Genomic DNA, 106,056 nt, shown 5'->3' with positions numbered 1-106,056 from the left:
TCAGGGTGTGGTCCTCTATTAACACCAATTGGTGTCAGTGTTAACACCACAGCTTTTACAGTGTAGGTTTTTGCATGTTAGAGTGAGTGCGTGGTGTATGTGCATGTACGGGTGTGTATATTAAAGTGTGAGAGTAAGGGTGTCTTTATTGAGGGAATGATGTAAGTAAGGGGGCCTGTGTATGTGCAGGTACATGGGGGGATGCGCTCCGAAGAACAAATTAGATATATAAATGAGTATGAAAAAAATGATCGCGACATACGCCAAAAGCTTTAAAATTTTCTCTGTTTATTATTATTATTAAAGGCTTGTAATCCGAGTTTGATGATTTTTATACGGTAGTGCTTTGTAATGCTTAAAATACATATGTTCCAATCGCACGTTACATTTGCCCCCAATATCTTTTTTTTATATGGGGAGATTGCCCTCTGACCCTACCCTCAGGATCGAAGCCTCTGGCTCTGTTAGGTATATTTCTGTGTGTGCCGTGTGTTTGAAAGATAGAGGTTGCGGGAGGGATACGATATCTTGGTACTCTACGATAACTGTTTTAAGGTTGACGCCACGTTTCTTCCTGTGATCTTGTGGGTATCGATCGCTAAAGTTAATCCAGACCAGCATAGTCGTGACGATGCAATGTATTATAGTCGCTTCTTTTGCTTCGATTAAAGTTCAACGCTCACTTCCCAGCCTTGGAACCCGCTCTATAGAAGTTTCATAAACATGGATGCCAGTTTGGCCACTCTAAACCTGGAGGGTTCGCCCAAAGGGATTTCGGAACTTGGTATAATAAGAGCTTCATGGCCCTATGGCAGTTTACCGAAAAGAGAGATAAAATGAAAATAATCACTCTAAAAACACTGAGTAAAATTTTACCCAAATTGGGTACAAAGGGAACATGCATGTTTGCTGGGTATTTTTTTTACCCGAAATTGGGCTATTTCAACGCAACATTGCGTAAAATTTACAGCATATTGGGCATCTTTCTACCCAACCAACATGCATGTTCCCATTTTACCCATTATAGGGTAATCCTTTTTATAGAGTGATAGGAATTTATTTAGAGCGCCCAGGCCTTATTGTCGATCGGGTTTGAAAGCCCTATCGATCACCAGTGATTATTGTCATTAATAATAAGGATAATATGTTGGAAATTAATGAACGCCAAAAAAAAAAATGGTTTAATATATACACTCTTAAAAATTTTTTTACCCAATATTGGGTAAAATGGGAACATGCATGTTTGTTGTGTAAAATCTTACCCAATACTTTGTAATTTACGCAAGTTGCGTTGAAATGGCCCAATATGTGGTAGCAAAAAAAAACAACAACAAACATGCATGTTCCCTTTAAACTCAATATTGGGTAAAATTTTACTCGGTGTGTTTAGAGATTTGCAACAGAACATGCCATTCCGAAATTATCACCACTTGCGATATGAGATTAAGGGAGGTAAAACTATCACCATGGGCGCGCGTTCATGAACTCTGACCGCACTCCGAGTGGACGAACGCGCGCAGACTCGAAGCTTCCTCGTGTTCTGCAACCCACCCACATCACAATACCGCGGTTGTTTTTGTTTTAATCGTGTTCAAGCCTGCCTTCATTAATGAACAGTCATTACAACCAATCCCCACATAGCCCAGAGGTGTAAATATCCCAACCCGGCTGTTAAAACATTGCCATACACCTCAAGGAACGAGGCTGCGAAAGGGCGCCTCCTTCGTCAATAAACCCGAAACCAGGGCCACTATTACTTTCTGCCATTCGACCAATATTTATTTTCACTCGGCGAGGATGGTTTAATACTGAAGATACAGACTAAGGAGGGTGTAAAGCTTAAAGAAGACCTTTCAAGCCCAAAAGGGTATCTCGGATGACAGTTTGGGACGATGCTTGTACCGACTTGAATTTTCTTGACTGGACTGCGATAGCCCCTCTCAGTTTACTACCTTTATTGTGCAGTGTTCGGGTTAAATCCATTTACGCTTGTGAAGTCTTTAACCCTATGCCCTAAGAGCACTCGCCCACAAACTATCGTCTTCATTCACCCTTTTCCGTTTTCCTGAAAGTCCATATTCGTCATCTAGATTTCTTACTCGCTCTCCTCTCTATCGCTCTTTCGTTCTCCTTTTATTACCTTGCTAACTCTCTCCCCCTCTATTCTCTCACATTTTTGTTCTTTCTCCTTTTCTGTCCTATAACTTTATAACAAGAATTGAATTATTTCTTCCTTCCTCTTTCCCTCTCTTTATTTCCCCCACTTCTGACTTTCTTTCATCCATATCCTCCTCTCATTGATAAATACGATAGCACATAAAATCTTATATCAATCCTCGTAGACCCTCAGCAGCATTCGACATCCCTCAACACACACACCCTAAATGCACCCTCATTAACGATAAACTTTTCTTCTCTATGTTTTATTTATTTTTGCTCCCGTTTCTCCCCCCTTTTCCCTCTCTCTCTTCCCCTCCTTATTCTGGTTTTCCCAATATGAGACGCAAAACCCCCCGAGATAACTCATGCCTTTCAACCTGTCATTTACACACAGACACCATTCCACGCCAGCACACCTCACATGTAATGACCACTTTACATTATCTCTTCTCTTACACTATATTTTAAAATCCCCCCTTCTTTCATTCTTTCTCTTGCTTGTTCTCTTCTATTCATTTTCCTCCCCTATACCAGTCCTGATTTTCCCAATATGTGTCGCCAAAATCCAATATGTGTACGGTAACAAGATCACCACTGTACACCCATAATCCCCCGCAGCTTCCGATTGTATTTATTTTGGGGATAAGTTGCTCACCTCAGCTGAGGGCTCGGGCGAACCCCCTCAGGGGGGCGTGAAATCTAAACCCCGAAACATGTTCTCTGATTAAGGGGCACTTCGATAATGGGATTAAATGTCTCTTTATTTCAGGAGGAAAGAAAAAAAAATAGAAGGAGATGAAGAAATAAAATAGAATAAAGAAGACAACAACGAAAGAAATCTACGGAGCTAAGTTCAACGACTATCCATTCCATCAAAATGAGCTGTATATGTCGAATGCACCGGTATGCAGTTGGCGTGTGTTGCAGAATTAGCTGTTAAAGCTCGACTCATTGTAAAAATTGAATATCTGTGCGACTAGGGATCGGATCACTTTCACTATTATAAGACAATAGTCAAAATATAATATGGGATGGGACATTTTATAGGGGAATGAAAGGAATTTTTTGCGAACAATTACCAAAATAAGATTAAGGATAACAATGTCATATTTTGTTTTGTTATTGATATCTTTATTCTATTCTAGGTCAATAATCTATTCTTTTATTTTATTTAGGGGTAACCAAACGAATAATAACTAGGTCTTATTTTCATTTACTGCATTTCGTTTTTTTTTATATTTGTATTGGAAGTTTAGTCTTTCATTAATCTATCATTTTATTTAGGGATGGGGGTTACACTTGAAATCTGTGATTGATTGATTGATTGATTACGTGTACTTATTTTATTCATATATCTTGCGTTTTTACCAATTTATATATTGAGTTAATGTACGGTTTGTTTCAATATTTTTGCAGTAAATCTTATGAAATCATACCACTGTTTCAATTCACCACTACATTACGCGAACGTGTATTTCCTTTAACTGATATAGCAAGGCTGAAATAAATAAATGAAAGATATATGTATATACAGTGCGTATCAAAAAATAAGTTTACACTAAGAAAAAATCCTGTAAAATTATACATTTGTCATATCCGGTAGATTTTTTCACATTTTAACATTGTTACAGATCCATTGAAGCAAATAACGATATAACTGTCGAAAAAAAAATCCGCTTGAGTGAGCCACTTACTTTTGAAAAGTTAGTGAAAAATGATTTCCGCAGAACTTTGAAATAGTTATGCGAATAAAAGTAGACCTTTGTAATGAATAACACTTGGAATTTAGCTAGTAGAATTGATTTGAAGATATCTTTTACCTTTTTAATCTTGTTTCCTTGTCCAAACCACTTCGAGGAGTGCATTGCGCCCCACCCCACTCCCCCACACACCGAGGACATCGTGACGATATTTGCTTTACACTGAGCTGTGATTAAAATGGCTTAGGCTTGATTTTCATTTTGTTAATCATTGCCAAGCATGGGAAAAGTGTGGAGAAACAAGTATTTAATGAAAAATAAATGTAAAACCACTTTAAATGATAAAAAAATAGTGTGAAAAAATGATAGAGATGTCTGATATATTTTTTTTCAGTGAGATTCACGTATGTCCTCAGATCCAGCTGGCACAAAAAGGATAAAGGTTGTGTAGTGTTGAAATATCAATTTGGGTGGCAAAATTGTTAGAAAATGCTTGAATGTATCCGTTTTATTCCAATTGACTAAAAGTGCAAGGGAAATGTATGAAAAATGTTTCGCAGGGTAAGTTTGATTTCGCCCTTTCCCCTTGATACAGCGTGAAAACGAGCATTTCTGCGCAAATAGATTTCTGCGACCTTTACAAAAAATGGACAGTGCTCACTCAAGTGTAACATTCTGTCAAAACTTTTACTTTCATTGAATAGATGAGACCCAAACCCATGCTGCAGATTATATGTGAAAAACTTACCCACATGTTGTATATTTTTTAATTCCAATGTCATTTTCAAAGTGTAAACTTTTTTTGATACGCACTGTATATGATATATGCTGAGGTAGGTGTATTTTCCAATCTTACAGAAACACCTATTCTTATCAGATGTTTGGCGTAAATACTTGAATTTGATTATTAAGGTTCATTAAATATTCTATTTGAGTAAGGTGGATGACCCTCGGTTCATTTTAAAGGCGTCAGAGTCGACTAGAACGTATCAGGGGTGTAACCCGAACTCGTCACTGCTTCATGAACCACGAGATAAAATGATGTCATTGTGGGCTCTGTCGATATCAGTAGAATATGACCATGAATATCCGTCAAAAGTAAAATGGCGATTATTTGAGCATTGTTATGCAAGTGCACGCAACTCTTAATGTCAAGAATCTGGGGGGACATACAGTATTCAAGAAGGCGCGCAAGAGTCAATAACTTTTTTGAGGGGGGGGGGGGGAGGTTGTCAATATCCTTTCATTCTCAAGATGAAATGCAATAAAAACAACTTGAAAAAGTATAATTACTGTTAATTTTTTGATGTTAGAATATTAGTGACAAATGACATCCATCAAACAATGATAATTATGCACATCGAATACTGAGTTATATTAACCTACAAAAGCGATGAGCCAGGCTTTTTACTCAGTGATTGGAGATTTGAGTGATTGGAGGTATGGTTTCCAACCAATAGCGCCTATTGATCTATATATTATACCAAAGTACTATCTGCGCACTTTAAGTCTACGTTATCAATATTATGAGACTTTGTTTCTTTAGCAAATTTATTATTCCACTATTTTTGTACTGCAGTCGCTCGTTTGGGAATATGCTTTGTTTCATATTATGTAACACATTAACGTAAAATTAGTACAGTTGTGGAGAATAAAAGTAGATTGAGGTTTCAACCTTGGTTCAAATAGGTAAAACTGCATGTGCTTCACATTCGCCCTCCTACACTCATTTATTCAGGCATGAATAATTGCATGGATGGTCTAATGTTAGCGCAGTGTTCGCTATAGTGAGGGGCCCTCGCTTCGGTCCATGTAGCAGGGTAACATGCACGGATGATACTTCATTTGCATAGATGTAGTTTCTCTGACGTCAAAGAAGCAGATACAGTGACAGCGAGTAGACGCTGAGACTGGCCTGTACGCCAGAGGACAAATCTTCAGGAGTTGCGAGGGCGGTGGTTGGGTTTCTTTAGGCAACAAAATACAAAAAATCATAATAATAATAATTCTTGAAACCTCTAATTTATTTGCTTCTATGCTGTGTTTGGTGTTGCTTGTAATTTGGATAGGCACGGATAGGAGAAAGAGATAATGAAGAAATAATGGAGTATAAATCGAAGAGGGTATCTGAAATGATCACTTAGTATTATTTGATACGCTCCCCTCTTAGTTGTGAAAAACAAGTCAGGTGACAAGAGATTTTTAGAAAATTGTTTTGTGTTTATGTGAGTAACGGAAAAGATATAGAAAAAAAGATAGAGAGAGACGCTGAGAGAGAGAGGGGGGGGGAGGGGGGATATGTATGGGTGTGGGAGTGAGGGTGTGTGCATGTGTAAAAATGTGAGAGTGTCTCACATGAATGAGTTGTCAATAGCTACTTCCTCTCTCTTTCGACTGGTATTGACAACGAAATAAAGTTAGCAGATAGACGGATAAGATTATCAGATTAGGAAAATCTGGTCAGAGAGATTTATACCCCCCCCCCTCTCTCTCTATATATATATTTTGTTAAATCGTTTCTTTCTAGCCATCAAAGACAGCGGATCTTGAATTTGTGAACGTTCCACACCGACGATTTGTTTTATCTGTTTAAGAAAACGAAAAACTGAGGACTCCATAAGACAATTTGCCAGTTTTCAATTCGCATGTACTTCGTATGATGATAATGAAGATAGGCACATCTTCCATAAGGCAAGTCATTAGCATCAAGATAGTTTAAAAGAAAAACCAACTTTAATGAGGGTGATTGTTTTACCAGCCATTCAAAGGTCACACACTCTGAGCATCCTGAGTAAAATATTGGAACATTCTAGGTTAATACTTGTGAATTTTATGTTCACATTCGTACCTTTCGATCTCCCTCTGTCTCTTTACCTATCCCCCTCTCTATATCTCTTCCTGTTCCTCTCTCATCAACCAGCTTTATCTTTCTCTAGCCCTTGATCTCTCCTATTTTCTCCTTTTCTCCATCCATCTTTCTCTCCCTCTCCTTCCTCATCCTCTCTCTCTCTCTCTCTCTCTCAAGGATAAGTGCGTGCGCACATGAAGTTCCCATATTACGCTCATAAAGCTGGATAAACACGATCATTACATCGCCATCGTGATCATCATGGTGCTGTGATGAGCTGATGATCGGCAAGGACATCGGAGAATGTCATGCCGATGATGAGACAAACAAGAGAGTTTTCGACGTCGACCGCGTCGGAAAAAAGAGTCTCCGAGACACGTCGGCGTGATGGCTTCAAAGCTATGGATTTCGCGCGCTGCGGCGAACCTGATCAACTCGGAGGAAGTATTCGGCGTACTTTGCTTGCCGAGTTCGAAGGGTGTTATAGCCCGGGTGGGATGTTCTTTGGGAGTTTCCTTTTACATCATGCAGGAATGTCATAACTTTAAAGCAATGTGGAGGTAAACCGAATCAAAAATGACAAAGGAAAGAAGGGGCAAAGTCAAAAGGGAATGCAATTTCGTTGTTTTATTCGCCTTTACCATTGCCAATATATACATTGATATGATAAAGGGATAACTGCAGGTGTTAAAATTAGGGGTCACTATGGTTTTATGATGTTAAAACTGTGACATTTCCCATAATTATGTCTCACCCTTGCTTTCTTAATAATAGGACTGTTGCAGTCTCTAAAGTTGCAGGCCCTGTTTGTAAGCTTCAGAATAGTGACCTATGCTCATGATTATGAAGCATGTCCAGTGTCACAAACAGTGGCACGTCAAACAAAACAAACGCTGACAACTGAGAAGCGAAGTATATAATGCATATAGCACGATCCTGTCCTTTATGCTCTTTTTACATCACTATCGATCACAAGCAGCTGCTAAATTAGGCAATTTTACCCCAAGTAGAGTACCAGACTTCCTTTTCGGCTCCGAAATACTGAAATGATACAAGGAAACACGCGTCCTATATATATAAAAATGAAGCTTCTTTGCAGAATAATTTCTATTACTGATGTCCTACGTCAATATTTGGAGGTCGACGGGAGTTCATATTTGTGGATGGCATTGCCAGGAAAATTAATAATACAGGCACAAGGTGGTCTTTTTTCACGTTATGTTTTGAAGAACAAGCATCACGAATATCCACATAGAAAAAATATAATTCCTAAGGTGATATAAAAAGAAATATAAAGGCTTTTTTTTAATTTGTATAAAGCTTATTTTGTATTTGTTCCCTATGTTTAGGGACGGATTCACATAGCTTTGATTATGTATGTTCAGTTTCGTATCAGTAAAAAAATGTATAAAAATGTGTAAAACGCTGTTTACTATGCAGTTTTCAGTATTCGTTTAATAGCTTAGACAACCGTGCTTACTTGATTAAAGATTGTATATTCAAATTTAAAATTTATTCTTTAACATTACAGTAGTCAAACAACTACTGTACAGTTCATGTGGTAAACATACAGCGCTGTGTAATAATATGAATATTTGAATTTCAAGATCACTAATATCGCGAGCAAAATGTGTGATGTCAAACTTGTACAGCTTTCCAATATTATCACTTAGATTTCTACGTGATACTTAAAAGCTCACAATTCTATAAATATTTTTTTTCATGGCGGACATCTAATAAATGTTTCATAAAATATCATGGACACAAAGTTTGTATGTATTATTAGAAGTTTAGGGTTTATTTTAAGTACACAAACCGTGCACACCCACCTTTAATGTATCGGTAAAATTTTAAATTATTTCATCATGGCACCTCGCACTAATAAACAGATTTTTTATTTACATCCTGAGATAGCTTTGAAGCTGCTAAAAGGGACTACTTTCCAAGGTTCAAGGTTCAAGTCACTTGTGTGACATCCTAAATCCCGATCGCAGTGCTAAAAGATGATTTCCATAAAATTATTGATTTCGATATTTAGATGCTCATAGTTTACTTATTTGTCCGAATGTTGTCAAACTCATTGATATCAATATTCGATTTTTTTTTCAGTTTTCTCATAAGCTAGCATATTTCAATAACTGCATTCCCCTTTAATGTAAATATCTTTAGTTAACCAGCTTATCGTAAAACTACATGAAAGAGATTACTTTGGACATGAACTTTAAAGTTCAGAAACATTAATTCAGCATAAACCATCGATCAAAGTTTAGCATAAAAACACTTAAGATCATAATAGCCGATTATCTAATTCCATTGTCTATGATATAATGGGAAAAAACCTTTGAGACCCATCTGCTCCCGATGTTTTGGTTTTTTGATAATGTTACATTACGATACAATATTGCCTTAATTACTACTGATTGTATATACTTATACCATGACTTTCTTATTCGGTTCTTGGAATGCACATTTTCAGCGGTACAAAGTAGCAATGTGGTTGTTTTATGGCCCTTGAATGCGCGCGTCTGCCTGCCATATTGCGGGCACATCTATCATGTGCGTGGAAATATGTAGATAACGGGCAGATTTGGGCTCGGTAATACGAGCAATAAAGGGATAATGAGTACGATAATTCCGCATCCATTTTGTCTATATGTCCCCCACGAGAGAACGAACTATATTAGGATGAAATCCTAGAGACAAAGAAGTAGAGAGTGATAGGGAGAGAGTCAGAGGGAGAAAGGAAGCGAGAGAGAGAGGGGGGGGGAGAAAGAAAGATTGAACGATTAATAAAGTGAACTTTAAAAAACTTGTGGTTGTTCCTTTTACATCCAAATTTTCTCGAATCCGAAGACGCACTTTGGAATCCTCCAACTTCATATCTACCATTGATAGTTTTTCGATTGTTCTAGCCATTTTGGTTGCTAACTACCCATAATGCCGTCTTTTGTCTATGTTTTTTAACAGTTGTTTCATTTCAAAGTTTCCTGTTCGGTTTAAATGTGTATCATTCCGACAAATTGAAAACAGTACTGAAGAATCTAATTTCCGAGAATCTTGATGATTTCCGATAGTATATTGTTTTAGTAGAATCCCATTCACAACCGAAAATACTTATACAATGCTTACAAATACAAATATTTAATTAGTTGTTTATTAAATTCTCAAAAGTTGATCAATGAAGAGGGGCTACTTTCTTTTTGAGCAGAATACGTTCCTACTTGAGGTATTTTTTTAAAATGCACTTTGACTCCAGCAAATGTGGTAAAGAAATGCCAAACGGTCGCCATATAAATATATCACCTGTCACAACTCTGTTAATACGAATTTCTTTTAAACAAATTAATGTATAAATGTAAAAAAAATATTTGTCAACAAAATATTCTTCATACTAAGTAGAAGTTTGATATAAATATATCACCTGTCACAACTCTGTTAATACGAATTTCTTTTAAACAAATTAATGTATAAATGTAAAAAAAATATTTGTCAACAAAATATTCTTCATACTATGTAGAAGTTTGAATTTGTAAAGTTAAATGCCCCCCCCCCCTTAATGACTGCATGAAAGTTTCACCAAGATTGCACAGTATGCACATCTCATGCTAGTCTGCTTTTGCAAACCCTTCACTCGAATCAAGGGTCTGAATGTGCAGCATACTCATGCCTTGTGTACTGAAGGCCCTCTATAAAGCAAGTTTTGTATATGCTAGTCTTTGCGTGGAGACACACTTGCTGATCAAAGTTTCAACCAGGGTCTGGGCCTGCAGACCAATCTCATGCTTGGATGAACCAAAAACATAAACTTCGTTTTTTCCTTACTCTTATAATCTCTCACAGAATTTCTTCTACATTTTAATCAGGTACCTAAGTGGCCGATCAATATTTACCAATTTTGCACGTTGCAAATCTTAGGAAAAATATCAAATGTAATTTTGATGACTCCTCGTCAGCTGTTAGATGACAAGTCACACGTTTACTTATCTCACAATATAAAAGAGTGTAAAACAACACATGCATCACCTTGTCTGCCTCCCCCCCCCAAAAAAATATATATAAATATAAATATATATATATATGTGTGTGTGTGTAAAGCTTTACATGTACAACAGCTTTTGGCAACTCTTTTTATTTAAATATTGTAAAGAAATGGATGAAGAGATGTTCTCTTCATCCATTTCTTTACAATATATATATATATATATATATATATATATATATATATATACGTATATAAATATATATATTGTGAAATCATTTAAAGTCAAATAAGATATTCATTTTCCTTCAGTAAGTATCTCATTAGCAATATTCGTAGGAGGTCATATGCCTGATAATATTATTTTCCTCATGATGACGTATACCTTTTTCTGCTAAAATCCCATTCCCATCACCGTATCTACTCCATCTTTTTCAATACTCATCAGTTAGACTCCCGAATAATCGTTGCCCCCCAAGATCGTTAGCAGACGACGCGGCGTTGCATGACGGGACAGATTGAAAAGTAAATTCGGCGCGAAACCCTGATGCACGTTGCAGGTTAACGAGTACAGGTGGTCGAAAGATGACATGCAGCGTTTACAACTTCGCCTGGCTCGATGTCAATGCATGCTCTCGGGCACTGCAATCATTTTTTTTTCGCATGTACTAAGCATTTGTCCGTTGAAAATTGCAGTGGATGTGCGTTGCTTAGATTATAGCAGAATAAAGTTGTGTGAACTCCCTGCGATGTCTTTTTCATAATCGCAAATAATTGAAAAGCTGCATTATACATTTGCAAGTGATCGGTAGTTGGAATGCCATTAACCCCCCCCCCCCTCCGAGGTCTTCTTAAAAGTAGCAATGCTCTCAAAAGTACAACATAGCTCCTTTAACCCCTATCATTTTCAATATTCTAAAACGAAAGGAAAGAAGGAAATTTATGTTATAGACTTACAACCTAGGCCGAAAAGGAAATTAAACACTGCCTAATGGTCGTTTGGTTTAGTAGTTGTTTTTTTTTATCTCGGGATATTTCTATTAGAAAGAAGATTTTTGATCAATGCAGGAAAAATAACTAATAAAAATAATTTACGCAGCCATGTTACTGAGCACAAGCTATGTTTGGGGCGGCTATGGTGTTTGTCCTATCTTTCTTGACATTTTTAAAAAAAAGTTAATATCTCTTTATTAGTATTATAGGCACTGAATTTCGTGATTAATGTCAAGAGTAGCTCACTATATCGCTCTTTTTTCTGCATGGGCACATTGCTTTACCATAATGATAAAAAAATGTTTACTGCTTTCAGAAGATTGGTACAAGGCTAGGATTTTGGAGACAGGTGATGCTTGGATATAAAGAAACATGGAAAAGAAATACTCGAGATACAGACGATAAAGGAAAGACGAACAAACAAAGGAGAAGAAGAAAAGAAGATTAGATTCAAAATTGGGGCTTGAAGTTCAATAGTATTGACATCGCCTTGAGCAAAAGACAAACAACCCGAGACGGCAGAACTTCGAAAACATCTGATGAAAACCCGAAATCGAATCCATTATTGGCATCGGTGATATTGTCAGGAGCAACAAATCACAAAGTCAACAGAACATTGCCACCAATATTCAGCAAATCAGAAGATAAGATGCAAACTTGTTAAGTTTCCTTCTGGTTAGAAATTCAAAGCAATTTCATTTCGCTCGCGTAATTCTAGGTAAAGTCCCATTGATGCCTTTTGGTGTTGGGTAAGGGATGCGATCAAGGTAGCTGGTAGAGCGAGAATGGAGAGAGGGTGGGCGGGCTAAACTCCGTAAATGAGGATAGAATTTCTGGAGCGAGGGGAAATTCAAACGGAAGTTGCAATCTCTTTTCCAATTTCCATTGTACATTAACTGGAGGCGTGTCGTTAGCCTCAATTCAAGATGGTCATATCAATGTACGATCAATCTAAACACACAAAACAAATTCATAAGGGGGGGGGGGGGGGGGCAACGGTGGATACATTGAGAAATGGGGTGATCACCACCTTTGTTGTATAGCCACAGTGAAAAGCATGACCTTCAGAAGCATTTCCACTTTCCAAAATTCATATACGCATATGAGTAACAATAATAACAATAATAATAGTAATGATAATAACAATAATGATAATAATAATGACTCAAGTGATAATAATGTTAAAAATAATGATAATAATAATAATGATAAAACTCACTTGCAATTGGCCCGTTAACTGTCGAGCACAAGTACACGGATAAAAGTAGGGTGAAATTTTCAGCATTGTTGTATATCTTTTGCTTAGTTTTCGTAGACCTTTATCGTTTGTCTCTCTTGAAATTGGGGAGGGGGATGCAAAAGAAAAAAAAACACAGTGGAATTCCATTGCAAAATGTCGATTGAAGGTTGTTTCTCAATGTTACAAGAATTTGGCAATCGAATGTAAAATATAGACCATCAATATATTTTTGTTTGTTTTTGAAGACTAGAAAATTAAAAGCTGGAAATAAATCAACACGAGGTGAGCTTCATAACAGAAACTATTTTTTCTTTTAGTCATCCTCATGCACTAGTCAGTGGTAATCTCTTCCTCTTGTACATATTCTTGTTGTATTTTGCCTGGAAATGAAATGAATAAATACATAAATAAATAAACAGAAGAAAAATAACCCGTATAGTATATTGATAGGGATCCTTGCTTCAAAAGACAACATAATTAACGCAGTTGCTAGTTTGAAGGAATTCGGTTGTTCAATTAGTTCTTTTCAAGCAAACAACCCGTGATGTGGAAGATGATGAAATTGACTAGGAAACCGAATCGCCTTAGCTACTCCTCCTGTTCTTCAAACCAACACCGCGTAGGGGAATTCTAGGCGGGACAGGGATAGCTGGTTTGAGTACAAATAACGTTCAGCACGGACAAATTTCTCAATCAGCGCACTGTCATTAAAGACCAAGAACAAGGAAAGGAGAAAGACAAGATGCACGGTGGATGGATAGAAAGTTGGGAAAGGAAGACTTGGAGAAGGAACGAGAGAGAGATAAGTCTTTAAATGAAAGATGCTGGAAGCGCTCGGGGAGAAACGGGAGATGAGGAACGAAGCCGGGGAGAAGCGTCGCCCATGCGCGCTCCCGTACGCGATCGATAAGCACGCCGGTGAATTACTCCAGTCCCGTCTCTCTCTGCGTTAAAACACCTGCCGCAGTGGCCAAGATATGGCCACTGAAATACAAGTAGTGGTTTCCCGTTACGAAGATGGGTAGAATTAATTCATGCACTATGTTTGATTTCGTTTAAAGGATTAGATGAAACATCAAATATTCAGTGCCACCAAGAGAATAGTGAGGATTGTCAAATAATATAGCTCAGACTGTTCTTTCAATTTGTGTATTCTCTGAAGTTGTTCATGGGTCTCTAAAAAAAATCTTTCTCGACCGACCGACTTATCAAAAAATTTCCTCCATAATGTTTCTGTTACATTTGTATTTCCCCTTTTGGCCCAATAAGGGCTTAGACTTTTCCTCCATCAGCTTATGCTGTTCTTGTTCATCCCATATCTCTCGATGTGCCTTTATCCCTATATACTCTGTCTATTAAATCTAGTCCTCTGAAAACAATTCTCACTTTCAGAATGTCAAACTTTACTCCCTACTTCGCGCTCTCTCTAATTTTCTTTTTAATTCATATATCGTTTCTTTTCATATCATTCTGTCTTTCACTACCTTGTTTTTAATTTGATTATTCTCTCCCTTTCTTCCTATTTATACCCCTTTTCTTTTACTTTCCCTTCTACTTACTTTCCCAAATTTACTTCCTTTATCCACTGCATTTTGGTTTTACCATTTTCTTTTCTCACTATATTTATTTTTTTGTAATGAAATGATTGATTTTTTTCATTGTTTATATAATGTATGTATTCTTGTACCTTTTCAATGGATTTGAATAAAGTGGATTTGATTTTCTATAGTGGCTATCATATTTGATAGCAAACGGGGGCCAGCTGAGTGCGTGACGCTTCCATCCACGCAAAGATCATATGAACGACATATATTACACACATAGACATGAAAGGACATATACCATGCACATCCTTACAGTTGATACATTCGCCTCCTGGTCCACTGCTAGAATCACACTCATCTGGGGGCCATTTCAGATAGTGCTGCACTCAATCGCAACTCCAAAAACTCAAACACATCTTGATTTTCAACCAATCGAAAGCTCGCATTCGGACTTGCTCTTTTTTTTTGACTTGCGTTTAAACGCAACTCTGTGTGCAACGTACCCCCAGCTGGATCTTCACATAAACATGGCAACATGGTACCAGTTTATAAATCATTCGTTGTGGTATGAAAATGAACAAGTGATGAGCGCAATGGTATCGAATATTTCCACACACTGCAGGGAGCACAGGCCCACAATCTGAAAACGTCGTGTTGGGCAAGATTATTCTTACGTTCCTCCATGAAGTCCCTTTAATAGCACCCCCGAAAAAAATGAACATACAAGTGGTAATGATCAGTATGATAATGACGATGATGAGAATGATGACAATTATAATAATGATAATAACAATTATACTAATGACATATAGGAATGATGATAATAACAGTACTTATTTATTATTTATTTATTAAAACATCTTTATACAGGATAACATGTTCAAATAAAATACACGGTTAACACAATACGACATCATCATCAACAACATCATCAACAACAACAACAACAATAATGATGATGATGATGATGATAATAATAATAATAACGATAACAGTAAAGATGAGTCAAAATGTGACAGTAACATTTTTCAAATGCCTTTATTCTAAGCAAATATTTTAAGAATTTTTTTTATAATGAATTATAATTATGCTCTCTCTCTCTCTCAGTCCCAATAACCTCGGCTAAAATACAATGTACTAACGAGTGGCATTTTTCCTTCCGCTTATTTTAAAGCTTTGATTTCAATAATTGCTAGTCCCTTTAAAATGCAACCGATAGGAACCTTGTAAATATGATTTAGTTTGACGAAAAATTAGCAATTGGAAATAAAAAAAATAGATCTGTGCGCCGTTTTATAAAGATTTATCAAAATAGTAAAAAGATTTCTTAATAACAAGTGTATACTATCAGCCAATCATATAGAAGAATTTCAAAATAACTGTAATTTCAAATTTGTTACTATTTCAGGTTTTATGAAACGGGGCACTGGTCCATGCGACTAAGCCGCCCCCCCCCCCGTACGCCAGTGGTGTTATGACTAGTTATATATAACGCACATTCATTGACAGACAAAGCAGCGTCGGTCAGTTCGCACCCCCTCCCTCCCCCCTTCAACAATAAAGCATAATTCTTTTTGATCAACACCGACTGGAAAACAAGCCAACAAATAAGTCTATTTGAAAAGCTTGATTCCAAATCGACTTTTGATCAAAATTGATTTGTTGAAATCCATATATGTATCTAGGCATGGGAATAAAGTGCACCATATCCCATTTGATATTTTTTTGAAGGTGGTAAAAATTGATTGAAAATTTGAGTTCTATTCCAAAAGGAGCTAAATCTACCATATGGTTATATCTAAAATTTGTTAATTTTGCTACATGTTGTGGATACAAGTTCAAACCATCAATACAAATTTTGATGAAAATAACAGAATTTTACTATTTTTATGAATGTTTTTGGATTTAACTCCTTTTGGAATTAGATGTTAAAAAGTCAATTCACATCGAAAAGATGAAGCAAAAATAACTTTTTTTCTTTTTTGTAATTTTCAATGGACAGACGTTAGAAAAGAAATGTGGAGTGCAGTCTGCAAGCAATATTTATGTGTTTCGTGTTCAATTTCCAGTATTAAGTATGCTTAAATTGGCAAACATTGATATTTTACCAAGATCTGTGTCAAAAAGAGCTAAATTCATGAAAAATTAAATTTTAAAAGATTCTTTAAGAATCATAACATGTGCTAGATTTTTCAAAACATGATTTGATTAATCTAAGATCGTATAGCACTATCATATTTATAAAAAATAAAACAGCATACATTAAGGGAAAGTGGTGAATTAAAAAAAAATTCGATTTACAGAAAAATGCCAAAAGTGGATTTAGCTCCTTTTGGAAGAAAACTCTTCATTTCTTTCTCATTAGCTGTATCCCTTTTCTATATTATTTTGTTACGAGGGATTAAAATAGATGGAGGGCGAAGCGTGTAATAGCTCAAATTGCATCTTCGTTGGTTTAAACAAAATGCATAGCGATACCATCGATGTTTCTCTAAATCGTCTTGTGTTTCAAGATGAAAATTGTTTGCACCTGGAAAAAGATAAGCAGCACAAGAATCTATAAACAGCCGCGTTGCAACCGGGCTAGGTAAATATTGTCTTTCATTTAAGGTTTCAAATATTAGTTCGTACGATATCGCCTTGGTGTAATTGAATGCGTTATTGTCGCCCATGGCAGTCCATGGGCACGAGCTTAATATTGAAACAGCCCCCCTGCACGAGGAAAAAAGATATACGAAAAATGAGAGAGAGATGAGAGGGAGAGATAAACGGGGAGAGATTGATAGATAGAATGGAAGTGAAATGCATTATAGAGAGAAAGACAGATAGAGAGGAATGGGAATAGTGAGGAGAGAAAGAGAGGGAGAGAAAATGCGGAAAATAGAGATATAAGTGTGTGTGTGGGGGGGGGGGGCGGTAGTGTATGTGAGTGTGTGCATACACATCAAAAACTGTGGTGTTAACCGGTGTACATAGAGGACCACACCAATTATTTTACACCGGTGTTAAATTGATGGTTTTAGTTTTGCACCTATTACAACACCTTTGGTTGTTACATTTACGCTCTTTGGTGTTATGTTCACTCTAGGGTGTAATTTTAACACCTCAGGGTGTGGTCCTCTATTAACACCAATTGGTGTCAGTTTTAACACCACAATTTTTACAGTATATATATATATATATATATATATATATATATATATATATATATATATATATATATATATATAAACAAACATGTAAAAATTAGTGTAACTTCATGCACTACAGATCTGTTTCGTAGGAAAAGCAAGAACGCTGCTCCCACTCTTCAGGTGCAAAGTGAAGTTTTCACTTTGTACCTGAAGAGTGGGAGCATCTTTCAATATTTCAAGTAAGGGTTAAATAGATTAATATGATAAATAATATGCATGTATGCTATTAAATTCACCTCGTTCTGAATCCATGATACTAAAAATATTATAATACTTTGGTATTGGTATTTGTTTTCCATTCCAGAATGTAAAAAAAAATGCATGGACAAATTATGAAATGGCTGAATAAATCCATTCAGCTTTGTTAATATAACAGCATCGTTCTTCCCTGCGGTCTAGAACATACTGATGAGGCATTTTGTTTACCTGATTGCTAAGAAAGCATGAATGCTTGTAAGCAAGCAACCAAAGGACCGACGACTTAAGGTCCTCTCCAAAGGACCTGGTAACGAGGATTAATGCCTTTAACGGTACTACATGTATAGCTCACCAAGTGGGAATCGAACCCGGGTCACCGGAATACAAATCCCTGCTCTACCGAATGAGCTGTACATGACAAAAAATTGGCACATCCAAGTAAGATACGTAACATAAACAGGGCAAACCTTAATACAAAAAATAACAAGAACTATGCGAGAAAATACACCAAAGAATAAAACTTGAAGGATGCAAAACTGATTTTTTTTTGTTTCAGATTTTAGGCGTTGTTGCTCTGAAACGTTTGCCGAGGAGGGTAGAATGGAATCCAGAGGAATTGGGTTTTATCAGCTTGATTATTAGACAATTTATGGTAGGTCTAATAAGTCAATCATAATACCGGACAATTTTTTTATCTGAAATTTTGTCAGATGAAATGCCTCTCACTTACTGATGCAACTTGCGTGCCCTCTCTCTCTCTTCTCCCCAAACTTCATTCCTCCAAACCAAATTCAATTCCCTTCTTATGATAATTTCCATCTGCAGCAACAATTAGAGCGAAACGATGTAATATCAGTTTGGCAGTTGTGACGTATATGTAACGCGATGACACCTTTTCAATATTTCAAAATGACAGGATATATCATTATTTCGACATATTGTACAATGACAATTTTAATTTTGTTACAGTCATAAATTTCTGTCACTGTAACGATTTCTCAATTAAGTCTTTCCACCTCTTTTCCACTATTTGAAATCTAAAATTCAAATTGTTATGAATTTTCTTGTGAATTTCAATTATCTTCTTTCTGTATAAGGGATATTACAAGTCATCCATCTGTCTATCTACCTATATACAGTATCTTTCTCTATTTATCTGTGTATTTGTCAACCCTTCTTAGCATTCTTCTTTTTCTTTTATGTCTTCCTCCTCTTTTTTTCCTTTCTTTCTTTATTCTCTTTCTTCTTCTTCGTCTTCGTTGTCTTGTTTTTTGGTATATTAACATGATTTCAGACACTATTAGATTTCCGTGTCGTAAAAAATATGGAACGTATCTTTAACAAAATGGGCTCCTTTGTGAACTTGTTCGCTTAGCCCAGTTCTTTCTCTTCACCCCTCCCCCCCCCCCCTCTCTCTCTCTTTCTTACTCCCCCTCTATTTCTGTAGTCTTCTCTCCCTCTTTCGGGCTATTTCCCCCCCCCTCTCACTCACTACCTGACTAACCAGACATTACACAAACGATAACACCTTAAACAATAACATCATATCCCCCATCTTGGATCACACCTTTTAATTCGATAAAACCCGGCTCCTACAAATTGCGCTTACTAATAAACAGGCCTAAATTAAGTTTTGAAGGAGAGAGGGCTGAGGTAGCGTCCTCCGCCGCGAGCAAGCGAGCGTCTATCGGATAGCACCGCCACTGCTCCGGCGCGACTTGGGTGTCGACAGCCCGTTGAGGCTTCCAACAAGGCTTCTGGCACGGGGGAGACATTGTATTGGACTTAAAATAAGGAAAATGTAAGGTAAAATATTTCAGAAATTCAATCAAAAATTAATATTAACACACTTGATTCGATTCCGTGAAATCCTGGGGCCCGTTGCATAAAACTTTTTACCTGAGAAAACTCAGGTTGTTTTTACCGGAGTTTTTGCCCTGTGTTAAAGCCAGTGGCAGAAATCAGACTAACCTTAGTTTCCAGTTTTTACCAGAGTTTTCTCAGGTAAAAAGTTTTATGCAACGGGCCCCAGATGGTTGCCAAACTATGGCCAAGATCCCTGTTTCTTGTAGAAGTAAGATTTTCAGCCCTTCAAGCCCCATCACCTAACATGTCGAATTATGGAAAGTTTATTTAAGCAAATGTTATTCCTTAGCCCTACGATTAAACATGAATATACCTTCTAGATTAAAAAAATAAGGCATAGTATATGGAACTAGATAATGCTTCATATACTGCCACTAATGTGACATTGTTATGACAATTGCAAGAGAAAGAAAAAAATATATTCCTCCAATGAAGGACTTATTATGATCTAAGTTAGATGTGAAGTGATTATGACATACAGGACCGACTAACTGTTGACGTGTTTGATAATAGCCTATCCGATCTCTATGAACATACCTTGTTCCAAATTCTGGATGCTCAGTAGTGGTTATTTTCCAATAAGTAAATGAGTGCGTACATAAATTGCAAGTCACACGGTTTCAACTTGTACATGATTGTAGGCTTATGTTGAAAAAAAATCTCAAAAACGAGTCAAAGTCACTCGTACCCAAATCTAGTGAGTTAACTGCCTCCGACGAGTGATTTGTTCGAGAGAGTAGGATTTGGAGTTAAATAACTACGCAAGCAAGGCTTACTTTAGATGTCATTAAATAATAATGATGCTGACAAGTTAGCCCATTTCATACAATATTTTCTACAGGTCATACTCATTTGCCCGAAGTATGAAATTTACATAAGTTTAAAACACTTGGGTTATGGTTGTGTTCGAGAGAAAAAAAAACAAGATTTTTTGAACAGTCATGGAAGAGAGAACTAGAGAGAGGAGATAGTTTTTTTTTGGGGGGGGGGTGGAGTGGGGGATGGGTCGCGTCCCAATTTTCCTCCTGGTATAATGTAAACTGTTTACTTTGACTCTGTTTCACTATTGAAAATGAACAAATGTCTCCACCTAATCACCAATCATACAGCAAAAGTCTTCGAAACATGATTTAAGAATAGTCTTCAAGTTTTCTCTCTTCAGTAATATTATTGTAGTCTTTTTTTTATAGTTTTATTAAACCCGGAAGACGCATAAACCCCCTCTCTGAAGGCCATCGCACACCTTACGACTGATCTGCGACTCGATTTTGGAATAAAACGTTGTCAAATCTGATACGAATATTAAGACATGGAAACTCTCACTGTGTGAAAGTCTAAATCTAATATGCATGTTCAAATCTTTGACTACGCTACCATCCTTATCAGAATAAAAGCGAATTGACCATCTACCCAGAATGACGTCATAACAATCGTACGAGTGGCTACGATTTTAAACTAATTTGGCCTTTACTCCTAATAAAAAATTAAGTCACCCAAATGTTTATATTAGTATTGTTTCAAAAGGGTATTTTTTGGTATTACAGAAAATATGCAAAATTCGGTTTGTTCCGAAATCAGATCATGGACCAGTCGTAATGTGTGCGGTGGTTATTACGCACACATGTACACACTCACCCTAGCACATAACCCACGCACACCCAACCCTCGCAAACATGAACTGTTGAGCACACATATGCTTTGCCAAGTACACAATTATTATAATGAATACTCACTGTATATGCATTATATGATAATAGATTTCGTAGCCTTAATATCTACATTAGATATTAAATAACTATACAACCAGTGATGTCTATTCGTAAATTATCAACAAATTGGCATTTGATTGTCAAACTTCAGTATGCCGAATCACTTTGTGAGTAACATAAGTATCTCGGAATCAACACAGTGTAATCACAGTGTATTCACCTAGTGGACTATGTAGAGATATCATAACAATGTTAAAATCCTTAAATTGAACAGTGTGAAGATATCTTCACACTGTGGACACTTCGACAGTGTGACTGCTTACAGTATGTTCACATGGTCGACTATTCAAATGTGTGATTCACACTGTTGAAATGCTTCCTCTTGACAGTGTGAATGTGATTTCACATTGTGTTCCACACACTGTAGCACACACTGTGCTACATTGTGTTTTTCAGTAGGGATTAGACTATGGTAAGTCATGATTCACTCCAATTCTGCAATTTAACAGTGTGAACAGAAATTCACACTGTGGACACGTCTACACAGTATGTTCTGTTTGGATCATATGAACATGCTATTACCGCTCAAATTTGAAAATAACATAATTATCGCGTTCCACACTGTGTCCATTCCCGCTAGGATGATCTCAAGTTGAGGATCGATCATGATCATGATGACCTTCATGTCACAAGGGTCAGATATATCCGAAGCTCTGAAGGATCATGTCTGCCCTTTGGGAATCTTAAGTCCCTCTACGTTGAACCACTTAAGAGAGTGTGAACTTAAAACTACAAGCGTAGCTCATCTTGCTGTTATAATACTATCGAATTTCTCTGCTACGAGAGCATATTAATGATAATAGGCCCTATAGCATAAGAGTCGCTTAGCGTTCATTCCAGACTTTTTTTCGGTATGTATCACATGATAATTTTTGCAATAAATTCACTTTTTGTTTATTAATTTCTTTATTTTTTTATCTGTTTATTTATTATTTTATTTTGTTTTACGTTCGGAGTTGCAATTTCAATAAAACAGGCTGTTTTTCATGGGTTACTACAAAACATTGAAATTTTAACTATGAAAGTCTTAAAATCTTACTTCGTTATATTTCATGAACCAAATCAAACTGGGCGTTGTGGCGTGCGCCTGTAATCCAAGCTGTGGGGAAGTTACAAATTGATGCAGAGGTTCGAGCCCTGGTCACGTCTTTCGGATGGTGACGTTAAGGGTCGGTCCCAGACGTAAGTAATCATATCTGATTGATACACGTCTGACAAAACTCAAGTACACACAACAAAAACTATGCTATTACTTTATTTGACCTGTATTCCGAACACAGGCTTAATTTAAACTCCTGTCTAAAATAATGGTTTTACAATGGAGAGCCAAGCGTGATACAAATCTATAAAAGTGCAGTACAGGTTCAGTCTGGACATTTGAAGCAAGAAATATCTGTGAACAATGACTGAACATTTTTTTTCTTCGCCATTAATGCATTTCTGCTTCAATATATACTACATGTACGGCCTAAGCTAAATGGATTTAAGGATACAGGAATGCGTTTTAACCAAATGGCCTATATACACTCGCAATAGGCGAAAACAGGAGCGACGGAACGTATTTTCTTGTTGGGGGGCAGCCAAAAGGGATCTTATATTTATGCCTAAAAGTGGCACTGGTTACAAACATACTTTTTAACCGTCAGATTAATATGTTTCATGCCTGCGATAGCTGTATGTTTCTTGGGTCATGTTGGTAATGATAGTGTAGCAAAACCTTTCCGTTTTTGAAGGGAGTTTCTGACTATTATAACAACTAAACATGCAATATCCTTTAACGTGTTGGTGAGAGTAAAACTGGGAACGAGGCTATGAACAAGGTTCGAAATTACTGACAGAGGGGGTGCTATTATTTACACACCTTCTCTAGGAGTGGTATATGAGTTGAAGTGCAGGAGTGTTTGGAAGGTCTAATCGGCGTATCACAGAAGAGGTGGCGATGTTCAGCGCGATCAGGGCAAACATGGAGAAGAGATTGGAGGGTGCATGCCGGAGGATTCATCAGTGGTGATGTTGATGATGAGGAGGAGGAGGTGGAGAGTGAGGATGGTGATTAGGAGAACCATGAGGATGAGGATGATCATGAGGAGGTTGATGATCATTGTGATGGTGATGAGGAGAGGGTGGATGAAGATGCGGAGGACGATGATGAGGAGGGGGATGAGGATGAGAATAAGGTGATGGGGTGGGGCAAATGATTTGTGGGATGGGTGACTAGTTGAGGGAGGCGTGCTGAACAAGTGGTCATATGAACTGCAATTAATAATAATAATGATGATGAGAATAATGATAATAATAATGATAACAATATTAAAGCCTGTGTATAGCTTTGGTAAAGGGTCAATAATGTGATTGATAATCGAATATCATCTAATTTGACAGTCTTACTGAAGCGTAGAGACCGTTAGATATATTTCCAACTGCACTTCTCTGAGAAAATTTCAAATATTTAAATCTTGGATATATAGCGCCCTCTCTCGGCGATGCTTGTTTTGAATTAAAAAAATTGGCATTCAAGCACTTATCTTATAAATTTAGTGATTAGATATCCAAAAGTTACAGACAAAGAACATATCTTGAAAGTTTCAGCCCATTCCATGATTTGAAATAGGATTTAATTGAAAGACAAAAACACACAGATATTTTAATTTGATCGGGTGACCCGATCAAGTTAAATTTCCATGTAAAATCGCAAAATCTATCCTGTAAAACACATTTTCATTTCATATCCTCCACATCATAACTGTTATAGGGCGTATCCATTCATATTAGCTAGCAATGAATTGGAATAGTGATAGGTGCATTTTGGTGGATTTACCAAAACTATACACAAGCTTTAATGATAGCTAATTTTTATATAGCGCTCTTCCCATAATGGCCCAAAATGCTACAGCACATTATTGACCCGTTCGTCGGATCCTTGCATGCCCGCATACAACGTATGCTCATTTTTCACTCCTTGGGGAGCATTCCAACAATATTAGAGCGAACGGTACTGCAATATAGCAGTTGAGAACTGTTTTCTTTCGGGAGCTTTTGATGAGCTAGGGATCAGGGTGATGAAAATATTGCAATAGAACAATGGTGACCGGGTGCTACATAAATTTAAATGTATATGCCTACCATTTCTACTACAGCCTTTCGGTAATATTTGTGAAATATTCTGGAACAAATATTCAAATAGCAATACGTGTATATCGCACTTGCATTTGAACTGAATAGTGTAATGCCCCAAAATCACGAAGAAAATTTTATTATCAGGTTGCCAAAATTTCACTTCATTCTTTGTGTCTTATTATCATTACTTTTTTAGCACTTATAAACAGAAAGCATGGTAGAGATTGCAATGAGGAGGTGGATGATAATGTTGGTGGTGGTGATGATGATGATGTTGTTGTTCAGGATGATGATGATAATGAATAATAAGAAGATGATATGATGATGTGGATAATGATGATGATGTTGTTGTTCTAGATTATGATGATAATGAAGAAAAAGAAGATGATATGATGATGTGGATAATGATGATGACGATGATGATGATGATGATGATGTTGTTATTTAAGATGATGATGATAATGAATAAGAAGAAGATTATATGATGATGTGGATAATGATGATGACAATGCTGACGATGTTGATTATGATGATGATGATGATAGATGGCCCTAGAGATGATGACCATGGTGACGATAAAGGTAGTAATAGCGATTATCATGATCATGACGATAACAACAAATGATAAATAAGACCAAGAAGAAAAAAAATGAATTATACAAAGACAAAGGAAGTAACATTAGAAGACTGATAGGAAGAACGAACGTAGGAATTATAAAGGATAGAAGTTTAAAAGATGAGTCATGCTGACCACCTAACATGAAGACTTATTCGGTGATCAAAGCAAAGCCAACAAAAAATATTTTAAATAACGCTAACCTTATCCGGCTACAATAGGTTTGCACTGACCCAATAAAACACCATTAAAATTCTAAAGCTTGAAACTAATACCAACGAGAAGAGCTCGGCTCAAGCAAATCAAAAATATCTTGAAATGAAAATAAACGGAAAGCAACTAACATAGACAACCGGAAAGATGGAAGATACGATGCGGAACGATTCGTCGAGCAGAGGGACTTAAAAAGGGAAGGGATTGCTAAGAAAATTATTCAATCTTTAATCAATTCATTAGACCGAGAAATAACAGCGTTTCAGGTTCTTTGCTTCCAATCTCCTTCCGTAATGAAAAACGCAATTTTGTTCATTCACGCGATGAAATTACAGTTCCACGACGCCAAATAGAGCCTTTCTTGAAAATTTTAGGCCTCATTTTTCAACCATGGAGGCAAATGTTTATTACGACAGAGATTTAAGGCAAAAGGCAAGGTCGAATAAGACCCACTTTGAGGGACTGATCTCATGATAAAGCCTACAGAATCCGTATCACTTATTTACTAAAGAATTACCATAACAAACCATATTAATCCGCTTGAATTGGGATTGTTTGTACTTGTATATTAATGTTAATCTTAATATTTTATTGCTATTGCATTGTCAATGTAATCATCCTGACGAATGCAATTTTGTACTGTTTTATTGAGTGCATTCTCTAATTAATCTACATTTAAACTGGTTTTTCAATTGCTGTCTGAAAAATGATAATAAATCGGGGAGACAAAATAACGAATCTTTATACACTGATATGATTTATCGTCTCGAAGGGTATCCCATCATTCCACATCTTTTCTATGGCAGATGGCAAGTGTACCTTCCCATGTCACACTGGCAATTCACCTAACTCAGTCGAAGGCAAAGCTTTTCATCATTTCAATGCCAAACATTCAATCGGTATGGTGCGCGTGTGTAATCGATTTCTCGATATGACTGCCCCCCCCCCTTATATTCCAATCGTGTTCATCACAATTGCAATACAAGAATATACCATGCTGCTTTATTGCGAATGAACCGATTACAATTTATAGAATAGGCCGCCGTAAATGTCAGATTATCATAGAAACGAGAAAAATATTGACTTTGGAAAATGAAATCCTGGTTTACATGTACACATCTATACTCAGATCACCACACAAGCGTTACGATGACCTATATTGATTACGTTTGCCCACAAGTCAGATTATTGACAAATAAGTTTATTGGCCACTACATCCCTCAAAGCAAAGCTAAAGATCTTCCCTACTGGAAAAAAACACACACACACAATGTCCCACAGTGTGTGATAGGGTGTGTTCACAGTGTGGAACACAACATGGAATCACATTCACACTGTATAATAGCGCATTTTCAAGAATGTGAATCACATGTGAACACGCTGTGAACAGTCACATTGTCGAGGTGTCCGCAATGCGAAAATTTCTTCACAATGTTGAATTTTAGCATTCTGACAGTGTTAATAATATTTTCAAATTAATGGTCCACTATGCGAAAAAAAACCTGTGATTACACTGTTTGATACTGTGTTCCTTCCAGCAGGGTCATTAAAGAAAAAAAAATGTCCCATCAATCAAACTAGCAAAGGGGAGTATGCGGAAATATATTTTCCTCAACTTTTAAGAAATGGTTTATATTAGATTACGATACTTTAAAAATGAAGATGATTTTCCACTAATCAAATTCCCTTATCATTAATCTTCGAAGGCAGGAGTAATTATACCCCCATCATTTAATCTATTTCGTTCTTCTCTCAGAGACGGGAAAAGCTAGAGAGAGAGAAAGCGAATCATGGGATCGACGCGTTGAGCTTTCTTACTTTCAATTACTAATCCATGTAATGACGTCATCGCTAGATATACTGACGTCACGGGGCGTAGAGTTCGTTTTGGGCGGTTGACCCGTTGGTCTATATACGACGCTAAAGTTCACTGCGAACGAAATCAACATTAGTAGGAAATAAATCACATTCATGTCTGATATTGGCAATAAAAAAAGTCATTTCATATCAATTTAAGAGACAGGCTGAATAATTACACAAACCTTTCATTCACTTATATACGGTCACAATAAATCAGCGTGAAAAGAAAACGTATTTCGACGTACACAAAATTGTGAAATACTGGATACGGTGATGGCGATCTAAGTGACCGCGTACATGGAACGTCATAACTTCGATTATATTCTGTTTTAAGCTTTTGATACTGTCTCGGCATTGAAAGTATGAAAAATATTTCTAACGTTTGACGTAAGGCCGTCATTTTCATTAGCAGGCCTAAATAATGCAAATGAAATGAAAGGGCTACTACAATACTGATTAGAGATAATTATCTGACTTAAATTGCATTGTTTATGCGCCTCAGCAATCCAATGATCTCCGGAAAAAATGGGGGGCCGGGGTGCGTAAATCATACAATTTATTTTAATGACGTATGGAAATAAAGAAAAAGTTGGAAAACACTTCATCAGAACGTAAATATAGTCAGTTTCTTTTAAATGTCACCAGTCCAGTCTTTTCCTAATTTCCAGCTTTCAAGAAGTAAAGATACAGACACAGGGCGCAAATGTTGAAAATACACTGTTTTTTTTTTCGTCCGCGGTTATTATTACTTTTTGTTCGTTTTATTCCTTATTTTGGTATAATGCCTTTTTCAAGAGTGTTAGGTGCGCACCCACCATCCAAACTTGTTAAACAAAAACAGCAAATGTTACTAATTCGTATACATAACTTTGGTATCTCTTAACATTTTCTGTTTCTGCCACTCCTTCTCTCCACCTTCCTGCACGCAGCGTCTCTCTCCCTCTCTCTCGCTCTCTGACACACACAAATCCCCACCCTCACTCTCACACACACAAACATATATATATATATATATATACCTGTATATATAGATATATATATATATACACACATATATATATATATTGTGAAAGAAATGGATGAAGAGAACAATGGTAGGCGTAGCTTAAATCAAGGTTCCCCAGATTCTACTCTTTGGAAAAATTGGTGATGCCGAAAAAAATGTCTCACCCCCCCCCCCTCCTCTCTCTCTATACACACACACACACATTTATACATGTACAACAGCTTTGGCAGCTCTTTTTTTTAATATTGTGTGAAGAAATGGATGAAGAGAACAATGGTACACACACACACACACACACACACACACCCATATATATATATATATATATATATATATATATATATATATATATATATATATATATATATATATGCCTCTTCTTCTACTATCTCTACTATCTCTCTACCTCCTTCCTCCTGTCTTTCTCTCCAACTTCTTTCAATTGTGGTCGGATATCTCCGCTATAATACTACAGTCACACCAACGACACCGACTCCACGCCCGAACAAAACTTTTACCCTTTTTCCATTGGATAACGTCTGTCGAACTGACGTCAGCTTCGTTATTCTGACTGCGGTATTAGAGGGGTCGTGTGTTGTGTATTACTGATCATTCGCTGACGACATATCGATTAAAACACACCCACCTGTGTTGCCTGCCATCGATCATCTCCGGGCAAAAATTGCGATGGTGTTTTTTTTTTCTTATTCAGTTTTTCTCCTTTTCCATTAACTGTAGAACTTGCAATTATTGCTTTCGACTCTCTAACATTGTTTTCTTACTTGTACCCATCCACAAACCATTTCAGTATCCCTCATTTTTTGTTCAATCATTTTCATTTGTATGTCTCTTTTCTCGACCACCTTCCTACCCACTACACTTACCTGTCTCCCTACCCGACTGTACAGGATAGGGGAAGGGGGTGGTGGCTGGGGCAACTGCGTTTGCAAGCAGTGAGGGGAGGGAGGGAGGGAGGGGGGGGGAGAAAAAAGAGTATTAACAATTTAAGGTATATAGGTTTATATTACAAATTGTATAATACCCCTATTATTCAATTGAAATTGAAAGAAAAGGGGGAACCTTTCCGGGTTTTGTACCATCTATTTATTTATCTATATATCCTTCTATCTATTCATCTATTCATCTATCTATCTATCTATCTATCTATCTACCTATCCATTCATCTTTTTAGTTGTCAATCCTTCTTTTTCTTCTTCATCTTTTTTATCTCATTTATTCATTATGTTTTTCTCTACCCCTTCCTCCCCTCCTCCTCAGTATATTACTTCATCACAAACACCTCCACATCCATTCTCGTTTCAATGTTCTTCGATACTCCACTAAAGTCATTGAAGCAAGAAAAAATGTATAGATGTCAGCGGAAGGATATCATCTTAATGTATCTGGGTCACGAGCATGGTATTGAAAGCATAATTTAGTTCCGGTGTCACATCGAGGTAGGATGTACAAGATGGATGGATAGTTCCGTCATAGTGACGTCATAATGCTCCCGGCTTCCTTCGAGCCATAAGAATACTTTCCCTCAATTTCCATCGCGAGAAGTCGAGTATATCCCTTAAACTAGGAGCAACCACTAACGGAAAACGACACAGTATGCAATTAGACGAACATTATTGCAAATGGTTTTTCATTTATGTTGCCTTTTACCTCTCTATGAAAGGATTTAGATGGATTCTGCTTCTGTTTTATCTTTTCATTTAAAATGTTTCTTAAGTTACAATATCTTGAAGTCACACTATCAGCTCAACGATAATTTGTTGAAACAAGCGAGTAAAACTACATTGAGGAATAGTTAGCCCTTTGTTGGCAACACTTGTACATTAAATACCAAATTCAAGGGGATGCATCAACCTTGCATTCAAAGTCACTATTTAGTTACCCATTGCTATCTTCAATATTATCATCGGGGGGGGGGGGGTCCTATTCGCAGGCTGCAAAGAATAGTAATTTTTAAGAAGAAAGAGAAAAGGAGAACTAGAAAAGGAAAAGATAGATAACGAAAAAAAAAAGAAGAATAAAAAAATACGAGTTGAGGTGTAAAGAACGAAGGAGCATTAAGTAGAAACATGCTGACGACGGACAAGACCTAGTCTGCAAACACAGACCCTGATTGAAACTGATCAACAATCGTGTCTCCAACTCTCCACGCAAAGACTGGCACATTCACGACTTGCTGTTTAGAGGGCCTTCAGTACACAAGGTATGAGTAGGCCGTAATTCAGTTAACTCGAGTGAAGGGTTTGCACAGCAGACTAGACAAGACCCGAAAAGAAGGATAGAGAATTTGACATTGAAAAATCTAGATAAAACAAAAACAACAAAACATCACACCAGACGGTTCTTAAACAACAAAAACACATCCATCATATTTATGTGTTCGGGAATGTTTAGCGAGTAGGGCAAAAATGAAAAAAAAAACATTTATATGACATTCTCATCGCTAAGTAGGCCCCACCAGATCATTAAAGTCCCAGTCATGTACTGTGGGAATTAATGTGACTCTTTTGCAAAGGCTATCAATCAAGTGTCGTACCGAAAATATATATTTTGTTTAGATACACGTGTGTTTTGAATGCTAATATATAGATTTGAGTAAATATATATATTTCTAGGAGCTAAGAGTTATGTTTACCAATGGTTAAATACAGTAAGATTACTTGGGTGACCCAGCATTCGTCATGCTGTTCCCAAATGCCAAGAGACTGTCGGATCATCGGTTGATGTGTACATTTCCAACTACAGTATGCTATAGCGTCAATGCACGGTGAAAAGCGCCCTCTCTTTTCATAATACATCGCGCCTTTAAAGGCAAATATGAAGTTCGCATAAGGGTTAAGAATACAATCTGATTTTCAGGTACTAGAAAATGATAGAAATAGGGATCGGAAAAAATATTATTCATTAAACGTAAAGTATTCCATCTCAAAAATGGAAAACTTGGATATTTTGTCTGCCCAAGTTGGCAAAGCCGACACTGTACACGTCGGACTCCTACGGATTGTCCTAGCTCGCAGCACTGGGCTTCGTTGATATGCAGGGCACACACGGGCAACTGGCTCGGGTGTCGCCATTAATATTCCAATGCAGCGATCCTAAGAAAAATCAATCAATTAAATTCATGGCTTCGGGTCGGGCTTGGTGGCACGATGATTGGTTAGACTACAGGGATTTGGATACTAAATCTTCCACAACGCGGACAGCTCAGCTGATGGAGGGGAAGAAGAACTTGGAAAGTAGTTGGTTAGCATGGTTAAGGGGGCTGCGAGGTGCAGCGTGTGTGGATAGGAGTACAATAGAACCGGGACAATATAGATGCCTGTAAAGCATGGATAGTTATTAAGTTGGTTTAGACTATGTGGATTTAACTGCACATGGTAACCGTGGTAACACTGACACTGACAGTTTTCAAAATAGATAAACACACACACACATCCTTTTATATATTTATATATGAAGAGGGTGCAGGACATAAGAAATGTAGAGGGGATGGAAAGGAGATCGGGGTGGGTCCGAGGATTTAGCCAAAAGCAAAGCTGTGCAAAACGGAAACAATTCGCTGTTCTGTGACCGTTTCATGTACTTACGTCAGTGGATAAACTCAAACTGACACAATTCGCCGTTGTAAGGCCGTTTTCTTAATGGGCTATACACAGTGGCGTACCGTGGGTCACGGCATTGGGGGGGCACCAGCAAAAATTTCGGGTCACTTAGGGAGCGCGCGAAGCGCGCTCAGTTGTCAGGTGAACTGACCTAATAGAGATATTTTAAGGACATGCAGTGCCATCAAACGAATATGTATCTCACTGATTAAATAATGCGAGCGCGAAGCGCGAGCTGAAAATTTTTTATATTAAGGACTAAAAATTGCATTATAAGCAAATTGTTTTGTAATCATACTGTACTGTCTCACTAAACAAACAATGCGAGCGCGTAGCGCGAGCTAAAATTTTTGTATATACTGACCCTAAACAAGGAAATTTTAAGGATTATATTTTAGAATCCATTAAGAGTATAAATATCTCACCATAGTCATCTAATGCTATTGCCACCCTTTGCTGATTTTGTTAGAATTACATCTAAACACAGTCATGAAGCACCTTTTATAGTCATGTAATCATGATGATCATACGCATCTTACTAATCAAATACTGCAAGCGCAAAAGCGCGAGCTGAAAATTTAGAAAATATAGACCTGAAGAAGGGCATTCTAAGGGTTGTTTGTAGGAATACTCTAAGACCCTACGTATTTGACTAACCAAATGATGCGAGCGCGAAGCGCGAGCTGAAATTTTTGTATATATTGACCACAAACATGGATATTTTGAGGACTATAGTTACGAATCCATTAAGTCAGAGTATACATATCTCACCATAGTCATCTAATGCGAGTGCCAAGCGCTTACTGATTTTGTTAGAATTACATTTAAACACATGGAGCACTTTTTGAAGTCGTTGTTATAATGATTATTATATGCATCTCACTAATGAAATACTGCGAGCGCGAGCTGAAAATATAGGAAATTCAGACATGAAGAGGGGCATTCCAAGGCTTGTTTGTAGGAATTCACTAAGACCCCATGTATTTCACTAACCAAATGATGCGAGCGGGAAGCGCGAGCTAAATTTTTTTTATATTCAGATCAGAAAAATTGACATTTTAAGGACTGATTTTAGGAGTTCATGAAGAGCAGAAATCTCACCAATCCACTTATGCGAACGTTAGCACGGACAGGCAGGAAATGTTTTATATTAAGACCTTAAAATAGGGCAATAACTTTCAGTTGTCATGAAAAAGAAGAATATATCACTTCTTATAACAATAATAACTCTAATTGCGAGGAAATATATTATTTTGTGGTATATTGATTTGAAAACGGGAGGCTTTAGTACAGCAGGTATCTCGTTAAAAAGTCTATGCGAGCGCCAGGAACAATGAAGACACAATTAAGCAAATAATGTTTCATAAAGTTGTGAAAAAATGCTTATATAACATAATATAATATAACAATATGATCAACAACAATTTCTTTTTTCCCCCACTACGTTTCTCTTTCTTTTTTCCCTCTTTTTCTCCTTTTCCCCGTTTTTTTTTTTTTTGGCCAGCCGATTGGGGGGGCACGTGCCCCCCCATGCCCCCCCGTAGTTACGCCACTGGCTATACAAAACAGCTACATTCGACTTTGGAATGGAAAGAAAAACGGCTACAAAAAGGGAAAGAAACGGAAAGTTACAGGCATAAAGAGCTTTTTATCAATGTATATTTCTTGAATGTCTTTGAAACTTTGGTCGAGGGTGTGATGCAATATAGTAATACAGTGAAGATATTAATGCGCATGACATAGTTGCGGTAAAAGAAAGAAAGTAATTAGATGGACACTGGGAAAGAGACAGGGAAGACGGGCCAGAAAGAGAGAGAGAGAGATGGTGTGTATGTGTGGGTGGATGCGTGTGTGCATGTGAGTAGAAGAGAGGGTGAGTGTTGGTGGTGCGTTGGGTGTGTGTGTGTGCGCGCGCGACAGAGAAACTGAGAGAGGGGGTGGGGTGAGGTGAGAGAGATGGAGAGCACGCGATGGGGATGGGGGATTGAAGATGATGGAGATGAAATATGACGAACATCAAAAGTAAAAAAAAAAACAAAAAAACACGCACACACACACGCGAAGACACGAAATACACGCAAGGAGAAGAGCGCGTCTGACAAACGCATCCTAGAAGTTATGGGATAAACAGAAGCGGATAAAAGCAGGATAATTAACAGAAGGGAAACAAATAGAAAGAATGCAAAATACACGAAAGGTTAGCGCATATATGCATTAGCATCGCACATGGTCGTTGAGTGATTGATTAGATGGCAGCTTGCATGTGATGAATCATTGGCCCAGAGACCTGGAAAAGACAGTAGAAAGGAAGAGAAGAAGATGGTGATTACGATGGGGGCACGACATCGCGTCTTGGAGAATACGATTATGAGTGGAAGTCTTTTGCGTAAAAAAATATATATATATATATATACACAAGCTGGAATTCGTTTTAAGACTTGTATGTGGTTTATGTTTCTGAAAAAAAGATAGTTACGGTATTCATTTAATTCCATGGCCATTATCATCTTGATAAATTTTACCACCATCATCATCATAATCATCATCATAATCATTATTATCTTTATCACTATCATCTTTAACATCATCTTCATCATCATCATCATCATCATTATCACCACCACCACCATCACCATCATACACTCTTAACGATGTTGATCAACATACTGTCCACACAACAATTGGTTAAAATTTGTAGGTGTATATATCTTTTTTCTCGTGAGTTTTAAATTTTGTTTTGTAGATTTCAAATTACAGGTAAAACAACCTGGATAGTGTAATAGGTTAATATCTAATGGAGATTTGTATCATATATATTTTCCTGTAGAAACCATGATTTTACAGAAAAAAGGGAGATTTTTGCAGAAAGCAATAACATAATCATTCTGTAAATTCATAAAACAATAATTTCCTGCAATTTAACAGAAAAGGTCAATTTTGAAAAGGGGAAGAGGGTGTATTATTAAAAGAAATTTATAAGGTTCCATACATCAAATACCAATTTCCTCTAATTATACATGATATAATGTAAGATTACGCAATGTGTTAAGATTACAGGTGTTTTCGAGACTCTGCTGCAGGAACTTCTTTTATTTTAAGGATAAGTTTTCTAACAGTGTGCCTACCGTCAGGGTCATAGATGTTACATCTATCATCATGAGCAGTGCTACCATCTCTAATCACCATTATCAACATCATCATGTATACATCTGCATCATTATAATCACCATCATCGTCATCATCATCACCACCATCTGTATCATCACCACCTTATTCAATCATCATCATCATCATCCTCCTCCTCATCATCATCACTATCTTCAGTCATCATCATTATCATCATCATCACCACCATCACCACCACCATATTCATTCATTCATTCATCATCATCATCACTATATTCAGTCATCATCATTATCATCGTCACCATCATCATCATCAGCAGCAGCATCATCATTCATCATCATCAAGATTCCATAAACATCTTCTGCCCCGTTGACGTGATCATTATCCTTAGCCTCACACCCTTAAGAGGATATTTTCCTTGGTTCTTTTTAACTCATTTTTCCATGTGATTTAATATTTTATTGTGAAATAAATTTCATAAACTAGTGATGATGACGACGATGATGATGATGCTAATTGTGATGATAATGACGATTCTAATAATAATTTTAACTGTAATAATAAATGACATTATAATTAATGATAGCAATGATGATGATAATAATAATAACATTTTTTATTTACCGCATATTTTCACCTAAATATGCTCAAGGCGGTCCTATTATCCTTGCTAAACTTGGCTACAAATTTCGGTGATTATTGCTATTACAGGCATCAAAACTAGGGTCCTGTAACACTTAAGTTAACGATTCATCGTAAGCTTGATTTTCACGATTGATTGTACATTGTAGCTAATGCAATTGATCGTAGTTCAAATGTTATACGGTCATTGTCAAGCTTTGTGTTACGGGCCCCATGGTACTACATGATAGTTTCATATCTCATTGAGATATATATCATATTTTAGTAAAATTGCGCAGAATATTAAATCATTTAAAAAACAAGTGGAATGCCTCTGGCCGTCTCACCTGCATCACGCGATTCAGCATAGCAGCAGTGCTGACTTTGAAAACTACTATAACTCACACAAGATGTTCAGTGATACTTGGTTACTCTTATTTCCACGTTTTATGAATTAGACCAATACACTTACAGAGATAGGATGGTGATTAAACAAATACCCCCAATGCGGCCAAAGTTCATTGATCTCACATGACCTTTGACCTTGATCATGTGACCTGAAACTTGCACAGAATATTCAGTGATACTTGATTACTCTTATGTCCAAGTTTCAAAAGTCAGATCAATAAACTTGCAAAGTTATGATGGTAATTCAACAGATACCCCCCATTATGGCCAAAGTTCATTGACCTTTGACCCTGGTCATGTGACCTAAGATGTGTACAGGATGTTCAGTGATACGTGACTACTCTTATGTCCAAGTTTTATGGACTAGACCAACATACTTTCAAAGTTATGATGGTAATTCAACAAATACCCCCAATTCGGCCAAAGTTCATTGACCCTAAATGACCTTTGAACTTGATCATGTGACCTGAAACTTGCACAGGATATTTAGTGATACTTGATTATTATGATGTCCAAGTTTCATGAATCATATTCAAAAACTTTTAATTCAACAGATACCCCCAAATCAGATACCCCCAAACAACAGATACCCCCAAATCGGCCAAAGTTCATAGACCCTAAATGACCTTTGACCTTGGTCATGTGACGTGAATCTCATGCAGAATGTTTGGTGATACTTGATTAACCTTATGTCCAAGATTAATGAACTAGGTTAATATATTTTCTAAGTTATGATGACATTTCAAAAACTTAACCTCAGGTTAAGATTTTGATGTTGATTCCCCCAACATGGTCTAAGTTCATTGACCCTAAATGACCTTTGACCTTGGCCATGTGACATGAAACTCTAATAGGATCTTTAATAATACTTGATTAACCTTATGGCCAAGTTTCATGAACTAGGCCCATATACTTTCTAAGTTATGATGTCATTTCAAAAACTTAACCTCAGGTTAAGATTTGATGTTGACGCCGCCGCCGTCGCCGCCGCCGTCGGAAAAGCGGCGCCTATAGTCTCACTCTACTATGCAGGTGAGGCAAAAACGGAAACGAAAGTCTCAAATCAGTGTATCTGATATGAAACATGTCCTTTTTTGTTTTTTTACTGTAATCCTCTGTGTAAGAGGTCCAAAAAATGGGCTAGACGCACAACTATATGGATTTGAAATTAATCAGTTGTGATAAGAAATCTACTAAGGATTAAAGGAGGTGAAAAGCAAGAAAAATCTTGCATTGCACTTAATAGACAGCATAATTATCATCACATAATCAAATAGTAAGACACTCATCTACTTCTTGAAAAAAAAACTAAACCCGAACATGGCGAATAGACTATGTTAACATAACATGATCATGGTCGTCGCATAATATTTCCCGACACAAACATAAAAGCCTGAAGCGAAGAAACCAAGCTTGCCACGGAGGAGTTTAAGTATTTTATTAAGAAAAAATGAATAATTTTTATGCATTATTTTGGTGAATTTTATGAAAATTCTCCATAAAGAAAAACAAACTTAAAGGATAGACAAGTAAATTGTTGAACACGATTATATTCGTTGCACAAATCCATCCGCCCAATTTTTATTGGACATCGGAGGGGGGGGGGGCTCTAAAATATTAGAGGGATAGGGCAGTCCGTTTTCATTATGACCCAATGTATAATCTATAATGACATATAACTAGATCAATATATTCTTGGCACAGTTTATCTTATGCATAGGCATCCCAAATGATTTTAGGAATAAAGACATTAAGATCCACCTCACTGTCCCTCACGTACCGGCTTAGATATAGCCAACGGCGTTTTTAAGTAAGTGGGACTAAAGTAGAAAGTAGAATAATTCGGCCACGATTTAACCAGCAACAGGAGGGGGGGGGGCAATGAGGGTTTTAATGATCGATACCTACCCCGCAGGACTATCTTTGCTAAAATGAGAATCAAACGCAGATAGTGTAAACGCTCAGAACGAAACTTAAGAATGGTGGAAAAGTAAGTTTGGTTCGATCAACAAAATCTGCTTTGCAATTCCATTTTGGCGGCCTATAGCATGATAAAAGCGTTTTATACTTTAAAGAAATGAAAATAGTCTCTGAAATAAACGCTGAATGTTCTTTGATTCTTGCTTCAAATATGTCGCAATTTGTTTATGTTATTTGTCAATTTCTCTTGTATTATGATTGTTTATGAATAATGTTAGGAAGGTACATGCAACGTCGTATGAGCATAATAGTATTCCTATTTTCAATTTAATATGTCAGCAAGTGAGCAAACAGTAACAAATTACAGAGGAGATATGTATATTTGTGTATTCCCCAAAATAGATATAATTTTGTAAACTCTATCAATTCCTGGAATCATCACTGTAATAAATAAGAAAAGAAGAACTCTGGAAAACTGCAAAAGAGGAAGCATATTTTCCCCTTATCACAATCAGGCCGCCCTATATTCATCATGTTCATGTTGAAACATTTGTGGAACGGTATCGCGGAATAGATCGGATTTTGGGAATCATCTCGAATTCTGATATCAAATTGAAGCAAACCTTTTTTAGTGATACCCCCACCCCCTTCTTTTCCTGGGTACAACTTATATATAATGAGCCTGGTAAATACGAATTGCCTTGAAGAGAAGAAAATGGCCACTCGATAGGTGCTGTCACTGCTGCATAGGTGATCAAATTTCTAATGAAATCTTCATCCACCTTCCTGATGAAAAAATTCTCAAATAATCAAATAAAAATGCTCCCCAGAGCCGTGTTGCACAAAAGATACCACAACGCAAACTGGGACCACCGTTCGGACCTATGGTACGGACCCTCATTTCAGTCAACTGCCTTCCCCTTGGTGATCGCAGATGGAGCTATTCACAGTTAAACAGTGATCACTGCCTATTATTAATGTCCCATCGCTATCCGGTCTAGCTACGTGCTCTACATTTACCTTACTTATTCATATATCATGTTTTCATACTAAAAAGTGTGTGCATGTAATTTTGTTTCATAAAATGATAATTTGATATTGAAACTTAGTGGGAGAATTGCAATGTTGTAAAAGGTAAGTAAAAATAAATGACTTTAATAAACGTAATTATTGTTTAATATTTTATTTTCCTTTTTTTAATCAAATACATGAATCTACTTTAGATAAATAAATATCTATTCTAATTGATGAAGTAAGTCCTGTGCTATAAATAAAGGCATCGAAAAGCGCATCAAGAGTGACACAAAAAAGGGGCAGCGATTAGAGTACTCAACGTATAAAATTAGAGGTTATTGGATTAGACTTTAACCATGCCGCCATTTTCGTTAGAGCAATTTTACTTTATATTCGTAAAAAGAAAAGAAAAAAATGGGAGGGAGAGAACAAACAGATAGAGGGGGGGGGTGTCTATAAGCCTATTATAATGCCTCAGTTCTAGTATAGATTATTAAAGGAACCGCCCCCACACCACAAATAATAAATAAAAAAAATTGTCGCAAAAATTCTATAAAAAATATCTCCATACACTTTTCAATAAGGAACAAATACTTCATATTTATTCATATTAAGCTGGTAAATAATAATCTGAACAAAAAACACATTGGACGCTTTCTACATGTTCTAGATTAAGGGTTTCGTAAATTCGAAAGACCTATTTTCTATTCCAAATTGGCCTAGGCATCCCAGCATATCCCAAACTGTTTTATTTTGCTCACGTTGTATTATTGTTTATGCTACATCCAAGTTCATAAAGATATATTATTATTATACTCCCGAGGCCCGGGGTCCCCGTGCATTTGACGAAATTGATATGAAATTACATGTACTTCAAAAATGCAATTTACGAGAATGTATTGCTAAAAGAAAATGGTCTAAACCAATTACGGGAGACATCTGAAAGGTCAAATGTACACGCACTTCGGATGCCCCGGCCCCTTTATCATTCTCTCCTTCTCACTCCCGATCTCTCTCCCCCTTTCTCCTCTTCTTTTCTCCACTCCCCATCTCTCCAGCCCACTCCCATGCATTCCTAGAGTACCTGTATTGCAATAACATGCAGCGAATGGAAAATGGATTACCCATCGCAAAATTTCTCTTCAGAAAATAAAAAGATTTGTACAGGCAAACGTCACTTTTCATAAGGCACGTGTGTATATCTTTTCTCCCTTCCCTATGTTATATAAGTCAAGGCATCTTTTATTCCGTGGATATATCTATATCTAGCTACTTGGATAATTGAAATTTATCATATTGCGAGCGTGAGTCATGAGATGAATTTTGATATTAGAACAAGGGGGATAATATATTCTCCATCCAAAGACACAGAGAGAAAAAAAACGCGAACATGTACCATGTTTAATATATACCATGTACGTGTATTAATATTAAGTGAAATAAAAACATATATTTTTAAATCTAGTTTCACAAACAAACCCCTATTTGTAAAGTAACCAAAAACCTGCCCCCCCAAAAAAAAAAAAATGAATAGATAAATAAAATAATTGAATAAATAAATAATGAAATAAAAATAAACTTAACTAAAATATTCAAAAATAATGTAAAACAAATTAAACACATGAAATAAATAATAGAATCATATTTCCATGTTGATAAATAAAGTTTCAATTCTCGCATTAATATAATTAATAATCCTGGCTTTAGATAAATGTCATGTTCACATTTTGATCGAACGTAGTTAGCCTGCAATTCAAACGCTGTCTGAACTGAGCTTTGGTAAAATGTCTGTGATTAGATGTATATTCCAATCATATTCGAATATCATCTAACATTGCAATCTTACAAAAAAGTAGTGGACATCGAATTGTCTTTATGAAACTATTGATATAATTCTTTAAAAAATATTATCCTCGTTTCTTGACAATGTTTTTATTTTCCTTTGAACAACGTCTTTTAAGAGCCATCTTACAAATTTACTTATTGGATTTCAGATCGCTACCAACTATTACAAATTAGACCCTGAAAGGTTCAGCTAATTCATTGTACAAGAAGTGCTTAAATAATTTTTGTTTTATACTCCCCACCATATGTGATTTTGACGGGGGTGTGGGATTCAGAGGCGTCCTTTTGGAGACGTCATTTGTGTTGAATGAAATAATAAGGTACACGATTATTTCTAAAGGATCCAGTCACTTATGTCAATATTCTTCTTTCTTTATCATTCCAATCTCTTGTACTGGTTGAATATTTTTTTTTTCGGATCACAAGTGCTTCATAGAAAAATTTAATGACGAAAAACACACACATTACATATAAAACAGAACCAAGAAATGTTATTACCATGATATAGTTCCCATGATTTTTATTATCAAATGTGTATCAGACTTGAATATATATATTTCTATATAAAATATTTTCTTGGCACTTCATCATAAAAAACACAAAAATAACAAAACAAAATGAAAAACATATCATGCAACATTAGACATAATAGTTTTTTTTTTCTCACGTAATACGTACCTTAAAAATCAGACATACAGAACAAATTCATTCAAAAAACAAGTGAAAACTTAATCTCTCCTGACATTTAACGAGTGAAGGGAACATAATTTTTGAAATATGCACACATATATTTAAAAATTGTATATAGGCATATCAAAGTACTGTTTTACTTCACGTGCAACACAATTTCTGAATAAGCAGTTTCTTATTTTTTCTTCAGAATAATGATATATCATTTTCTATTTTTTGGAATGTGTAGTATATTGTATTTCAGAGAAATGACAGGGCATCTCTTCAGCAGTTAGAGAAAAATAATGATATATCTAAATATAAGATTGTACTCAATGTAATACCAGTACGCTGTATCAAAACTCAACTCAATAAAAACAATATTGATGTAAAACATTGTACATTCTTCATGACCTTAAATCAATAAAAAAATCATAACCCAATATTATATGGCATTCATTAATGATAATGATAGAAGTTATATCTAAAGATAAATTTATTCAAGTCACAGCAATGTTACAAACCAGATTAAGCAAAACATGTCAATTTTCTAAGTCAAATGTCTTTCTTCTGTTTCATTATTTGAAATGTTTATTATATTTGAGAATTCATGCAAGCATTGCATCCTATTGCCTCTTTGTATGTCTTATGAAATGAAATGGAAGAGGGAATAAAAAAAAATCTTTTTTAATAGAAAATTATAAGCTAAGGCGAGAGAGAGAGAAAAAGAAACATACTGCTGAAATATGGTAGCGACTATGCAATACATTTAATATTAACAAAAACATAATGGTTGGTGGTATCTGCATTTAATAGCCTACATGTATATTGCCACTCTCCACCCAAGTGTGAAAACAGTAAGTACTAGTAGACTTCCATTTTTCAATGCTAAAATGCACTTAGCTGTCTAGCTGAGGTTAATGTTAAAGGAACTAGTGCATTTCTGGTGAAAAGTTGCATAATCAAATAATACTATACCCAACCCCCCCAAAAAAAAAAAAAAAAATTAAAGGGATAGTATGCCTTCTATGTTTTTAGTTTTCATGCAGCATATTATGCTGCATGAAAAGATACACTATCTCAATCCTTGGCAAAGATAAACATATTTATACACATTTTATATACAATAATGTATGTTTTTCCCCAGCAGATACTTTCCTTTCCTCTCTAAAATAAAGATAAGTTTCTTGATAATTTTTTTTTGCATAGTTACATAAACAAGCAAACATAACATAACAAAACAAAAACACATTCAACTCAGACTTCACTTTCATACATAAAATAAACACAGATTCACAAGAATACTTATACATGTACAATGTATATTACTAACTTTCTAATAAAATCTTATATTTATCTCAATATTTTCAAGATTAAAAACTTTCAAAAAGTGTTAGAACAATCATATTGTATCATGTTTGAGCACATAAATTTCAGTTTAAAATTAGCAACAATTTTCAAACAGTCCTTTTTTTTTGGGGGGGGGGGGGTCAGAGGCCACCCTCAATAGTTGCCACATCACCTCTGACATTGGCACTACTCCACTTTGAAGGAAGATTAATTGCCTGCTCCAAGAAATACAACTGTGCTCCTGAATATAACACAATTGCTTGGAAGACCAAAATGAGTTATTTAACACGGTGTATGTTCGCACGGATGTAATTATTTTTTTTTTAGACATGCATCGATCCAGCAATCATTTAATATCTAGGTCTGAGGCAGATATTCAATTTCACCGTTTGAAAGATCTGACTAGAGCTTTAACGGACAAGTCCACCCCAACAAAAACTTGATTTGAATAAAAAGAGAAAAATTCAACAACCATAACAATGAAAATTTCATCAAAATCGGATCTAAAATAAGAAAGTTATGGCATTTTAAAGTTTTGCTTATTTTCAACAAAATAGTTATATGAACGAGCCAGTTACATCCAAATGAGAGAGTTGATGACATCACTCACTCACTATTTCTTTTGTATTTTATTATATAAAATATGAAATATTTTTATTTTCTCATCATTGTCATGTGAAATGAAGCTTCATTCCTCCCTGAACACGTGGAATTCCATTATTTTAACATTTTGTGCTTCAGGCAATGAGGTCCTAATCATCAAATTCATAAAAATTGAAATATTGTATAATTCAAACAATAAAAAACAAAAGAAATAGTGAGTGAGTGACGTCATCGACTCTCTCATTTGGATGTAACTGGCTCGTTCATATAACTATTTTGTTGAAAATAAGCGAAACTTTGAAATGTCATAACTTTCTTATTTTACATCCGATTTTGATGAAATTTTCAGCATTGTGCTTGTCTGATGTTTCTCTATTGATTTAAATCAACATTTTTCTGAGGTGGACTTGACCTTTAACCTTAACACATTTTAATCAGTTTGTAACATCTCCAATGTAGCTTAGGGTACAGGAGGACACTAAAATGTCAATTGGTCAAACAGAAAAGAGACAATGCATGATAATACATAACTCATCGCCCTCCACATACACAGATATAGCAATTTACAAATATACACCAATCTGTGATACGATTTGTTATATGGTCCCACTTAAATATGCAGCCCAAAGCAGGCTAATCATCTTCACAAAAAAGGCCATGCCATGTCTCAACTTTCTATGTAATATGTTACTTGCCATCATATTGTGATACCTTTAATCCTAAAAGGACGGGGCCCATGATGCCCCCTCCTTGACAATTCGTGCGATATTTTCGAAATGCAAAAAGATAGCGCTGCAAAATTCTATGACTTTTTCTTTGAAGTCTCGTGCAACTTCTGTGACCTACGGGTATACCATCGCGACGTCACATGACTTTTTACGAGGCAATGTCATGCCGAAAATGGCCCATTTTTATACTTTATGTACAAATTCTATGGGAGATGAAATTCATAAAAGGGTGATTATTTTTGGTTCTCATTGGTCTGCTTAATGAATTTATGGTTTAATTTAGTTGTTAAATGGCCTGTAATAATTTCCATTATAAAAACGATGAAAAACCAAAGAAACACATAATAAATTCTAAAAACAAAGAAATTTATTAGGACAAAATTGGCTTCTGCAATTTTTCTTAGTGGAAACCTTTAAATTAGATCCAAAAGATTATTTCTGCAAAAGGAGAAGAAATTTTCATGACTGTGAAATAGAGTGTTATATATGCAAATAATGTTTTTTATGAATAAATTTTAAGAGCATATTTTACTTATAATGATTATTTTTAGATCTTTGTTGTTTTACTACCTTGTAGTTTATGTGGTAAAAAAAGCCTGCCATGTCAGCGCAATCAAGATCAGAAGGGGGGCATCATGCCCCTCCCCCCAGTCTTTAATACATCTCAAATTGCCCAGGGTCAACACTGCTAATAAAAATGCTACTAGTCTGGCAAACTGGACAATTGTTGCTTTAATTGCTTACAACTTGACCTTGCCTTCCTTAGCAAGTTGCTGCCACATGCGACCCTCTGGGTAGACATAGTCATCTAAGCTGGCTTGCTTGAGTTCTGTTGAATAGCCTGGGATCTATCAAGAAGATTCAAAGACATTACAAAATCTTGAATATAAGTTTTGTTAGAAATGGTAATAAAAACAAAGGGAAACAAAATGGAAATGAAAAAAATTGATTACATGTCCGTCGCTATGGGTCCTAAAATATCTATTTCAGGACTGCAAAATTTCTAGATAATTACTCTTAACTAGAAATAATATCAAGTATAAAAATAAATTTGGTTTTATTAAACAATACTCATCACAAATTCCAAAGACTAACAATGTGAGTTTACATTTAAAAAAATACATAACCAAGAAATAAATAAATACATATCATGCAGTGACCATTAAAGAAGAAAAAAATGTACATTATGTTTAAAATGCAATAATAGTATCAAAATAAATAGAATGAGCAGATGCATGTAATAAGACAGATTTAATTTATATTGAAAAAAAAAAACAGGTGACGAGCAAGAAAGGGAAGCAAGAGTGGCAAGAGTAGGCATGTGAAAAGATGAGAATAGAGAGGGGGATGTAGCAAAAAAAATAAAGGAAAGAGGGACAAAAAGGAGTGAAGGAGGAAGAAAGAAAGACCCACAAGTAAACAATAAACTGCAGATAACAAATATAAGAATAAAAAAAAGTGGCATGATCACAAAGAGAGAGTGGGAAAGAGCAACAGGGTGATAGAAAGAGAAGGAGAAAGACAGAAAGAGAGAAAAAAGAAAGGTAAGACAGAATCTGAACGAAGGACATCATATCTAATCATAGGTTACATAAGTAAACAGTATATACACATAAAAAAAAATGGTAAGCATCAATACTGAATACCGGTTAGACACCAAATGAAAGGGAGAAATGCAAAAATATAACATTAATGATTTGCAATACTGATTTACAAAACAATGCTGTCCAAAGTGAATGGAGCAAGTGGAAGTTTGATGCATTGCAAGGACAATATGACACAAAGACAACAAAGAAACTACATAGAAAGGCCAGTTGAAAAGAAAGAAAAGTAAAGAAATTTTGAATCAAACCACTGAAAAGATTGCTTTTCCACCATTTCCACGGATACTGATAATATGTATATGATAATTTGCTCTCACATTTTGTTTTGTTTACTCATGAAAAAAATATTATGCATATATTTCAATTTATATTCCCTGTATGAATACATAATTTGCATTTTTTGTAATAACTTCATTTTTCCTGTTGGATATGAAGTAAACAAACTTGAGTTTGAAAACATTGAATATATAACAATAAAAAAGGTACACTCACCTTCTGTGGCATATAGGAAGCATTCTTGATGATAGAAGGGTACTTGAAATGCTCTCTCAAATGATCTACAAATTCAATCACCCTGTAGAAATTAATCGGGTAAAGAAACAAATGAAAATATATCGTATATTCATTGATGTACATGACCAGGTGGGTGTTTCATAAAGCTGTTTGTAAGTTAAGAGCGACTTTAAGAACGACTGGTGATCCTTTCTTGTGGTAAATGGTATATTGAATTTGTGAAGGGTTAGCGCATAAGAAAGGTTCACCAGTCGTTCTTAAAGTCGCTCTTAACTTACAAACAACTTTATGAAACAGCCCCCCGTACCTTCAAACAAGCAACCCTTTTTGTATTTTTGACACCCATTTTGGGGGACTTCAAGCCATGAAAGCTTTAGAACATTTCATTCTTGCTATACTGTGCATGTATAGAAATAAAAAAGGGAAAGGTAAAAAATTATTTTTCTATTTTCAGGGGCTATTTTTACAACCTGCTGTCTAAATCTGCAACATTGGATAAGCTTTAACATTGCAGTGAGTAGGGGTTTCCAGGGATCCTTTCTTAGTTTCAAGGGCTCTCTTGAGAATATTTGGGGCTCCAATATCCCCAGCCCCCATGTATTATTTTTTTCTTGAAAAGGGTATTCCAATTGGTAAGGTTTATTATTAAAATATTATTGAATATTGTATTTTGATAAAAAAAGAGCAAGTCTTCAGCATTCTATTAATACTCTGCTTGTACATTTTACACCACTCATTAATCGACTAACTGATGCCGAAAACATCGGGTACGAATTCTATTTTTTCCCCCAAGTATTGGCAAGTTTGAACAAGATGAAATTTCCACCGATGCCTCAGCTCAGCTCAGCTCATGGTCTCATTGCTTTTTAGCCACTTTACCATTTCAATTTCCAGTAATAGGCTAGTCACTTGGTCTTTGCACCACTAGTCTATATGATCAACTGACCTGCTTACAAAGAGAATTTTCACTTCATTATGTGAAAAAAGAATGAGCAATTAATTGAAATGAAATTAGACCATGAAGGCATTAGACAAAATAACAATTATTAGACAGGGGGTGTTTCACAAAGATTTAAGTATGACTTAGATTCGCACTTAAATACCGAGTTGCATACGGTTAAAAGGCTTGACTGCATTGGTCAGATCGTGTCATAACGGCGTGCACTATATGCGTATCTATCAATAAGATCGCGCGTTGCATATCATGTACGCGTCGGCATTTAAGTGCGACTTAAGTCATGCTTAAATCTTTGTGAAACAGCCCCAAGTTGTAGTGAAGATCGAATGGCAATAGACGAAATCCATAGTTGACTAAATGGGTTAACCTGGTAGTAGATTATTGTGGCTAGTATTCTGAAAACCGGTTAACTTAGGCCATGGTCTAACTAGGATAAAATTCAAGGAAGCCAAAAAAAATAAAAATTGCATTATTATGCATGTATGTTTTCTATCTTTACTTGATTTTTTCCTCATTTTTTCATGACAGAGAGAACCATTTCAGAAAGTCTTCCCAGTCAGTTATGAATGATTGAGCATCAAATGAGCTGAAAAGATTAAACTTGCACTGTCACAGATACCTGACACAATTGGCAATCTGTAGGTAAACTATAACTTAAGTCAAAGAGTTTAAATGAAACCCGAGTTTATAATAGCAACAAATGAGAAATAGACCAACTGTTTGTAAACCAAAGGCGGTGCACCAGCCTGAGTTTGCTCAATCTGGAGATTTTAGACCAATCAGCTCTCTTCGCGATTAATCTCGAGATTCATGAAACTCCGTCTCCACCATTGCCAGAAGAGCGGTTCGTGCTCGAGCGAGGCAACAAATGCATTATATTTTTTTGCTATGAATAAATAATCCCAAGTGCGTCTGATCCTGCGAATTAGCAGGATATTGTGTAAATTTTTGCAAATAATTCCAACTTGACTTGGGATTGCAATCGCGAGATAAATCCAGCGAACTAGCGCAATAATTGCATCTCCATTTATACAAATAATGTTGAGACTGTTCAGATCAGGATAATTTGCCGGATCAGAAATAGCGCTTATTTGAAAACTCAGGCTGGAGCAGACAACCCTCAAGTTATCATAAACTATGTGCACAATGGAGACTGGTACCTACCTTCCTTCTTTAGTTCCTGATACACATACATAGTCAAACATACTGAGATGATGCACCAGCTCACATAGCAACACTCCCCCGGCATGTGGGCATACAGGTACTGCCAAGGGAAATACAAATCAAGAGTTATGATTAGAGACAATAGGGTATACATGTACATGTATACCAGTGAAATGCATTGTAACAAACAAGTACATGAAGTTTACAATAGTGTTATGTAAATGCATATTGCACGTAATATAGAAAGTTCTAAACAGTGGTATGCAGTAGAATGTTAAGTGAGCTCTGGGAAGTTTCATACAGTAGACATGATTTCCGGCTTGCAGCCACGAAATAAGATCGCATATCAACTGATCTAAAATTAAAATAAGTTCATGAAATCTTGGAACCAGTCGGATTCAAACTTGTCATCCAATCTACTCATTGTTGGCCAGCAATTCCACCATCAGCTGGGCCATCACTGATCCATGGCACAGTTATGATGAAATAAGAATACCTCTTCGCCTTCTTTAATTTCTAATCCTACTTGCATTTTTAATCTGATACACCATTGGTAATGGAATGTTAACTTTTTATGTGCCACTTACAAAATTTGCCTGTTAATTATTAGTTCAGGGATGCACATTTTTTTAGTAGATTGTTCTCAAGTCTCCTAAATCAACTTGATTTAACTCTTTCCTGCTTGATCATAACAAATATATTGGGGGAAAAGTTGTAGAGTAGAAAATTATATTCTTATGATACCTCACTTGTAATACATGTATTAGGAGTTATCATTGTAGATTATTATATATTGCAATTTTTTCCTCTGAAACGTCTTACTTATCAGTTAGAAAATGTTTTAAAACCAAAACTAAGAGGAAGATGGCTTTCTCTTGACACCCCATAGTCTCACACCTACAATGACAAGCTTAAGATATGGTTTGTTGAAACAAAAGTTCAAAAGAGAAGGAACATCAAAGTATCCCAATTAGTCACACTCAACAATGGATATAATCTCTCCCATTGAAATCACTTCACCAGTCAGCCCACCTTCACAATGGGGTTCCCTTCACCATTGAAATCTACCATGATCAACATCCTGCTTTGCAGCTTAGCTGGGAGTGAAAGGGAAAATCTAGGATGTGTTTTTTTTTTCTTTTGTTGCCCTATTAGACAGCCTTATAGAATGAAGAGCCCTTTATTGATTTTGTTTTCAATAATGTATTGGTACTGTTTACTCTTATATATCAGCCATACAAGTACATGGAGATGAGGGTGCATTATTTAATGGCTTGATATTTACTTTTAATATGCATGTTGACCAATAAGGCTCTGTCTTTTTGCTCATGTCCCCCCCAAAAAAAAAAAAAATATATATAATCATATAAATATATATATTTTAAATATTTTGAATATGACCAAAATGTTTTCAAATATATTAAGGTAGATCTTTAAATATAAAATGTTAATTGTTGTCAGTGTACGTTATTTTGAGAGAGCTCCAAACTTGAAATGAATAGAATATGGATAAATACATGAGGAAAGAGGGAAATATTCAGAATTCTTTTGTTATTCTTCAGTGACATTTCCCTTCCTTCCCACCTACTCTTTCTCTCATTTTATGATTCTTTTCCTTCATCCTTCAAAGCGTGAGAAGTAAACACGGTATATAATAGTGCACGCAATAAATTGCTGCCTGCTAGTGACGATCTGTAATAAAAATGCCTAATTGACTCGTATTGACTACGTACACGCATTTGTGTGAACGTGGTGTACAAAGAGTTAAATTCTTGATGGGGAAGTTCAATACTGTAAATACAATTTCTAGCATGAATCAAAAAAACAAGATCATTTATCCATTGTTCTACATATCATTGAATTGTTATTTCCATAATTTTGTTCACATGTTTATCATGTGGACTTTGCTTCGGATCTTCTATCCCATACAGATTAGCCTCAATGTCCATGTCAATTGTTTTGGAGATATTTTGTGCTGTTTTCCCCCATTTTTGCTGCATTAGAGAATTGTGCCCCATAAAAAGTGGCCATGCCCCCCATCCTCATAATTCAGGGCCTGATCTTGCAACATTGAAAACCAACTTGTCATACTTTACTACTTCCCATATGATAATAACATAAGGCAATTATCACAAACCTCCGAATTTCTTTGCCATGAGGATCACAGCCAGTAGTTCGTTGACCCCTCCGATACGGCAGCTGTCTATCTGAAGGACCTGCAGAGCCTTGGCCTGGAGGAACTGCTTGAACATTACACGGTTCTGACACTGTTCTCCCGTGGCCACCTTAATGCCTAAAGGGTTTAGTGCCTGTCGAAAGAAAAAAATCGTAATAGAGAAGTTATATTCAATGGCCCGAATTCACAAAGGTGGTTTTTATAACCCATGGTTGAATCCATGGGTTATGCAGATTCCCTGTATAAATTACGCTTAATTTAGCGTGTATCGGGCGCGTGTATAAAAATGTCCAATGCTGATGCGCACTTCTTTTAAAGAGCTCCAAATTGACGCCTGTTGCCATGGTTAGATACGCTATTTTATTCATGAGCCCACTGTTTGGAAGAGTGGACTCACAAATAAAAACAGTGGACTCATGAATAAAATAGCATGGATGACCACGGCAACAGGCGTCAATTTGGCGCACTGTGACAAAAGCGCGCATCAGCATTGGACATTTTTTAATACGCGGTAAAATAAGCGTAATTTTATACAGGAAATCTACATAAACCATGCACTCAATCGTGGGTTTTCAAAACCACCTTTGTGAATTCGGCCTTTTTATCATTATAATAATTCAATTATCCAGGAAATGCTATTCACATTAAAGAAGCAATTCATTTCATCTATATATTGAAAATGTTACATTGGACACAGTAATAAAATGCATTCTTTCAAATAGGAATTGAGCTGCTTTTTACGAATCAAGGTAAACACAAATGATTACTACAGTGTGTACTCTGTTAAAAAATATTAAGTATGTTTCTTCTTATTCTTCAAAGGGCTCCGCAACCTTGAAGATAAAATTGAACTTTGATGTACCACATGAAAAGGAATTTTGTGATGGTTTTGTAGATTTAGGAAGCTGCATTTACTAGTACTACTTGACCGAGGGAACTTATTCCATTCAGGGACAGATAGCAACAGCTTCTAGAATATAAACTTTTATAAATGAAAATGAGCTGGACGTGGCTGGGTGAAAAAATCAAAGTCTGAAAGTACCTTAGCAATTGCTGCATGTCCAAGCACATCGTCAGGTGAAATTGGTTCCTCGATCCAGTATGGTTTGAATTCAGCTAGGCTCTTCATCCAGTCTATAGCTTGTGATACTTCCCATCTCTGATTACAGTCCATCATCTGTGTATATAATAAATGAAGGAGGAGGTGGCTGGATAAGAAGGCTATCATACAATAACTAAGCATGACTTACATGTAGGCTAGATTAGACATTTAATCATCTTAGAATACATTATTCAACACAAAATTTGAAAATGTAACTAGAAGAAATAACAATTAGACCAAGTGATAATTAGCCCAGACGGTCAATGCTCCTTCTGGTAAATAGACCAGTAAGATGAAAATAGAACATCTGTTAAAAGAGCCTATCATGCAGAGTAGAACAGACCTGGACCCCATCTTACAAAGACTTATGATTGATCTGATCAGCCACAACTACATGAGACTCCAGCAACGTCAACATATAAAATGCATGTCGGTTCAAAATATTTTCTAGATGTGATACATATTCATACATTCATTGTGTTCTTGAAAATTCGGTGGGCTTCTCTTTATTTACTAAGGACATCATGCAAATTTCCTGGAGAAAAAATTATGGCATTGTTGGATTTCCACATAGTTAAAGATGATAAGATCAATTGTAAGTCTTTGAATGCTGGTCCCTGGGGCCCATTTCCTAACACTTGCTATCAGTGCAGATGCACAATATACAGTGCGAGTAAAAAAAAATGTTACACTTTTTAAATTAAGTGTTTTTTAAAGAAAATGTGGGATTCAGACAGAAATTCTAGCATGTACTGTATGGATGGAGTAAATATTCCTTTGTCACTTGGTAAAGTTTGTTTCAGTGTTGTTGTTATGGTTGAGTGCACAACAGTTATTGTTTGATAAAGTGTCAAAACCCATTTGCGCCAAGTCAGGTGATTACACATACCTGCTGAAACAGAGACAAAAGAATTCACACAAACAATGAGCGTTAAGTTTACGCGTATGTTTATTAATCAAGAAAAATAAACAAGAGAACCAGTAAATGAATAAATCATCTTCACTGAAAAGTTCCTTTTCATTGTCATTTTGGCGACAACTTGGACAAATGAAAGCTTCCCGCCTTCAAGCTTCGACATGTTGTCCATTTCTCTCGATGCACTTCTGAGCTGTGGTGCATTGCTGATATGGGCCAAACAAAGTATCTAAATCAAAATCAGTCAACAAATAAAGAAGAAGCATTTTATGTAAATGAGGCCAAAGGTGTACAGCACCCGACCAGCAGATCTGGATGACTTGCAGCAGCGCATCATCAGAGCATCATGTGGAAGATTGAAGGTGGGAATTAAGCTTTATCCAAGTTGTGGCCAAAATGACAATGAAAAGGAACTATTCAGTGAAGATGATTTATAGATTTACTGGTTCTCTTGTTTATATTTCTTGATTAATAAACATACGCCTAAACTTCAGCGGGTACAGGTAATCACCTAAATTGGCGCAAAAGGGTTTTGACACTTTTTCAAACAATGGCTATTGTGCAATCAACCATAACAAGAACACTGCAACAAATTTTACCAAGTGACAAAGGAATATTTACTCTATCCTTACATGCTTCCAGAAATTCTCTCTGAATCTCGTTTTCTTTTAAAATACTCAATTTAAAAAGTGTAACATTTTTTCTGACTCGCATTGTATATTTATAACAAGTTTACTATCAACCAATAAGATTGATTGATTTCATTTATATTCAGCTTTCAACTGTTATCATTGTGCATTTGTTTTATAACAATTATCATAAAGATGTTCTAGTAGGCTTACTCCAAGGTGGTTAAACTTTATTGGGCAGTATTTTAAAACAGATTCTCAATCATTTTTATTCCCAATCAGCTTCATTGAATATTGTTCTTTGTAGACTGAAATTCTCATTTGAACAAGCATCTAAATTGACAACAAAAAACATATTTTTTAAGTATTAATCAAGATTTTTGAGTTTTGGCAAAAACAGCCTTACACAATAAATCTGTAACACAAAAAGATCATGCTACGACATTTCATGACTTTTTCCTTTTTCTTGCGCAACTTTTAAGACCAAATTCGGGATACGGGGTATGTGGTCAGAAGTTACGTAAAATTTTGTAAATTGCTAAAAACGTGATTCATTTACAAATCCAATGCGAATTCAGTATGTAGCCAAAATTCGGGACACGGGGTATGTGGTCAGAAGTTACGTAAAATTTTGTAAATTGCTAAAAACGTGATTCATTTACAAATCCAATGCGAATTCAGTATGTAGCCAAAATTCATAAATGTATCTTTATTTTTACTGATTAAAAACAATAGATTTTATCTATGACTAAAATAGTGTTGTCCAAGATTTTGTTATCTTTTTATTATACATTTGATGATAGCCCCTATGTCCATGACCAAATATCGCAGTATTTAAATATTTATAGCCAAATCGTGATTTTATGCAATAATTAGCATACTTGATTAATCAAAAATGAATTTGAATAATCTTTGGTACAATGAACAATTGAATTGTGGAGATTATGTCAAGCGAGGAGCGAGCCATTTTTCGCCGCGATCGCGTGATCAACGGACAAGATCTGCTATGCATACATAAATCAGAAAGCTCACATGTATCTTAAGTCTATCACACTTAAAAGTTGCTCTGGGCTGTTCCCTCCTCCCCCCTCCCCCTTGGGCTATGCAATTTCAAAATAGCTCCAGCAATAGAGGGTTAAAATTGAAGGGAATGGGAAATTTTTGGAGCTATTTTAACAATTTCCAGAATGCCAAGCTTTCATGTATATTTTCCGTTCTATGCATACATAAAAAATTGAAAGGGAGTGTAAGAAAGAAAGATATTCATAAAAGAAAAAATACAGAGATAAGCAAAACTATTGGACCAAAGTCCTCACCAAGATTTTGTCGTCTCCAATCTCCGACCTGATGATCTTAGCTCTCCTGATATCATCCTCTAAATTGGCTCCTATCTTCATCTTAAACCTGGTCCAGCCGTCTTTCAGCGCAGCCTTGCATCTCTGAAGTGGATACAATCAATGTTATTTTGCAGAAGATATACCAGGCAATATGTTTTTTATTGTTTATGAAGATTTGCCAGTCTAAATTCATGATAAATTTGCACTGGTTGCTGCAGCTCTGGGGCTCGTTTCATAAAGGACTTGCAACTGTTGTGTCTTTACCATAATGGCAACTACCATGGTAACAGGGCTCATCAGCCAATCATAATAAAGGTTACCATGGTAGTTGCCATAATGGCAAAATTACAACACTTACAAGTTCTTTATGAAATGGGCTGCTGATCCCTACATCATAATAGAAAAAAAAAACAGATCAATGCATACACACATGAAAAACAAAAGTCAGCTGATAAACACTATAAAATGACATTAGCTCTTTGAACACAACACCATTATGAAACTGAGGTGACGTCAAAACTGCAATATAACAAATATGATTCTGCAGTCACGTCGGCACGTATCCATCATCAGATCCTACAAAACATTTCATGGGGACAATCATTCGGGGACGATAGTGACTTTATTATGAATGTAAATGGGCTCATACATGTACATTTCTTTGTCATAGTTAGTGATGGATACACTATGGCATGTGATGGCTATTTCACCTACAGGTACCACTGATTATACATGTACCAAATTATACAACACATACAGGTACAAAGATCCTTGACAGCTAATTTGATTCATGTGCATCACAGAACATTCAGAATCACCTCTGGAATAATGCCAAAGCACGAAAGCTGTGCAATAGATGCCTATTGCACACTAGGAGCAAGAGCTGGCGGTGTAATAGTATACAAATATTCAATGTTTAGGGGTGCAATCATTCCGAATATTACACGAGCGTGAAAGTTGAATGGACTGCTTCAACTTGTACCGAATGTAACATTCGATAGGTCGCATTAATGACAAAACATTGAATAGCTTGTTAATTTGTTTGATTTGTACTGTGATTTATTTTTTTATCAATAAAGATTGAAAAAAAAAAAAAAAGTTCTACTCGGGTCTTTCCTTAACCCTTTCTTTTGCTAAATATATTTAATCTATGCGTGGTGTATGTAGCACAGAGAAGCAGGTACACGCATGCAGCTGTTCTGGAATCCCAAGCCATGCATGGTATGCGCATTTATTGAGTTTGAGAACTATTGTACTTGCTAGAGCATGCAATAGTCGACTATTGCACGGCTGGCCCTCTTGCTAGAGTGTGCAATAGTATACAAATAGCGAATAGGCATGAGTGCGATGGTGCGAGATTTCGCATGAGGTGAAAGAAAGATGCTCTATTCAACGAGGCGTTAGCCGAGTTGAATAGAGTGTTTCTTTCTTTCACCGAGCATGCGTGTCATGTTTTTGCATGCTATATGGCTGGTTCCTCTGAATGTCACGTGATGTGCATTCATTCAATCAGCTGTCAAGAAACTATCTACATGTATGTGTTGTATAAATGCACCTTGCTTACTACAGCATGACAGCCAGTAGTGATTTAGATCCAAAACTTGATAAATGTAACTGCCTTATCATGGCCTGTGCCTACACAATAACTGCATGAACGAACCCACATCACTGTGCTTCATAGACACACACAGGTAAAACAACATTCACCAAGTAAAAGGCAAAATTTATGCCCAAGCAAATCTAGTCCTGCACTATTCCCATTCCTCCATAGGCCTTACGTTTGATCTGTTTTGATTATTTCGTCCTGTCAGACTATCTATAAAATGTATGTCATATAAAAAAAATATCCAATGCTTTGTCATTCGTTCGACCATTAAAATATAACGTTTACATTTATAAACACTGAATATTAATACTCCACCCTGGGTAAGGATCATATTGGCACATTGTCTTTAAACATAAGCTTCTTGTGGTAACATTTCAGTTTCAACACACAACATGTTCACCTTTCTCAAAGTTTCATCAGAATATCCCAGCCAAGCAGTCGATGTAGTGTACGCCGGGAAACCATTCTTCATCAACTCTGCTTCTGTATAATGATGAAAAAAATGGAGTTGAAGCAAGAAGAAGAAATGTTACCTTACAGATAAGGAAATTTGACAATTTTTACTTCTTTAGGATCAAATTATTATTTTGGCTCACATGTATTTTTAATTTTTGTGATGGCAAGTAATTGTAATTCTTCTTCTTTCTACTGTCAAAAGATATAGTTGTCAAGTTGAATAGAAAACAAGATACAACATATTTCTTTTAACAAGACTGCTTGGAAGTTTCACTCAAATTGCACAGTGTGCGAGTGTGCACATCTCATGCTTGAGTGAACCCCAAACTTCAAATCTTGTTTTCTCCTTTTTTCTGGAAACTCTTGATGAATTACTTCTGCATTCAATCAAGAACTTGTGAGGGTTATTGTTGATCAATTTTATTATATTGTTAAAACCCAGTAAAAAATCTCAATATTAAAAAAAATCTCAATTATTCGAGGCGACTTATTTTTGGTTTTGAGGTGGCAGGTCACATAGTTTTGCTAACTACTGTACCATACATGTACAAGCAAACAAAAGACATAACCGAGTTAAAGTACATACATGAATGGGCATTTTCCTACCTCTTTCAGCTTTTGTTGATTCATTGGCTTTCAAAATTTGTAGGGCCTCTTCTTTTGTCAGTGCATCAGTTCTGGAAATCAATGGAAAATGGTGAACATGAATGTCATTGGAAAATCATTTATAATGCAAGGATGTGACCACATGCAAAAATAGCTGAAATTGCAAATGTTTAGACATGTTTGCACAGAGAATGTACAGTGCACAAAAAGCTGAAAATAAAATGAAAATTTCAATAGAAATGCTTAAATCACCTACAAAGCTCGATTCCCACACCACTGAGAATTACAATACAGTTTTGGAGGTCTGTACATTACAAGTGAAAACAGTTACCTACATGTAATACCAGAGTAAACAGTAATTTTTTTTTTACTCAGTCTAACATACAAAGGGTGATTTTTTGCATTTCAATGAAATGACAAGGTTCATCAAGTGATAAAGTTGAAGGTGATGGTGTTTTTACATCATTCAAGTAGGTTGCCTAGGTAAGGTTGTGGGCCCTACATGGTTTCAGAGTCAGTGCATGCAATTCTGTTTCAAGAGGAAACGTTGAAAATCTATTTCATGAGCATCATCACATGCTCCACAATATCAAAGTAAATAGACTGGATGCTATATTGTAGTCATCATCATCGCAGCCATTGAGCGATCAATTAGCTGAGAAATCTGTGGTGATTCCTGTCTGACCTGAATGTTATGATTAAAGCATTAGCTCCGCCATAGAGAAAACAAGAGTTTTAATTCTTGATTAATTTAAAATTAAAATTAATTAAAAAAAAAAAATGGTGTGTAAATCAGGAAACTCACATGTATCTGAAGTCTATCACACTTAACAGTTGCTCTGGGCTCTAAAGAATAAAGAGTAGAAAAAATAAGATAGTAATACTAAGAATATACATTCAGATTGTACAGTACATTATGAACATTAATCGAATAAGAATAGGCACTTTGACACTAGTGGATACAAGTAAGTTTTCCATACACTGCAAAACTAATCATTTTCATAGATGTTTTTATATCCCCCAAATCGTCGGCAAACTATCACCATGGGGTAATAATAATAACAACGAGCCTCGGAATGGAATATTTCTAGATAGATGGCGCTATATAAATGCCTATTATTATTATTATCACCCTCATCATGACTATCAATATTATCATCATCAACATCATCTTCATCACCATCATCATTATTATCAAAAGATTTTTAAAAAAAGAAAAAAACTTACCATATCTACAAGCAACTTCCAAAGTGGCTGTTAATGAATAATGCCAGAAAGAAATATTATGCTTTAATATTGAGATTTTTATAATTATCGGAAAACAAATTCTCTAACAGCTTCACAAATAAATCATTATCCCGGTTATTGGATTGCAGCTTACCCGCACATAATTGTAAGCACTTTCTCCACCAGCGTAGGAAAATTGTGAGGGTGATGGGCGATTTCGCCCTCATGAGGGCCAAAATTACCCCTAAATACCCAAAATGCAAGCTTTGGGGCAACTATTCTTCCTATACCAGTAGTCAACCCAAGATCTGTTCCAAACAATATTCAAAATCATTTCAAAAATCATTATTCTAGCTATGGCAGAATACTAATATTTGCCTTTACAGCACAATTATTTTTTTACCCTATAAGTAGCCCTTCAACTGACAGAAACAACCCCTAAAATTCTGCAATTACATGTCCCTGATGTGGAATGGAAAATAGCCCCTAACAATATCCTACCCTATCCTCCTCTCCCTGGATCATTTCACTTTATATGAGTGACCACGTGATTTAATCACAGGAAGTATGACTTTTTTTCCAAAAGCTGAAAAAATCATTCATCATCAAGCCTCATCTCAAATTTTATTTAAAAAGTACCTGAAAAGTATCTGAAACTAAAGTGCATTAAATGTACATCCTTAGTATGTGTGACATTCTGATGTTTTATTGCATCTTTTCTATATATTGTTGAAATTGATGCACTATAAAATATAGCTTCTTTCTATGGTATACTGTGCAAGAAATTGAACATGGTCATTTTTTATGTGTGTCATCCCATAGAAAGAATATCTCTGAATATACTTAGTCTTTTAACCTTGTGCGTACCTTTCCTGCCATTTTCGCCCACAGATCCCAGAGAGCGTTCATCACTGCACAGGTGGCCAGATGGATAACTCCTTTCTCTGGTCCTATCTGAAAGATACAAGGATTTCACATCTATAGCTCACATATATTCAAAGAGAAATCAATAAGTAAGATTAGCCATGGTTTACACCAAGTTTTGGTGACCTAAGAAAAGTTGCATACATTGGTGGAACAAGGATGAGCCGCTTTGAAGGTCCCTTTTCAGACCTAATTTTCAGTTCCCTGAATGACAGAAGTTCCATTCAGAAGCTGCCACGCCCCGCTTACAAGATCCCTGTTATGAAACATCTCCATTCCCCAGCCCTGCCTAAATTGTCCAGTGCAAGCACCGCAAAGCTAGCTGCATGCACGACTTAAGGAAGGAACTTCCTTAGACCCCAATTTCAGGGTTTTGAGGGGCACATCCCCATCAAAATATAATTTGAGTACCCCCTCCCCCCTCCTGGATCCTTTCACTCCAGATTAATGAATTTAAAAAGCCACCCTATCTGATGGTCAGAGTTTACCTCACGGAACAAAATTTCTAAGAACTTTAAATCATTTGCATTCTGCACCTTGTTATAGGCCAGTGGCCCATTTCATAAAGCTGTTCGTTAAGTTAAGAGTGACTTTAAGAACAACTGGTGAACCTTTCTAGGGGTAAATGATATTCACCATTAATGTTCATTGGTGATTATTTAGCGTGTAAGAAATGATCACCTGTTATTTTTACAGATGTAACTTAACTTACCAACAGCTTTATGAAACACCAATCCTGTCACTTCTTCCCCTTAAGAATCCTGCAATCAATCTTTTTATTATGAATCATCACAGTCACCATCGACAAAGTAATGGGGACTGCATAAAAGCTACAATGAAAAGATGCATAGAATTCCTATAGTGAGAATCCTGCTAAAAGACAAAAAACAGACACTTGACAAGTTGCTTGTATTTCTCATGCATAAACCAATGATAAAAGTGTCAAACACAACACAATACTTCATTCTGAATATACAGGTATGCAAATGTTTTTAATTGATCCAAAGTCAACCTGGGGCCCGTAACACAAAGCTTCGCAATGGTCTTCTACATTTTTCTATGATTGCATTAACTACAATGTACAATCAATTGTGAAAATCAAGGATACAAATAATCGCTAACCTTTGTGTTATGAGACCCTGATTTAATGATAGAATAATTATTACCCATCTGAGTTGTGATTCACTTGTAAGCTTTCGCCAGAAAGTCGCAAAATCACCAAAGATTTCTGCCAGCTTGCAGCCAACCACATAAGGGATGAGAGCCTTGACTCCTGCCACAACTGGTAAAAAAAAAGAAATTTATCAAAAAAGAACAAATACTGTAGAAATTGAAAATCTATCAGAGTAGACTGTTCTTTTTCCTCGTTCACTCTAAAACATTACAGTATACAAAATGCATATTTAATAAAATACAAAATGGAAGTGAAAGAGGTTTTCTTTTCATCAAATACCCCCCCCCAAAAAAAAAGTGATGAGGAATAAGAATATAAGTTTGTAATTTACAAATGAATGAAAAAATGCATTGAGAGCTTACAAAAATAGGCAGATAAAGTTTGAAATTCAGGGTTCATTCAAACATGAGATCACTGTGCAACCTCCAGAAAACTTTCAAGTCCAGAAAATGTGTAAAAACCACTCCTGGATTTTGTCTCTTATTCAACTTTAAGTGTTGACAACACAAAGAAGAAATAGTCTTTCAGACACGGTATATGTAATTTTCAAATTTTACTTTTCAACCACCAAATTTATGCTATTTATTCTAACTATCCATGAAAACGTAATATTGATTTTGAGTTAGTTGGTCATACTAAAACTCTTATAGACTTATCTCAGTGTCAGATCCATACATGCTCAATAGTGATGCTAGTATGTGCTCTTACAAATTTTGCAAAAAGTTTCGTAGGCATCTGATGAAACTCACCAATCTCTGTGCCCCTGCCGATAGTAAAGGTTGGACCGTGACCCTCTAGTCCATCTCCAGCATCTGTTCTGATGATAACATAGGCACAGGAATAGTCGGGATCAGTGTGCTAGAAATAAAATAAACAAAATCATGGAGGTTTTACTGTTCACCATGTGTAAATTGAAGAAAGAAAAGGAAATACAAGCAAAAAATTGAAATGGAAAGATAAGAAAGGATGAAAAGATGAAAGTGAAGGTATTCCTTTCTTGAAAGTGAGGGAAGTCCTGGGAAGGACTGTAAACCAGATGAGATGAGCTGAATATGGCTTGAGTAGCAATGATTTGAGTAGTAGGAGGTTGAAGTGAGAGAGGTTACTGACGTTTCGGGCAGGTTGACTGTCCGTCTTCAGGAGTCTTTCCATTTCAATTTTCTGCCCCTTCTTCATACCTTCTCCAACTCCAAGTTATAAACTCCACCAGGCAAACCTACAAGGATCAAACAAAATCATGTTGGAAGCAAAATAAAATCTAACTCTCAACCAAAGCAGTCGCCAGAGCAATAATTTAACGAGGAAAAATTGTGTAGAGTCGTGAAACGGGCTAGTAGGATTACGAAGTGCGTAGTAGATTTGGATAGGATATGTGAAGGAAAGGTCATTGACAAAGCCCAATCAATAGTCAGTGATCACTCCCATCCATTAAATAAGAAATACAAACCACTTCGTAGCGGAAGGTGTGAATCAGTTTTAGGCAAGAACAAGCCGTTACAGAAATTCTTTTATTCCTTTCTCAATAGTCTTCTGAACCATTAAATAGAAAACAAGTCACCTACATGTAATTGCAGAATTACACTTACTCTTCAATATTGCCATATATGTCTCCTCTTAACATGCGTTCACCTGTAAACCCTGTGTGTTGCATTATTTTAGCAGTGATCCCCTCTACACAGTATAATACACTCTGTTATTTAGAGTGCCATAACTTTTTATCTGATCATTTTGAAAGAAAATGTTGTGTAGCAAACATGTAGAGTGTTTCCTGGGCTTTCTTATCGTATATCAATTTATTGGATAAATTATGGAAAAATTTATAGTAAATTACATTTTCTAAATGCTTTCTCCTAATACTTCCAACAAAATTTAGCCCCCCTTTTACTTTGGTTCTTGTGTGGCATGATTTCACTTGGACTGTTCATTACATAAGCTTTGTATTGATACCAAAATCATGATAATATGATAAAAATAGCCCATATATAGTGGAAAATAAAAGAGAGTAAATTTTTGCCTGGTCAAGTTACGGTACTCCATTGAAAGGGTCTCATTCACATTCGTGCCATGAGTCACAGACTCCTAACAATAAACCTGGCCATGGTATTGTTTGTGAAGAGGGTTTTATTGATTTTCTCCTTTCTTTTTTCAATGGACTTCCTGGCTTTTATCAGGATGTATTGATTTTTTTGGGGGAAAATAAACGCTATATAAGTAATAATTTTTCAAGGAAAACTCAACGATTCTGTAATTTGTAAAATGCGATAATCCGTCAAACGCTAAACTAATGTCGCATGTGCGATTGCTCGATCAGTACACATGTACGGTATGTGCAAACGCCAGGCTATACATTGTAGCTAGTCACGCTCCGGGGCATGCAATTGTTCGAAAAACAATGGGACAGGCCGACAGGGGACGGTCTATGGGAAATGTGTGGTTGTGCAAAAATGCGAAAACGAAACACGCCTACGGATGTGCAATAATGCGAACGTTACGCATGAAGAGTTAAACACAATAACTGCCACAAATGTAAAGAGTAATGATAGTAGTAGTAGTAACAGTAATAATAATGATAATAATAATGATAATAATAGTAATAGTAATGATAATAATGATGATAATAATAACACACTTTTAATCATTTTAATGCATTATGTGCATGCCAATATTTTGTATTTATCTCCCCTTGATTATGTACCGGTATATTTTCTTTCGCATTGTAATTGTATGTTTGCATGTAAACGAAATGAATTTCCATTAAGTTGGACAATAAAACATTTTTAAAAATCCAAGAAAGCATTGTTTTCGTATCATTGGATTCATAATTTATTTCCCACTTTTAAAATATGCAAATATCAATAACAGAGAAGCTAAAAATCTAGGACTCCAAAGCCTAACATCTGCCATTCATGCCAGGTATCACGCATTAGGGACTCCTAATGCATGAGTGCTGCGGTGATGTGATTGAATGTGCTGGCGTGACATGTGAATTTGTGAAATGAATAATTTTCTGGCGAATTTTCTATCGTAAGCTATCAGGAAGCAATGCACTGAATATTCAAAAAATAAATTTGAGTTGCCATCAAGAAATTGAAAATCAATAATTAATAGGATTCCAGTAAGTGCCAATTCTATTTGAATTTGATAGACTTCATCCTTCCTTGAAGTTGAGCAATTCAATTTGATGGACAATTGTAAAAATGTAAGTTAGATGTAATAAATAGATCCAACAGTTACAAAGAAATAATAAACATTAAGTGAACAATTAACAATTAATTCAAATATCATTTAACACTTTATATCAATAAAAATGAATAGCAATTGAATAAACAGTATTAAACATTATGTAAATGATATACAAGCAGCTAAATAAACTGTGATGCGAAACCATGCCCAGCGAGCTGAAAAAAAATTGGCTCTGGAAAATTGAACATGGCTCCGTGGTAATTCAAACGACCCCCCCCCCCGCCCAAGTATTTTTTACCCTTACATAATGTAGAATAATGTTCAAATCATAAATTTGAAATTAACATTTTGTTTTATAATTACCAGTAAACATCAGTAAACAATTAATTTGTATTGCATAGTACATTTTATATAGATTTCCAATTCACTGAATATACATATTTATTTATATATGCATATGAATATAATATGCTTCTTCTCATTTATTATTATTGATCATGCATCGATCACATAAATCGAGTCTGACATGGCCTGACAATCATTTGATTAAAAAATAGCCCCATAAAACGTTAATAAAATAAGGACCTCCCTAATCACTGATGTAAAAAAAAATGGGCAGAGAAAATCTTTCCTTGTTTGTTGTAAAAAAAAATACCAGTAGTAAGATATCAAATAGCAAGGACCTCCCTCATCACTGCTCTTAAAAAACCCAGATGATCAACTAATTTACAATAAATATCTTTTTTACTTGGCCTAAAAATCTCTGAAATTCTGTAAACGGGTTTCAGCTATTTTGTAATTCATGATTTTATTTTTGGTGTGTGTGTGTGTGCATCATAATGGCACATCAAATGCACTTGTTCACTGCTACCACCCTGCCTGTGGGGAATCTACAGGTAGGACTATGGTATGCCAATGTTGTACAGAGCACACACTTTAAAAAATCATTAAAATATGACTTTTGTGACCAAAATTACTAATTTCCATACAGTTGCAATATATTTTTCATTAGTATTTTGGGAATAATTTTCGTATTCACCAGAGCGCTCAATAACTTTAATTTTGGGCATATTTTTGTGTACGCCCTCTATTGGTGGAAAGTAATATGGCAAGAAAATCTTCATTTTTTTATCTCTATTTTTAATTAAGAAAAATATGATTTAAAGAATCAAATTTAAATAAGAGCCAAGTTGTATGAATAATAGGTGTAATGGAAACTGTCAGTGTAAAAAAATCAAGCATTTGTCCCAAAGAAAAAGAGAAAATAAGCCAAACACTGCACTGCCACCCTTATTTTGCCACACATGGACATATAACTGAGAACAAGGTTATAACTTATATTATAACCTTGTTCATTGAATGAGTGGTCAAATGAGGACTATAACGTTAGACTGTCTAGTCATGAAACTACAGTCTTTGGTAGTGCGTATTGTGTAGGCTACGACTACGGCAACGCCCCCATCACGACACTACACGTTGAAGGTCAATGCAAGTCATGAACCAGCAGCAACCGTCTGAAAATCAACGCCATACTTTCGGGGCAACAGCAAAGTGTGTCCCGATGAGTTCACCTGCTGCTGCTGCGCGAAGTTGCTTAGATATGTTCGTACGAGAAATCAATATACAGTATTTTGACATAATCAATCCATCAGAAGAGGAATTCAATATTTCATCTTACCATTGCATCTGATCCATGGCCCTCGAGTGATGTTGGGAAGCGAACATCTTTTACTTCGATACTGGCAATTTTCGTGTCTACTGCCATTTTGCCTTCCATGTCGTCCCAGCTGATTCGGTATATTAGTACCATCAACAGGACCCTCAATTTTAATAACATGACTCGAATTAAACAAGAATACAAAATGATGAATAAAATTGTCAATTGCAATTGAAAATAAGAATTATTATGTCATGCTTGTTCTCGCATATAAAGTTTATCCCAAGCAATTCTCTTATTTTCCTGATAAAATCAATAGTTTCAAAATCCAAAGTTTCACTGTTAATAAAAAAAGTCTGTAAAATCAGACTAAATGAAAGGAGCGCCGTAGAGTTGATACTGTTTGGGTGTGTTATCATGATCGAGGAACGCAAAAAAATAAAATAAAGAGAAATAATAATGATAATCATTGGGGTCTTCGGAAGGGGGGGGGGGTCTTTATATAATGTGCATTGCTCTATTTTTGGTTTGAAAAAAGCATGAAAATAATACGCAAATTGATACTGTTTCGATAGGTGCATGGCCGTAAACTTTATTATTATTATTATATTTTTTTTCATCTTATATTTTTTTTTCTTGAATAATGCATTTGCCAATCTATATCCTCAAAATAGCAAGTTGCTGCATACGGACATAGACACAAGATCTTATTATTATTAATATCATTATTATTACTACTATTATTAATATCATTGTTATTGTTATTATCATCGTTATAAGACCCTATTATTATCATTATCATGACTATTCGATTAACATTAGCATAATAATCACAAAGAGTATTACAACGTCGTTACAGATATCTGAAATAACTGAGGCTTTTTTGTCATTTATCTTTATGCACTCCGGGAACTCCTCACTCCTTTGCTCTCATTCTCGTCTATAGCTCCAGGCAAGCTTCTGCTGAAGGCATTCTCTCTTCATGAAGTTTGTGCCAGGGGTGGTGGAACGTACGTTTTAATCGGGGGTGGAGGGGTTGCTGAAAAACGGGCAATGATATTTTGAATTGGCATTTAGGCCTAAAGGGTGCACAAATATATTTTCACCATCAAATAAAGCTTTTTCAAGTGTTTCGTAGTAAATAACTTGTGCAAAACCGGTCCTTTGAAATATATATATATTAAATTTATGACATTCAGTAGGTGTATGAAGGGGGGGGGGGGTTACAGCGGTTCAACCCCCTTAAACTGTTTTAACCCATTTGTACGCAGAATGGTGGTCACAGGGGTTGGCTTTTTTAAAGACTTTTTTCCTTGTCATTTTGATTTCGGTACGAAACCGTCGACCTACAATTTATTTTACTTGACAACTTTTTATTCAGCTTGAATCCCCCCCCCCCCCACTTCAATAATCCCGTGTATGCTACAGATGACATATATATCTAGGTTCTATCTATTCCGCGAGCGAGCGATTTTGAAAAGGAGTTGGGCATTTGCAGTAGTAAAACTTGCTTTGTGGTCAATTCTAAGAACGATTGAAGGGGTATCGGTGATTTTGTATCATTGTAGTTTAAATGACCATTAAACACTTTTTATCTTACATAGACAATGCAGGGGCGGATCCAGCTCTTGTCAGGGGGTCGAATTTTTTTTCGATTGGATGTGCATGTTAATGTTTTGTAAAAATTAAGTGAAAATTTAAAAAGCCGTAGCTTTCTTATTTTACATCCGATTTACATTAAATTTTCAGTGTTATGCTTGTTAGATTTTTCTCTTTTTATTCAAATAAACTTTTTTTTTGTTGGGTGGAATTGTCCTTTAAGTTAAGCCTAAGGCTAAATTTATTTTGCGAGCGCGAAATGCGACCTTGAACTTATTCCCAAATACAATTTTTTGTTTTGTGGTGATCTTTATCATTCATTCAAAATAAATTTCGTATGTACATAATCAAGAAAATACAGAACAAAATGATTGCAGCAGTGCAATACACAAATTAAATAAAAGTGTAATAAACATAACAGACAAATTGTATCAGAACAGAGACATAATCCGAACTCATGTAAAAATAACATTTCAACAACTTATGTGTGCAGCTAAAGCAAGCAATAAAAAAAAGACGGAACAACTACGCGAATTAAAAGAATGAATATATATGAGAGTTCTCCTATCTCCCATACAATCTCCCATACAATGCTGATTTTCGATTCCAAAAGCAGAAACCATTACCTTATGACTTTAAAAAAAAATACATTAGATGTTGACATGTTATTTTTGCTTGATGTACGATTATGTCTCTGTTCTGATACAATAATAGTTATCTGCTATTTTAATTACAGTGTAATTTGATTTGTGTATTCGCAGCTGTAAGGATCATTTTTATATATGAATTTTATTTGAATGAATAATAAAGATTACTACAAAAAGGTAACCATTCACCACTCAAGATAAGATAGTCAAACGAAGCAATGAAAACAGATACATTGCCAGTCTCTGGATATAATGAACAGTTTATTATTCCACACCGTTTTTGCCTTTAAAAAACAATTCAAATCGCTAGAATAAACATTTTATTTGATTCTAAATTATGCCAAAGAACTATGCAAAACAAAATAAAAACTAAAATGTTATTGGTAGACAACAAGGATAACATTGACAAATCATGGTTTTACATCAACAGGGCTAGATGGTTTTACATATTTTGGGGTGGACGTTCAAATACTAAATTCATGTATTTCAATACGAAAGCTTTTTCAAACATTTAGCAGATACTAGTTTTATTCTAGCACTTGTCAATATATTGGCCTTTTAAATATTTAATTATGTTAAAACTCATGCGGAAGTTTAAAATAAGCAACATTCTACTTAGAAACAACGAATCAGATTGTACGTTAAACCCCCAAATGCCATGGGTTAGTTTAACTCTCATTAATGGTACCATTTATAAAGTAAAGCAATTCATAATCCCTATAGTCAAAATGACAGAGGTTGAGTAAAGAGGTGTAAACAATTAAAACAAATATCATGTATTTGAATACTTGTCTTGAATAATAAGTAAGCGTTTTTCTAATTAAAAACATAAGCACTATCTTTGAATACACACCACTCAATTATTGTTTCTGAATACACATAATGTAATACCATTTCTGAGTATAAAGCGATCCATACATCCTTATATTGAAATACGCAACAAACACAAGCCAGATATAAATGAAAGTAAAAAAGGGACAAATCTATACAATTTACAATGTATTCTTCAAATGATTTTCGCAGAATTATAATCTCGAAATCAGTAAAATAAAACTAAAAACATACTCGTATACACATTCGAGGGTTCGATTGAAGCTCAGAGAAGAAATCAAATTCGGAAATATCAACAGGTAGTTCATTTGCTTGGAACAGATAGTAAACAATTGTATTCAAGTGTTTTTTTCGCAGTTGCGAATAGGTGTAGTCTGCAAAATTACTGTCGCCAATGGATGCATAAAAAAGCGTGATAGTATTTTTGCTACCGACCAATGTGAGTTTAATTGATATTCGATAGTTGTATATGCAAAATGTTTTTTTTTTATCCTCACGTCCGGTATTGGGACACTACAGGGTACTTTGTGTAAAACCTGTGTAAACTTGGGAAACAAGTGCCTTTATAGGTCTGAAAAGGGGTGAAATAAAAATATACACCATTACTTGCTATACTATTATGCGAGATCATGGTAGGATAGGATATGATGAGCAACTTGTAGATAGTCAGATTGATATTGGGGCAAAACCATTACACCATTTAGATAAAAATAAACTTGTAATAAAGATGGCCTATGTGGAGCAGAATCGGCAGGTCGCCTGTGTTATTTTTCATGTCATCAACTTAATTGCATCGGGTCAGTTTTTTTAACAGGCATGTAAATACCGAATTCATCCAGGTTATTAAAAGGTAAATAAACACATGAATGCAGTACATGTCATCTAATTCAACCGAAATGTTAAAGGAACCAGTTGAAATTTCAACTGAATCGCGACAATATCAAAAATAAGAAAACATTCCTTGGTTATTAAGACGTATGACATGACTTATAAACAATATGAAAGCTCCTTTGAAATAGGGCATATATATACCAGTAAAACAATGACAGATATTTCATTTTGATAATACTCTCTGATAATACCATAATTCATAAATGATTACTGAAATATCAAGTAATTTATAATTCCTAACACAAGCTTCGGATATTGTTTAAACATCCTTTAAACACACTAACGTTTACTCATACTACGAATGGAGAGAGAGAGAAACAAAATTAGACGTGGAGCTACGAAGATTTTTAGCAAAACAATGACAACATAAAATACATTGAACCTTACTTTACAAATACAGTACTCTACTAATAACCGAATGCTGCAGATGAAACAAGTCTGGATATAACGTTAATATCCTTTTAGTGAATAATGTAGTTTTATATAAAAGTGTAGCAACTCTACATCGCACAAAACTATTTTTGTAAAGTCCATTCACCTTTGTAAAGCGCATGCTTTCGCATATTTCTTTAAGCGTACAAATATTTTCCGGTTTGCGGTAATTTTTGTATTTTTTACATGTACGCGCATTCCAAAGCTTGCACGCCGTATCGATTCTACAACACCCCGAAATCATTTTTGTTCTTGTACAGTTTTCGTTAATGGTCAACAAACTTTGGTTCAACCAATCATTTTATTTCAAGGTTTGGCTTGATTCGCCTCACTTCTTCTTGTGATCTCGAGGAGTAATCATCTTTATCGCATGTCATCGGCATGATCAGAAATACAATCAAAATGTATACACTTGAAACATTCTTGGATATACTGGATTTTCATATTTGGAGTTATTACGTTACTTCTATCTTGGATGTTACACATTCTGGAATAGCATATGTGGACACATATACATATATAATTATTGCATTCGACCATTGTGTACCACATAGTAAACTCTTCGTTCGATATTTATCAAGGACAAGATAATAAAAGTTTAATTTTCATGGGACTTGTGCAATAACTTTGGCTGTGATTTAACATGTTTATAGAGCATCCGCCAATCAACAAGAACTAGCTCGAATTTGATCGCGTCCTCCTTCGTATAGTAAATTTATTTAACTGTCTACTGGATATTCGCTCCGAACAGGGGCGTTTTGACTTTTGTGGACACATTGTTGATATAATCGAAGCATGAGGCACCTGTGTCGGTGAGTAGAGCAAGTAGTGAATCGATTTTACATCATAGAACGCACAATAATAATAATCAATATCCTAAACATAAATTTCATCACATTTTGGAGATATCAAGTTCGTTCAATTAAAAACCAAATGTAATACACTTTATGAAGCAATATTGACATGATAAACGAAAACTTCTAGATTAATAAACGCTGAGAATATTTGAAATAAATTTGAATATAATGGCGCCGCTTAAACAAACTATATGATAAGACATATTACCTTTAAACACAACGTTTCAAGATTAACACCTCAGTCACGTTTGCTCTACGGTGGCCGTATGAAGAGTCGAAAACAGCCGGTTTTTTCAGATTTATTCAAATCACCTATATGGAGCTGGTAAAAATGTAAATGACTGAGGTATTGATTAAGTATTTTACAGAAGTATATAATAGAAGTGGGGAGCCTAAATGCAACGCTCGATTAAAATGTGAAATATGGTAGGTTATGAGAGACATTTCTGAGTATGATTGTAATACTACAAGAACATATATCAATATTGACTCCAAATGCTATCGTGAACATCAATACTAGTAATATCTGCAGATCGAGATGAACCATGCCAACAACTACCCCTAGTTTGGCATCTTTTCTGTGACCGAATCCAACTGTATAAAAGAGAAAAAAAGTTTAGATTCATCTATCATAATTATGTGTAATTATATACTTTATACGCACATTGTAATAAGAAACGTGGTGAAAGTGGGCCCACTATGATATCCCGCTCGTGTTTACATTAATCTTTGGAAAATAGGATTTTTAATGTATAACAATTTTTATCATCTAGAAAATGTTCCCAGCTATTGAATCTAACACTACTGGTAAAGTTTTACTTTAATTTAAATTAAAGGTGCTAGGAACTTTCTGCCACTTTGGAAAGCGGGCTCTTCAATCAATGACGATTTTATCATCTTAAACATATTGCCAACTCTTTAATCAAATACTGGTGATTATGTTATTGATAAAAACAATAAATATGCTGATACATTTCTGTCATTTATGCTCTTGTAAAATGAATCTCGTTTAAATTAGATTACTACTAAAAATGAGTAATTATGAAGTAAAAAATGCAAGTGTCATAAAAAGCTACCACAGCACTCAATTTAAATCAATTGATTCTTTTGCACAAATAATAATAATGAATTCGAATTGGCAAAGAAAACAACTTACTAGAGAGCCTGCATCATTGGCGGTGAAGTCGTACAACTTTGTAAGGGTTGCTACTCGACTGAACAGACCAGAAAAATCCTACGAGATGGAATGGAAACAATATTTTTATTAATGCTTACACAAGGATGAAAACACATAATAGAAAAATAGTCAGGTTGAAAGTTAAACAAATATTTTTCACATATTTCTATGGAAATATGATTTATATATCTATTGATCTTTCTCATGTATAGTCAAAAATTAATACAAAATAACAGAATATTGATTACTAAGCAGATGTCGGTAAACACAATAATACCTACAATTAGGAAGTAATTAACAATGTCTCAATTCCCATAGTAATTTATTATTATTGTCATGTTTATCATTGTCAGTTAATTCGTCACCTTATCACTAATAAAATCAATTGTTATTGATATTGCTGTTGTAATTTTTTCATCGAATTTTCACTATCCAAAATTACCAATTTAACCTGAATATATACACAACAAAAAAAAGTAAGTCCCCCCTTGAACAAACATCAATAATTTCCGAACCAATTCGAGTTATTGATCTATTTTTACATGAGCGTGTAGGTAATTTTATAGGTTACCCTCCGAAAAAATGTTATGGACGTCTTTTACGTCATGCTTCAGTGAGCACCGTCAGAAGGCAAAAATGTCACTTTTCAAAAGTCACAAGCCAAATATCATGACTTTGATTCCATTTTATTAGAACTGATTCCACATTCTCATCATAAAAAATAGTCAGAAGGCTTGCAAAAGGTACTTTCTAAACGACGATACAACTTTTTTGGCTAAATTTCACGGTTGAATAAACACAAGTCCAACTTTGCTATAATTGGATATTTTACACATTTTTATCAATAAAAATGATAGAATATGGTGACAGTTATTTTGGGGAAGAGTATTTTCAACATTATTCATCGTTTCACGGCTCAGTGTACATTTATTGAAAACAAAAAATACGATTTTCAAATATCATAGGCAAGTATTGTTTAATTTTGGTAACTGAAACTGATCTTTTATCAACTTTTTCGTTATGTTCATGACCAATTAACATGCTTCAATGATTCAAAGACGTTAAATTAAACATTCACGCTTGAATGAATATGTGGAATGTGATTGGCTCTTGTTTACGTAATTGGAAAAAATGCAATTTGTAACTATGGATATCTGTCACAAAACTCCTTGCATGGTTAATTTGATTTGATTTTTTATGAAAATACCGATGTTTAATGCATCAGAGAGCACACAATATTCGAAAATTATGCAAATGAGAAGAAAGTTCAAGGCCTTCGCCCCACTCTGTGCCGTATCGAATTGTTATTTTGGTGTGCGCGCCTTTTGGATAGTATTATTCTGAAGCCATGTGCGAAGTTTCATGAGATAGCTGTTGGTAGAAGTAACAAAAACCGTCCTTGAAACAAACCCTCATTTCATTTTTGTTGAAATGTTGACTTCCTCTCTCTTAGACTTGTGTACATTATGGGTGCATATGTTTAAGAATAATTAACCCCTTATTCAATATGGTGGAACTTTTTTTACGGCTTTCTTTAGCAATGGCATTTGGCAGTAATGTTTATTAACCTATGAGCAGAATTCTGTGCAAAAAATGAAATCAATTTGTTTATTCATGGATGGGTGAGTACGCATCAAAGTGGGGAAATTGGTATTTTGAATGTCACAGACTCATTTTAAAGGGTAATAAGGTGAATATTAGGGCAAAATCGGTTTCAAATCTGACTTTAATTGCTGTTGTTTTTATCATCCATCATTTCTATCACCACACACTTTCCGAACTTTCAACATTTTCATGGTTGAGCGAGCACATTCGAAAACTTAGAATGGATAGTCTTTAGTACTGTATAAATGCACTTTTTCCTAACAATTTCTCATGATCAATTTTATTTATGGACAAATCCGTGGTGAATCCATGACCAATTAACATGCTTCAATGATTCAAAGACGTTAAATTAAACATTCACGCTTGAATGAATATGTGGAATGTGATTGGCTCTTGTTTACGTAATTGGAAAAAATGCAATTTGTAACTATGGATATCTGTCACAAAACTCCTTGCATGGTTAATTTGATTTGATTTTTTATGAAAATACCGATGTTTAATGCATCAGAGAGCACACAATATTCGAAAATTATGCAAATGAGAAGAAAGTTCAAGGCCTTCGCCCCACTCTGTGCCGTATCGAATTGTTATTTTGGTGTGCGCGCCTTTTGGATAGTATTATTCTGAAGCCATGTGCGAAGTTTCATGAGATAGCTGTTGGTAGAAGTAACAAAAACCGTCCTTGAAACAAACCCTCATTTCATTTTTGTTGAAATGTTGACTTCCTCTCTCTTAGACTTGTGTACATTATGGGTGCATATGTTTAAGAATAATTAACCCCTTATTCAATATGGTGGAACTTTTTTTACGGCTTTATTTAGCAATGGCATTTGGCAGTAATGTTTATTAACCTATGAGCAGAATTCTGTGCAAAAAATGAAATCAATTTGTTTATTCATGGATGGGTGAGTACGCATCAAAGTGGGGAAATTGGTATTTTGAATGTCACAGACTCATTTTAAAGGGTAATAAGGTGAATATTAGGGCAAAATCGGTTTCAAATCTGACTTTAATTGCTGTTGTTTTTATCATCCATCATTTCTATCACCACACACTTTCCGAACTTTCAACATTTTCATGGTTGAGCGAGCACATTCGAAAACTTAGAATGGATAGTCTTTAGTACTGTATAAATGCATTTTTTCCTAACAATTTCTCATGATCAATTGTATTTATGGACAAATCCGTGGTGAATCCAGAATTTAAAAATGGGGGAGGGGCCTATAATCGGGGGAGCCACCAACATTTTCAAATTTTAATATGACCTAACAAGTGTATAGGATAATACGAAAAACCCCTATGATGATACGTCACAATACAGGGGCCGCGGAACGGTTTTCAAAATGTGGGGGAGGGGCTGTGCCAAAAGTGTGTGTGTGTGTGGGGGGGGGCTTTTAGTTTTTACAAACGTATGGTCATTTTCACATTTTTGTACATGATTTTTGGAAAAAGTGGGGCCCACACCCCCCCCCCCACTTCCCTGGCCCCTGCAATATTGTGCTCACTCAACCATGAACATACGATATCAAAATTGTGTGTCGAGTGGCTAAATGATGGATAGTAAAACAGCATTAACACCATAAAATTCACTTAAAAACAGCTTTTGCCCAACTTTGTATTTGCATAATGTAAAATACGACTCTTGTGACTTTCAAAAATGGTCATTTTTAATTCAATCTTTAATTACTCATGCATGACTCAACCGATCAATCTCATTTTTCATAAGGAGTTGATTAATGAGTGTAGAAAACCCCCTACGAAATATCATTGCTCTAAATATTTTCGTTCAAAAGTTACAGCAATTTGCTTTAGGGGGGAATTACTTTTTTTGTTGTGTATAGAATCGGATGACTCCTGTTTGTAATAATTAGTCTATAACTCGGCGTATTTCCTTTACAAATTGATCCATAGCAAAATTGGATACGAAAATTAGACTTCATTTCTAGTTCTTCTTTAGATAGCGGAGGAACCATTTTCGTGTTTGCAAAGCCATTTCCATTTTAGTTTCAGTGTTAGGGATTATAAGAGAACACTAATAAATGTAAAATTACATTTGCGATGGTTTGGAATTCCTCTTGGAGTTCTTCTGCCGTTGGTGGTGTCAGTCCTTTAATGCTCTCATAGTAATCGCCAATGGTAGCGATGTATCCAGGTAGATCCTTGTAAAACAGTACTCGATTGAGTGCAGAATCCTGAAGAAAAAAATCAGAATCAAATATTGTGATATAACTTAACAACAATTAGACTTCATTTGATCTGCTCACCAGCCTCACCTGATCCTCATCGGAAGAGCAATCCAGAAAGAGGGAGAATAGGCTTACTTTTGTCATAGATTTGAATTAGTCGTTTACTTAGTACAATTTTAGCTGTTCAGTACTGGAGCAGCACGTTTGGTAATGTTCAAATGAACGGTGGAGAAGAACCTCTTCGAAATAATAAAGATATTGAAGGAAATTCGAGTTCCTTCCATTTGAAACAATGACATCCTCGACTTTCTATTATTATTCCAAACAATCTAATAATTGAATTATCTAATTCATATCACTTCCAAGTTCTTTAGACTTTTTTTCTTGACGCCAAATGTCTTTCCATGCTCTGTTTATTTTTATCCGATTTTATGCAATCGACGCCCGATGTTTCATTTTGAGCATTAATGTAACATTTCCTTCCTCTCTTCTCTAAGTATTGACCTTGGTATTTTCAGATCGGATCTTCTTGCATGCGTTGTCCAGCATGTTAGCAAGGACCGATACACTCTGATCGGCAGACCTTGACTGACGCATGTCGAAGACGTAAGATGGGTGGGTCAAAGTGGTCATCCAGTAGTGCAGTGGTAGACTGGAATTAGAGATATAACATGAAATATATTGTGATCACGTTTGTTTAAGAGTCATTCTGACTTAGAACGTTACTTGAACAGTTCTCTGAATGGTATTTCTAACTGGTCAATTCTATGAAAATAAAATCGCAGCTAGCGTATAACAAAACAATAGCCTGCATTTTCAATTACGTATTTCAGCAATCATCAGGACTTTCAAAGCTAAGAATTAAAACTATGGTCACCCTCTAGTCCAATATAATTACTCCTATTGTAGTCTACCAATTGATTATTTTGAACTGCCTTGTTATGTAGGACAAGACACAATGAAATGTGAAGGATATTTTTTTCAAACTATAGCTTCTGACGTCTTTTCTCAAACACAAATGGATGGACATAAAATCAACATGCCCTCTCATAACCTCTATAAAGCTTTGTCAAATTGAAATTGTCTACTGAGGAATCAAGAACATAAGAGGCATGCCCTTGATTGAAATTGCGATTGACCTGTAACCATGTAACGATTTGTCCTGTGTGCACCCAACTAAAGAAACACGAGACCATGATCATTCCTGATTACCTGCTGCTCTTCCAAGCTTCTGCGATCTCCTCTGGCTTCTCGTCGCAGTACTTGACCGCCATCTTATCAAAGAAGTCAAAGAGATGCTTGATGGTGCGTGGTGTTTCGGCCGGCTTCTTGAAGACGCATGTCAGGAACCCGTCAAGGCGCGGTTGGATTGTTTTCTGCTCAATACATGTTATATAATAATAATAATGATAATATTGATAATAATAATAACGATAAAACTAATAATATTGATGAAATAATTATACTGATAATAATAACAACTCTCATTTACCAAGGGTAGCCACTTTCAGCTGTCAGGTGTTCTTCCAGCGGGCCTGCATAACATAATATGTTAATTTTTACACTTTTCTATTCTCAGACGTTCTGTCGAGTAGACAGAAGGTGCCATTTTTAAAGTCTTCGGTATATGTCTCGGCCGGGGAGGGATCGAGCTCACGACCCACGACCCCCCCCCCCCGTTCGTAAGGCGGGCGCTCTACCACTGAGCCACCATATTATGTTTTCGTTGTGTCATATAAAGGTAGTCCTATATCACTGACTATTGGTCGGTTAATACTAATGCCACTCACAGCTTTCAATACTTAAATGTATGACTTCAGATGGTACATGTACACTTTATACAATGTGAAATGAGGACGTAACAATATGTTTTTGGAAAATGGAGTAGTAAATGATTATTGCTAACCTTGGTGACAAGCAAACGAGGTGCCAAGAATTCACGATCAAGTTTGGTCTTGGATTTACTGCTGCTGTCCATATGAACTTGGTTCTCAGGAACCTAGAATGTAAATATTCAAATACAATGAAAAAAAAATCGTATTTTCTCTGCGAGAGTCCTTATACATTAAATGCGAATCTGTAATAAGCGAAAAGTAGGAGAGTACGATTAACGGATCATTTTGTACGAAAAAGGGGGATAGAATGATGATTTCATTTTCTTTAGTTACACTAGGCGATTTTGATTATTAATTTGCTTGATGTCGCATAACATTTTCTTTACCTGTTCGGATAGAACTATTTCTGAGCTTGTGCCAAAGGCTTTTCTTGACGCCGCGGCGCGCCGATGAGAGCGATCTGTACCGTACTATTATTATTGCAAAATCTGTATTAAAAGTTATCTTAATGGTTATACAAACAAATTCCTTACTAAGTGGATGAGACGTTGTCCGCTGGCATCCATCGTACGGACTCGTACGTAGTCTCTGCTGGGAATGTCATCGGTTCCTGTTTCCTCAATATCTTAGTGAAACAATAAAGGAGATCAATTTTGATTAATGTACGAGGTGAATGTGTAATAACTTGTAAGCAAACAGTTGACTTCTCGATGTATTTAAATGAAAGTTTTGGCTGGTTTGTCCACCTAAAAAATGCATTAATAAGTAGAATTAGTATTGAATTTGTTGTACAATATTGAGATTTAGTTAAATTTATTGTTTAAACTATGATAATGACATTATTTGGGGCTAACCTCGATTAGCATCTTGCTATTATGTTAGCTCCAATTACCAAATGTTTTGTTTATATGTGATGTACTATTCCTTGTAATTGTACCTGACAGTAATATTTGGTAATAAATTCAATTCAATTCAATTATGCAATTGAATAATGACTGAATGATTAATCTCTTTATTTTTTTTTAACCTTAATCTGAAAAAAGAGAAACATCGAGAAATTTAAATAGTGGCCTCTGCGATGTTGTCTCAGATGTCCAAACTCCGTGTTTTTAATCGCCATTTTCTATTATATTTAACCCTTTGACATAAGTTATAAAGACGATTTTTACAGATTTTTTCCTCTTGTGACCCCCTGGGACCAATATCTTACATTGTTGGAAGAGTTGCACCCCTGGGGTCACAGGCTCGTATACCCCTCCGTCATTCGTGGATGACTTGGTAATAAGGGCCACTCTGCTACTGTCTGGAACCTGTACAAATTGATAATATCAAAGGAACGATTTATTTTTATGATACTATAAAGAGCAAAATGAATAACATAAATATGAGAGCGATGCCAATTAAGCCTACTACAAAAACTGAATGACCATTCGTAATATGAAATGAGATGAACATGCCTACCTTTCAAGTATATTCCAGGCAATTAGGGATATCTCGTATCCCAACAATCATTTGCTTGAACCACATGTAACGGTAATTTCTTAATGATATTTGTTTTAAGGCCACATACATTTTTTAAGAAAGTAATTGCGGTTTGTGTGTGTGTGTGTGTGGTCAAGCCGATAGATCGATAATTTAGTACGCTGTACAAGCCTGTATCTATTAGAACATATCGACAGAATAATTAGAACGCATAGTGGAGGTTATTATACTACAGTGCCCCCGGGGGGCACTTACATTGACGAGTGTATACCATGCGCGACCCCCCCCCAAAAAAAAAAAAAAAAACATCACGTAAAACGATGTCTTTTTCAAGAAAGGGCACGTTACGTATACGTAACGAAATAAGGGTGTCAAAACACTAAAATAATGAAAAAATGGTATTGCTTCCACTAGGAGAGCAACGTGATTAGGATCAAATTTGCGAGGGTATAAAAAAGACTAAAACGTTTTGTAAAGGATGTACTTTGATTATGCCCCAACAGTCAACACTACGTGTTTAGAGTCCGATATGCGCAAGAAGCCCGTAATGATGTCCCGGGAATGATGTGCATGTATTAAAAACCGACGTCCGTGACATATAATAATTAAAAAATCGCTGTACTTGTTCAGTGGTTCGATTCAAGAAATTCTTGCAAAGAGTATCGTTTTGTTTCCAATAATGGTTAAGGGTAGGGTTTCACATACCAATACTTGTTAAGGGGTGCATTTTCAGAATATGAAAAACACTAGTAAAGGGTGCTTTTCGAGACCCTAAGGTCGCGCACGGTATGCACTCATCAATGGAAGTGCCCCCCCCCCCCCCCGGGTACAGTGTATAAAGCATATTATAAGGTCTTTGGTAGAAAGGTAACCTGCGCCTTTTTTCCTCCCATAGATTCGGACGTCTGGATGAAATAGTGACCCACCCGAGGCGGGAATGGCTTGCAGCGTTCATGCTTGATTCGTGGGTAGAGGTAAGTGGAAACATTTGTATTTTTTGTAATACGCGCAATTCTCCAAACACAAAAACTATCGTTATTTTCATCGTGCCATAATACCAACTTACCGCATATGTCTTGACGGTATTGATGTAGCATGCACCTTTAGAATTCTCAACAAGTTTGTTGAATTCATCTTGATCTTTCAAGACCCTCTCTTCCCCACCAGGATGATACCACACTGACAAAAGAGCAAAGGAAGCATATGACTGTCAATAATTGTATGCAAACCAAGGCAAAACACAATTTGCTCCATCTTCTTGATAGATGTCAATAAAGGGTAAAACATTTACGGAAACTTTAAAGCCTTATATGATTGTCGATATTAACGTATGTACATGTTTTTATTTTATTTAAATTTATTTATTTATTTAAAGGTGCACCATCCGCAGCGCCGTTGGTCGGTTTTGCACATATGTCATCAACGTAGTTGTAGCTGTCAGCTATCAGCCAGTTGCGCAGTACGTGCTGACATAATACATAAGAGGGTCCGAGGAACGGTTTTAAAAGTTGGGGGGGGGGGGGGGGGGGGCTTACCATGCAAAAAATCACAATCATACGGTAATTTTTACGTGTTTGTACACGGTTTGGTAAAAAGTGGGTGAGGGCTGAAGACACCTCCCCCCTATCCCGCTTTCGTGTCCCAAACATCTGCTGACGTCACTTCACAAATGAGAAGGAGGAGGAGCCAACCAGCGAAGAACCTCGAACAGCAGCTGAAGCGTACGATTTTACATTTGGAATATGGCATCTTCGTTCGCGTCGTATATGCGTATCTTGCATCTTCCGCACCACTATTACCTGCGCGCTCCGAATCTCGGGATCGTGCACCTTTTAACCAACGGTACCAATCATTATTACAGCAGATTATAGTTCTTCAATACTCACGGAGATCCATCTCGTGAGCCCTGTTTTGCTGTACGATGTGGCTGTTTCTGTACGCAGCGTCCAGTATCTTCTGTTTGACTTGAGTCATGCAATCAACATCAAGAACCTTGACGTAGTACAAGTGTCTTTTATCTCTGCCAACAACCGATAGGGTCTGTAAAAATCAAATGAGAATTGGAGTATATTGCTGCAACCATTGACACCTTTTAAATCTTAGTTTATTTTGGTATAATTGATAATGAGTCCATGAAGCATGTTTCTGATAGAATCCATTATCGAATGTATCTTCAAAACTATTAATATCTGTCAACCACACTTCTTCAAGTTATTCATTTTGTTTTTTAGCAAAAAAAAGTCTACATACTCTGTTCGTTCTGCTGCTGCTCATTCCTATACCATTCCGAAATCCAGAAAATGAACCCGCTTTAACTTTTGTCATCTCTTGCCCCGTGTCTCTGGAACAAACTTCTCCCATCTCTCCAAAACCTCTCTTCTCTTGACCTCTTCTAAATCATTTTAAAACACACCATGAAACTTCACTTGACTTATGCCATTAACATCCATTTGTATCCTCTGGAAAAGCGCTAAATAACTCAAATTATTATCATTAATATTGGTTACTCAATCAAATAACTGACTTCAGACTTAGCACACCCCCTAACGAAAATAATGAATACACCAAAAGAACGTCTTAAGTTCCCAACTTTGAATGTCACTGTTACGACACGAGACAATAGTTGTTGTTTTTAATGTTTACATATTAACTTGGAGATGGTCCTTCACACAATCATGACAATGAAACATAAATATTATTCTCGATCATCACTGTTTGCACGGCACATGAATGGGAATGAACGTAGAATACCAGTTCGTTGAATTCCACTTCTTCTTCCAAGAGGCATTCAAAGTTCAATGAGAAGACAGACTGTCCTGTAGTGATATCAATTGGTCCTTTCTCAACCTGTATCTTGATGGACTGGTAAAGCAAGTACAGAGGTTCGGCTGCATGACGCTGTTTGGAAAAGTAAATGATGGGGGTAATTTGAGCATAGTTTGATTACTTAAAATGTTTCTGTTTATGGTAACTCCAGCAGGAACTCGGCAGCACAGTCTTTTGCTGGTAAACGCCAAGCTGGTATGTAAACCAATTACTTAAGAAACTTTTTACGTCTTGATTAATCAGTCATAGAGGCTGACGTTATAGACGACAGATGTCACTCTCGGGCCTTTTTAACAAAGTGGCGATAATGGCATAGTTGGGATTCGAACTCACAACCTTGCGATTATGAGTCCAATGCTCTAACCACTGGACCACACGACCCTGGTATTATGTAGGTGTATATAAATTATGTAACAATAACAGGAAGGGGGAGATATCACAAAAATGACAGTGTGGAATATAAAAGTGAATCAAGAGCGTAGACTGGGGAGGTGCACGTGCGCTCTCCCGCTGGGGCAGAGGAGATTGCAAAACGAAATTTGTACCCCTTCTGCTTTTCCAAACATTAATGCATGTCACCAAGATGTGCACCCATATCAATTTAGTTCCACCTCCCCACGTCCAAAACAGCCTACGCCCTTATGAATAAATTCTAAACAGTTGCAGTTCTTCGAGAGTAAGTTGAATATCTTTGGAAAATTGCGGGGCAGAACAGCGTGTGCCATGTGGTCTTGGAGACGCAAGCAATGGTGGATGTACTAAGCTTTCATCGCATCAACATGAAAAATATTTTAATGCTATAAACTTAATAAATTCTTATTTCTCTATCAGTGAAAAAAAAGATTAGATATGAATTCAATAAATGGCGTAAAGGAAAAAATAATAACAAACACATATTCTTTGTGCACTCGATATATTTTTCCGAGTAATGATATCGCCTACATTTTTCTTGTATGCACATAGCAATTCAGTGACGAGGTATTAGATTTTAGGCCGAGAGTATTAGGCTAAAATAAGCTTAAAAGGGGAATTTTCTAGTAATAAGCTGGTATTGTTTTCGGGATAATATAGGTCATCAATATGTCTAGAATAGCATACTAAAGGTCCTTTTATATCCTCATTGGTGGTTTTCCGTAATCCAAGATGGCGTCCAAAATGGCCGCCATTCAAAGAAAGCCATGGTTTAGACATTAAATCATATATCTCAGCAGGTTTCAAATGAATTATGTACATTTTGTAACTAAATGTAGACCCTTTAAACTCCATTTTGAAGCCATCTTGGATTCTTGTACATATTTGACCAATGACTGTCTTCGTAACTTGGCCGTTTGTACTACTTGACCCTTCAAACCAATGAATAGAAACAAAAAATTAAAAAGACTTAAAAATAAGTAATAGATGTATTGTGGATTTTTTTGGCTTTGGCAGCCATTTGGACGCCATCTTGGATGTTTGGGTACCCTCGTCTGCTGATTTTTACTCTAACGTGTATCACTAGATCTTTTTACCCCTTTAAACCATAAAATATGGACCGAAATTTGATGTCTAGCTAGTGTGAATAATAAGTGTGAGTTATGCCCATTTTTTGTGAATGGCGGCCATTTTAGACGATTTATGAAGACTTCTGGTATGTTATTTTTGGCACATTCCTGGTCCTATCCTGAAAAATAAGCTTGTTACCAAAAATTTCCACGTTATACCTCATGCCCTCGGCCTAGTTTGAAAACGTTCCAAAAGAAAAAAATATAAACGGCCATGTTTAAATTCATTTAATGTTATTTATTGTAACTACCTTGAGGTATCGATACATGCAGATTGCGATCCAGTTGGAGAGGAGTTTTTCAACGATCGTCTCATTCCTGAAAAAAAGGTTTTTGATAAAATGTTTGAGTCAATTCCTTTTTTGTAAGATAATATATTCATGTACATCATCGATTACGTGCTCCTCTGTAAAGATGTTGTTCCTTCTTCTCTCAATTAATTTGTCTAAGTGCACTAGAGACGTAATGTTATCAATGTGATATGCGCTTTAAGCAATGCTTATTATCAGAGAACAGAAAACTTCTTAATGGTAAATTATATTATGATCATGATGATGATTGAAATAGGCTTGTATAGCCTTTTCCTTTAACATCTCTTGATTGAGCATTTTACGAGTTTCGAAATAATAACGTAGTGGGCAGCAGTTAAAGGGGATTATTTGAGAATTAATATAAAAAGAAATAATTTGAATATTAGTAATATTCGAATTAATGTCTGAGTAAAAACCGTTCTATTCATTAAAAATAACGTATTGCAATGTTTCAAACCTCCTAAAGAGCGATTTAGCTCTTCCGCTCTCTGCGCCCTCCTCGATGCATTCTTCCAACAACTTGAAGAGAGTTCTGAAAGGTAATACACCAATAAATAGGTTATCATTTTGTAGAAGGGAAATAAACATTTAGTTCAAACAGAAACCGCCAAACAAATGTTCTTATTGTATTACTCAAAGGTTATCAAATGATCATGAATTCATATACTCGTCACAGCAAAAACTACTCGGATAATCGATTGGAGAACGGTTGTTGCTAAATCTTACAAGTCTTTGAACATTTCTTTGCAATTAATCTTTCAATTCTATTTTTACCATGATTAAACGAATGTACATTGTTGTTCATTCGAGTATAAATCGATTAGAAGAAACATGCACAAAAAACTTCATAATGCTCTCTACACTATTAGGTAGCAGAACTCAGTACACGTTGAATCCTTATTTTGGGGGATATCAATTTTTTTTTTCATTCTTTATGGGTTATCTACTAATTGAAACCATAGTGTTGGGAAAAGAACAGTATTCGGGTTTTTTTGGTACATTTTTATTTCTACCAAAATTCCGGAGAGGGGGGGGGGGCAGTATTACCCTTTTCAAAGTAAAGTAAGGATCTGATACTTATAGCACACTCACTCCGTGAAATATCCAAACTTTCCTTCTGTAATCAGTACGGTTGTTATTAGAGAGGCAATGTTGACCCTACGGTAGATCAGAAGAAGAAGAAAAGGGAATATACGTATACACGTTGTGTTGTAACAGTATCTTTGCATCTTTGCAACATATCAGTAAATACTCTTGTTAAAAAACATCACATGTATTTGGATATGCTCTTTTGTGCAGATTTCATAAACAAAGCTTTGTACAAAGTTTTTTTGATAAAGACATGGACATTGACAATTATTTCATTTTGAAATTAAAAATCTGCGTTGCAATTCGTGCCTCTTAATCAGTGTAATGCAGGATAAACGCCATTACAATCTATGCTAGCTTCTATATTTGTGTTTACTAGTGTATGTAGTCTACAAATGTAGACCCACATCTGCAGTGTGTATACCACAGCTGATTCAACGAGTCGGCATAGCAGACTAGGTCTACTATGGCTGCAGATGTGAAATGGCTCGCTTCGCTCGCCCTTTCAGGCTAGTTTGCTTCGCAATCCAGCATCAGCGCGCTGCGCGCGCTCAGATCCCACCATACGAGCCATTCAGAGTCTGCATAGCAGACTAAAGTGTATGCCTTGGAAATCTTTAAAAACTATCTTTTAGATACTTTTTCCAAGAGTTCAATATGGTTCACGTTCTTCACAGTGTTTTGGGGAAAATTCATCGGATATCATTCATGAAACATCACTCATTTGTAAATAAACAAAAATATTTCGAACCTATCTCTTCGGTGCGTTTTCCTTTGTTCCTCAAGATGTTTGATGTAGTTGGTCAAGAAGTCTGGATTACTAAGGTGCCTTGAGAACATAATCATTGCTGTCTCAAGATCAGAGTTCAAATACTATAGAAAGAAAGTGGACAGTATTTAATATCATGTGAAATAATTTCTTGGAAGGCTTTTGAATACTGTTTTATGTCCATTCTTATGATAAGTTAATGATGAAAATTGTGAAAATGGAGATTGGGTCATTCGTCACCATGGCAACAGTTTACTTCAGAATCTAGTATTGCAAGGACTTCCACTATCGTATAATAAATCATCAGCATATGAGCATATCAACGTTTATGATCCATATATGAACTTAACGACCAACGTCCCATGTACCCAAGGACTAAAGGACGATGAAACACTCTTTTTACATCCTCACTGTTTTCGTGAGGTAATCTCTAGACAATGTTAATCAACCGCTTTAAAACACCAAACACGTTAAAGACTTCACTCGCTACTGTTAAACACCAATGATATAATTATTGTTTTTAGGAAGTGCTCCACGGCTGAGTTTATCCAATTTTTGACGTTGGATATCATTCACTGCATCGAAAGTCATGTCTACATCACTACTATTATAATAAATAATATATTATCTAACATGTTTTACCTCAGGGTCTGTGGTTGGTGGAAGAATAGCCAAGCCTGCAAAGAGCATATTCTTTAAGTAATCCAGTGCATTTGCAAATGGTACACCAAGATGGCCGATTTGCTCCTCCACTTCAGACATGTCGGTCTGTAGTTCATGAAAAGCTAGACGTTGAGAATAAACGAAGATGATCAATACGAGTATTTGACTCCTATTTCATGCAACTTATCATATTGATTATACAACCATATTGTTATAGGGGTACCTCAGGTTGAAATGACATGTACTGAATAAAAACAGGGGGAAAATACAAAGTCAAATCTAATGGAACCGGAGGAAGGAAAAGAGATTTTGTTGAATTGAAAAAACATTTCCACCATTATAGAAAAGAAACAGAAATCAAACAGACGCCTTGTACCTGTTTGCACTCGACCTTGGATCTTCTTCTCTAACATCTCAATCTCACGGACTTGTTTGCCTATTTTCTCGTGACTTCGTCTGTAGAGAATGACGCCTACCACGACGAGGACAATGATAACGAACGCAGCAACACCAAGTACAATACCGACAATGAGACCGACGTTAATGGTTGTCGTCGAGTAATCTACGTAGCCAGGATAGAATACCAGATTTCCATGGAATACCTGTATTTGATTAAATTTTTTCATCTATGAATCTTGTGATTAATGTATGCATGCATAAACCGGTAAGGCTTATACATGTACGTGCCATGCTTACAGTCGAGAAGTTTAGGTATATCACGAGAATTCGGCATGTGCCAACAGTTATGTGATTTCATATTCCATTTATAAAGAAATATATGGTAATAATAATCATGCTGCTTTTATGACATTCAATAATGGCAAAACGCAATCAGCTTGAAAAGAAAGGATAATAGTGTTAAAGCAGCTATGCGATGATATGCTATGCTACAACAGCCACCTACAAGCTGCTGATAAGGGCATGAAAGTACTTTTTGCGTTGCTTATATAGTCTCCTGCTTTTGATGATGATCCACAGCATTTATATTGCGCCATATCTCTGTTAAAAACACATAGGCGCAGGCTCATCCGAAGTACACATCAGGAACCCGTCTTACAAAGAGTTATACGATTGATCCAACCAATCGTAACTCTATGGAAACCCATCAGTGTCATAAATTTTTCTACATGGATATTTGCACAAAGTCCTTTGTTAACAAAAAGAAGCACAGTGAATTTTTAAGAAAGCAATTCATACTTGAATATGCATCATAGCGAGAAAATATTTTGAAAAAGCATGTATAATACATGTTGACGTTGCTGGCCGTCCATAGTTGCGATTGATCGGATCAATCGCAACCCCTTTGTAAGACGGGGCTCTGACATGTCTGATGAAATAAGTGAGTTTTGAGGGACGGTATAATAGTTTTGACTGTATTAATCATGACGTTTTGCTATCTAGTCTGTCCTCCAGATATGTTTTTTACAGGTCAAGCATTGATCTGGTTCAACAGCTCATCATGGGGACAAACACATTTTATTTTACTTCGAAAGGACACGGAGGCATGCAAACGCATTTTTTTTTCAAACTTACGTGTAGCATGATGCACGAATTCCTATTGGTTTTCATTGTGAAAAAAGTTAAAAGCCCCCATTTCAGTAAAGTATGGGGTCTGAGGGAAAGTTCCGATTCGTTACATCCAGAGCATTAGAAATATAAGGTCAGTAGCGCAACGTGACATGATAGGGTAAACTGCCTTTTGAGTGTAAAAGTGTAATGTCCGTAACACGTGGGACTGCCTATAAGTAACGACATACCGTGACAGCTGGTAACCCTTGAGTAGGTCCGGGTTCAACTGTTCCATTGATGTTACCAGGTTGAGGCTTCTTCCCCGGTAGCTGACATCGTAACACATCCGTCTCAAGATCATCCACATCACAGACACCATCAGGACCTATCAAAACTGTAACATCATCTTCCGTGCTGGCTAAGTTAAGGTTCATTCCCTAACAAAAAGGGAATAAAATATGTGAACAGCGGGTTGATGATCAACTTCTGTTATCTGTTGCTGATCAATTTCTAAAATAAACGCATTGAGTAATATGACGCACAGATAGATATACATAATGTAGTAGAAAAAAAAACGATTTTGGATCATAATATACAAATAATTATGTTTATCCAAGGTTGGTCTGGCAATTACTATTTTTTTTTCGTGTGAGGCGAAGCCCCAACATGCCCAATGGAAAAGTGGTCGCATTCACGTCACTGAGGGGACCATATAGTTTCACCAAGCCTCCGATCGAAGGCCGTGTATATTTGGTAAATTTTCGTCATCGGTATCATCATTAAATACAACAGATAGTAAATATTATAGAATGGGTGTCATGGATAGTACTGACGCATGGCCAGACATGCATCCGGTAAAATTGCAAAGTGCCATGCTTTCGGTACTTACTTATGCACAGGAAATTTACCGGATGCATGGCTAGACGTGCATCGATAATTACATACTAATTATGCATGTTGTAAAAAAAATAAAGTATTAGTCCTAAAATTTTACCACTCTATAAAACAAATGATACATAAGTTCGTTTGTGCATCGGTATGACTAGCGAGCATGCAATAACATTATGGTAACTAGTCTAAATCCAATCGGCTGCGCCTCGTGGGTTTTAACAGTTCCATAGTTACCTCATGCTTACAAAAGCTATCACACCTGTGTATCGTTTGTATAATAACAAATATAATAATTCCGGCCTTATATCGTCGGTCGCCCGTGCGTACGAGCAGGAAGAAGTCAAATGTCTCGTATTTTTCATAATGTATCTTAGCTAGAAAAATACGCGATCTCCGGTCTTCTGTCTTCGTTTTCCAGACACCCAAAAACAGCTTTGGAAAACGAAGACCGGGGACATGCGTAATGTCAAAGAACTTGGATGCGGGAAAGTTCTCATAAGAGGTCTCCCAGTTTAGAGCCATCGAAACTAATCTTTGGTGGAAAGAGCATTATTAGTGTCTTGTGAGCAGTGTGACTTCAATGGAGCAATGGGAAACTTGTTACAACTAAAAACAGTGGCCATTTTATTTGAAATTTGTAACGATCTATTGATATGAGCTTATATATACATGTATTATAGATTTGATAATTCTCAAGAAGGTCCGACTTACTTCGATCTCAAGTCGGCTGTTGCCGCTTTCATAGATTCTGTCTGATCCACCAAAGCTGTAATAGAGAGGGTCTGGGTAGTATTCAATGATGCCGCCGTCGATGATGTATCCATCAAAGTCAAAGGTCAGATTTGCCACTATTGCGTCATTTACTGCTCGCCTTCTTCTGTTAGGTGTGACATCATCAGGGAAACTTGGAGTAGGACAAATAAGAAGAGTATCCGTTCCATTGCACACCTGTGTGATTCAACCAAGCAACAACATACAAACTCCATAGAACTTGATTGATAACCGCAAGAAATTACAGTGATCTTGTGCAGTTGTTCACTACTTGGTCGCAATTGCCATAAACGGCCAATTTGAATTCTTATAGAAACATCAACAATTATGGCAACAACAAACACAAATGTCAAGGAATAGAGTCATTCAACGAAAGGTGGATATACCGCGAGAAAACAAGAGCTTGGAGAAGTCTGAATTGTACAACAATACGAACGATTCTTTAGTTTTCCTTTTTACTTTATTTCTGGACTTTTATTGGGAGTTAAGACATGTAGATCACAGTGATTTCTCTCCAAGCACATGAGCTATGAAGCTTCACAAAATATTACCCCCCCCCACACACACACAAAATCTATGTTATGATTGTTTGCGTAATATACCTCGGATCTGGTGGCATTCGTCGTGAGTGAAGTAACGAAAACTCTAGGATCTTGAATCAGATCAAATCTTTCTCCCGTTACTTCGATATCAATGCCTCCTCTGTATCAAACCAAAGGAGAGAGCAGGATAGAAAAAAAACTAAATGCACATGTCATCTACTAATCTTCAATTAAGTAGTGATGCTTAATAAAATGATTTATCTTCATACTCATCATTTTAGATTATGTGAACGAGATGTTTATATTGGGAAAAGGACCAATACTTACAAGTCAGAGTATTTCAACTCTTCAGCTGTTACTCGCCGTAAATTGTATTTAGATAATTTCTGCTTTATCTGTATAAGCACATGCATATTTGCAAAAAGGAAACTTAAATCAGTGAAATGAAAATATTAAGAAATCCCAATGTCTTCATTTTTTGTATTAACGAAATTAACGGATTTTTTTTATTATAATCATTATTGGGAAAATATATATAAAAAAGACCACTAAATATATACTTACGACAGAATGGATTTGGGCGTGCCTATATCAGTTATTACCGGGTTTACTTTGTAGGTAAAGCTGTATTCCCGAAACACTCTTTCAACTCCATCAAATGACATGATCAATCTGACATGAGAGGTTTCTCCAGTAATGGTTATGCCGCTTGTAATACAAGTCATCGTCGAATTTTCGAACATCCTGAAAGATGGGAGCAAATCGGTTACTTGCTCAAAAGTGAAAGTCGTAAAAAATTGCATTGTTTTAATGGTAAGAGGTACATGTATGGGTTATTGGATTTCCATGATAGTTTTAACTTCACTGTCCAAGAAAGCAACTTTGTTGAGCGAGTGATGTCACCCGGGGGCTACTAACATTGACGAGTGGATACCATGCGCGTAACGATAGGGCACGTTACGTACCTAACGTGATGAGGGTGTCAAAAACACAAAAATAATGAAAAAGTGGTATCTATTTCGCTAGGAATATTACGCGTTTAGGGTGGAATTTGCAGGGAAGATAAAACAAAATTACAATGTTTTGTAAAGGATGTCCTTTTTGCCTCAACACTCCGTGTTTAGAGTCCGATTTGCGCGAGGTGTAGAAGGTGGGGTCGTACTAAACCAAATAAGGTAAAGCCGACGACCGAAGGACCCGTAACGATAAAATATTTGTGTACTTGTTTAGGGGTTCATTTCAGGGAATATTTTCCAAGAGTATCGTTTTGTTTCAAATACTTGTAAAGGGTAGGATTTCACACGCCAATACTTGTTAAGGGGTGCATTTTCAGAATATGGAAATTACGTGTTTAGGGTGCTTTTCGAGACCCCATGGTCGCGCATGGTATCCACTCGTGAATGGAAGTGGCCCCCGGGTGATGTCATCAGTTCCTCATTTGCATACCGACCGAGATGTGCATATAACTGTTTTGTGAAATGAAGCAAAACTTAAAAATGCCAAAACTTTTTTATTATTTTACATCCGATTTTGATGAAGTTTTCAATGTTATGCTTGTTGAATTTTTCTCTTTTTATTCAAATCAAGTTTTTGTTGAGGTGGACTTGTCCTTTTACGAGGGAATGTGTTTGAGCGTGTGTGTATATTTGAGGGTGAGTGCGTGTGATAAAAAAGAAAAGCGGAGACAAAAACTAACCTTCCGAACTTCAGTTTCGCATTTCTTTATTTCATACAGTGCCTGTATTTCAATCTCACGCATTGTTTTGTCATAATATTTGAGATTTGACACTCACAATTCGTTGCATTGTGCTGCTCCGAATCTAGCTTCGATGACTCTTCCTGTGTTCAGGTCCATTCCTGTTATGGTGACCCGTGTCCCTCCCGCTGCCTGTCCCTCAGTAGGGTTAAACCCTGAGATCACGGGATCCTGCAAAAAAAATATAAGTGAAGGTTTATCTATCAATCGATTGCGAACAGAAACAAACAACCCAAAATGGGCGTCAACAACTATGTTGGAGCAGTAGGACATGTAGAAGATGACCGACGTGTTGTTACATCGTTATGCGCAGTTAAATATATAGACTAGTTATTCCATAGTGGCGTCCCATAATATTATCCCTTATTAATTTGGCTTCTTTTTTAATGAGCATAAATGGCGTTTCCTTAATTCATTGAGAAAATTTGCATGGCACCCAAGTTAAAGAATGTAGACCTATCAGGCAATAAAGAAAATGAACATTATAAGTTTAAAGTATTGTGTGTTTGAAACAAACAGAAATCTTTATCATCAAAAGTTGATTTAAATTCAACTAGATTCATAGTATTCCAATTTGATGATAAAGATTCGATGGAACTACAAAAGAAACATTAAATTAATGTTTCTTTTTTAAGCTCCATCGAATTGTTTTTGATAACAACTGCCCAACATGTGAATTCGTAAACAAAATGATAGATTTTCTAACAAAATTCACCAAAGTGTTTAGTATGCTTAGCATTATGAATAAATGATTAGAGTTCCTTTGAATGCACTAACCCTGTAGTGGAACTGTTCACTACTGTTTCCGGTTCTAGACCTCTCACCAGACCATATCTTAATCGCGATGTGTCCTGATGTTACCGCGGGGGATAATCCAGTTAGGCAACTTACACTGAAAAGAGAGACGGTGTGTCATTTAATAACTTATTTACAGATGAGAAACTAATATGTGTACTTAGACAAATAATATTGTATATATTCTCTTGTACTATGTTTAATGAATCATGAATCAGTGAAAGAATTAGAGATGACAAGCACAATGGCAATTAACCAATGACGTGCACAAATAAATTACTGAATGACGTATGATGCATACTAAAAATTACCACGTGTACCACAAAGACTGTAGGAAGACGAAATACAAATTCAAAGGACAAGTCCACCCCAACAAACACTTGATTTGAATAAAAAGAGAAAAATTCAACAAGCATAACGCTAAAAATTTCATCAAAATCGGATGTTAAATAAGAAAGTTATGGAATTTAAAGTTTCGCTTCATTTCACAAAACAGTTATATGCACATCTCGGTCAGTATGCAAATGAGGAACTGATGACATCACTCACTCACTATTTCTTTTGTATTTTATTATATGAAATATGAAATATTTTTATTTTCTTGTCATTGTCATGTAAAAGTTTCATTCCTCCCTGAACACGTGGAATTCCATTATTTTAACATTTTGTGCTTCTGGCAAGGAGGTCCTAATCGTCAAATTCGTAAAAATTGAAATATTGTATAAATTAAACAATAAAAAAATGAGATAGTGAATGACATCACCGACTCTCTCATTTGGATGTTACTGGCTCGTTCATATAACTATTATGTTAAAAATAAGCCAAACTTAGAAATGTCATAACTTTCATATTTTACATCCGATTTTGATGAAATTTTCAGCATTGTGCTTGTCTGATTTTCCTCTATTGATTCAAATCAACATTTTTCTGAGGTGGACTTGACCTTTAAGGTGCATACCTGGTATCTTCAACAAATAATTCTTAGCTATGTTCTTGGAGTATGATGTAATAAACATATCACAAAATAATTATGATTATTTAATATCTTTACATTTTACATCGCTTTTTATTTGTCTGCAATATTAAATATTTATTCATGGCCCTGCAAGAGCCTTGCAGTCCCCTTTCCCGATACCACACCGTTACCTCTGCCCTGGCTGATAGTAGGAATCCATGTCAGTCAGGCTACACACCAAGTCTCCTATAGTAACCTCTAGAACATCAATAAATGACACTCCTAGGTCGGTTCCGATGATTTCCAATCTTGTACTGCCATTAATTGGACCTGATATGGGATAAAACTAAAGAAAAGAAAGATTAGTTTTGGTATTTTGGCCTTTCACATGTATTAAAAAGATCATTGATAATTCGTAAATATAATTAAAATCAAAGGCATAGACCTTAGCCATATTAGTCAAAAAGTAATGGTTATCACTTGACTATGTATCAGTTCTTTACAATTTTGCTCTGGAAAACAAATGATAAAATCATAATATAATAAAAATGTATATCATTTCTGCTTGCCGATATCAAATATTGTTAAATACAACAAGAAGATACTCTAAAGACACCCTGTCAAATTCAGAGAAGCTTCTTACCCCAACACAATCTTGCAAACCGCTTTTAATAAAATCATCGCAGTAATCGTAAGCAAAACATTGGGGACTGCAGGAAAGCTGCAATGAAAAAAGCACATAGCATCCCGGGATAGCATCCTAGCTTACAGCGGGAATTCTGGTATAAAAGACGCGATGCAGACTATTGACGAGTTGACTCTATACTTTAAAAAAACCTTGAAGTATAAAATCATCTTACTCCAGTTATAACTGGTGCTGAACAAAGAATGGTCTCATTCTGATTGACAAATCGATTGCTCTGACAAACATCACTCTCAATTACATTACAGTCATTCCCACACCAACCGCAGTTTAAGAACGAAGGTGTTGCTTCCGGAGATAGACACCGGCTGCAGCTTCCACCGTTGGCAGGACACTTGTACAGAGTCACTACAAGGCAAAAGAAGTTTGTTCGTATTACAAGATATTTCAGCAATCCGAAATACAAGCCCCTCACATTTTACGTAGGAATTTTTCAAAAATTGGTACACCACATCTTTAAACATTGCGGGCAATTTATTCTCATCAAAATTACAATAAGATAATGAATCGTAGTTACTTTGTTATGCTGATAATAAATAATTCAATACTTTAGGTGTTGAGCACGGAAGTTGAAATTTTACTATTACTTTTACTATTGTGCCTAAAGTTACTACACATAAAATAACTTAATTAATACGTTAATGTTTTAAGAAGTTTCAAATTAGAATATAAAGAAAAAATACTGCAGATACTTTTTGTCATACCATACGCATCATTTGGGTCATCTATATAGTGTTGGTCATTCCACTGAACGGAGACGCTCACATTGTTCTGAAGGATGTCGTCAGCATACATGTACTGTAAAAAATATTAATACTTAAAATAAAGATCTAGGCTAGGCTCAGCGCTTCTCAACCGGTGGGCCGCGAAGCTCTCTCAGGTGGTCGCGAGAAGCTCCAGAGGAGAACAGGGGAAAATTATTGTACAACTGAATGTCCGAAATTGTATGTTTGATCGGTTTCCGTGGGTCAAACAAAGCTAAACGACAGGCACGCCTATAGGTAGCATGTTGTGATATACATCCACATTGGATGGTTTCGATCTAGCTTTGATGTGAACCTCAGGCCTCATGTAAGCAAATCGTGTATGAAATCCATTATCGCCCATTCACCGGACCTTTGCAAATGCATTTATATCTCAAATTGATTGTTTCGAATATGCTTCGAAACATAATTTCATCAAAATGGACATTGTTCGAAAGCGATATGGTGAGGGCCGGGAACAAATCTATAGTTGAAAAGTCTCAGAAAGCAACTATAAGAAAATGTGACCATGAATACATTAAATTTGAATTTATCATAACTGCGCAGTGATGCAAAACCAAAAGCAATGTGTGTCGAATGTGCTTAAGTTTTTGTCAATGAAGGTGCTTAAACCGTCAGAGTTTCAGAGACACATAAACATAAAACATCCGACAGGAAAGCCAAAAGAGTGTTTTGAGAGAAAAGGGCTGAATTTTCTTCACAGCAGCGGCAGAACACTTGTGTACAGATGGAGGGGGGTGGCGGCTGTTGGCCTCAAATACGTCATGACCAAAAAAACAAAAAGAGAAATGGAAAGAAAAGAAAATTGATAAGGGTGAAATATGATATTATTTTTTTCAATATTAAGTCAAAATCTATCACAAATCTGGATTTTGCAAAAAGAATGTCGAAATATTTGCTTGCTCGCCATGCTCGCCCGCATCATTTTATGAATTGTACGCGATAAGCCATATCAAGCCCCCTCATTTTTTTGCTAATTACGCCACTGCAGCAAGAGATCATAAATTTATGCACTAATATGCTCTTTATAATAATTGCCGAGACAATCTTAGATTCGAAACAAGTAGTCGAAAAAAATGTGACAGTCAAAAGTGGTTCTCGAGTAAAAATAGGTTGAGAAAAACTGCCCGCCAGAGTATACTTCATCTATTTGAATATTTAGTATTTGCTTCACAAGAGGGTTTGGAGATGGATATAGGGAAATGCTCGTATATAATCTAATTTCTTGTTAGCGCATTCCGTTTGGTCTTGTTAAGCCTCCCCATTGTCCATATAAATGATGTTAACTGTCATTGGGAATGGCATGGAGCTACTTATTGTTAGTAACTCTATGGAAATAAAGTCAAAAGTACTTCGTGTACGTGTACTGACCTCACTGTTGTATTAAAGAGATGTGTTAATCGACAGTGGACGTGGGCGAGATATAAGTGTTTATTGATAAAGTAAAGCTATATAGGAGTGTCAATGTTCGCATAGGAATAGCTCGACGAGAATGCGGTTGAGAATTATAGGTTTACTGAGCGTTTCTGTGATTTGAATTTGTCAAAGATACGGAAAATACTGTTCCTGGAGCAAAGTACATACTATCACTAAATTTAGAATGTAAAGCATGAATGTGCGCTTTAGATATTAAAAAAAGTGTAGATGTACATCGACAGGTATGAATCTATTAAATATTAAGAAAGTAATTTAATACCTTTTGTTAGTAAATTATAGAATATATGTATTTGGCAGGATAATGACGCTACACGATATGACTTGAATACTTTAAAAAAGTAATGTTCACCTCTTTAGCCCCACACAGAACATAACTTTCATTGACGAATGCAGTTTCTACTCGTGTCTCATCTCCATCAATTAGAAGAATACAGTCGAATGACTGGATCTGTGCATATTGAATGAAAAAAAGATAATCAAATACACGTTTTGTCATCGACAATATTATAACAATAAGATTCTTATCGAGAGCAAAGGTTCGATACGTTCAATACTTCATAATAACAATGATACGGATGATAAATTGATTATGGTTTTGTTAAATCACTGTGATTTAAAATATGCATGCTAATAGCCGTGTCCGTATAATATTAGGTATATAGGCCTATTTGTAGAATCATTTGTGGCTATGCAGTCAAATAAAATCTAGCATTCAGAGAAACTACACTCTAAAAACAAGAAATGTTAACTTAACATTTGAAAGGTTGGAGGAGTGACAACATTTTCTTAATGTTGAATTTACCACTTTAAATGGTTCTACCCAACACTTAAATGTTGGATTCAGCTTTAGACAAGGTTGGATGTAACATTTGGAAAAGGCTGTCACTCCACCAACCTTTCAAATGTTGATTTAACATTCGAATTTTTAGAGTGTAAGTGTGGCAGCAACAACAGCCGCATCAGCAATATTAACTGCAGTAGAAGTAACTATTGGTAGTCTAGACAATGAAGAGTACTAGAGCAGCAACATCAGCAGCGCCAGGAACCGGCAGTAGGCCCTCGCCTTGTAGCAGTATCAGTAGTAAGCAGATATAATAATGGGGGTATGGTAAGATACACTTTAAAAACTGGAAGGGTGGAAAGGGTAAATCATGCAAATGGCTGAAAAGTGACAGCGTTCTTGATATGGATGGGCAACGCTGTCTCGTCACTTCTCAACCCTTTTCCATCCTCTTCGCCTATTCTTTTTGCTTTTGAGGTGTATTGCAATGAGTAACAGTGGGCCAAATGTCGTGAATGCAAGGTTAAATGTGAACTTCCAAGTTACAACTGACATTACATCATATCAGTACCTTTGTTTGATCTGTAGGAATATTTCTTGCCACAAATGAGAAACTTGAAGGAATATTCACTGGTATGAAGAAGGTTTCCGATGTACCAACCAGCTGAGGACAGTAAATCTGTCCTTTGTCTCCAGAGCCTATGGGATTCTAAATGTAGGAAATTCAACGGGTATAATCAGTTATGTGTTTTTATAACATTTCTAAACCAATGTTAAATGGAGAGCTTTAAATGTTTTCAATCAGTTATGTGTTTCTTATGACATTCCTTAACCAAATTTAAATGGAGAGTTATATATAATTTTAAATATGTTAAATCATAAGGGTAATGCTGGTAATGATAATGTTCTTGACATGAATTAATTGAACATTACTACATATAATAGATGCTTTGGTAGTAGTCGTAGAAGTAGCCAAGTATTATTATTGTAAGCGCGTAATATTACTACTAATAACACCACCAAGCAAACATAGTCAATGATAGTAGAATATTTATCATAAGGAATTATGATACAATGATGATTAACAATAATAATGAAGATGATGATTAGTTATGCCAATATAATAATGATGAGGGTAACTAACATATCAAAGATGGTGACATGATACACACATTTACAACGCTGAAAAGCATGAATCAAATAGGGTACATCTATGTTTTGAGTTTTGAAATCAATTTGCCTGAAAGAACTTTAATAACACCAAAAATCAAAAGATAAATCTTGAGTTATTCTCACTAAATAATGCTATTAAAATTCTCATTAAGAATGAACATTAGTTTTAGGTAGGAGAAGAAACAAATATTAGATTATTTTCATTCAGCGATTTGAAAAAAAGTATGTTTTACTAATTTTCAAATATTTACAAACATTATGTTTCATTCAGCAATTAGCTGAGGTACTACATTAACCCTCTTTCAATACAAAAGACTAAATAAATCACGTATTAAGGGGTCAAAGGTGAAAAGCGTTAAGGTAGGCCTATGCTTTCACTGATGAAATGCTTACATTTTCTCCAATCACCACTGTTTCACCGTCCTGGCATGAGCTGCTAACATGCGTACACATGTTGTCATAAACACACCAGTCACATGGCCATGCACTTGAGACGCAGGACGAACAACTGAAAGAGAAAACTCAGTTACATTCCTTTTAATACTACAGTAAAATTGACATTTTTTAAAAAGGCATTATATTATTTTATACCGGTCTGGTGTGTGTTTCATGAAGCTGTAATGTTCCTAAGATACGAATGACTTTACGCACAACTGGTGATCCTTTCTTGCACTATGCGATATCCCTGTGTAATTGAGCTATGGCCTAAGAACATTTTACAGTCGTGCGTAAAGCCGTTCGTAACTTTACGAACAGCTTTATGAAACATCCACCAGGATCCATTGGCGGATCCAGCTTTTGTCAATAGGGGGTTGGGTGTTTTTTTTTCCACCCACATTTCACCGATCGGCGGGGAAGTCCTAACAGTCACTGTAATCTTACCTGTATTCTTATAGAACAACAAAGAACATCATGAATATGTAATAATCTCATAAGCCCCATTTTAAGTAGAGCGAAAGCGAAGCGCGAGCATTTTTTTTTTAATTTCATTTGGTCCTGAAAATTTAACTTTCAAAGCAATATTTGTAATCTTGATCAAAATGCGTATGTAACTATATAATTACTGCGAGCGCAAAACGCAAGCATAAATTCTTAATATACTGTTTGCAGTTAGCCATGAAAACAATACATATTTCAGCAATTCAATAATGCGAGCACGAAGCATGAGCTGAAAATATTTGACATTCCGACCTCAAATATGCACATTCTGAGCACTTTCTTAAATCATGAAGGGAATGTAACTGATTGATGCGAGCACGAAGCGCTGACGAAAAAAATAGATCTCAGACCTAAAAAAGGACACTTTATTAATGTTCTCTAAATCATGAAAAAGATAGTTATCTACCTACATTAATAACGCGAGCGCGAAGCCCCAGCAGAAAAAATTTAATATTCTGATATGAAAGCGGATCATTTAAGCACGTTTTGAATTAAGTAAAACTTACGTATCTCAATAAACATGGCTACGCATATTTTAGATTGATAACTAGATCCCGATCAGTAAAAGGGTCAATTTAAGAATTATTTCAAGCACTGTAGACAAAAGTAATCATAAACGTAATTAGAGAGCCATTGTAAATGCAAGAATGAAATATGAATAAATATAATGTGGATATGGGTGGGTTTGCGTGAGGGTGTTTGTGTGGGTGTTCCGATTAGTCTGTTTAAGCATTAGAATGATTATGCTAGATATGATCAGGCCTGGATATAATAATAAATCTACGTTCAATAGTTAAGATATTCCTCGAAGCTTGGACTGGCAACAGTCTCACAAAATTACCATCCTACATATCAATAAACGTTGGAAAAACGATGGGGCGGGGGCCTAATACCAATTTATGATCTGAAACATTTACTCGTTCATTTATTGATGTTAAAGTCCACACCATGTTACATTTTCTTTTTCTTTTGCTGTGGAGAGAGATCTGAAACTCATTTCAATTTGTATTTTAAGTCAACAATCAAAACAAATTTGATCAATAGACGTGTGTATAAGTATACTAGAGACTTGTCTCGAGATCAGTTGAGTCATATAGGAGCGACTTAAACAGCTGAATATTCATCCGAAAGAAAATACTATGATTATATATCTGTACCGTCAATGGTGAAAGTGTCTTGCTTGATAACTTTCCCTGCACAACTTCTTTAAAAATATAATCGCGACTACATTTCCTTTTAATAAATCAAACATAATATGTAACCTGTGGAATGTGTTATTACTGTACGTATGATTATTAGCAAGAATGAGCTCAGAGAAATGTGAAGCATAGGGCCATTGTAACACCCTCTTTTTTTTACTGCAAATTAAGTGAGTTACTTGCAAGTTCTTATTCGTAAAGAAGTGGCAGATTCTTTAAGCAAACACACGATAGATGCCATAACTTATTAGTACATATCATTTCCAAGATGCTCCTGAAATTTATCTAAGCACATGGGGCATGGCAAAATTTATCACATAAAGAAAAAACAACGACAATATACATAGCCAATTAAAATGTGCAATTATTAGATTCATACAATATCATAAAGCGCTGTGTTAAGATATCCAGTGAAATTTGTAACATACGATTTATGGTGGGTGCAGTCAAAGAGGATAAAATCCGTGCTTATGAAGTAAACTGCGGTCTCCGTTGAGAAAATGGAAAGAGTCAAATTCTTATGGTCATCTGGTGGTTGAAACAGAATAAAACAAAACAAAGAGAATAAAAAATATCTTCCAAGGACGTTAATAACCTGGTTAGTGAGAAAGATTTTTTTCCAGTATATTGCCAATGGACCCTCATTCGAAAGTTGCAACCAAATGGGTGATTTTTAGATGCTTAAAATACAAATGTTTAGTTAAGATTACAGTCATTAATCTGGGGGAAAAGACTGAGGTTTTCGAGTTTTCGATATGTAATAATGGCAAAGCCATAAGAGCCTCGATGAGACTAAAACATTTCGCCTCACCTTCATCAGGGATTGTGGGCAATTCGTCCACAGGAGGACTTGTACACATTACTGTATCAGGCGTTGTAACAGCATTCACCACGTAAGTGTCGAAGGCACACAGGTATTGGTGGTTGTCTTTCAGGGTTGGAAGCTGCTGTACAGTAATGTTGATCTAGAGTCAGTAAAGAGAAAGGATAACCTTTGATTGCGAATTGTTTTAGATAACTGAATGGAATTTTGTTACCTATTGATGACGAAATAAAAATATCTTTCGATTTTGTTGTAAGAGCGAACTTTTCAATGTTTCAGAATTTTCATAATTGTTTCAGAATTAAACCTAGGAATGCATTTTATTGAAAACAATGAGTTATTCATTATTATTTTGTTTATCGAACACATTTATAAGGCCAATAATCAGTAGGCCCAGATGAGAGTCACTTGTCTTACAAGTTGAACAAGGTATATTTAGTGCACTGAGCTCGTTCCAAATGAATAGTTTAGTAGGCCTACAGCTTAGGTTTCTACTGCAGATTCTAAACAAATTTCCAAAATTTCTGGTAACATGCCGTGTGTCTTTCCACCTTAATGTTTATAGTTAATTTAAGTATTCAACAGTATTTTCACGGTTAAATCGGGTCTTTTGTTTCACGTTATTTTCGATGTAAAATCTGGCTGGATTTTTTTTACTGTAAATGTCCCTTAAGGTTTACAGAAAGCGTCTGTTAAAAAGAAATTGCCATAGCGCCTCACTAGCATGACTAGAAAACTTTAAGGCCATGGTCGAACTTGAGAACACCCAAAAACATTTTACTCCAAAAACTTCTTGTCTACGAACACCACATACCTCTTGTTCTGTAATTTGATAAGATAGTTTATGATCAGGCTGGACATCTGAGATGGATACACATTGAATGACATTGTAAGACAGCCACCGGGTAGATTCATCAGGGGAAGGACATTCCTCGTATCGGGTACACCTTTCGGTGGAAAGGATATAGGTGAAAGTGCATTATGAAGCATATCAATTATTCGAGGACGATAGAAATATCGGGGAACATTTAATTTTGGACCTAAAAAGGCATTTGATAAAGTTCATAGACATTTCCTTTATAAGGCCCTTGCAAATTGCAATATTGTTTAAAAAAAGTCATTATTTATGCAAAAGCTTAATATGCTGATACACCATGTACACAGAGTTGTAACATGATTTTAAATTGGCAGTAAGTTTATTTCCCTCTAACTAGACGAGTGAGAAAAGACTGTCTCTGCCATGTTATTATTATTGGTTGTAATATTTCTTATAATCTATTGATTTGAATACATATGACATCCTTTAAGGTATTAGTTTGAAGGATAATGGAAACAGTTCAGTTGAGGTCAAGATAAGTCGCAAGATATTCGCCAATGACATTACAGTATTTTCTAGCTAATAAACTGTCCTTTGAAAATGTAAATGTAATGTTGCTGGACCATCGTTAAATATCTCAGAAAAAAATAAGGTTTAATTTGTGAAACTGTTATCAATAACAAAAAAAATATCAACGGGAAAACATATCCATAAGGTGTGAATTTCAGTAAAAATATGTTTAATGCTAACACAAAACTTGGAATGAAAAGGTGGGGGAACAAGAAAACCAAGTATTATTGTGAAAATTCATATATTCAAACTTTTCGGAACAATTATTAAAGTAACAATTATTAAAATCCTTCTTTTTCTGCTAATTCTTTAGATAGAACATTACCTATTTAACGACTGTTTTTCCCATGCTTGGTCATATTGATAAAAAAGTAAAAAAAAAATATATTCCATTTTACATGGAAAGGGCAAAAATAATATAAACAAGAAAAACAATAATTGTTAAAACTGAAAAAGGAAGAATAAATATGCATACTTTGTCTTACAATGTAACTGTCTAAAACTTTTTGGCTAAAAAAAATCTAAAAAAAAAAACGTACTGTTCGATATAAATTTTTTCCTTAACTACAAAAGTATTACTTTGGACTGAATTCACTTGTTCTTAAAATGTCTTCTGAAGGTTGAATACCAAATGCCTGAGATTGTTCAACTTTTTTTCATTTTATTTCGTCAAAGTATAACGGCTTGGAAATTGTGAAATTACATTTTTTTATAATACAGGCAAAGATCATTAGGCAGCAGTTGTCATGGGGTAATTAACATTCTGTATATGAATGAGTGTTTTTTGTGAAAGCATTAGGTATGCTCAGACATTGTTACTGGAAATATTGTGGATAACGATAGACCATTGGTTATACTGTGTGTTCATGCTAAGTTAAAGAAGAAATATATACTTATGTGAATCGAAATTAATCTGGAGTGGTATACTTTAAAAATGAAAAAAAAACAACATTTTGGTCAAAGATAAATATTGCTCAAATTATTTAACTGTTGGCTACTTCCAATTAAAGGACCGTTATCATTTCTAAACTTTCTAAAATATTTAACAATTATTTACTGGATAAAATAATAATTATAATAATGTAGAACAATATTGGCCACTCTATTTTAAAGAAAATTTGATTGTAACAATATTTAGAAATAAAACGTTACTTATATTGAAGAGTTTTGTTCAGCTGAATTCACCTTTAAATTTTTGATAAACTTTTGATGTCAAATGGATATCTGTTTCGATTCATTTGAAAAAAATCTCCTCTTATTTTCATGTGTTATTGTTATCATTTATCATAAGATTGTCATTATTATAGACTCTTCGGGTTAAATTCAGTGAATATTTGTTAACTTTAATATTAAAATTGTTGATATAAAAATATGAAGCCATTAGACACGGAGATAGTGGACACAACATTACATCCTTATTAATGAATTACTTAATTAAGCTTCTCAGTCAATTTCTCAATAAAAAAAGGAAAATATTTTTTTAAAGAAATATTTGAAATATTCTTAGAAAAATAAGATGGAGAGCAAAGTGTGTGTTATGGAAAATTGCAAAATGAAGATCAAAATTAAAATGTGCTTACTATTCAATGGGTATCTAATATTCTCTCTTCTTATTCCTATAAAATGTACATATCTTATGTTAAATTTTATTGTATATTATGCTGGTCTTTGAATCATTGCACATTGACGATGTAAATAAGAACATTAAAAAAAGAGAGATACTAAATAAGTAGAAAAAAAGTATAATCGAAAAGAGGGGATATGGAATTTATTCAAGTCCAATGATTGTCATATAGGCCAATGTCAATTTTTGATGGGGGAGAAGGGTTAAGAATGTAAATATACTGCAAATTTACCTTGCTTCTAGAGTACACCATCCACAGTAAGGATCTCCATCATTTCCACCATTCTCACCAATGCACTGCTCGCAGGTCTGGTACTGTCCACAGTTGACTATACCGATTGTAACAACCCGATTCTTCACATTATTGTAAAAGAAGAAAGCAATTTTTTATTGGGGTTCTTTTCATGAATAACAAGGGCATTTTCCAGAACTCATAATGGTAGATATACAAAATACTGTTTCATGTTGATAACACGCTGTGTCCGTCTCCATATCACAAAAAGAAATCGCCTCAAAGCTTTAGAAAAACAAACAAACAATATTACAATTTTCGTGTGATACCATAACTAAAAATTTAGCACGTTATTCGATTTTTTCCTAATGTTTTCTAAACCAAGTGCACTATAATGCTAGATTTTACTTTTTCACATGTGGACTGTTTGGTACATGAAATTAAAGTCTTATTTCCATTAACTTCAATCAAACCTTGTACAAGAAAATTATTACCTGCGTCGCGTTTCGGTCTGAACTTGTAGCAACTGTAAGTTGCTCTTTCGATTCATCGAGGAACACCTCTTGTAAGACAGATCCACCTCCGAGAGAGACATCTTCATACACGTACCCAAAAGAACTGTCCACTATGTTAATCTATTTTGACAAACACAGCAAGTGATAATCAGCCTTTTAACCTATCGAATATATTATGCCTACGTTGAAATACATGTATCCGACAATTAACGGTTTATAGAACATTCTTTATTTACAACGGCCAAATTAAGAAGGAAAAAGACGACCGCATAACCGACTTGTGTCGATGGCTCTAGTCTATTTACAAGGGGCTTCACAACTACTTCCACGTGATATTTTGAAACCGTTTTTAATGCATAATATCCGTCTATCTTGTTTCAATATTTATTATTTACACGAGAAGCTGAACGAATTTGTTGTTAAAAAGGTTGATGACACGTTAGAAAATTCTTTTGTCAGAGCAAATTAAAGATGACACGGTGCTGGTAAATTTGAGTTAAAAAAGAACTTTGATTAAACAGTCTTCATTTCTTAAATTTAATTTTCATGCAAACTCAAAAGCAAGGAATAAGAAGAAAATGAAGAACTTCTTGAAAATATTATAGAGCATTCATGTAAGATTAAACATCTTTGCTCATTCCCCCTGATCACCCTGCTCATCTGACCCATCGCAACACGACTGTTCTGCGCAAGGGTCTGCATGTAGTTTACACATTAAACAAACGATACGAAACTTCTACCAAATAACTTGTAAATACTAACAAATAAACCATTTGTATAACCAGCATATTCATAATTGTATATAAACTTAAGGGTATTTTCAAACAAAACCTTTCTGTAGTTTTCTTCTGTTAGAAATACGCAATAGGGAATATGATCGTTTCCTAAAATACCCCCCCCCCCCCCCAGAAAAATGGGCTTAATGGGTGTGCAGGTTGGTGTGTGTGCAAAATGTTTGTGTGTGTGTGAATGGGTCATGTGAATGTGTCATGGGTCAAACCACAGTAGGGGTGTTCTTATATTGCTCTCCCCTAACTTAAATTTTAAAAGGGATGTTGTTGTTACAGGTAAAGAAGGAA

General features: G+C 35.7%; 2 protein-coding genes across 2 annotated transcripts; both read right to left on the bottom strand.

Annotated features, from left to right (window-relative positions):
- Positions 1 to 43,832: 43,832 nt before the first annotated feature.
- Positions 43,833 to 65,575, bottom strand: LOC121431112 (mitochondrial enolase superfamily member 1-like). The gene is made up of 14 exons (XM_041628611.1): positions 65,462 to 65,575; positions 61,350 to 61,458; positions 60,593 to 60,708; positions 59,370 to 59,456; positions 58,503 to 58,529; positions 58,081 to 58,121; positions 57,276 to 57,346; positions 56,614 to 56,696; positions 54,587 to 54,709; positions 51,666 to 51,800; positions 50,585 to 50,756; positions 48,448 to 48,547; positions 46,305 to 46,386; positions 43,833 to 45,056 (listed from the first exon to the last, which is right to left on the bottom strand). Exons 1-14 carry the CDS (start codon positions 65,558 to 65,560, stop codon positions 44,949 to 44,951), a joined length of 1,353 nt encoding a protein of 450 aa, XP_041484545.1. The 5' UTR covers positions 65,561 to 65,575; the 3' UTR covers positions 43,833 to 44,948.
- Positions 65,576 to 70,476: 4,901 nt separating this feature from the next.
- LOC121430952 (plexin-B-like) lies at positions 70,477 to 102,122 on the bottom strand. The gene is made up of 32 exons (XM_041628388.1): positions 102,034 to 102,122; positions 101,208 to 101,361; positions 100,825 to 100,924; positions 98,652 to 98,766; positions 97,657 to 97,794; positions 96,654 to 96,752; positions 94,808 to 94,901; positions 94,261 to 94,451; positions 93,592 to 93,746; positions 92,428 to 92,542; positions 91,688 to 91,821; positions 90,459 to 90,638; positions 89,955 to 90,054; positions 89,293 to 89,529; positions 87,939 to 88,127; positions 86,558 to 86,783; positions 86,161 to 86,303; positions 85,501 to 85,622; positions 84,753 to 84,818; positions 84,118 to 84,192; positions 83,601 to 83,667; positions 81,734 to 81,880; positions 80,869 to 81,022; positions 80,049 to 80,161; positions 78,711 to 78,810; positions 78,034 to 78,125; positions 77,572 to 77,664; positions 76,878 to 77,041; positions 76,170 to 76,317; positions 75,531 to 75,671; positions 71,854 to 71,931; positions 70,477 to 71,291 (listed from the first exon to the last, which is right to left on the bottom strand). Exons 2-32 carry the CDS (start codon positions 101,254 to 101,256, stop codon positions 71,259 to 71,261), a joined length of 3,858 nt encoding a protein of 1,285 aa, XP_041484322.1. The 5' UTR covers positions 101,257 to 101,361; positions 102,034 to 102,122; the 3' UTR covers positions 70,477 to 71,258.
- Between the last annotated feature and the right edge of the window lie 3,934 nt (positions 102,123 to 106,056).

Source organism: Lytechinus variegatus, chromosome 17 (genome assembly GCF_018143015.1).
Source record: "Lytechinus variegatus isolate NC3 chromosome 17, Lvar_3.0, whole genome shotgun sequence".
NCBI lineage: Eukaryota > Metazoa > Echinodermata > Echinoidea > Temnopleuroida > Toxopneustidae > Lytechinus > Lytechinus variegatus.
Note: the sequence above shows the minus strand (reverse complement) of the source record. Positions and strands in the feature narration are given on the sequence as shown.

Coding starts and splice junctions, on each gene's coding strand:
- LOC121431112 (XM_041628611.1), bottom strand. CDS start 65,560: ATGGAAGGCAAAATGGCAGTAGACACGAAAATTGCCAGTATCGAAGTA. Junction 61,459..65,461: donor GCCATGGATCAGATGCAATG/GTAAGATGAAAT, acceptor TTTTATTTCTAG/CACACTGATCCCGACTATTC. Junction 51,801..54,586: donor TTGGAGACGACAAAATCTTG/GTGAGGACTTTG, acceptor TTATATACACAG/ATGATGGACTGTAATCAGAG.
- LOC121430952 (XM_041628388.1), bottom strand. CDS start 101,256: ATGTGTACAAGTCCTCCTGTGGACGAATTGCCCACAATCCCTGATGAA. Junction 77,042..77,571: donor CTCGTTTGCTTGTCACCAAG/GTTAGCAATAAT, acceptor TGTATTGAGCAG/AAAACAATCCAACCGCGCCT. Junction 71,932..75,530: donor AATTCCAAACCATCGCAAAT/GTAATTTTACAT, acceptor TCCATCTCGTAG/GATTTTTCTGGTCTGTTCAG.